This window comes from Myotis nattereri, assembly GCF_964212035.1.
Source record: "Myotis nattereri genome assembly, chromosome: 2".
Taxonomy (NCBI): Eukaryota; Metazoa; Chordata; class Mammalia; order Chiroptera; family Vespertilionidae; genus Myotis; species Myotis nattereri.
This window is the reverse complement of record NC_138076.1, coordinates 161,161,428-161,305,606: the sequence shown is the minus strand read 5'-3', so window position 1 is coordinate 161,305,606 and position 144,179 is coordinate 161,161,428. Positions and strand designations below refer to the sequence as shown.

Sequence of the window (144,179 nt, the reverse complement as noted above, 5' to 3'; positions counted from 1 at the left end):
GGGAATAGTAAGAAGAAAAGATACATCTCTCTTAAAAAGTTATAGATAGATTCCTGTTGGAATTAATGCCTAAACCAAAACTTAAAATAGGGATAGAGCAGTTAGAGACTACAAGTGTAGAGATCCGTAAAAACAAAAGGACCAGCATCTGAGAATCTCCACAGGTAATTTTAAGCATCGCCTTTAATGGAAACCTCTAGTAGATAAGTGTAGGGAAGCAAATTGAATCAGGAGAGATGACACCAGCAGCCCGACTCTATAGGCCAGTGGTTCTCAACCTTGGCTGCACATTAGAAGAACCTGGGAATCTTTTTAAAATCCTGATTTCTGGGCCTCATCCTCCAGAAATTCTTCTTTTTTTCTTTTTTTTTTCTTTTCTCTTTTTTTTATTGTTTTATTGCTTAAAGTATTACAAAGGGTATTACATATGTGTCTTCCCCCCCCACCCCCCGGTCCCTTGACAATCCCCTGGCCTCCCCTACCCCCCAGTGTCTTATTCCATTGGTTATGCTTATATGCATGCATACAAGTCCTTCGGTTGATCTCTTACCCCCCTCCTTTCTGTCCCCAACCCTCCCCGGCCTTCCCGCTGCAGTTTGACAATCTGTTTGAGGCAGCTCTGCCTCTGTATCGATTATTGTTCATAAGTTTATAATGGTCTTTATTAGCCATGAATGAGATCAAGTGGTATTTTTCCTTCATTGACTGGCTTATTTCACTGTTTCTTTGTTATGGGGTGGGGCCACAACATTAGTAACAACGAAACAGAATTTCCGGAGGATGAGGCCCAGAAATCAGGATTTTAAAAAGATTCCCAGGCGATTCAAATGTGCAGCCAACATTGAGAACCACTGCTATAGGTCATACTCTTAATCACTATGATACATTTCTCTTGCTAATGGCCATTGCAAGTACACTAGTAGGAAAACACAAGAAATGAGGGAAATTTTGTAGACTGATAGCAGAAATATTAGAAAGCGCTCCATATGCTAAGAAACTTAAGTTTTATAATGAGGGCAAAAAAGAGTGATTGAAAAAATTAAAATTAATGCTTCAGTTACAAAACTCCATTTCACACTAAAAAAGAAATATTTTTTAATAACATAATATCAGTCTTCCCTTCTGACCAAACTCCACCACCTCACTCTAGTGAATCATCTTCATGTATTTGTGCTGCCTCCCTCAACCCAGGTTCAGCTTGGTTCTGGAACAATTACATCATTTCGATGTGATAAGAAATAAAGATGTCAATATCCATCCTCTGTTCTGGTCCTCAAACATCTGTTCATGTGCATCACAGGCTTGGATCTTTTGTTTCCCTTGCCCGTATTACTCTTAAGGTCTAGTAGTTCTCTGTATTAGTTATAGGACACCAATAGTATTACTGTAGCAAATTGCAGTGCAGGAAAATTTGTCAAGTATCTAAGTTTATCTTTAGTTTCATGTCACACTAGACAGGTGAACACCCTTTTGTAATTCTATACCAATCTTTAGAATAGGAAGACTATGTGACTTTTTAAGGCTTTTTTGCCTGTGTTTAAGGAGCAACTTAATTATTTTTCCCTTAGATCTCTACAAGGAAAAGAAATTTCAGAAAATCTATATCATTTTTTCATCTGTCAGCTATTCTGGCTCCATGTTAGTGAAAGACAGTAAAGGTCCTCTGTGAATGCCACATCCCTTAGAAGCTAAGGTTCAAGTTCTAGAGAAGGGGCTGATGCACAAATAAATACACTAGATAAGAAATATACAATCAGAAGGCATGGGAGAGCCAGTCAGGGACTTTTCTCTAGCAGAGAGGCTCTCTGAAACCCTGGACCCATCAGCTTTTATTTAATTGAATACACATCTGCCCTTTAGGAATGCAAACAGGGCTATCAATTGTAAAGTTTGGTAAACAATAAAAGGATTATCAGGTTAGGGCCATGGTCGGCAAACCCCGGCTCCCAAGCCACATACAGCTCTTTGGCCCCTTGAGTGTGGCTCTTCCACAGAATACCACATGTGGGCGTGCAAGTACACTGCGATTGAAACTTCGTGGCCCATATGCAGAAGTCTGTTGTCAGCCTGGGCAAGTCAATTTTGAAGAAGTACTGTTGATATTTGGCTCTGTTGACTAATGAGTTTGCTGAACACTGGTCTAACCTATTCCTCAATTCTCTTATCCCCTGATAAAGAAATTTTATAAATTCTCTAAGGATGAGAAATTTTGTTCTTACTCATTACTCTGAATAAAATATTTATTGACTGGAATATTTCATTAACCTAAATGCTTGATGCATTTGAAACTCAAACCCATTAATGTATTCCTTTTTCTCCTCTCCTCAACTCTTACCTAAAGCCAAATTAATCAACTTCCATTTACCTGAGAGGTAGATCAAGAGTTTCAGAGAAATACACAGTATGGAGTAAATGTCAGTGCAAAAATATTGTCCACAACACATAGGGGAGAGTTAATCACATCTGGGCTTTAGAAAAATGATTCTGATTGCATTGATTTTAAAATACTGAATGGGAAAGCAAAGATACATGTTAATTATATGTTAACATGTTTCTGCAATATTTCAGCTATGAGGTAAAGACACCAAGAGTAAAAGTAGTGTTGCGGGTGAGAGAATAAAAGGGACAAATTAAAAAGATAACAGAAATAGCAAGACATGCCAACAACTGAAAATGGGAGTTAAAAAAAAAGAACAATAAATAATGTTTTTAAATGAGACTTACTCTTGACAGGGAAGGAAACACAGTCATGAGGGCCACATTAAAAATCTTGAAATATGCACATCTAGAGGACTCTCAATAGGAAATCATAGATAACAAAATAAGAACACCAATACTGAATAGTAATGAGTTGTCACCTAATTCCAGATGCAGTTGTACATATTTTGTCTATATTATCTAAATCTTTCATTTTAACCCTAAGATGTACATATTATTTCATCTGAAGTTTGCACACATACACACACAAATAAAAACACAAGATAAAGAAATTAATCAAATTGCTCAAGGACTCTCAGATAGAAGAAAATGAAAAATGTAAGATCAAACCATCTAAGTCTGATCTAGATGTCTAAGAATAAGTTGAAGTCAGAGTACTGTAACATTATCCTGCAGATGTAAATGTAGGGATCATCAGCCTACTTGAAATCACCCTATTTATTAGAACTTCCAAGAGAGAGGGCAGAGTAAAAGAGATATTGCCTAGAAAAAATATTTCAGGTGCACCAACAAATTAGAAAAGGAAAAGGAGCTATGGAGGAGAATGGGAAAAAATAGACAAAATGATAGGAAGAAATTCAGGATAATGTGAGATGGCAGAAAGTAAGCTGTAAAGACTTTCATAAGTTCACGGTTTACTATATGCAGAAGAGAACGAGTGAAATCAAGTCTGAAGTTTGTTTAATGATTGAAACAAGAGGGAGGCCAGTGATCATGTTGGCTACAGTAGTTTAAATGATGCAAAGACCACATGAGTTGATGTATAAGTGGTTAATAAGACAGAGAAGACAATTATCAAGGAGGTAAAATTTAAGTGAGAAAGTTGAAGTATGTTTGAGAAATTGCTAAACCTTGTTAAACCTGATATTGCTAAATGATATTTATAATGGGTGGTAGTGTGCATTTCAAGCTGAAATAGGCTGACCCAAAACATTAAAAAATCAAAATATTGCTCTTCAGCTCTATAAATATACTTCAAATTCTCCCTTATTTGTCTGTCACAAATTTTGAAGTAAATACATACAACAAGGAGTGAAAATATGTCATTGTCAAATGTGTTTAGAAAGAAATAATGGAAAAACATAATTAAGAAAAAATTCAATATCAAAGCTCTGCTCTTAACTATAATGCTTTGATGGGAAAGAGGCTCTCAAAATCTCGAGAATAATAAAACTATAGATATACCACAGTTTTGTAATCCTCTCATCGGCTGATCGGCACTTAGGCTGTTTTCAAATCTTAGCTATTGTAAATTGTGCTGCTATGAACATAAAGGTACATATATTCTGTCTTATTGGTTCTTCTGATTTCTTGGGATATCTTCCTAGAAGTGGAATTACTGGGTCAAATGGGAGCTCCATATTTAATTTTTTGAGGAAACAAGGCAGATAGTTAAAGGGCATTAGGGTTTTCACTGTCAAAGGAACTTAAAAGGAAATTAATTAACCAGAGTATATAATTCCAGATTTCTGCTTATAAGCTGGGGAGGAATTTCTTTGTAGCACTAGGATATTCTAAAAAGCATAAAAATGTATAACATAGATATTCCAGCAGTAGAAGTACAATATAGCCAAGCGTAATCTATATATATAAAGAGCTAGGGGCCGTCGCATCCAAAACAACTGAATGGATGACCGAACAGGCTGAGTGGGGCAACCAGGATGGGAGGGGGGTTAGTGAGGGACGACCAAATGGCTGAGCTGCAGGCTGTGTGGGGCAACCAGGCCTGAAGGGCGTTAGTGAGGGATGACCAAACTACTGAGCAGCAGGCTGTGTGGGGGGTCCAGGACTGCAGGGGGCAACTGGGGGGAGACTAGGCCAGCAGGGGGGGCAGGTGAGGGACAACCAGGTCAGCGGGGTGGGGGGGGGGGGCAGTTAGGGGACACCAGGCCAGCAGAGGCGGGCATTAGGGGGCAACCAGGCTGATAGGACGGGCAGTAAGGGGCAACCAGACTGGCGCGGAGAAAGTTAGGAGTGAGCAGGCCAGCAGAGGGATGCTATTGGGAGCCAGAAGAGGGAGGCTATTGGTTGGCAGGGCAGGCAGTTAGGGGTGACCAGGTTGGCCAGGAGGCAGTTAGGTGCAATCAGGCCGACAGGCAGAGGTGGTTAGGGGTGATCAGGCTGGCAGGGGAGCCAGTAAGGGCAATCAGACACACAGGCAGTTGAGCAGTTAGAAGCCAGTGGTCCTGGATTGTGAGAGGGATGTCCCCGAATGCCAGTTTAGGCCAAATCCCCAGGCAGTTGGACATCCCTGGAGGGGGCCCAGATTGGAGAGGGTGCAGGCTGGGCTGAGGGTACCCCACCCCTGTGCATGAATTTCGTGCACCATGTCTCTAGTATTGATGATATAAAATACACATATTTGAAATAAATTTCCTGAGAGGAAAACCTCAGAAAATTGGATTGTAACAGATTTTCATGAATCTTTAAGAGCATGTATCCATTGAAAATATTTTAAACACACCTCAGAGAAACTCCTCTGGATAAGTTGAAACAGAATAAATTATGTGATAAGCATTCATTGTCAGTTTAATTGCTAATACACATGTAAACTGTAATGCAAAGATTTTCTTAGCAAAGGCCATTGTTAGTTTTTTTAAAGACTTTTCTGAGAGAAGCATTTCTGGAGTTAGGAAGTAAAAGAAAGTCAGAATAGTAGATCCAAAGCAACTTCTAGGAAGTAGGGGGAAGTAAGAAGAGTAGACCCAAAAGCAATTTTTAGGACTTATTTTTACTGATGTTTATTATATAATATGTCAAAACGACACCAATTACAGTTAAACTGTAATTAGAAGCAGCAGAGCGAATATGTGATTTAAATATGAACAGTCAGTTTATGTTACACAAAGAGGTAATCAAACATTGGCATGTATGATATGCTTACTTCCCCACTGATCTAGGACTCACTCTCTGATTTACTTCTCTTGAGGTGAGAAGATGACCAGGACTCTGGAGATCCTCATAAAGTCTTATTATTTGAAGCAGAATGAGCGAAGACAATAATCAAGGATGAAAAACCAAACTATACTAACGACCTTCATCTTGCTGGGACTGACCGATGACACTCCACTGAAAGTATTGCTGTTTATCTTTCTATTTCTTTCCTACATGTTGAGTATATCTGGAAACCTAACCATCATCACCCTCACTCTGATGGATTCCCACCTAAAAACACCAATGTATCTGTTCCTTCAAAATTTCTCCTTCTTAGAAATTTCTTTCACAACTGCCTGTGTTCCCAGATTCCTATATAGCATATTATCTGGGGACAAGTCCATTACCTATAATGCTTGTGTCAGTCAACTCTTCTTTACAGACCTCTTTGGAGTAACGGAATTTTTCCTTCTGGCTGCCATGTCCTATGATCGCTACGTGGCCATCTGCAAACCCCTGCACTACACCACCATCATGAACAGCAGAGTCTGCAAGAACATCATTTTCTCCTGTTGGGCAGCAGCACTGATGATCATTCTCCCACCAATCAGTCTGGGTTTGGGCCTGGAATTCTGTGATTCGAACGTCATTGATCATTTTCTCTGTGATGCATCTCCTCTCCTGAAGATCTCTTGCTCAGACACCTGGTTGATAGAACAGATGGTTATCGTGTGTGCCGTGTTGACATTCATCATGACTCTCATATGTGTGGTTCTTTCCTACATTTATATCATCAGGACAATCCTAAGGTTTCCCTCTGCCCAGCAAAGGAAAAAGGCCTTTTCCACGTGTTCTTCCCACATGACTGTGGTTTCCATTACTTATGGAAGCTGCATCTTCATTTATGTCAAACCTTCAGCCAAGGACGAGGTAGCTATAAATAAAGGGGTTTTACTCCTTATTACGTCCATTTCACCCATGTTAAACCCCTTTATTTACACACTGAGAAACAAGCAAGTGAAACAAGCTTTCCATGACTCAGTTAAAAAGATTGCATTCCTCTTAAAGATGCAGAGGAAAAAAGAGTCAGTGAATCCAATTAAAAGGAAGGATAAATAGGCAGAAAACCCAAAGCTTCTAATATTTTTTGTCTCTGCTTGTCTTATTCTCTAGTATATCTACATTCTCACTTTGTTTTTAGGCTTGTTTACTGTGAATCCTGACTATTAAATTTTTTACTTCTCATTAAATCTAAATTCTAAAGTATTTATGCTTACTATTTGGCAGAAATTTCTGTTTTGCCAAACATTTTGGTTGCTATCCACAGAAACACAGTAGAACACATTTTTCTGTCATATTTCTACCCTGTAAGATGTATGTAGCCTATATTATAGCTAACAGGATGGGTGTAAGCAATGTGTAGTTTCTAGACCTATAATAAGCAAATATTCAATAGTTGATCCACAATCCCTTTTTTCCACCTGCTGGCCAGATGTCCACATTTCAATACCTCTGTAACCTTCATGTCGATAATGAATGAGCTTGATCTTTCATCTCCAGTATAGTCTTCACCCAAAGAACAAGCTATCACAGCAAGTTTGATAAAGCTTCTCCTCTACTTCAACTCCAGTCAGTTGTCATCTGATTTGACAGGTAAAGTATCACAGAACTATTCCTGCCACTGACTAAGGGAGCAATGCTCAGTTTGTTCTAATTTGGCTACATGAGTACAATTAACACCCATCCTCAAGTATTGTTAGAAATACATTCTGTTAACATTTTTTAATATGCTTTTAATTTTATTGATTTCAGAGATTAAAAAAAGAGAAAGGAGATTCAGAGAGAGAAACGTCAATGATGAGAGAGAATCATTGATCAGGTGCCTCTTGCTTGCCCCCCACTGGGATAGAGCCCATAACCCTGGCATGTACCCTGACCAGTAACCTCTTGGCATTTAACCTCAAGGCTCATGGGTCAATGCTCAACCACTTAGCCACACTGGCCAGGCCATTCTATTAAATTATATGGTATAGACATTATATCTTGACTATTGGCATATTCCTACTCAGAGAGCCATAAATTCAAACGTGGTCCAGGACAATGATATATGGAAAAAATAGTATTAAAAATAATATACACAAGTTTGTAATACCACCCACCCTTCTTCAAATCTCCTGTCTTATAAACCTTTCCAGTGAAGTTTCTCTGTTACTTCCTTTCAGATTCACTGTGAGGTAGAATTAGCTAAATAAAATTTTAGCTATTTAATATTTCTTAAATATATTTTTATTGATTTCAGAGAGGAACAGAGAGGGAGAGAGAGGTAGAAACATCAGTGATGAGAGAGAATCACTGAGTGCCTCCTGCACTCCCTAGGCATAGGCCCATTAGCGGAATCTAACCTGGGATCCTTCAGACCGCAAGCCAATGCTCTATCCACTGAACCAAACCAGCTAGGGCTAGCTATTTAATATTTTTCAATCACTGTTTAAAATAACCAGTGTTTACATTACCCTTTTCACTTTCTGATGAGTCTATCGCTTTGAGAACATTATGGGGGAAAATGGCTATGTAATATTTTGTTTTTCTTGACCTTTTATGTACATTGGTAGAAGTAAAATATGTAATTTTATCAGAAGAAATATACTCAAGATACCCCACAAAGTTTTGTGCATAAAATATTGTTCCCTCTGTCACTCTCTTTCAAAGATTCCATAAGTAAATTTAGCCCCCATGTACAAAAATTTACTATTTTATATCACAATACCCAATACATCTGAATTATTACAGGCTAGGATAAATCGAATAAATCGGTAAATGTGTATGTGGAGCTAAACTATTGATATTTCACTATTAATTCTTTGGTGACATCCTAATAAATAATCTATTTTCATATTATTCTGAACAAGTGTGTTTCTGTGGAGGTCTTTCCAATACAAACCTTCAAATATATACCTTGCATTCATTTTAATGAATAGTTTTTAAAATATGCAAAAACGAATTATTTTAAAAAGTAATGAAGCATTCATACATTAAGAACTATACCCAGGAATTTTTATGCAAAAGCTTATCTTTAGTTCCCTGTGCTTATAAAGCTAAAATATAGAATTTTATGTTTTACTTTTATAAATTGCTCCTATATTTTAAATATATTTAATAAACATGCTCATGGAAATACAAAATGTGTGGATGTATATATTCAAAATACTAGCAATAGCTATCTCTATACTATGTATAATTTTACATGTATTTCCTTTTTATTATCAGATTTATTATTTTACAATTAAAATTATGTATTTACAAAAATTGATAAATAGGGGAAATCACTCCCTATTAATTTTAAAAGTCCTGTGGTGATGTAGTTTGCATATCTTCTGTTTCTGATCTATCCCCAAAAACAAGGTCCCCACTGCTGATTTAGGACATTTCTTTTTTTTTTTTTTTCACTTCCATAGATTTTAATTTAGCAGGTTTTGGGTGTGACCCCAGAATCTGTATTTTTTTTTTAATCTATTACTTAAAGTATTACAAAGGGTATTACATATGTGTCCATTTTATCCCCCCGCCCTAGACAGTCCCCTAGCCTCCCCTATCCCCCAATGTCTTATGTCCACTGGTTATGCTTATATGCATGCATACAAGTCCTTTGGTTGATCTCTTACCCCCCTACCTCCTGCCCCCCAACCCTCCCCGGCCTTCCCGCTGCAGTTTGACAATCTGTTTGAGGCAGCTCTGCCTCTGTATCTATTATTGTTCAAAAGTTTATAATGGTCTCTATTATCCATGAATGAGTGAGATCATGTGGTATTTTTCCTTCATTGACTGGCTTATTTCACTTAGCATAATGCTCTCCAGTTCCATCCATGACGTTGCAAATGGTAAGAGTTCCTTCCTTTTTAGAGCAGCATAGTATTCCATCGTGTAGATGTACCACAGTTTTCTAATCCACTCATCTACTGATGGGCACTTAGGCTGTTTCCAGATCTTAGCTATGGTGAATTGTGCTGCTATGAACATAGGGGTGCATATATCCTTTCTGATTGGTGTTTCTGGTTTCTTGGGATATATTCCTAGAAGTGGGATCACAGGGTCAAATGGGAGTTTCATTTTCAGTTTTTTAAGGAAACTCCATACTGTCTTCCAGAGTGGCTGCACCAGTCTGCATTCCCACCATCAGTGCACAAGTGTTCCTTTTTCTCCAAATCCTCTCCAGCACTTGTCGTTTGTTGATTTGTTGATGATAGCCAGTCTGACAGGTGTGAGATGGTACCTCATTGTTGTTTTGATTTGCATCTCTCGGATGATTAGTGACTTTGAGCATGTTTTCATATGTCTCTTGGCTTTCTGAATGTCCTCTTTTGATAGGTGTCTATTTAGGTCCTTGGCCCATTTTTTGATTGGATTGTTTATCTTCCTTTTGTTGAGTTGTATGAGTTCCCTATAAATTTTGGAGATTAGGCCCTTATCAGATATGACATTGGCAAATATGTTTCCCCACACAGTGGGTTTTCTCGTTGTTTTGTTGATGGTTTCTTTTGCTGTGCAGAAGCTTTTTATTTTGATGTAGTCCCATTTGTTCATTTTCTCTTTAGTTTCAAGTGCCCTAGGAGCTGTATCCGTGATGAAATTGCTTCGGCATATGTCTGAGATTTTGTTGCCTTTGGATTCTTCTAGAATTTTTATGGTTTCCTGTCGTACATTTAAGTCCTTTATCCATTTTGAGTTTATTTTTGTGTATGGTGTAAGTTGGTGGTCTAGTTTCATTTTCTTGCATATATCTGTCCAATGTTCCCAACACCATTTATTGAAGAGACTATCTTGGCTCCATTGTATGTTCTTGCCTCCTTTGTCAAATATTAATTGAGCATATTGGTTCGGGCCGATTTCTGGGCTCTCTATTCTATTCCATTGATCTATATGCCTATTCTTGTGCCAGTACCAGGCAGTTTTGAGAACAGTGGCTTTGTAATACATCTTGATATCTGGTATTGAGATCCCACCTACTTTGTTCTTTTTCAGGATTGCTGCAGCTATTCGGGGTCTTTTTTTATTCCAGATGAATTTTTGGAGAGTTCGTTCTAGATCTCTGAAGTATGCCGTTGGTATTTTAATGGAAAGTGTGTTGAATTTATAGATTGCTTTGGGTAGTATGGACATTTTAATGATGTTGATTCTACCAATCCATGAACACGGTATGTTCTTCCATCTGTTTATGTCTTCCTCTATCTCTTTTTTCAACGTCCTGTAGTTTTCTGAGTAGAGGTGTTTTACCTCTTTAGTTAAGTTTATTCCTAGGTAGCTTAATTTTTTTGGTGCGATGGTAAACGGGATTGTTTTTATAATCTCTCTTTCTGAAAGTTCACTATTGGTGTATACAAATGCCTCAGATTTCTTGGGGTTAATTTTGTATCCTGCTACATTGCCAAATTCATGTATTAAGTCTAGTAGCTTTTTGATGGAGTCTCTAGGGTTTTGTATGTATAATATCATGTCGTCTGCAAATAAGGACAGTTTTACTTCCTCTTTTCCAATTTGGATGCCTTCTATTTCTTCTTCTTGCCGAATTGCAATGGCTAACACTTCCAGTACTATGTTGAACAGGAGTAGTGAGAGGGGGCATCCCTGTCTTGTTCCTGTTCTTAGGCGAAATGGTGTTAGTTTTTGTCCATTGAGTATGATGTTGGCTGTGGGCCTGTCATATATGGCTTTTATTATGTTGAGGTATGATCCTTCTACTCCCACCTTGCTGAGAGCTTTTATCAAAAATGGGTGTTGAATTTTGTCAAATGCTTTTTCTGCATCAATTGATATGACCATGTGGTTTTTTTCTTTCAATTTGTTTATGTGATGTATCACGTTTATTGATTTGCGGATATTGTACCATCCTTGCATCCCTGGGATAAATCCTACTTGGTCATGGTGTATGATCTTTCTGATGTACTGCTAGATCCGATTTGCTAAGATTTTGTTGAGGATTTTGGCATCTATGTTCATGAGGGATATTGGCCTGTAATTCTCTTTCATTGTGTTGTCTTTACCTGGTTTTGATATTAGGGTGATGCTGGCTTCACAGAATGAGCTTGGAAGTGTTCCTTCCTCTTGAATTTTTTGTAGTAGTCTGAGGAGGATAGGTTTTAGTTCTTCCTTGAATGTTTGGTAAAACTCCCCTGTGAAGCCGTCTGGTCCTGGGCTTTTGTTTGATGGAAGCTTTTTGATGACTGCTTCAATTTCTTCCATAGTTATTGGCCTGTTGAGATTTTTGGATTCTTCCTGATTGAGTTTTGGAATGTTGTATTTTTCTAGGAATTTGTCCATTTCCTCCAGGTTGTCTAGTTTGTTGGAGTAGAGCTGTCCATAGTATTTTTTAACAATCATTTGTATTTCTGTGGGGTGTGTTGTTATTTCACCTCTATCGTTTCTAATTTTGTTTATTTGGGTCCGCTCTCTTTGAAGAAATGAACTATGCAATTTAAATGACAGGGTTGTCCTGCCAATTTTCATAGCTATGCTTTACAATCATTAAGATCTGGAAACAGCCCGAGTGTTCATCAGTAGGTGAGCAGATAAAAAAGCTGTGGTACATTTACACCATGAAATACTATGCAGCAATAAAAAAGATGGATCTCTTACCCTTTGAGACAGCATGGAGGGACCTGGCGAGTATCATGCTAAGCAAATAAGCCAGTCAGAGAAAGACAAGTATCACATGATCTTACTTATATGTGAAATCTAACGAACAAAATACACTAAGGAACAAAATAGATCCAGAGACATGGAAGCATGAAACAGACTGGCGAATCTCAGAGGGATATGGCGAGTGGGGTGTGAAGGGTGGCAGGAAGTGAGTAACTAAAAAATTTACATGCATATATGCATAACCCATTGACGCAGACAATAGTACAGTGAAGGAAGGACTGGGGAGGGGACAGGAGCAAGGTGGAGGGGATTTATGGGGGGAAAGGGGGATATCTGTAATACTTTCAACAATAAAGATACATTTTTTAAAAAATAAAATAAATGACCTGTGTCAAATGCTCCTGCAACATCTTCACATCTCCAAGGAGACAGTCCCACTGAAGCCTGTTTCATTGTGTATTTGCCAAACTTCATTTCTCAGAAAATTAATTAACAATTCTTTATTGTAGGTCACCAAGGATCATTTGCTGTTTTCACTTAATGACTTTTTCTGCAAATTAAAAAGAAAAGTCACATTTGACATCATAAAAGCATTTCTCTCTGCCCTGATTATTTAAATTATTATCGCTTCCACCAGTGGAGAGAGTGCTCAGCTTTTAGAGTAATTTTTTTTTTCAATGATGGAGACTGTAGTCTTAATATTGCTATGTTTAAATAGCCAACAGAAGTCCTGATTTAATAACAGGAGAGTAAGTATGATAGTTTGTCTCTTTGATCTTAGGATTTAGATTATAATTTCCTCTGACAAGAAAATGGATTTCTGTGATAGTGGTAGTTTATATACTCTTAATGTGTTTCAGATATATTTATTAAATTCTTTTTTAGAATGAATTTCCTTCGTGTGAATAAATGTCATTGTCTGGGACGTTTATGCATAAGACACATAAACAAACCTGTGTCTTATGTGTCTCACATTGCTTAATGTGAGAAATATTCAGGGTAACTTTGTATAGACTATTCAATCTCAAATTAAAAATAATGAAGTATCTTTATACAGAAATATACAAGCATGCCCTTTGCATTCCTCTTCCCACCCCAAAAAGAATAACAAAATGACTGGGTCACAGCATCCCATTCAGATTCCTGTGTCCATTTTGAGCATTTGTTTGGAAGATAAAATAAACATAAATAAATAAGTTACATGTTCTGGTCAGTCTGTTTATTGACTTCTATTATAAAATAAATTGTAATATCATGAAGAAAACATATATTTTCAGCATTGAATAATGTTTAAAGTCTGAAGGACAAGTCAGATTTCACAGTGACACACATATGTGAGAGTGTAAGAGAAAAGATGGAAGGTAGGTGAGCTGCAAAAATAAAAATAAAAAAGCCATATGTATCATTTCTACATCTCAATCTGATATAAATACTTGATAGTTGTTGAATGAGTGACTAAATTTCCTGAAAGGATTCTTTTTTTTTTTTTTAAGGATTCTGACTATTGAGTAACCCATGATCTCAGTTAGTGATTTTTCTTTAAATTAGAAGCTTTATGAATTGGATGGTCATTATAATTCTGCCCCAATATCCATAGGAAGAGAACACAATGAGTTGAACAATAAAGTGGATATTCTCATAAAACAAGTAAACTAGATAAAAAATGGGAACAGATCTTTATTACTTTATGTAAGAAAAATGTCAATATTTGACATATTGATTGTACATTAGGAACACTTGAGTTCCTACTTAGTGTAGTATCACTGAAGATAATTCATTGACTGGAAGTTGAGGGAGGGAAGAGAAGACAGTCGTCATTTGTGTGGGCAACAAAGGTAACACACATAGTTAGTAAAGCTAATGCACATATTCAAGGGGAAAATAAGACGGAGTGTGTAACAGGGAATATGGGAAGCCACAGTGCTTAAGGTTGGTCATAAGAGTTAAGCTTTAGAACAATTAAAATAAGTTATAATCTATCAGAAAATTTTTCTGAATATCACACGCAGATTGGAAGAAGTCTGAAGTCCATGATGAGAAATGGTACAGTGACAACATTCATTCTGCTGGGACTGACAGATGACCCTCGGCTACAGGTTCTGATTTTTATCTTTCTATTTCTCACCTACACCCTGAGTGTAACTGGAAACCTGACCATCATCACACTAACCTCTGTGGATTCTCACCTAAAAACACCTATGTACTTCTTCTTAAAAAATTTCTCCTTTCTGGAGATCGCATTCACATCTGCCTGTATTCCCAGGTACATGTATAGTATTGCAGCAGGTGACAAGGTCATTACCTACAACGATTGTTTCATCCAAGTGTTTTTTACTGACCTCTGTGGAGTAACAGAATTTTTCCTTCTGGCGGCCATGTCCTATGACCGCTATGTGGCCATCTGCAAACCCCTGCATTATACGACCATCATGAGCACCAAGGTCTGCCAGACTCTTGTCATTAGCAGTTGGATGTCTGGTTTATGTATCATAGTCCCACCACTTAGCCTGGGTTTAACTCTAAAATTTTGTGACTCTAACATTATTGATCATTTTACCTGTGATGCATTTCCCTTAGTGAAAATCTCATGCTCAGACACATGGCTCATCGAACAGACAGTCATAATCTGTGCTGTCCTGACCTTGAATATCACTCTCACTTGTGTTGTTCTGTCATATGCTTCCATTATCAAGACAATTTTGAGATTCCCTTCTGTTCAGCAAAGGAAAAAGGCCTTTTCCACCTGTTCTTCCCACATGATTGTGGTTTCCATCACCTATGGCACATGCATTTTCATCTATATGAATCCTACAGCAAAGGAGCAAGTGACCATTAATAAAGTAGTTTCACTGCTCATTTCTTCTATTTCACCTATGTTAAACCCATTTATTTATACACTGAGAAACAATCAAGTTAAGAAAGCCTTCAAGGATTCCATCAAAAGAATTGTTTTACTCTCTTCTAATAAAAGGAAATAATACCTTTAGACATCTCAAAAACAAGGATTCATTGCATTTTTGAAGTTTATAATCTCATATATTCTTAACAATATATACATGAGTTGCATTAATTTTCTCAACTTTTCTTCAATCAAACTTTCAGTGAGCTTGACTCAAGCCATTTTATATACTCATTTTTCAAACCAATATCATGTCAATTTATTTAAAAATATTTTTGAAAACTGATTAACTTCAGAATACTATTTTAATATTTATAAAAGTAATTCCTCGGGAAAATGTAAGATAAAATGCGTTGTTGCTCTACTCAAAATGCATACTATAGTGATATCTAAACACATGAAGAAGAGTAATTGTGTGTATAATGACAAAAAAAATGAATAATCACAAGTTAAAGTACATGTGAAAGAATGATAGCGCTTCTAATATTGGGGAAACACCGGAAAATATTACTACCATGAACAGAGTAATACTGGTTTAAATGTAGTAAATATTCAGTAGAATTTATAGCTGAAAGCATTGCAAAGTTGTAAATAGGAGATGTCGGAATTGGTAGAGCAATAATGTATAAAATGACTTGTGGGTGCTCAGAAGATTATAGACTAGGGATGGGAATTAGAGATGGCATTTTAGATCACAATGGTTTAGGTTTAGGTGAAAAGAAATTCTGTTATTCTAAATCTATTCACTAATTATAAAAATGTGAATTAGATAAAAGAGAGGAACTTATCCTTATAAGTTTGAAAAGATGAAAAATGAACATATAAATGGAAAATGTAACTTATTATGGGTAGAAAATGAAATTAATTATATAAGTTAAAGAAATTTAAAAGCTAGTTCTTTGAAAAGTCCAATAGCACAGATAAAGCCCAGTAAATATGAGAGGTAAAAAAATTAAAATACTGCATATTTTATTGGAAAATCATCAGGATACATATAGGAGAGAATGAATAAAACTATTGTGTTTTATTGATTTTAAAGTCTTATTCATATTTTGCTTTTCTGAAATGGAGATTTGTCATACATTGGCATCTACTATTGGTATAGTTCAATTGACAACATTGTCTTTTTTTTCCTTGTTTGGATTATCTACATAAAGCCAGACTTTTGTTTGTTATTTTGTGTTTTATTTTTAATGTATATATTTCTTATTGTTGATAGCATTACAGATATCTCTCGTACCTCTCCCCCTTCCCCTCTTCTCCCAGCCCTACTTAACCCTGCCCCAGGTCTTCACTACCCTATTGCCTGTGTCCATGAGTTATGCATCTAAGTATGTAAGTTCTTCGGTTTATCTTATCTCATCCCCACATTGATGTATGTCAGTCTGTTCCATATCTCCATGCTTCAGGTCTTACTGTGTTGATCAATTCATTTTTTCATTAGATTCCACAAATAACTGAGACCATGTGATATTTGTCTTTCTCAGATTATTTCACTTAGCATAATAGTCTACAGGTCCATCCATGTTATCCCAAAGGATAAGAGATCACTTTTTTACAGCTGCATAGTATTCCATTGTGTAAATGTCCCACAGCTTTTTTAACCTTTCATCTACTGATGGGTTCTTGAGCAGTTTCCAGATCTGAGCTATTATAAATAATGCTGCTATGTACACGGGGTGTATATATTCTTTCTGATTGGTATTTCGGGTTTTTAGGATATATTCCCAGAAGTGGGAATGCTGGGTCAAATGGGAGTTCCATTTTTGATTTTTTTAGGAAATCCATCCTGTTTTCTATAGTGGCTGCAACATCTGCATTCCCACCAGCAGTGAACTAGTGTTCCTTTTTATCCACATCCTCACCAGCACTTGTCATTGTTGTTTTTAATAGTGATACACAGCTTAATTGTATTTCTTACAATTGATGATGTCTAAAAATTGATAAAATTTGGCATATCTGTTCTTTATCATGATTACATATTTACATATCCTAAAAACTAAAAAAACTCTAATAGAAAACTAGTGGAACTAATAAGAGAATTTATTGTTCTAATTGAAAAAATAAAAAATATTTTAAAATCAGCAGACTGTAATAACAATAAGCAATAGGAAATCAATCAGCAAATATTATTTTAGTCACACAGTCATAAAAACTTAATTACCAAGAGAATAAATTTAACAAAAAGTATAGTGTATATATAAACAAAGTATAATATCTATTCAAAGGATATGAAATATGATTAAAACAAAAAGGCAATCAATATTCTTGGTTGGAAAATTTTAATATGAGCATTTATATATGTGTGTGTATATATTATTTACATAAGGTAGAGACATTTATTTATTTATTTGCATGTAGTCACTAAGCACATAGAATATTAAAGGAAGACAAATTTTAATGCAGGTTATCTGAAGCATGAACTAAGAGATACAATCAGAAAGATAAAGGGAGGAAAATCAAGCATGATTCACAGTGGCCAACACATGGAACAACCAAAGTATCTTTCAATAGATGATTGGAAAAACATGTTGTGGTACATACTAGTCTTATCTAATAATAAACAAACATGCAAATTGACCATACCTTCGCTATGTCCAAGCCACGCCCACCATCCAGCCCACCAGCCATGCCCACCAACCGATCCAGAGATACGCACATTAACCCAACAAAGATGGCAGAGGCCAGAGCTGAGATACTTGCGTTGTAGCCACAGCTACCATGCAAGCATCCAGGTTCTGACTGCTCCAGGCCTATTGGAGACGCAGAAGTCAGAGGAGACAGAGAAGTCCGGCTCCAGCACCTGAGGCTGGCTGCGACCTGGGAGACAAAGAAGCCGCCTGCCCCATGATCCCAGACTGCCGCTGGCCGGAGAAGCCACCTTCCCTGTGATCCCAGGCCTTAGCAGGCTGGAGAAGCTGACTGCCCACATCCACCAGCCGCATGTCCTCGGGAAGACTGAGAAGCCAGGCCCCAGAGCCTGAGGTCGGCTGCAGCCTAGGAGACGACGAAGCCGCCTGCCCCATGATCCCAGGCTGCAGCCAGCTGGAGAAGCCGCCCACCTGCAGTCCAGGCGCCAGCGCCTGTGGCTGGCTGCGGCCCAGGAGATGGACAAGCCACCCCCCCTGAGGTCCCAGGCTGTAGCCACCCTGTGGTCCAGGACACCAGCGCCTGTGGCCCAGGAAAGAGGTTCCCCCTCCTCCTACTGCAGTCATTACTTCAATATTCCCCTTCTGAATTTCTCTCCTGTGCCGCAACCCAACTCCACTTTTCATCGGAAGGATACAGAACAGAGCAGTGTTAAAAGCTTACATTTTTAAGCTGGTAAGGATGGTACTTAAACATAAATGGAAAACTCAAGTCCTTAAGGTAACAAAGGCTACAGAGGGAGGTGGACAGGGACAGGGCAAGACATATTATATCCAGCAACCCATACGGGGACTGAAAACTTTGCAATGATGACAATTAGTGAAGATAAGAATCAACTAACATAGTTGACAGGGACAATTCTTCCATCTTTGAAAATATCTACATCAAATCTGTTTAAATAGATTTCCATCTGCGTAATCTAACACATTCTGACAAGACCACCACCACCAATGTGGTCAGTGTTGTGCTGATAAATGTTTAACAGCTGGCTCTCAATCAAAGAAAACGAAGCTCTGATTTATACTGTCGGCCAATTTCTGTGGCATAAATTCTCCATCCAAGGCTGATTTCAGCTGCTAATGTGATGCTACTAAATGCAGAGCTGAGGAGAAACATGCAGTAATACACTATTACATTCCACCAGAAAGACCCAAAAGATATAAATAATGTCAAGAGTCAGAACAGTAAAGTGTAGTAACTAATTGAGGGGTGATGAATTTAGAGTATGTATTTCTTTGGTTTTAATGTCATTTATTCACTTTTAAGATTATATAATTTAATTTTTAATAATGAACATGTTTAACAACCAGCTTACAAAATTCCTGAAAATTTGTGAGCCAGTAAAAGCAGGCTGTAGCACAATACTGAGTGGAGTGTAATGGTTAAATGCCAAGGCTCATGGATTTGAAACGAGACTCAGCCACTTTGGGGTTTTACTGGTCAAGTTACCTGATCTCTCTATCCCTCGGGGTTCTCATCTGTGTCATTATAGTACCTACTGTGTAGAGTTGTTGCAAAGATAAAATGAAATCTGTGTATGACACAGCACAGTACCTGAAACAATAATTCACTCAATTTGTTATAAACTGTTACTGCTTCAAAACGTTGTTGACAAAATTACTCATGCTGAAAGAACGAAATTTTATTGATGAGAAAAATGCCTTATTTTGTGATCTACATGGAGACAGTCAATTTTGCTTCCTAGGCAGTAGATGGTAATCTACTACTAGAAACCGAAAGGGGAAAATGACTTCAATCAACATGATTGAGGCAATGTATTATTAGCTGGATCATAACGCAGAGAGGATGCCATACATTCTGGGATACATCTGCAGTAAGAGGCTTCATCTCAGGTATTAATTCTGATCAACTAAGCATCAGACTTAAGATGAGTGGTGAGAAGGATTCTGTGGCTGTTTCTAGACTTAGCAGGAATAGAACTTTAATACATAAGCAACAGTTACTATGGATAATGATGGCAAGAAAAAACACACCATGATCTAAACTAATAAAAGAGAAACATGCAAATCCCCCGAGGGCTCCCGGGCTGCCAGAGGGATGTATGACTGCTGGGGAGCGGGCCTAAACCAGCAGGTGGTCATCCCCTGAGGGGTCCCAGACTGTGAGAGAGCACAGGCCGGGCTGAGGGACCCTCCCCGAGTGCACAAATTTTTGTGCACCAGGCCTCTAATATATATATATATATATATATATATATATATATATATATATATATATAACAGAATACTACTCACCCATAAGAAAACATTAAGTACTGCCATTTGCAATAACATGGATGGACTTGAAAATATTATCCTAAATGAAATAAGTCAATCAAAAAAATCTAAGAATCATATTATTTTTCTCATATATGGGATATAAACAGAAACTCATAGACACAAACAACAGTTTGGTAGCAACCAGAGGGAAGAGGGGTGGGTGATTAGTAAAGGGTAGAGAAGTCCAAATATATGGTGATGGAACATGATTTGGCTTTGGGTGATGGACACACAATGCAATATACAGATGATGTATCATAGAAATGTACACTTGAAACCTATATAACCTTATTAACCAATGTCATCTGAGTAGATTTAATTTTAAAAAAGAAAAGGAAAAAAAATATTGCTTGTACAATCTCACTGACATGTGACGGTTTGGAGATTATATATATATATATATATATATATATATATATATGTATATATATATATACACACATATATATACATTTTTTTCTTTTCAAATAGATTTCCATCTACAAAATCAAACATCTGCTACCAAGGAAAAAAGATGTTATAATTTATTTTGTTAATTCAGGATAAAAATGCCAAAAAGAAACCCCATTTGAACATGTAAATGTTACACTGTATACAATGAAATATTATTCAGCCATAAAGAGAAATAATATGCTATTTGCAACAACATGAATGGATCTTGAGAATATCGTGCTAAGCAAAATATGCCAGAGAAATTTAAGAATCATATGATTTCATTCACACGTGGGATATAAAACTGGAAGAAAGTTTGACAGCTGTGTGGATTCCCAGATACTTGTATAACATATCAATGGGAGACGAGGTCATTACCTATAATGCTTGTGCCATTCAAGTGCTTTTTACCGACCTCTGTGAAGTAACAGAATACTTCCTTCCGGCGGCCATGTCCTATGACCGCTGTGTGGCCATCTGCAAGCCCCTGCATTATGTGACTGTCATGAGCAGCAGGGTCTGCCAGATTCTTACCATCGATTGTTGGATGGCTGCTTTATGTATGATGATCCCACCACTTAGCCTGGGTTTACTAGTAACTCTGAAATTTTGTGACTCTAACATGATTGATCATTTTGCCTGTGATGCAGTTCCCTTAGTGGAAATCTCATGCTCAGAAACATTGAACAGTGACAATCTGTGTTGCACTGACCCTGATAATGACTCTTACTTGTGTCATTATGTCATATGCTTCCCTTATCAAGACAATTTTGAGATTCCCTTCTGTTCAGCAAAGGAAAAGGCCTGTTCTTCCCACATGATTGTGGTTTCCATCACCTATGGTACATGCATGTTCATCTATATGAATCCTACAGCAAAGGAACAAGTGACCATTAATATAGTAATTTCACTGCTCATTTCTTCTATTTCACCTCTGTTAAATCCATTTATTTATACACTGAGAAATAAGCAAGCGAAGAAAGTCTTCAACAACTCCATAAAAATAATTGCATCATTCTTAAGGAAGCAAAATAAACTAGCACTCATAAATTTAAAATAAAAAATAAACCTGTCCGTTGAAGTTCATAATTTGTTTACCTTTTAATAATCTATATTTCAGTTATATTTCATTTGTCAATCCCCTTTAGATTTGCTTACATTGTACTTTAGTCAATTCTCTCCTTTAGTTTTAACCAGCTTCTTGTAGGAGATTTGTCTCAGTAAAACAATGAAAGTATACTTCTCATAAATTCATTTTTAGGTAAATATAACCCCATATAACTCAATGTTATAGTATAATAAAAGTCATTCTTTAGTCTTCCACAACATAGCATAATGCTACTGATTGCTGTGCTCACATTAAAATGCTACTAAATTTCAACTAAGAACTAACATTTTATAATAAAATACTGAATAGGATGAATGCTGGCATTACAAGGAACAATTGAGAGAAAAGATAATAGCATTTCTAATAGTCTTAGGAAATACATTTTTGAAAAACATGCTAGATAAAGACTCACAAATATTCTTTTGATTTAATAGCTGAAAGTGAAGTTTAAAATGTGGGTTACCAAAAGGTATCAGAGATACAGATTTAACAGTTATGAAGATGAAAAATTCCAACTATGACCCATGGATTTCCAGGAAGGTAAAGAATAGAGGATGGAGAGGAGGAGAGGAGAAGCCAGTTGTTGAATTATGGATTACCGGGAATTGGGTTAAATTTCCATATGAAGATGAGAGATGAAGTATCAGAATCCAAGTGGTGAAAGCACAAGAAACTAACAGAATAGGATAAAGTCAAGACTTTAAAGTGTGATTTAGGGGGGGAAATTGCCCACTCTTGTGAAAAATCAATAATTTTCTCAAAGAAAATTTTCTGTCTCTTCTTGAGCTATGAGCTATGGGCATGGGGTGGGGACAATCATTACGTTCCTCTGCCTATCTAAAAGAGGCCTCTGATAGCCCAAATTCCATTTCTTTAATTTACTAATATTATATATAAACAATCAAATAGAGTCTAACTCTATTTAACTAACTAATATTAGTCTAACTCTTTGAAAGTTAAGAGACACATATGCAATGAGATACACTTCATAACAATTTATATAGAGCATAGAAAACTGTACTCAGAAGTCAAAGAATAATTCATTCATAAATATATTCATTATTTTTAAAGCTAATGAAACAGAAAATAAAGCAAATCCTGCTCCTTTTTAATATTTAAATGCCATCAAATTAATTCAAAGTATGTAGGACATAAATTTTACTGAAGATAGAAACTTTCATAAATCTGAAAAGGTAAATAAATCCAAAAGTTGCTTTTTTAGAAAATTGATAAATTTCTCAGAAACATGAATGAATGCAAAACTAAAAGAGCAATATATGTTTACAAATCAGATAGAGACTATAAATACTACTGCAGTACAAATTAGAATAACTTTATGGATGTTCTTTTAGAATACCACAACAAAAACAAAAATGTGAATACCAGAGCTAATTAACAAAGTTTTAGCAAAACAAAATTTTAAAAATTAATTCAAGATGTAGAAAATATAACATATAACATTTTGGGAAGACAAATAAGAATTACCAGGAAAGAGGCAAGGGGCCAAATATGTTACAATTCACATGGTAAAGCAATAGGGAATCTCATTATAATTTCAATTATCTAAACAATAAAAAAAACTCTCCCTAATGAATTTTTTTGAAATTTGACAAAATCTGATTAAGACATTATATACCAAGCTATTAAACAATTCACTGATGAATACAGGTAGACTATTTCAAATAGAATTCAAGAAAATATCTGAAATTATACTATGATTGATTAATATTTATTTCAATTACACAAGGGTAAAGATACAAGGTAGATAGATAGATAATAGAAGATATAGATAGATAGATAGATAGATAGATAGATAGATAGATAGATAGATAGACAGATAGATAGATAATAGGTAGACCAAACAGAATTATATATGTATATATTTTATACATATGTAAAATATAGTCTGATTTTATTGTCACAACAAATTTTTTTAAAAACATTGTATATAGGTTCAGATTAATAGATCAAACTATCACTGGATAAAAACAGTATTTGCATTTAAAATTTTTTAAAATAAAATTAAAATGTGATGAACTACTAAAATAAGATTAAAGTATCTAGAGAAAAATAATTGGCATTATTACATTAAATGGTAAAACATCTGTACTCAACTGAAATAAAGAACTAAGTAAGAGTGCTCACTTTTATCATTGATATTCAACATTCCATTGCCATCTTTAAAATTCCATAAGATAAATAACAAAATAAATCAGATTATCAGAATGAAGTTATAAATCTACTCTATTTAGCAATTATGAATGCCATTTTTTTAAGTTCTTACATTTATGATAGATGTGTCTTACAATGACTGGCATCTTAATATTGTGCATATTTTTATCAGTAACATTTTTCACAAAATAATAACATGCACTCAAATAGACTCAATGAAATAGGCATTTTCTTCCTAATGACATTATTATGTACCTAGAAAACAATAAAATCTAGTAAGAAAGTAATGGATTTAATAAGAATACTTAGAAATTTGGATGAATAAAGGATACATATAAACAAGTCAGTTGACAATGTTTGTACTAGCAATAAACCCCTACAAATCAAAGCTATCCACATGACTGCCAAGGAATAACTTCTATTATGGAGTCAATATATTATACCATAAAATATCAAGTTGTGCACGCAATATATAAATTTAACACAACTTTAATTAGAATCAGCTTTTAAATTTTCTAATTGCACAAATGATCTCTAAGTTAGTATGAAATTAACTCAATCTCTAACTTGGTATCTCTAAGGTAGTTAATAATTAAATCTCATAAAGGTACAACAATACATAAATGAAAGAAATATTAGTGAATAGAAACTTCAAAAGAGAAGATAAAATGATGCAGTAGAACAGATAAGATCATGAAAGTATACAAATTGCCTTTATTTTTATATAAATATTTGTTACTTTTATACAAAAGTGGGAAAATTTCAGTTCAGTAGGAAAAACATGTTTTATTTCATAAGTGTTTCAGTCACACACAAAAATTTCAAATGCAAACATTTTGCTTTTGATTCACAAAACTAACAAGTTACATTCTAAATGTTTTCAGTTTTAAGTATAAAAATAAACAAGTAGAACCTTATTAGAAAATATATAAGGCCACAATAATGTAAAGGAGTCAGCAGCTTGTACTTAAGAATTTAAAGGCAGAAGGTGATAAAGAAAAGGCACCTATTTGATTACATATGTGTTAACCATTTTAACTGGCAAAAGATACCACTGAAAATTTTATGCCAAATAATAATGTGGAAATTAAATGTATAGTCCTGACAGACAAAAGAATGATTTCTAAAGTATACAAATAGCTCTCATAAATGAACAAGACAAATGAAAAAGCTAAATAATCAAAAAATAGACATGGTCAATTTGGAGAACATTAATTCCCATTTAGTAAAAAAAAAAAACAGGATTGTCAACAGTTCTAACAATCAGTCTCATATCAAGAAATTTATATTGTGGAAGAACTTTACACCAATTATACTGTCAATTTTGAAAAGGACTTTTATCTGTTGCTGAATTAGATCACAGGCAAAAGGGTACTTTCCTAAAGCCCATGTATAAATTTAAATTGCTAAAGCCTTTTGACAAGCAATCAGAAAACCTACAATTTAAAAATACATATATTTTGACATCCCAATTCCATACCTGCAACTCTATCTCACAAAAATGTAAGTACCATTTGAAAGGATATACAGCATAAAGAGGCACAATATGAAATACAGCATTTCTGATCACCAAAAACTCAATGCAAAATGAAAAGCTCTCAATAAATCAAATGTCATAAAGTTATTAAACAAATCTATTAGAGTAACACGTTTTGTTCTAGAGTAATTCCTGTTAATTTTTTTTTTGAGGGTAAGAGAGAAAAAGTGACAAAATATGTCTAATATAATGGAATTTTTGTACTGGAAACCTTGCCAAAACCCTTCACTATGAGTATATATTCATTTGTGCACACATATATATAGATATATGTATAAAATAAAGTACTGTACCTGTAAACATATTTATTAATTCTTACATATGTAGTAATATCAAGTTTTACAGCAGGCTTAGAATTAATGATATTTGCTTGAGAAACTAAATTTTAAAAATACTAAAAGAGAAAAAAAGAAAAGCAAAACAAAACAAACAAAAATATACTTTTCTAGAAAAATCATTACTGGAAGGGTTGAAACAAGGAAAGCACAGGATGAGCCTGGGATATCTTATTGTGCTAGAATACAGTGTTGATTCAGCAGGCGAAGGTTGTTCAAGCCCTGCACTTTCTCACAAAGGCCCATCTTAAGACTGGTCGTTGTTTAGCTGCTAGGAGATAACCTCTGAACTCTTGGAATACCTTGCCTGATAAGAGTGGGGCTTTTTATGCCTAAAGTCCTGGCCGTACTACAGCAGGTTGACCTGTGTGGGGCTGGAGACTAAGTAGTCGAGTGGTTAAGGCCAGTCCTGTGGGTCCTGCATGCCTACATGACTGGCCCCAATGAAACCCCTCATTGAAAAGGCCCAGGTGAGCTTGCCTGCTTGGCAATACTTTGCACATAAAGTCACACATTATTGCTGGAAGAATTAAGCTCATCCCTGTGGGACTCCAATGGGAGGGGACACCTAGAAGTTTGTGCTTGGTTTCTTCAGGACCTTGCTCATTGGGTGGAGGATCCCATTTCCTAGCTACTTGTCAGCCATGGGCTGCTTTCCACTTTGCGAAGTTGCCACATAACCCCCTCCAACTTCAAAACCAGAACTAGAAAAAAGTTTTAATTAAATTCTTTATTGTTTAAAGTATTACATAGGTCTCCTTTTTCCCCCCCTTGATCTCTCTCCGGCCACTCCCACCACCCAGCACATGCCCTCACCCCACTACTATCCGTGTCTATTGGCTATGCTTATATGCATGCATACAGGTCCTTTGGTTTATCTGTTACCCTCTCCCCTTCACCCTCCCCCCTCTCAGCCTGCCCCCCACCTTCCCTCTGAGGTATGATGGCCTGTTGGATGATTCTGTCTCTGGATCTATTTTTGTTCATCAGTTTATGTTGTTCATTATATTCCACCAATGAGTGAGATCATGTGATATTTATATTTCTCTGACTGACTTATTTGCTTAGCATAATGTTCTCCATGTCCATCTATGCTGTTGCGAATGGTAAGAGTTCTTTCTTTTTTACAGCAGCATAGTATTCCATTGTGTAGATGTACCACCGTTTTTTAATCCACTCATCTGCCGGTGGGCACTAGGGCTGTTTCCAATTCTTAGCTATTGTAAATTGTGCTGCTATGAACATAGGGGTGCATATATCCTTTCTGATTGGTGTTTCATTTCTTGGAAATATATTCCTAGAAGTGGGATTACTGGGTCAAATGGGAGTTCCATTTTTAATTTTTTGAGAAAACGCCAAACTGTTTTCCGCAGTGGCTGCACCAGTCTGCATTCCCACCAGCAGTGTTTCATGCCAAATCTCACAGGCTTCAAATCTCTATCAAATGTAAGAGCTTCCATCTTTCTGAAGGTCTCATTTTATGAGGTAAGGCCCACCAAGGATCATTTCCTCATCTTAAAGCCAACTATTTGGGACCTTATTATGTATGCAAAGTCCCTTTACAATAACACCTGTACTCTTGTATGATTGAATAACTGGCAGAAAGTGTGTGCATCATGGGAGTCTGCGATGATGAATTTTATATGTTGACTTGTCAATGATGCCCAGATAGTTGGTCAAACATTATTCTGGGTGGCTCCCTCAGGGTATTTTGTATGAGATTAACACTTAAATTGGTGGACTTGAGTAAAGTATATTGTCCTCCATAGTGTGTCCTTCATCCAACCACCCCTAGTAACAGAATTCTACAGCAGATACCTTCAGACTTCATCTGCAACATCAGCTTTTCTTGATTCTACTGCATACAATTTTGAAATGAACTCTAATCTGTTGCTGAAGTATATCACAGGCAAAAGGGTTCTTTTCTACAGCACATGTGCAAATTTAAACTGCTAAAGTTTTTGACAAGCAATCAGAAAACTTACAATTTAAAAATACGTATACTTTGATATGGCAGTACTTTGGATTTCAGCTTCAAAATTGGCTCTAGTCCTTCAGCAAACTGGCTTTGTCCTCAAACTACTATTGCCCCTGGATCTCCAGTCTGCAGATTTTGGACTTGCCAGCTTCCATCATCACATGAGTAAATTTCCAATTCTTTATGATATGGAGAACCCTAATACAAGGATATCTTTAGGTTCTGCCCACTATGCATGAAATAATTATTAAGATTCAAACTGCATTTTTAGAAATGAAAATGAAAATGTTCTAGATAAAAAAAAATACATAACCCGTGAATAATAAAATAGACCAGGCCTTGCCAGTGTATCTCAGTGTTTAGAGTGTTGCCCTGTGCATGAAAGGGTCATGGGTTTATTCATGATCAAGGGCATGTACCTTGGGTTGCAGGTCAAACCATTGCCCCATTTGTGGCACATGTGGGAAGCAACCAATCTCTCTCACATCAATGTCTGTCATCTCTCTCCCCATCCTCTACCTCCCCCATTCCACTTTCTGTAAAAATCAATGGAAAAATGTCTTCCACGGAGGATTAGTAAAAAGAATAACTGCAACAATAGACCATATTCTGGGGCACAAAATTATGCCAGTCATACAAAGCATGAAATTCTAACCGCAATAGAATTAAAACAACAGAAAGACATGAGGAAAATCACCAAATATATGGACACTAACACAAATGTAAATAAAACATGGTCCATGAAGAAATCAAAATAGATATTTAAAATATTTTTAAATAAGTGATAATTAAAGCACAAAATGTCAACATATGTTGGATACAGCTGGAACATTATTTAGAGCAAAATTTATAGCACTAAAATGCTCATGTAATAAAAGACTACCTAAAATTTTTTTAACCTTTCTGCAAAATTAGCAAAAAAAAAAAAAAAAGGAAAATCGAGCAAATCTAAATAAACAAAAAAGTAAAAAATCATCATAGAAATCAGTTTAAATGGACCAGGAAAACAGTAGATAAAAGTTGTTTCATAGAGAAAATCAGAAAAGAAAAAAGCCATAAATGCAAGTAAAATTGACCCTTGAACAACATGAGTACACTTATATGTGGTTTTGGTTTTTTGTTTGTTATTGTTTCTCAAAACAATGCCTGTATCATTTTCAGTCTCTGGCCAAGAGTCCTTGAATGCAGGAAGGTCAACTGTAGGTGTTGATCTACTTTCTGTAAGGGACTTGAACATCCACAAATTTTAGTACCCATGGGGGTCCTGAAACCAACCCCCTATGAATACTGAGGATAACTGTAGTTAAATTTTGGGAGAGTCTAAAATTATAGGTGGAATTTGACTGTGAGGGGTAGGGGGTTCAGACTCCCTAACCCTAACATTATTCAAGGGTAAAGGGTATAAGGAAAGGTATAAGGAATTAAGAGGTGATGTAACTACAGATTTTATATATATACTAAAGGCCCATTGCAGGAAGATTCCTGCAAGACTAGGGCTTCCTCGGGCCTATTCCTACAAGAATAGGGCTTCGTGAGGCCGAAGCAAAGCAGAGAAGGGAGCGAAGCCTGCAGAGCTCCCTTCTCCGCTGCCTCACTCCCTCCCTTCTCTGCCACTTTGCTCCCTCCCGTCTCCACTGCCTCGGCTCTGTTCCCTTCTCCACCACTTCGCTCCCTTCTGCAGCGCTTGGCTTTCTTCTACGCTGTCTTCAATCTTCACTCTTCGCCTGTGTATGTTAATTAACCACCATCTTTGTTGGGTTAATTTGCATATCGCTCTGATTGGCTAGTGGGCATAGCGGAGGGATGGTCAATTGGCATGTTTCTCTTTTATTAGTGTAGATTAAGAAAAACATAAGGAATTATAATTAAAAGTGCATATCATAAGCTGACAATTTAGATAAAATTTATATTATGTGATAAATAAGATGTTTAAATACATAAATGTGTATGTTTCCTATTGTAGTGAAATATGCATAACACAGAACTTACTATTTTGACCATTTTTAAGTAAAACTCAGTGGCACTTAGTACATTTATATCATTGTGAAAACTATAAAATTATGTTTTGTCTCCAATTATAAGATATCGTTGTAAATTTTTATGCATTTGTGAATAATGCAGTCAGTGCATTTGGAGAAAGAAAAATCTGAAAGGATAAGATCTATATGTAAGCATTAGCCTTCTACAGGGAGAGGCAAAAGTTTATAGTTGTTCATATGGAAAATATGCCTGGCTGGTGTGACTTGGTGATTGAGCCTCAACCTATAAACCAGAAGTTCAGGATTCCATTCCCAGTCAAGGCACATGCCCAGGTTTAGGGATCGATCCCCAGTAGGGGGAGTGCAGGAAGCAGAGCAGTCCATCCATATATCTCTCTCATTGATGTTTCTATCTCTTTATCCCTCTCCTTTCCTCTCTCGGTTAAGGGAGGAGAGAGAGAGAGAGAGAGAGAGAGAGAGAGAGAGAGAGAGAGAGAGAAGAAGAAGAAGAAGAAGAAGAAGAAGAAGAAGAAGAAGAAGAAGAAGGAGGAGGAGGAGGAGGAGGAGGAGGAGGAGGAGGAGGAAGGAAGGAAGGAAGGAAGGAAGGAAGGAAGGAAGGAAGGAAGGAAGGAAGGAAGGAAAAGAAAGAGAGAAGGGGAGAAAGAAAAGAAAAAAATCAATTAGGAAATGAACTAAGTGATTTATATGACACAGTTGTCCTGCTTTTTGACTCAGTGATCCCATCTCTAGGAATATATTCTAAGAATCCAGAAGCACCAATCAGAAATGATAATATGCACCTCTATTTCACAGAAGCATTATTTACAATAGCTAAGATCTGGAAACAGCCCAAGTGCCCATTAGTAGATGAGCAGATTAAAAAAAAAAAAAAAAAAAAAAAAAAACTGTGGTACATTTACACCATGAAATACTATGCAGCTGTAAAAATGAAGGAACTTTTACCCTTTGAGACAGCATGGAGGGACCTGGAGAGTATTATGCTAAGTGAAATAAGCTAGTCAGAGGAAGACAAGTATAACATGATCTCACTCATATGTGGAATCTAATAAATAAAATAAACTGATGAACAAAATACATCCATAGACAAGCAATAGACAGAGGAAGCTCAGAGGGAAGTGGAGGGTGGGTGGGTGAAGGGTGGCAGGAAGTGAGTAACCAAATAACTTATATGCATAACCCATAGACACAGACAATGGTGCAGTGAAGAACTGGGGATAGGACAGAACAAGGTGAAGGGGATCAATGGGGAAAGAGGGGACATCTGTAATACTTTCAACAAGATATATTTTTTAAAAATAAAATGAAATAAATGACCTGTGTCAAATGCTCCTTCAACATCCTAATTTCTCCAAGGAGTCAGTCCCACCGAAGCCTGTTTTCCTTATGTATTTACCAAACTCCATTACTCAGAAATGAATTAACAATTCTTGATTGTAGGTAGGTCACCAAGGACCATTTGTTGTTTTCACTTGCTGGCATTTTCTGCAAATTAAAAAAAAATTTACATTTGTCATCATAAAAGCATTTTTCTCTGTCCTGATTATTTAAATTGTTATCTCTTCCACCATTGAAGAGAGTTCTCAGCCTTTAGAGTAATTTTTTTCTTAATGATGGAGATAGCAGGAAAATCTTTGGAGGCTTATAGTAGCACTAAGCCCATCATAGGCAAGTCTGTCCAGTTTGTCGGAAATGGAAAACAAAGGGAACTCTGTATTCCCAGACATCCTAGTGAATGTGAAGACATACATATTTTTACGAAAATATGACTGTAGACTTAATATTGCTATATTTAAAGAGCCAACAGAAGTTTGATTTACAAACAGAAAAGTAAGTATGATAGTTTGTCTCTTTGATTGGAATTCCCTTTTAGGATCTAGATTATAATTTCCTCTGACAAGAAAATGGATTTCTGTGATTGTTTATATACAACTGTACCTTGCTTAATTAGAGAAATATTTAGGGTGACTTTGTATAGACTATTCAACCTCAAATTAAAAATAATGAAGTATCTTTATATAGAAATATACAAGCATGCTCTTGCATTCCTCTTCCCACCCCAAAAAGAATAACAAAACGACTGAAGTCATAGCATCTCATTACAGATTCCTGTGTTCATTTTGGACATTTGTATGGAAGATAAAAATAAACAGAAATCAGTTAGTTACATGTTCTGGTCAGTCTGTTTATTGACTTCAATTATAAAATAAATTGCAATATCATGAAGAAAACATATATTTTCAGCATTGAATAATGTTCAAAACCTGAACATTTCAATTTGGTGTGAAATTTAGTGACTAAATTTCCTGAAAGGATTCTGACCTTTGAGTAACCCATGACCCTCAGTAAGTGATCTTTCTCTATATCGGAAGCTTTGTGAACTCGGTGGTCACTGTAATGCGGCCCCAACATCAATAGGAACAGAACACAATAAGTTAAACAATAAAGTGGATACTCTCATATGACAAGATAAACAAGGGGATACTCTCATAAACTAGATACACAAGGAGAACATATTTTTATTAATTGATGTCAGAAAATGTCAATATTTGACATATTGATTGCATAGTAGGCACATTTGAGGCCCTTCTTAGTGTAGTATCACTGAAGATAATTCATTGACTGGAAGATGAGGGAGGGAAGAGAAGACAGTCGTCATTTGTGTGGGCAACAAAGGTAACACACATAGTCAGTAAAGCTAATGCACATATTGAAGGGAGAAGTAAGATGGATTGTGTAACGGGGAATAGGGGGAAGCCACAGTGCTTAAGGTTGGTCATAAGAGTTAAGCTTTAGAACAGTTAAAATAAGTTATAATCTGTCAGAAAATTTTTCTGAATATCACATGCAGATTGGAAGAAGTCTGAAGTCCATGATGAGAAATGGTACAGTGACAACATTCATTCTGCTGGGACTGACAGATGACCCTCGGCTACAGGTTCTGATTTTTATCTTTCTATTTCTCACCTACACCCTGAGTGTAACTGGAAACCTGACCATCATCACACTAACCTCTGTGGATTCTCACCTAAAAACACCTATGTACTTCTTCTTAAAAAATTTCTCCTTTCTGGAGATCGCATTCACATCTGCCTGTATTCCCAGGTACATGTATAGTATTGCAGCAGGTGACAAGGTCATTACCTACAACGATTGTTTCATCCAAGTGTTTTTTACTGACCTCTGTGGAGTAACAGAATTTTTCCTTCTGGCGGCCATGTCCTATGACCGCTATGTGGCCATCTGCAAACCCCTGCATTATACGACCATCATGAGCACCAAGGTCTGCCAGACTCTTGTCATTAGCAGTTGGATGTCTGGTTTATGTATCATAATCCCACCACTTAGACTGGCTTTAACTCTAAAATTTTGTGACTCTAACAGGCTTGATCATTTTACCTGTGATGGAGTTCCCTTAGTGAAAATCTCATGCTCAGACACATGGCTCATCGAACAGACAATCATAATCTGTGCTGTCCTGACCCTAAATATGACTCTTACTTGTGTTGTTCTGTCATATGCTTCCATTATCAAGACAATTTTGAAATTTCCCTCTGTTCAGCAAAGGAAAAAGGCCTTTTCCACCTGTTCTTCCCACATGATTGTGGTTTCCATCACCTATGGCACATGCATTTTCATCTATATGAATCCTACAGCAAAGGAGCAAGTGACCATTAATAAAGTAGTTACGCTGCTCATTTCTTCTATTTCACCTATGTTAAACCCATTTATTTATACACTGAGAAACAATCAAGTTAAGAAAGCCTTCAAGGATTCAATCAAAAGAATTGTTTTGCTCTCTTCTAATAAAAGGAAATAATGTTTTCAGACATCTCAGGAACAAGAATACATTGCATTTTTGAAGTTTACAATCTTGTTTGTTTGTTTGTTTGTTTGTTTTTAATATATTTTATTGATCTTTCACAAAGAGGAAGGTAGAGAGATAGAGAGTCAGAAACATCGATGAGAGAGAAACATCGATCAGCTGCCTCCTGCACATCTCCCACTGGGGATATGCCCACAACCCAGGTACATGCCCCTGACCGGAATCGAACCTGGGACCTTTCAGTCCGCAGGCCAACGCTCTATCCACTGAGCCAAACCGGCCTTGGCATCTTGTTTGTTTTTTAACAATATATACATGAGTTACATTAATTTTCTCAACATTCCTTCAACCAAACTTCCATTGAGCCCTGTTCAAGCTATTTTGGTATCTTCATTTTTTTCAAACTAATATCTGACAGTTTTCTATGTCAATTTATTTAAAATTTTTTAAATAAATTAACTTCCAAATACAACTTAAATATATAAAAGTCATTCCTTGGGAAAATATAGGGTAAAATGCTTTGTAGCGCTACTCAAAATGCACACAATAGTGATACCTAAACACATGTAAAAGAGTAATTTTGTGTATAATGTCTAAAACAAATGAAAAGTCCCAAGTTAGAATACATGTGAAAGATTTATAGCGCATCTAATATTGAGAAAACAGAGGAAAATATTACTACCATGAACACAGAAATACTGGATAAAATTTAATAAATATTCATTGGAATGAATAGCTAAAATCATTGCAAACTCATAAATAAGAGATGTCAGAATTATTCAACTCTTAGTAGAGCAATAATGTCTAAAATGACTTGTGGGTGCTCAGAAGATTATAGAGTTGGGATGGGAATAGGAGATTGCATTATGGATCACAGAGATTTAGGTTTAAAGTCTCAGGATTAGTAGAGCATTTGAAATGACATAATAACTGCACATGCAATGACAGTTTGAATTAGAAAACCATGCTGGTATAAGTATATAAATCCTTGGTTTATCTCTTCTTATCCACCCATCCCCACATCAAGGTATGTCAGTCTGTTCCATGCCTCCATGCTTCAGGTTTTATTTTGCTGGTCAATTCATTTTGTTCATTAGATTCTATAAATAAGTGAAATCATGTGGTATTTGTCTTTCTCAGATTGGCTTACTTCACTTTACATCATAGTCTCCAGGTCCATCCATGCTGTTCCAAAGGGTAAGAGATCCCTCTTTTTGCAGCTGCCTAGTATTCCATTGTGTAAATGTCCCAAGATTTTTTATCCATTCATCTACTGATGGGTATTTGAGTTGTTTCCAAATCTCAGCTATTGTAAATAACACTGCGATGAACATAGGGGTGCATAGATTCTTTCTGAATAGTGTTTCAGGTTTTTTAGGACATATTCCCAGAAGTGGGATGGCTGGGTCAAACGGAGGTTCCATTTTTAAATTTTGAGGAAACTCCATACTTTTTTTCATAGTGGCTACACCAATCGGCATTCCCACCAGCAGTGCACAAGGGTTTCCTTTTCTCCGCATCCTCACCAGCAATTGTTGTTGTTTTTAATAGTGAAACACAGCTTAATTGTATTTCCTACAATTCATGCTGTCTTCAAAGTGGTGAAATTTGGCATATCTGTTTTTTATCCAGAGAACATATTTACATATCCTGAAAACTCAAGAAACTCTAATAGAAAATTAGTGGAATTAATAAGGGAACTTGATGTTCTAACTGAAAAAATTAAAAAATATTTTAAAATCAGTGGACTATAATAACAATAAACAACAGCAAATATTATTTTAGTCACAGTCATAAAAACTTAATTACTGCCCTAACCAGTTTGGCTCAGTGGATAGAGCGTCGGTCCGAGGACTGAAGGGTCCCAGGTTCGATTCTGGTCAAGGGCATGTGCCTTGGTTGCGGCCACATCCCCAGTAGGGGGTGTGCAAGAGGCAGCTGATTGATGTTTCTCTCTCATCAATGTTTCTAACTCTCTATCCCTCTCCCTTCCTCTCTGTAAAAAATCAATAAAATATATTTTTAAAAAACTTAATTATTGCCCTAGCCGGTTTGGCTCAGTGGAGAGCATCGGCCTGAAAACTGAAAGGTCCCAGGTTCAATTCTGGTCAAGGGCACATTCCCGGGATGCAAGCTCGATCCCCAGTGGGGGGTGTGCAGGAGGCAGCCCATCAATGATTCTCTCTCATCAATGATGTTTCTATCTCTCCCTCTCCCTTCCTCTCTGAAATCAATAAAAATATATTTTTTTAAAATTAATTACCAAGAGAATAAATTTAACAAAAAGTACAGTGTACAAATAAAGTATAATATCTATTCAAAAAATATGAAATGTGATTAAAACAAAAAATAGCAATCAATGTTCTTGTTTGGAACCTTTTAATATGAGCATGTATATATGTGTATGTATATATTATTTAGATATGGTAGAAACATTTATTTATTTATTTATTTGTAGTCACTAAGCACATAGACTATTAAAGCAAGGCAAATTTTAATTCAGGTTATCTGAAGCAGAAACTAGGAGATACAATCAGAAAGACAAAAGGAAAAAAAATCAAGCATTATTCATTGAAAACAACCAAAGTGTCCTTCAATAGATGATTGGGAAAAGATGTTGTCATACATATATACAATGGAATACTACTCAGCCACAAGAAAGATTAAATACTGCCATTTGCAATAACATGGATGGACCTTGAGAATATTATGCTAAGGAAAATAAGTCAATCAGAGAAAGCTAAGAACCACATGATTTCCCTCATATGTGGGATATAAAACAGAAACTCATAGACACAGACAACAGTTTGGTGGTTACCAGAGGGGAGGGGACTGGGGAAGTAGTAAAGGGTAAGAGGGCCAAATATATGGTGATGTAACATGATTTGACTTTGGGTGGTGAACACACAATGCTATAGATGATGTAACATAGAAATGTACACTTGAAACCTATATAACCATATTAACCAATGTCATCCAAATACATATGAGTTAAGTGAGGCTCCAGATATGTAAGTGAAGCCATCCTATGCCATCAATCACCAATTAAAGCAGCCAGCACCAAAAGAACTGCCCAGCCAATCACAAAATTGGGTTGCTTTAAGCTACTAAAGTTTGGGGAGTGGTTTCTTACGCAGCAAATCCTAACAGATACAAGTGATAAATGGAAAATTATCTCAGTGGATCTCTTGATGTTCTTCATGTAACTTAGCTATTTTAAATATATCATGTCTTTTACCTCCCTGTTTTCTAGTAATCTTGGATAATTTTTTTGAATGACATTATCTGCTATCTGAATAGTACCTTCATCATCTCTCTGCTCTTGACCTTTGAACACTAAGTGATGTACTTCTAGAACAGGAAGTGTATTTCGATATGCTTTGTATTAAATTCCCAGTACCTGGCCCAGGGTCTTGAATAAATGAGTGACTAGCAAATAGGTATTAACTATGGCACCAATCATGTGGTTTTCTAATTTTTTCCTAGCAATAGTCAAGAGCTCAGGTTTCTATAGAAGCAGAGATATTAGATGGCTGGATAGACTGAATGGTCTTAGTAAAAAAAATAAAAATGGAAATTAAGTATTAAATAAATAAATAAATAAATAAATAAATAAATAAGCAATAGCCAGTTTGGCTCAGTTGATAGATCATCAGCCTGTGGACCGTAGGGTCTTGGGTTTGATTTCAGTCAAGGGCACGTAATTTGGTTGCAGGCTCCTCCCTGCCCAGGCCCTCACTGGGGCATGTGTAAGAGGCAACGAATCGATGTATTTCTCTCACAGCACTGTTTCTCTGTCTTTCCCTCTCTCTTCCACTCTCTCTAAAAATCAATGGAAAAATATCCTTGGGTGAGAATTTTAAAAATAATAATAAAAGGAAGGAAGGAAGGAAGGAAGGAAGGAAGGAAGGAAGGAAGGAAGGAAGGAAGGAAGGAAAGAAACATTGGTGGTACAATCCCACTTATATAGACTTTTTTCTTTTCAAATAGATTTCCATCTACACAATAATAGAATATCAAACCTCTGTTACCAAGGAAAACATATACTTTATAATTTATTTTGTTAACACTAATTCAATATAAATAAATTAGAAATGCAAAAAATAAAAGCCCTTTGAACATGTAAATGTTACACAGGATACAATGGAATATTATTCAGCCATACAGAGAAAAAATATGCCATTTGCCACAACATGGATGGATCTTGAGAATATCATGCTAAGAAAAATATGTCAGACAGAGAAAGTTAAGAATCATATGATTTCATTCATAATCAGGATATAAAACAGGAAGAAAATCTGACTTTGGGTGGTGGGCACACAATGCAATATACAGATAATGTATCATAGAATTGTACACTTGTAATCTTATGAACCAATGTCATCCCAATAAATTTTTAAAAAAATGATGCCAGGCTCAAAAACATACGTATTGTATAATTCAACTATATAAAACTCTAAAAACCCAATATACTTTGTATTACTGAACCTATAATTACAGAAAGTAGGTGGCTAATTACCTGGTGCTGAAGATAAGGTAAATGATAAGAAAGGAAATAAAAAAAATTGGTGGGGAAAGATTGAATTATTTGTCTTTATTGAGATTCTGGTTTTGGAGACATATACAATTGTCAAAATTTATCAAACTGTACAATTAAAATGAGTACATTTTATTCTATGTAAATTATACCGCAAAATAAAATCTGAAACCCAAACTTGATCTTGATCAGTTCTTGATTAAAATGAGGTAATATTCCTCATCTTCTATAAAGGAAAAAATGCTAATTAATAATATAAATGTATATCCAAAAGCACTCTGATATTCTTAATTTGAAAGAATATCTTAATTACTTTATTAGTCATCCAACTTATTGAAGAAATTTTGCTACTAATGATTATTCTGACAATATTCCAAAAAAATATGAATTGTACAAGTATCCTTCTTGTAGGTCTTTTTATAATTGTGAAAAGTAGAAAAGAAGGGACTAAAGGGGTGGATAACTCTATAACTACATTTTTTAAAATTCTGAAACATTGTAAAGAGCACATATTCAAAGTTTGACTTAAACTCTGATGCTACACTTAATAGGGTACACTGAAATTAAATGGAATTAAAATGATACATGGCAATAATTATTAAGTTAAAAATAGATTCATATATATCTAAGTATAATGCAATTTACAATGTATCAAAGAATTATACACTCAAAATCTACGTAATCTTATTAATGTCACCCCAATCAATTTAATTAAAACTAAACAAATAAAATAGCATGTGGCAAACTATATATCTCAATTGTATATGTTTTTAATTAATGTTCATACATTTGCAAATATGATATGTCATATATATGAACATATTTGCAGTAGGAAATTTATGGAAGGTTATGCTCCAAAATATTAGCATTTGTTATCTTTTTTTTAGTTATTTTCCATGTACTTATGCCTAGCATTTTTCTATTTTTCTTTATTTTATCACATGTCTTAGGAATATACTCATTTCATAAATATTAGTAAAGGAAAAAATGAATATATATGACCTTTTAATTACCATACATGACAAAGATTAATTTTAAAAAACAGAACTAATTTTTTATTAGATTCATATTGTTTTCCTACCAGTCTCATTTAAATGATTCTGTTGCTTTCACCTGTCTCTGAAGACTATGTTGTTTGATTTTTTCTTTTCCCCCAAAGATTATTACACAAATGATTCATTAGTGATTTTTTAACTTGGTCACCAAGGGCCCTTTTGTTAAACAATTTTGTTGCAGATTTGGCAAATAAACAGATATTAAGCTTGAAACTGGAAAAACCTCTCCCCAAGAGAAGATAGTTCAGATCATCAACTCTCCAAAACGACTGGAGCTTTTTCTCTGTACTGGCATTTCTTTGTACTGATCAAGACTAAAAGAAAATATTTTCAGGGCTTATGGCAGTACATCCGTCTTGAAGAAATGTTTGCAATTGATTGAAGATGGGAACGCAAGTCATTCCAGACTTCTGTAACTGTGGGCCTGGATTCAGTCAGTAGTGAACTGAAACTCTCATGCAAGTTTTCAACATTACATTCATTTTCAAATTTCTATCTGTAAGAATAATAATGGTAGTTAAACATCTCATCAAAAGAGGCTATGACTAACTGTTAGAAGTATAAATATGCTATTTTCTATCTTTTCAGTTATATTCTCTCTGGTTGAGATTGGGTCATGTTTATCTCTAAGAAATGGATTTTCTCTTACTGCATAAAACTGAAAGATGTGTTTTAATATGGCTATTAATGAAATGCTATTTTTAGAAAGCATATTCTTGGATAATTTGTATTTATTGGTGTAACCAGTTTTTAACTTTATTTTTATTGTTGACGCTGTTACAGATGTCCTCATTTTTCTCCCCTTTGCCCATCTCCACCCAGGCCCTGCCCCCACTTCCCTCTGGCCATCACCACACTGTAGTCTGTGTCTATAGGTTATACATATATGTTCTTTGACTAATCCCTTAACCTTCTTTCATCCAGTCCCCCTCCCCCCCTTCCCTCCGGAAGCTCAGTCTGTTCCATGTATCCATGCCTGTTTCTATCTTCTTCGTCAGTTTATTTTGTTCATCAGATTCCATAAATGGTGTGACCATTTTTATGCCAGAACATCATCTAAAGGTAATATAACTTGAGAGACATGAAGAAGCAATACTCCCCTAACAGGAAAAAAATCGATTGACAAATTGGCTCACATTGCATCATCTCATTAGAAATAAAAAATTTTAAGTTAACTATAATAGAAACAATAATCAGGCAATAATAATCTAAATAGAACATTACTCAACACCTGCATTATAATATCAGAGTTCTCATGGGGGGAAAACAGTTTTAGTGACTAGAAGAAAAAGTGATATTATAACTAAATACTATTCAAAGTCCGTTGGGCTGCCTTAGTTGCCTCAGAGAAGCAAAGGGAGGGAGGATCCTTCAGTGCATCTCAGGATGATCTGTTGTAAATTTCAGGTGTGGAGCGACATCCTATGGGAGCATCCTCTGTCGGAGGCAAACCATGAGCAGATCCATGCCCCTTCTCTGTGATAGTGACTTCCATTCCTGAGATTTAACTCCAGAGCTTACACACACCGTCAAAGTTGATATTTTCCCTGCTCCCGTATGGAGGGAATATCATAAAGTAATATAGCAAAACCTTTCACATAATCAACCAATCAGTGGCTCCAGCACAAACTGTAGGTAGTTTTTTTCTTTTGACTCAATTTTTTAAATATTTTAGAAGCTAATACAGTATTTAGTTTGTGCTAGTTGAGAAAAAAAAAAAACTGTAGACAAAATACTGCCACAAATTTAGAATGTCAAAGTCCTCAACTTCCGGTTTTAACACTCCACTGAGAGATGCATCAGGAAAGCAAAAGCAGTGTCAATGAATATACAGCTACTCCTCTGATTGGCAGAAAAGGCAAGGAGGAGACGACAATTATCGCTTTTTTCAGGAATAAAGGTAATGGATTTGATCTGAGTAGTAGTTTTTCATAAGAATTACTACACTAGCCAGGAAAAAAAAAAAAAACTTCAAAAAAAAGTCTAAATGTTAGACTCAAATTATAGCAAATTAAATAAGTAAATTCACCTCAAATATGAATAATATAGTTTCAGGTGGAAAATTTTACTTAAATTTTTGCCAGTAATTATTTTAGGCATTGAATATATATGGAACTGTGTTACTTATATGTTCTGTTCTAGTTAAAACGCACCAGTTAAATCTCAAAGCAATGTACATCCGCAGGGTAGTACTAAAATTGGAGTAAGAATTGATTGCTCTGGAAGACACCCAATCTCTATTTCAGAGTTTCATTAAACTCCAGAAAGAATAGATACTTAAACAAAAAACAATGACCAAGCATTTGCAACTCAAGTGGAACTGGGGTTTGGGAACAGAGATAAGTGAAGAAAAAATTACTCCAGAAAAAAATTACTCCAAACCATGTAAAGTGATTACTTCGATGCACAGCCAAATTTATTAGATTAATTATAAGAAACTCAAGGAAAGAAACAGAGGGAAGTGTGGACATTCTTATGTTTGAGGTATATTTGGCTATATTCCTGACATTCTGAAGAGCAATTATTTTTGGCAATCAAGCAATTAGGCATTCAAGAGAATATCCACTAACTGTACTTGTTAAATTAAAGGAACTAAAAGAAGAAACTGGAAATATGAACATAATAGAGGCAAGAAAGAAGAAAGATCCAGAAATTAGAAATTTAAAAGTAGGAGGAAAAGGTGCATGTTAAGATCAATTATAGCCCAAAAACATATAGGCTTACCCCATGAACACAGACAAGAATGTGGTTATGGCCTGAGGGAGAAGTGTGGGGGCTTGATGAAGGTGGGTAAAGGTGGGGAGGGGGGAATGGGAGACATCTGCAATAGTGTCAACAATAAATAAATGAAAATTCATCATTCTCACAATCTGAAGGGGGAAAAAAGATAAATTATGAGAGAATGTTATGAATAGTATGGTCAAAAGTACTCATTCCACCCAGAAGCCTATAACTATTTTATACAAAAAAAAATAGGTATTTGATAAACTTTAGCAAAAAATCATGTTAGAATGGTGGCAGCAAAAGTGTGATTACAATACAGTGAAAAATGAATGGTTGGTGAGTAACAAAAGGAAAATAACTGAGAGCCAGGAGGTGGAAATAGTGAGAATATATTTATTAGTTATTATGAGCGAGGCACTTTTCTAAATTTCAGATACATATAAATTTAAATTTTTAAAACAGCCTTTAAAGCAGGGAATGTGACTAGTAATTATACCTGATTTTTTTTGTACTTAGTAACATTGGTGCCAAGATGTTGGAATGTATACATCTTAGCTAAACAAATGAAAGATTAAAAAAAAAGTGGTGATGATGTCATGTAATCCTGTGAATGTCACACCCAACATATCTTAACATCCTAAACAACATATTTCTCACCAGAATACCATGTTCTGCGCATAGACAATGACTATAAATCTTAAAAAGAAAGTCTAAAAGAAAGGGAGAAACGAGAACAAATGAATGATGAAAACGTTGTTTAGAAATTAAAACATGAGTTTTAAAAAATTACAATAATGCTAAACAAAATCTTAAGCAATGGGTTGGAAAGCCTGTATAGTAAGCCCCAAACTATTTGTATTATGTTCGCACTTTATCAATATTCAACTACAATGAAAAACATTGAACTGTAAGATTTGGCTTTAGGATTAAACTTTAGTTAGCAGTAAAATATAGCTATGTGAGTAATTCCAAACCAGTGTGTAGATAAAAATAAACCATAAATTAGGAATAAAAAGTGGAAAGGGACTCATAATTCATGATTTTTTGGAATGTGGTCTACATAAAGTAATCTGATTTTTAAAAATATTCCTCGAAATTATCAAAACATACACTGTGGAACCTAATAATAATAAAGATAATGATATTTTATAACCAAAAGTTTTTAAATTTCATGCCAGATGGTTTTGAATCAGTTGTTGAACAACTAATTCTTGCTGTGTGATGTTAACATCACTCTCCTCATACCAAGTATCTCTGAATTATGAATGCAGATGGAATAGAAATCAGGACTCAATGATGAGAAACCACACAGTAACAACTTTTGTCCTGCTGGGACTGACTGACAACCCACAGCTGAAGACTGCGATTTTCATCTTTCTATTTCTCACCTACATGCTGAGTGTGACTGGGAATCTGACAATCATCTCCCTAACCTTCATAGATTCTCACCTTAAAACTGCGATGTACTTTTTTCTACAGAATTTTTCCTTCTTGGAAATCTCATTTACATCTGCTTGTATTCCCAAATATTTGTACAACTTATCAGCAGGTGACAAGACAATCACGTATGACAGTTGTGTCATTCAAATATTTTTTACAGACCTCTTTGGTGCTACAGAATTTTTTCTTCTTGCCACCATGTCCTATGACCGATATGTAGCCATCTGCAAACCCCTGCATTATGTGACCATCATGAACAATAGAGTCTGTAGAAGACTCATCCTTTGGTGCTGGACAGCTGGTTTGTTGATCATGATCCCACCACTTAGCCTGGGACTAAATCTGGAATTCTGTGACTCTAATGTTATTGATCATTTTGTCTGTGACGTATTCCCCCTCCTAAAGATCGCATGCTCAGAAACATGGCTCATCGAGCAGGTGATCATAGTGTGTGCTGTGTTGACCTTTATCGTGACCCTGGTATGTATAATTCTATCCTATATGTGCATCATCAAGACCATTTTACAATTCCCTTCTGCCCAGCAAAGAAAAAAGGCATTTTCTACCTGTTCTTCCCACATGATTGTCATTTCCATTACCTATGGGAGCTGTATTTTCATCTATGTTAAACCTTCATCAAAGGAATCAGTGGCTATTAACAAGGGTGTGGCAGTTCTCACGGCTTCCATCGCTCCTATGCTGAACCCCTTCATTTACACCTTGAGAAACAAGCAAGTAAAACAAGCTGTCAGTGACTTCATCAAAAGAATTACATTGTTCTTTAAAAAATAAAGACACTTGCTAATGTGGAAGAATCAAGTTTTTATAAAAAGATCAGACATCCTTAAGCTGTATCTTTACACTTTTAATCTTTTCCTTCCTCACAAGGAAGCTTTATTGGGATTACATTTCTCAATAAGAAAACATAATGCATTTCCAAGAAACAAAAGAATAACTTCACATGTAACCAAGCCTTAATAAAACAACAAACAATACAAAGCAAACAGAAACAAGGAATTCACCTTAATATTTTGGATTTAGTCATTGCACCAGTGTTTATTCCAACACAAACCTTTGAGTGCAGCATTCTAAGTTACTCGATTTTTTACTTTAAACAATAAACCAGAGAATGGTTTGGGAAAAATGGGTTCAATATTAAAGATGAGATATTTAAATCTTAAGTATTAATTCTGTTAAAGATTTCAGCTTTATTTCATGATGATAAGATTGCAGCAGCTAACACAGAAAATCACTACAGACCTATTACTTTTTATTATGTGTAATAATAAACTTAAAATTTATTTTATCTTCACTTCAAAGATAGGTAAATCAAAGCTCAGCAAAGTTATTGCTAGTAAGAGGTAATATCATGGAGCAAATTCATTTGTACATGACTCTAGACCTGTGTTTGTTATAGTGTGATGCACGTTTTAATGTTAGAATGTCCTCAAGGGACACCTTAAAAAATTACCTATGCCAAATAAGTGTAGTAATTTATGAAATGGGAAAATTTTTCTATAATTTTAAGAGAAAATAATTATTTAAATACAGTAGGCCATTTTAATATAAGCATTCAAAATGTATAAGAATTGAAAATATTTATATTTGAAAATAATTTATATTAATACTAAAGGCCCGGTGAACAAATTTGTGCATTGGTGGAGTCCGGCAGGTCCACCACAATCAGGGTGTAGGGGTGTGGTTGGGGGCAGGGCCAGTTGGGGGGAGGGGCCACAGGTAGTTGGCTAGCAAGCCCCGCCCCCTGGTTGAACTCCCAGTAGAACTCCTGGATGAACTCCCGATTGAGGGGACAATTTGCATATTATCCTTTTATTATATAGGATAATATTTACAAAAAGAAACATACTTTAATATAGAACAATGAGGAGCAGAAAGATTTCAACAAAGGCTTAAAGTCAAAAGCGTATGTACACTCTCTCTAAGAAGGTAGTTAGAAGTGAAATTGTCTCTAAATTGGTATATAAAACTGAATTCATGAATGTAATAATTGTGAATGTCCCCACGAAGGCCAGTGAAATCAGGGCAATGAGCTTAAAAATGGCACTAGTCATGATCAATTACTTGTAACAGATGCAGAAATTCATATTAAATATCCGGCCACCTTTAGCCACAGTCGTTCCTTCAATCAACTCTTATTTATATGCTCTATTCTAATAGCTCATCAAGGTCATTCAACGAATTAGTTTCCTTTGGTCAATATGATGTAGGTTCTGAGGGAGGTCTTTTGCACATTCTAACTCTTTCTACCAAATTATATAAGCTTTCATTCGGTCAAGACCATTAATTTTGCTTTTCACATATCTGGGTTTTTGCCGGAAGCCGGTCCATCCTTGCTGCTTGACACAGTCGCTGCAGGAAAGAAACATCTGCACAGCATATGTTTCAAGGGACCTGGTGTATATAGCATACTGTTCTTAATATGTTTGCTCCCCTTAGCGCTGTGTGTTTTAACCAAGGTCACCTCTCCGAGAAAGGTTGTTTCCCCAGGTAGGAATTTTTCCCTGAAGTCAGGGAGGGGATGCCTCTCCTAGAAAGGTTGTTTCCCCAGGTAGGAATTTTTCCCTGAAGTCAGGGAGGGGATGAAACTCCTTAACTAAGTGCCAGGCGGGTAGTTAATCACTACAAACAATCATGCTTAAGCTACATAATCTTTACTCCCTGGAATGGAGATAAGAAATGCCCTAACCTTTGTAATAGAAATTGACAGGATTAAAATCAACTGGGATAAATACGGATGTAACAAGACAATAAACAGCAGAACCTCTCTGGAGATCCAGACCAGAACTTGGCTGGAGATCCTGGCTAGGCTGCTGATCAACTGAACGCTGTCTCCGTGTCATTCCTTCTTCGCTGACTCCGTCCACACCTTTGGGGACCCCTGGACCCGCTGGGGCTGGACCCCGGCAGGTTTTATTATAAATGATTTCTCCAGCTTTTCACATAATTCTTTGCAGAAATCCCTGCATTATAACCTTTGTGATTGCAATCCATCCCACAATTGCACTATCTGTTCTATTTTAGTAGGATTAATTATTTAGAAATTAAATTATCAGATGATTGAATTTACATTAATCACTCTCACTTGAGCAATGAAATACCTGGAAGCTTCCCAAATGTACAATGAATAGAAGAAGCAATACTAACACACTATGAACAAAGGAGGAAGCAACACCATGGCATAGGGAACTCAGCCACTCAAAAAAGGGGGCGGTGGAGGATAAAGGCCTTTTTCTAAGGATGAACTTGGTATCAGGTCAATGCCATGTCCTATTCTTCTCCCTACCAAAGGAAGCCCAAGCCCATTAAATCTACCTGATGAGACAAAGAATAAGTCCTGACATGATTTCTCAAAACTCATGTTTATTTGAAACAACTGCTATAATATGTATATCATTATATTGAATAAATTACCTTTTTTGGTAACTCTAGAAAATATGTTGGCCAATTGAGAAGTTCAATTTAGTCTCTATTGAAAATAAAAATTTGATCAGACAAAATATTTAGAGATAGGATACAAACTATTCTCTACTCTGTGAATTGTTCCCTCCTGATCAACCAGAACCAGGACTAGAACAACCTCTACCTACCAGTAGCTGTACAATTTGACTCTGTCTCTCAAATAATTCTATGCACAGGCAGTATGCTGAATAACCACAACCCCAAAGATTTCCTAATTCCTGAACCCATGAATATTATCTTACATGGCAAAAGGGACTTTATAGATGTCATAAAGTTATGTATCTTAAAATGAGGGGGGAAATTAGATTATCCTGGATTATCCAAGAGTGTCCAATGAAATCTCAAGGAAGCAGAAATATCAAACCAGTAGTAGGAGATGTGACAATGAAAACAAAAGGTTGGAATAATACAAGGGGCTAGGAGCCAAAGAATGCATGCAGCCTCTACAAGCTGAAAAAAGCAACAAAACAAAACACACACACACACACACACACACACACACACACACACACACACAAAACAGTTTTTCTCCTAAAGCCTGCAGGAAAAATGCACCCTGTGCGTAACTTGGTTTTAGACTTCTGACTTCCAGAATGATAAGAGAACACATTTGTGTTGGTTTAAGCCACTAAAGTTTGTGGTAATTTGTTTCAGCAATAGAAAATCTATAAAATATCAAGAAATAAATAGAATTATTTATTCCAAACAGTTATGTAAACACATCCAGATTGACTTCAGCTAGATTTGTTTAATTAAATGTACCAGGTTGACATTAATAAAATTATATAGGTTTCAGTATACAATTCTGATACACCATCTGTATATTGCATTGTGTGCCCACCACCCAAATTCAAATCTTCTTCCATCACCATGTAATTGACCACTTAGCCCCTATGAGAATTGTATACTTGGAACCTATATAAGAGAACACATTTGTGTTGTTTTAAGCCACTAAATTTGTGGTAATTTGTTTCACCAATAAGAAACCATAATATTGTTGTCTTTGTCTATGAGTTTTTGTTTGTCTTGTTTGTTCATTTGTTGCTTTCATTTTTATATCCCACATATGAGTGAGATCATATGATACTTGATTTTGTCTGACTTTATTTTGTTTAGCATGATATCCTCAAGGTCCATTGATGTGGTTGCAAATGGCAATAGTGCCTCACATTTTCTTATAGCTGAGCAGTATTCTATTGTATATATGTGCCACATCTTCTTTATCCAATCATCTATCCAAGGAAACTTTGGTAGTTCCCATGTCTGGGCCACTGTGAATAATGCTGCAGTGAACATAGAGATGCATATATCTTTGCAAGTAAATGCTTTCAAATCTTTCTGGTAGATGCCCAGAAGAGAGGTTGCTAAATCATATGGTAACTCTATTCTTAATTATTTTTAATATATTTTTATTGATTTCAGAGAGGAAGAGAGAGGGATAGAGAGATAGAAACATCAATGATGAGAGAATCATTGATTGGCTGGCTCCTGCATGCCCCCTATCCAGGTATGTGCCTTGACTGGGAATCAAACCGTAGCTTCCTGGTTCATAAATTGACACTCAACCACTAAGTCACACTGACCTGGCTATTCTAAATTTTTTGAGGAATTACCAAACTGTTTTCTTTTCAATTAAATTGATTCAGGAGACAATGGTTAACAGCATTACATAAGTTTCAAGTGTACAATTCTATAATACGTCATCTGTATATTGCATTGTATGCCTGCCCCTGAAGTCTGGTTTTCTTCTGTCACCATATATTTGACTCCCTTTACCCACTTTTTCCTCCTCCCACGACCTTTCCCCTCTGGTAACCACCATACTGTTGTCAATGTTTATGAGTTTGGAGGAACCACTAAACTGTTTTCCATAGTAGCTGTACCAGTTTACATTCCCAACAGCAGTGAGTGAGGGTTCCTTTATCTCTAAAACTTCTCCAAAACTTGTTATTGTTAATCTTGTTGATAACAGCTATTCTAAAAGATATGAGCTGCTATTTAATTGTAGTTTTGATTTGCACTTCCCAATTAGCTAGTGAAGTTAAGCATCTTTTCATATATCTGTTAGACATTTGTATGTCTTCTTGGGCGAAGTGTCTGTTCAGGACCTCTACCCATTTTTCAATTGGATTGTGTTATAAAAAAAAATCATCAGATTTGTAAGGAACCACCAAAGACTTCGAATAGTCAAAGAAACCCTAAGGAAAAAAAAGAACAGAGCTGGAAGTATCACACTACCTCACTTCAGATTATACTGCAAAGCAACAATAATCAAAACAGCATAGTTTGGCAGAACAGCACACAGATCAATGGAAGAGAATTGAGAGCCCAGAAATAAACCCACATGTACATAGGCATATAATTTTCAGCAAAGGAGCAAAAAACATACAATGGAGGAAAGAAAGCTTCTTTCATAACTGGTGCTGGGAAATTTAGAAAACCACATGCAAAAGAATGAAACCAGACTACTGTTTGTTCCCTTGTATAAAAAGTAACTCCAAATGGATCCAGGACCTAAATATAAGACCTGAAACAATAACTTACATAGGAGAAAACATAGGTACTAAAATTATGGACCTTGGTCTTAGGATTTCATGGATTTGACCCCAAAGGCGAGGGAAGTAAGGGCAAAAAATAAATGAATGGGACTACATCCAATTAAAAAGCTATGCACAGCAAAAGACACCACCAACAAAACAAATAGACAACTGACCAAATGGGAGAAGGTATTTGCAAGTTACAGCTCTGACAAGAGATTAATATCCAAAATGTATGAATTTTTAATAGCAAAATATTGTTTGCAACCTCAAGAGCTTCCAGTATGAAATCTGAAACAGACCCCCATACATGGAGGGAAAAGAGAAACCTAAGACCACTTCAGATTAGTAAGTAGCAGGTTTATGAGCAACAGAATATACATACAAGGCTTGTCTTGGGAGGCCACACGAGGAGATATACACACTGCCCACTAGAACCTTAAAAGTTTATATAGAGGCCTTAACTGGGTTCAGTCACATGTACCATCCAGGTGGTCTCAACAACACATTGCTCTCTCAGGTCTCACGTGTCCTTGAAACGTGGTCAGGATGTTCATTCCAAGGACAGGGAGCAGGTGAGGAGCCTCCAATTGCCCTGGGACCAGCTCACCATCAATGGACAGTCACATCCTCTCAATGACCTTCTCCAAAAAACTGGACATAAATAGGACTTTGTTTTAGTCATTAGTTAATCCATGGTAACACATTTCAAGAGCATTTATTTTTTATTTTAAATTATTCTTTTCAGTTTTACTGAGGTGTAATTGAAAAACAAAATTATGAAATATTTAAAGTGTACATCATAATGATTCTCTATATGCGTACATTGTGAAAGGACGCTTTCCATCTTCTTAATTAGTACATCCATTACTATATAGAGAATGTTACTATCTACTGTCTTAGCAAATTTTAATTTTACAATAAAGTGTTATCAACTATAGTCACCACGTTATAATTAGATTATTTTATCTTGCAGCTGAAGGATTGTACTATTTTACCAACCCCTCCCTATTTTTTCCAATCCCTTGTTCCTAGAAACTAATTTTTTCTACTACCTGTTTTTTACTTTTACTTTTTCTTTATATTCTACATAACATAAATAGAGAGCAGGCAGACAGCTGTGGGGAGGAAAGAGTCAGAGAAGATTAGAAAAAAGTGTGGTGATTGTCAGGGGATGTGGAGCTAAAAGAGGGTACAGTGGAATTACTGATGATGGAAATATTAAATTAATTAAATTGAAAGCTTGATATTATAAAAATAAAAGTAATATGGGGTATTTATCTTTCTCTCTATGTCTTACTTATCTTACTTAGCATAATGCCCACAAGTTCCATCTTTGTTGGAACTTGGCAGGATTTCATTCTTTCTAAGGGCTGAATATTCACATGTTGCATTTTGTGCCTGTGTCAATCCAGTTTTCCCAACACAATTTATTGAAGAGACTGTCTATCCTTATTGTATACTTTGGCTCCTTTGTCATAAATTAATGTACCATAGGAACATGGAAAATTTTAAATAACATGCGTATATAGTATATTGAATTTTAAATCAGATGGAACTTCAAGATATTGAACATAAATACGGTGACATGTCTAGAAGTTTAAGAATATTGACGGATCTATCCAGTTATACAAATTATGTTGTTATTTTTAAATAGTATCTATAGATATATTGATATATCTGAAGAGAAAAGTCTGAATGTTTGATACTATAATTAAGCACTGTGGGTTATATTTTACATACATTTCCTTTTTCTTATCTTAGTAAAATATCCCAAGTGCAATGTTATTCATATAACAAACCAGTAAATGATAAGTGTGATGTCTTTATGATACTTCCATATGGTATGTCTCAGCTTATGTTAGGTAATCGCAAAAAGGAGCTGAAGTTGCATTTTATAACCAGAGTCTTTGGTTGTCCTACTGGCCTTTATTTGCTGCATCCTCCACTCTCCAAGGACACTGTCTCTGAAGAAGCCATAGTTAACATAGTTTTTACCCTTATTTTATTACTCAGAGGATTCATTAGTGGCTTTGTTCCAGGGTCACCAGGGACTCTTTGTTTATTCATTTAGTTGAATTTATGAAATAAAGGCAATACCAAACTAGATATAGTAAATGTGTGCTCACAGCCCTGAGCCCATAATAGCCCATAATAACAACTGCCCTAAAACTGGAGGAGATTTCTGACATTACACAATTTTCATTTCAGATTGTTATTATTATTTGACATTTTTTATATTTTTAGGAGGTTTAAAATAATACAAGAAGGATATCCATATAACTGGTTAAAGATGGATTCTTCCAAGATGTCTACGAGTCTTAGATCTTCTGTGACTACAACGGTGGATTTGTGAGCAAAAGTGACCAGAAGTTCATATGAAAATTTTCATCCCAGCTATCATTTTCAATTTAGGAGTTTTAAGATTTCATGTGCTTCAACAACCAAAGAAACTATGATTGACAATCATAATAGTAAGTGAGATAAAATTTATCATTATAATTATATTTAGTTTTGTGTGTTTTTTATCATGAGTTTCATCATGCTTGGGAAAACATAATTTACCTTTTGTTTTAACATTGGAAATGTAAATGATAATTTCTATATTGGTGAAGTACACATGTTTTTATTTTTTTAGAATGCAGTTTCTTTGCCATTTACTTGGAGATTTTTATGCACAAAAATATATAAAAGGATTAAAATTTGATATCTATCCAGAAATATATTATCTATATCATCAACCTCACATTTAAAAATAAGATCTACACTGAGTGGCCAGATTATTATGACAACCCCATCAGTATTTCATTGACACTTCCAAAAATACTGAATATTGAAAACTTCCTAAGCAAATACTCTCAAGGTTTTATTATTATTATTATTATTATTATTATTTGCATAACTAATTCACTTCATTGTACTGATGGGGTGGTCATAATAATCTGGCCACTCAGTGTATATTCATCTATTTGTATAGGCGTAATTCTCTGACTCCCAAAAGAATGACAGGGCTGAAAGATGACTCAGTAAGATGATGCCTGAGAGATTAGAAAGAGGGTTGAAGAAAGATAGCAGATGGCCAGCAGAAATCTTTCTCCTATCTCAATTTGATCTAATTCAGTCATTGAATGTATCTCCAGTTCCCTTAGTGTGTTCCATCAGGAAAACCATTAGCCTAGTTTAGTTCTTCTTCCTTATGTTGGTACTGTATCCCTGAGGCCTTAACTATATTCTCTACTAGATCATCAGAACTGACCCTGTCTCATATCGGCAGAGCAACACATCAGTATTCACAATGAAGTGAGTCTACAGACAAATAAATTGGGGTCTCCAGGGAAACTTTTCATAATTCACTGTTGTAGTGAAATTCTAACCTGGAGACTTATTTTAAAATAAAAATATTTGAGTCCTACTAATGTAATTGGCAATGCCTTAAAACAATCTGTGAAAAAGTTATTAACACAAACTCAGAATCAAAACAGACCCTGTCCTCTGGATTTATTGTCTTCCACATAGGTGCTCTCAATGCAAACATTGCATCAACAGAATTTTGCTGGAAGATAAAGCAGAGAACACAGTCTCTCTTTATCCGCTGAAGGTGATAAACAAAAGCAGGAAAGTTGATCCTCTTTGAAAGCAAAAGAAAACATTCAGCAACAGATTCTCACATAGAAAAAAAAAATTGAAATCCAATAATTATTTAATCAAAATTTCACATTTTTAAGATTTAAAAAGTAAACATTCTGGTTACATAGCTAACCTCAAGTTCCTTAGCCATTTCAGGACAAAATGAGCTCCTTTTAAAATAACCTATATTGCAGTGACATTGGTTAATAAAATTATATAGGTTTTGAGTGTATAATTCTCTGATACATCATCTGTATATTGCATTATGTGCCCCAAAGTTAATATCAAAGTGCTTTGAATTATAAGTCCAAACAGAAAGGAAAATAGCTTCCTAAGTGTCTGGATAACATACATAGGGAAATTCATTTAGAAACACTTAGTGGACAATCGACAACATATCTGGGGCTATGTTCGTTGTATCTGAAAAAGACACATTTAATGATCCCCACAAATGAGTATTTCTTCTTATGTGTTAAAATAGTAGCAAGCATTGTTTTCCATGGGAACCCAGTGACAAGGATTACAGCTAAGAGCTATCAGACCTGCAGGAAACCTTCCAGAGGTTTTAAGAGGAAGTTGAAAACCAATGGATGAATAGAAGTTATTCAGGTGAGTTTAAGACAGAACATATTTTCTGTGAGAAATGTTTACTAAAATACTTGTCGCATAAAATGGGCTTGATAAATATAGTCCATTACTTTTATTGAAAGGAAATATTGACATGAAGAGAAGAAAGAGGGATAGAGAAGATCATCGGTTTTATTTGTGACAATGGATTTGAAGTCCATGCTTAGTGTTCAAATAGATATGTCAGATTCATCTGAAAATCAGGAAGGACTATTACAAAATAAAGATACTGATTTATTAATAATCACATGAAACACAATATTTCAAAACGTAGGAATTGATGAAAATACAGAAAAATATCAGTATGGTAAGAAGTGAAAAAATATGAAGAAAACACTAATAGACAGATAAAAGGGTGAGAGAAATACACCATCTTTAGTAATATCTTTGAAGTTTATCGGAGCACTTCATAAAAGTATAAATGCATACTGTGCATAAGTATAAATATAGTGTGCATTAAGATAGTTTGTATCCTGCACCACTGTGAATTATAAGGGATTACTTAGGGACAGAGAAACTATAGAAGGAAGCAGTCAGGAGAAGAGCTGAAAGAATGTGTGTATGTGTAGTCATGATAGAGTTTAGAGGTGTTCAGGAGAGAAACACACAAGTATGCAATAAACAAAAATAGAAGACAAATTTCTTTAATCATAGAAATGGAACAGAGACTTCAAGTGATTACAAAAACTGCATAGAGAACCAAGGTTATCTGACATATATTAATATTTTTCCCCCCCTTTAACCCCCAACCTCCCCCCCACACACAAACTCATGCTCCCATCCCCCCGTTGTCCATGTCCATTGGTTTGGCTTATATACATGTATACAAGTCCTTCGGTTGATCTCTTCCCCTTACCCCCGCCCTCCCCTACTTTCCTTCTGGGGATTGATAGCCTGATCACTGTTTCTCAGTCTTTGGGTCTGTCCTTTTTCATCAGTCTATGTTGTTCTCTATAATCCACAAATGAGTGAGATCATGTGGTATTTATCTTTCTCTGACTGGCTTATTTCACTTAGCATAATGCTCTCCAGTTCCATCCATGCTGTTGCAAAAGGCAAGAGTTCCTTTTTTTTTACCGCAGCATAGTATTCCATTGTGTATATGTACCACAGTTTTCTAATCCACTCATCTGCTGATGGGAACTTAGGCTGTTTCCAAATCTTAGCTATGGTGAATTGTGCTGCTATGAACATAGGGGTGCATATATCCTTTCTAATTGGCGTTTCTGGTTTCTTGGGATATATTCCTAGGAGTGGGATCACAGGGTCAAATGGGAGTTCCATTTTTAGTCTTCTGAGGTAGCTCCATACTTTTCTCCACAGTGGCTGCACCAGTCTGCATTCCCACCAGCAGTGCAGAAGGGTTCCTTTTTCTCCATATCCTCTCCAACACTTGTTGTTTGTTGATTTGTTGATGATAGCCATTCTGACAGGTGTGAGATGATAACACATTGTCGTTTTGATTTGCATCTCTCGTATAATTAGTGACTTTGAGCAGGTTTTCATATGTCTTTCTGCCTTCTGTATGTCCTCTTTCGAAAAGTGTCTATCTAGGTCCGTTGCCCATTTTTTTATTGGATTGTTTATCTTCCTTTTGTTAAGTTTCATGAGATCCCTGTATATGTTGGAAATTAAACCCTTAATGGTGGTATCATTGGTAAATATGTTCTCCCATGTAGTGGGTCTTCTTGTTGTTTTGTTGATGGTTTCCTTTGCTGTGCAAAAGCTTTTTATTTTGATGTAGTCCCATTTGTTTATTTTCTCTTTAGTTTCCATTGCCCTAGGAGCATTATCAGAGAAGAAATTTCTTCGGCATATGTTTGCGATTTCGCTGCCTGTGGATTCCTCTAGTATTTTTATGGTTTCCCGTCTTACGTTTAAGTCTTTTATCCATTTTGAGTTTATTTTTGTGTATGGTGTGAGTTGGTGATCTAGTTTCATCCTTTTGCATGTATCTGTCCAATTTTCCCAACACCATTTATTGAAAAGACTGTCTTGACTCCATTGAATGCTCTTGCCTCCTTTGTCGAATATTAATTGGGCATAGTGGTTTGGGTCGATTTCTGGGGTCTCTATTCTATTCCATTGATCTATATGTCTGTTCTTGTGCCAGTACCAAGCTGTTTTAAGAACAGTGGCTTTGTAATACAGTTTGATATCTGGTATTGAGATCCCACCTACTTTGTGTTTTCTCAGGATTTCTGCAGCTATTCGGGGTCTTTTTTTATTCCAGATGAATTTTTGGAACGTTCGTTCTAGATTTGTGAAATATGCCGTTGGTAATTTAATGGGGATTGCATTGAATCTATAAATTGCTTTGGGTAGTATGGACATTTTGATGATGTTGATTCTACCAATCCATGAACACGGTATATTCTTCCATCTGTTTATGTCTTCCTCTATCTCTTTTTTCAGTGTCCTGTAGTTTTCAGCATATAAGTCTTTTACCTCCTTAGTTAAGTTTATTCCTAGGTATTTTAATTTTTTTGGTGCAATGGTAAATGGGATTGCTTCTGTAGTGTCACTTTCTGTAAGTTCACTATTGGTGTAAAGAAATGCCATGGATTTCTTAGCATTAATTTTGTATCCTGCTACATAGCCGAATTCATTTATTAAGTCTAATAATTTTTTGATGGAGTCTTTAGGGTTCTGTATGTACAGTATCATGTCATCTGCAAATAAGGACAGTTTTACTTCTTCTTTTCCAATCTGGATGCCTTTTATTTCTTCTTCGTGTCTGATCGCAATGGCTAGTACTTCCAGTACTATGTTGAACAGGAGTGGTGAGAGGGGGCATCCCTGTCTTGTTCCTGTTTTTAGGGGGAATGGTTTTAGTTTTTGCCCATTGATTATGATGTTGGCTGTGGGTTTGTCATATATGGCTTTTATTATGTTGAGGTATGATCCCTCAATTCCTATCTTGCTGAGAGTTTTTATCAAGAAAGGGTGTTGGATTTTGTCAAATGCTTTTTCCGCATCAATTGATATGACTATGTGGTTTTTTTCTCTCAATTTGTTTATGTGATATATCACGTTTATTGATTTGCGGATATTGTACCATCCTTGCATCCCTGGGATAAATCCTACTTGGTCATGGTGTATGATCTTTTTGATGTACTGCTGGATCCGAATTGCTAGGATTTTGTTGAGGATTTTGGCATCTATGTTCATGAGGGATATTGGCCTATAATTCTCTTTCATTGTATTGTCTTTATCTGGTTTTGGGATTAGGGTGATGTTGGCTTCATAGAATGAGCTGGGAAGTGTTCCTTCCTCTTGGATCTTTCGACAGTCTGAGGAGGATAGGTTTTAGGTCTTCCTTGAATGTTTGGTAAAACTCCCCTGTGAAGCCATCTGGCCCCGGGCTTTTGTTTGCTGGAAGCTTTTTGATTACTGCTTCGATTTCCTCCATAGTTATTGGCCTATTGAGATTTTTAGAGTCTTCCTGGTTAAGTTTTGGAAGGTTGTATTTACCTAGGAATATGTCCATTTCCTCCAGGTTGTCTAGTGTGTTGGAGTAGAGTTGTTCATAGTATTTTCTAACAATCCTTTGTATTTCTATGGGGTCTGTTGTTATTTCTCCTCTTTCATTTCTGATTTTGTTTATTTGGGTCCTCTCTTTTGTTTCTTGGTGAGCCTGGCTAGAGGTGTATCAATCTTGTTTATCCTTTCAAAGAAACAGCTCTTGGTTTTGTTGATCTTTTGTATTGTTTTTTTGGTCTCTATGTCGTTTATCTCCACTCTGATCTTTGTTATTTCCTTCCTTCTGCTTACAGTGGGCTTTTTTTGTTGCTCTCTTTCTAATTCTTCGAGTTGTAGAGTTAGGTCATTTATTCTCATTGTTTCTTGTTTCTTGCAGTAGGCTTGTAGAGCTATGAACTTCCCTCTCAAGACTGCTTTTGCTGTGTCCCATAGGTTTTGGATTGTTGTGTTTTCATTGTCATTCGTTGCCATGATGTTTTTTATTTCTTCTTTGATCTCACTGGTGACCCAGTCGTTGTTTAATAGCATGCTATTTAGTCTCCATGTGTTTGATTTTTTTGGATTGTTTTTGTTGTAGTTGATTTCCAGTTTTATGCCTTTGTGGTCTGAGAAGATACTTGATATGATTTCAATTTTCTTGAATTTGAAGAGACTTTGTCTGTGACCCAATATATGGTCTATCTTTGAAGATGACAAATATGCACCTGAGGAGAATGTATATTCTGTGGCTTTGGGGTGAAATGTTCTGAAGATGTCAATTGATTCCATCTGATCTAGTGAGTCATTTAGGATTGATGTTTCTTTGCTGAGTTTCTGTTTAGAGGATTTGTCCAGTGGTGATAATGGGGTGTTAAGGTCCCCTACTATGATTGTATTGCTGTCAATCTCTCCCTTGATCTTCTCCAGAAGATTTCTTACGTATTTGGGTGCTCCTATATTGGGTGCATATATATTTACCAGAGTTATTTCTTCTTGTTGAACTGCTCCCTTTAGTATTATGAAGTGGCCTTCTTGATCTCTTTTTATGTCCTTCACTTTGAGATCTAATTTGTCAGATATAAGTATTGCTACCCCGGCTTTTTTTTCACTTCCATTGGCCTGAAAAACCTTTTTCCATCCCTTCACCATCAGTCTGTGTGCGTCTTTTTTCTGAGGTGGGTTTCCTGTAGACAGCAGATATATGGGTCATGTTTTCTTATCCACTCATTTACCCTATGCCTTTTGACTGGGGAATTTAATCCATTTACATTTAAAGTTATTATTGATAGAAACTTGTTAGTCTCCATTTTTGTTCTTTACCGCTGCGTTCCTTCTTTGTTTCCTGTTTTTTCTATTTACAGCAGACCCTTTAGCATTTCTTGCATTGCTGGTTTGGTTGTAATAAACTCCCGTAGACCATTTTTGTCTGTGAAGCTCCTGATTTGACCCTCAATTTTGATTGATAGCCTCGCTGAGTATAGTATTCTTGGATTCAGACCCTTCCTTTGCATGACTTTGTATATTTCATTCCATTCCCTTCTTGCCTGATGTGTTTCTGTTGAGAAATCGGTCGCTAGTCTGATGGGGGATCCTTTGTAGGTAACTTTCTGTCTCTCTCTGGCTGCTTTTAAGATTCTTGCTTTGTCATTGGTGTTTGCCAATTTAATTATTATGTGCCTTGGTGTCGGTCTTTTCGGGTTCATTTTGTTTGGGACTCTGTGAGCTTCTTGGATTTTGTGAGTTTTTTCCTCCCTATATCAGGGAAATTTTCTGTTACTATTTTTTCAAACAGGTTTTCTATTCCTTGCTCAGTTTCCTCTCCTTCTGGCACCCCTATTATTCGGATGTTGTTTCGTTTAGCATTGTCCCAGAGTTCTCTTAGGCTCTCTTCCTGCTTTTTAATTTTTTTTTCTAGAAGCTGTTCTGTTTGGGTATTTATTTCTACCTTGTCTTCTAGCTCGCTGATACGGTCCTCTGCTTCTTCTAGTCTACTGTTGATGCTTTCTATTGAGTTCTTTATGGCAGTGATGTCGTTTTTCATTTCTTCTTGGTTTCTCTTCATTTCCTCTTGGTTCTTCTTCATTTCCTCTTGGTTCCTACACATATTGTTGAATTGGTCTTCCATTCTTTTCATCCACCTTATGACCATTACTCTGAATTCTTTCTCTGACAGGTTGCTTGCCTCCATTGCCTCTATTTCGTTTACTTCCTTTTCTGATGATGCCTGTTTTTCTTTCATATTTGGGTTGGTTCTTTGTTTCACCATGATTTCTCTTCTCAAGGTGTTTGGTTATGTAGATCTCTCTCTGTTGCGCTGATTCAAAGGCACAAAATAGAACACAACATGGCACAACGTACAAGGCACCGAACTAAATGCATTCACGATATTAATAACCCCAAATAAAGGTGACCCCCCCCCCCCGAGCGAAGAGAATTAGGGGATAAAGAAGAAAAAAGAGAAAAATATTAGAGAGAAAAATAAAAAACAAAAAGGAGTGCCGAAATGAGATTGGGAAAAGGGAGAGAGAAAAAAACACACAAAAAGACCAAAAAAAAAAACCAAAAAAAAACAACAACAACAAAAACAAAAAAAAATTAAGAGAATGAAATAGAGGTGGGGAAGAGGCTATTTGTATGGGGAGAGCGAGGGATTGGAAATTAGATGTATAAGTAGGGTGAAATTTAGACAGTGGGTAGAAAGAAGGAATAGGTAAAAACCAAAGCAGGAATAGGGTAAGAGAAACAGGACAACAAAAGGGGAAAAGTGAGGAAGAGAGTTTTGGCTTAAGGGTAAATGTGAGATAGAGAGAAATGATGCTAAAGGAACGATGAAAATAGAGTGTAGAACACTAATCTCAAAATAAAATAAAGAAAAATAAAAAAAAATAATAAAAAATAAAATGACCCTTGAAAAAATGGTAAAAGGATAGCAATAATACTGGTTAAAAAATGTAGTAATTAAAAAGGTAAAATCAGGTGATGAAAAAAATAAAAAATAAATAAATAAATAAAATAGGTTCTTAATGAAATGGTGAAAAAAGAATTAAAAATATATATATATAAAAATATTCGGAAGTGAAGGTGCTTCAGATCTTCCACTCTTCTTTTTGGCACGCCTCAGTCCTGCCAGGCATTCAGGGGAGTGTTGAACTTCCCTGCGATACACTGTCCCTCCGTGCAGTGAACCGCAGACCTGATTTTAAGGCAGGTTGTATTTTTTTACCAGACTGCCTTTATTTGTGATCGCAAAAGAGACAGTTCGTGGCTCTGCCTCTGGGTGGCAGTGTGTCTGGATTTACCTCCGAGGCTCTAAGTCCTCTCTATCAGTAGGGTTTTGTCCTCTATGGTATTTGGAACTGATTCGGGAAAGACCACTGCCCAGAGCTGGTTCCTTGCCACTGTCCGCTGTTTCCCAGGCTCCCCAAAAAGAACTTTCCCCTACAGGCTCTGCGAATGACCCCAACTGGGGAATCCCATGCGCTGGGTTTAATAATCAAATGCACGGATCTAAGGGGAACTGTAACAAGAGCCTGATAGTTGTGCGAATTCGCAAGCCTCCACCTTCCAGGTCTGCGCGCAGTCTCCGCGCGCCCACTCGCCCCTGGCACCAAGCAGCCAGCAGATTGGCAAAGTCCAAGGCTGCTCCTTTACATCCAGTCCAGCTATGGGCTCATTTTTCGCGTTCCCTTCTGCCAGCAGCCCTGTGGGGCCCCTTCCCCACTCGCGGGTCACGCTGGTCCCAATGGCTGCGGACTCTGTGGGGCGCAGATTCCGCCCCGCGCGCGAGCTCCTCCCTCCAACCCGAACTGCAAACCGCACCTTTAGGGGATGTCCAACCTTTCCGTGAGAAGAAGCAGTGCTCGTCTGAGTTCACGCAGTCACGCTGCTTGAGATCCCTTGTTTCCAGGTTAGTAGCTGGTCTCTGGATGCCGGCAACAACCACCCAAGATGGCACAGTCTCCGCTGCTGAGCTGGCGCACCAGGAGAGGCTTCAGCCGCAGTCTCCAACCGTCCTTTTTTTTCCCTGGGGGGTTCTCAGTCTTTCCTAGCTGCAGACAATCTCTCAGCTGAAAATCCTCTACCTATTCGGGCTGAATGTTACCCGTTTCAGCTGCTCACCCTTATCTGCTCCAGGACAAGGCACAGGACATGTCCGCTTATACCTCCACCATTTTCCGAGCCCTCTTAATATTTTTTTTAAAATGTCAAAAACAGCCTAAGTGCTCATCAGCAGATGAATGGATTAGAAAACTGTGGTACATCTACACGATGGAATACTATGCTGCTGTAAAAAAGAAGGAATTCTTACCATTTGCAACAGCAAGGATGGAACTGGAGAGCATTATGCTAAGTGAAATAAGCCAGTCAATGAAAGAAAAATACCACATGATCTCACTCATTTATGGATAATTAAGACCATTATAAGCTGATGAACAAAAATAGATACAAAGGCAGAGCAACATCGAATAGACTGTCAAACTACAGTGGGAAGGCCAGGGAGGGTTGAGGGGGTGGGTGAGAGATCAACTGAAGGACTTGTATGCATACATATAAGCCTAACCAATGGACACAAGACACTGGGGGGTATGAGAGGCTAGGGGAAGGTCAAGGGGAGAAAAAAAGTAAGACATATATAATACTCTTTGTAATACTTCAAGCAATAAAACAATTTTTAAAAAGTGTCAAGACATTTTGCTCCTATTTAAGGACAGACCCATAGGCATGAAAAGTGGCCCTTTATGAAGCAGCATTTAAATTGTAAATATTTTTAAAAAATGAACTTTTAAAACCTGAATGTGATAGGGTTCATACTTTTTAAATAATCTATAATAAGATGTCTCAATGTTACATGCAGATATAACTGAAGTCAAGAATCAGCAATGGGAAACCGTACTGTAACAATATTCATTCTGCTGGGCCTGACAAGTGACCTTCAGCTGCAGGTTCTGATTTTTGTCTTTTTTTTTCTCACCTACATGCTGAGCATAACTGGGAACCTGATTATCATCTCCCTCATCTTACTGGATTCGCATCTTAAAACAGCCATGTACTATTTCCTACAAAATTTCTCCTTCTTGGAGATCTCATTCACATCTGCTTGCATTCCCAGATACTTGTACAGCATAGCAACAGGTGACAAGCTCATTACCTACAATGCCTGTGCCGGCCAAGTGGTTTTCACCGACCTCTTCGGTGTCACTGAGTTTTTCCTCCTGGCGGCCATGTCCTATGACCGCTACGTGGCCATCTGCAAGCCCCTGCATTATGTGAGCATCATGAGCAGCACGGTCTGCAGAAGACTTGTCTTCTGTTGTTGGGTGGCTGGTCTATTCATTATAATCCCCCCACTGAGTCTGGGCCTAAATCTGGAATTCTGTGATTCTAATGTCATTGATCATTTTATCTGTGATGCAGCTCCCCTCCTGAAAATTTCTTGTTCAAATACTTGGTTCATGGAACAGACTGTCATGATTTGTGCTGTGCTGACCCTTCTAATGACACTCATGTGTGTAGTACTGTCCTACATTTATATCATCAAGACAATTTTGAGATTCCCTTCTGTTCAGCAAAGGAAAAAGGCCTTTTCCACCTGTTCTTCCCACATGATTGTGGTCTCCATCAGCTATGGCAGCTGCATCTTCATCTATATCAAACCTTCAGCAAAGGAGTCAGTGGCTATTAACAAGGGTGTGACAGTACTCACTACTTCCATCGCTCCACTGCTCAACCCTTTCATTTACACCTTGAGAAACAAGCAAGTAAAACAAGCTTTCAATAACTCAGTCAAAAGAATTGTGATATTTTCTAAAAAATAAGAGAATGTGAAGCCAAATAAACACCTATATAATGCACTTACCAAATTCCACACTCAGGTTCACTTATTCAAAACACTTATTCATCCTGATCTAGTGACATCTTCCTCACAACCTTCTTTTAAGATCCTTCTATACACAGGCATATTAATAGCTTCTTTATCTTTATTGTTGAAACTATTACAGATGTCCCCTTCCCACACACACACTGTTGACCCCCTCCACCCCGCTTCCGCCCACTCCCCAGGGCCCCCAAGCCTCCTCCACACTATTGTTTGTCCATGGTCTATGCATATATGCATATAAATTATTTGTTTAATCTCATCCTGCACCACCATCCCTATACAGGGCAGTCTGTTGCATGTTTCAATGTCTCTGGATCTGTTTTGTTTATCAGTTTATTTTCTTTAAATTTAAATCTTGATTTTGCCTCCAAATTAGGAATACCAAAATAAATAAAACAGAAGTATATCTCCAAATTAGAAACATAAAAAGAGAAATACATAGGTTAGTAAAGATTTACTTTTTCCAGAAAGAGAGTACATAACAGTGGCTATTGTTTCATCCAATCCAAACTTTCAAATGATTTATTCATCGATTCACTTAACAAATATGTATTGGGTACTTTCTTTGAAACAGCTACTGTCTTAAGCACTAAAAACAGAGAAGGGTCAATCAACCAGCAAAAACTTATTCCCCTATAGTATAGGGGTATAGGGCCTATACCCTCAGGGGAAACAAAACCAATTCTATGTTAAATAAAGCAAAATGGTTAACTTGCACTCAAATAAATGTTATTTTCATAAAAGGGGATATAAATCTCATAATGATGGGAAAACATCTGAAGTACTAAAGCTTAAAAATTATAAGATTTGTGTCAATATCAAATCGCTAATAACCAAAACTTTTAACTGTTATACCCTTTCCTCAAAAAAAATCCATAAAGTTAAAGGAAAGATAGTGACAATAGATACTTACAATTTTGAGGAAATTAAATATTTTGGTATTACAAAAACTCTGCCAAATGTAGACACATAGACTGAAATGCCAACACAAAATGTCACTAAAAATGAACAGTTTTCAAAAGGTATATGAAAAGCTGTATTTAAGTAACTGAGGTATTACATCTTTCATGATATGAAAAATTATACATGGGAAGAACACAAACTCTTTACCACATTTCCTCCAAAAAAACTGAAGCTCATAGTTCATCATCTGTAACTATCACCCCATCCCACTACACTTAAGACTCCAGAAATGTGAACCGACATTTTCCCTCCGCTTTCATGTCTAGTCTTTTTCATATGCCATTTCTATGTCAAAATATTTTCCTCACTTTGTTGACTCACAGTTTTCTCCTTGATTTTCTTTAATTCTTTATTGTTGAAAGTATTACATATGTCTCCTTTTTCCCCCATTGACCTCTCCCCATCCACTCCCACCCACTCCCGCCCCCTAGCACAGGCCCTCATGCCCCAACTGCCTGTGTCCATTGGTTATGCTTATATACATGCATACAAGTCCATTGGTTGATCTCTTACCCCACCCTCCCACCCACTCCTGCCTTCCCTCTGAGGTTTGATGATCTGTTCAATGTTTCTATGTCTCTGGATCAATTTTTGTTCATCAGTGTATATTGTTCATTATATTCCACAAATGAGTAGATCATGTGATATATCTTTCTCCGATTGGCTTATTTCGCTTAGCATAATGCTCTCCAGGTCCATCCATGTTGTTGCAAATGGTAGGAGTTATTTCATTTTTATGGCAGCACTAGAGGCCTGGTGCATGAAATTCGTGCACGGAGGGGGGGCATTCCTCAGCCCGGCCTGCACCCTCTCCAGTCTGGGACCCCATCCCTCTCGCAATCCGGGACTGCTGGCTCCTAACCACTTGCCTGTCTGCCTACCTGATTACCCCTAACCCCTCTGCCTGCCTGTCTGATCACCCTTAACCCCTCTATCTGCTGGCCTGATCATCCCTACCTTGCCCCCCTGCCTGCCTGATCACCCCAACCTTGCCCCCTGCTGGCCTGATCAACCTTAACTTGCCCGCCTGCCAGCTTGATCACCCCTAACTGCCTCCGCCTCAGCCCCGAGTCTGGCCTCCCTCTGCAGAAGGCGACCTGGCGCATCAGGGAAAGGCACCGCCCTCATTACCCCGCTGCTGCTGCCACTGCCAGCTTCAGCCTCAGCCCTTTGCAGCCGCCCATGGCTGCCTGAGCCTCGGCCCTCACAGCCGCTGCGGCTTTTTCTGGAAGGACGTCTGAAAGACTTCCACTCTAATTAGCATATTACCCTTTTATTAGTATAGATTTGGGGACCATTACAACCACGCAGAACTTAAAGAAAACACATGGCCCTGGCCGGTTTGGCTTAATGGAGAGAGCATCGGCCTGTGGACTGAAGGGCCCCAGGTTTGATTCTTGTCAGGGGCACATGCCTGGGTTGCAGGCTCGATCCCCAGTAGGGGGCCTGCAGGAGGCAGCCGATCAGTGATTCTTATCATTGATGTTTCTATCTCTCTCTCCCTCTCCCTTTCTCTCTGAAATCAATAAAAAAAATATTTAAAAAAAAAGAAAACACATGATCTTCACTTTGGGCTTTGTCATTTTACAATATCTTTTGTGCAATATTTTAACTTCCCTCAACTTTCCTTTACCCACCCTTAAAATGCAATCTATTTTGGGGAAGATGATCAGGAAAGTGATTCTAGTGGGTAGAAGGTTTTTTTGGAGGGGATGGGGTCGTGAAAGTATTTAAAAATTGAGCATGGTGATGGTGGTACCAATCTTAATTTACTTTAAAAAAACCAGTTCATTGTACACTTTAGGTGACATGTACAGTATATGAATTATATCTCAACAAAGCTGTTCTTTTATTTCTTTTTAAATAAAGACCAATCTTATAATCAATTGCAGATGTTTTCAGAGGCCCTCCAGGATTTGCTACCACATCCCAAACCATGGCTGCAACTCCCAGTTGCCTCCAGTCCTGGTGGATCTGGATGGTGTGGTTTGCAAAGGAGAAGGCGGCAAGAGGCTTGTGGAATTTCTGCAACCCCATTCCCACGGTCTCCTCATTGGGCACCAGGGCCATTTCCACTGTGTCAGCTCTCTGCTTCCTTTAACCTGTTGGGCAAAAGAATCCTGCATGCTCTGGCCAGGAAGTGCATTCCCTCTTAGGTGGCCCAAATGCTTTTTTTACGGTCATTTATAGATTCAAAAGAATAAACAGAGATGTGAAAAACTTTTGTCGAATTCCTTTTATGTGGTTCTTCCAGTCTCGTGGGAAATGAGATGTGGCTCTGAATTCATCCCAAAGGGTGTCTTTGGGCAAAAGCACCCAGAATGGCACAACTCCTGCAGCATGCCCTACACACTTCACTGTCAGGACTCAGGGGGGCTTGAGGGTGAGCGAGGTGGCGGTGGTGCCAGCTCAGGACCTGGGAGAAGGTAGCGCTTCTACACTGCCCAGGCCCGCATGGACTGCAGCTGCACCCGCCAAGGTGGGCAGGGTGTTTCTGCTGGTTTGTTTTGGTCTGGCCTCCACCCCGTCAGCCACGAACCGTGCCTGCACTGAGACTGTGAACGGTTTGATGGTCCTACTTTTTGGTGGACAGTGGACGCACTCCCACCTCCCAGGGACTGGCAGTTAGACACTGGAGGCTTCCGAGTCACTTGCAGGAAGAGCGCGGCTTTAGGTCCAGAACAGACTCAGGTGTCCTCGGCTAGGAGGTTTCCCCAGGCTAGCGACTGCTGATGGTTTGAAGGCAGGCCATGCCCTCGATTGTGGCGGGGGTCCCCTCAGGGACACTGGCTGGCCTGGGCTAAGGGCTGCCCATGGTTTGAAGGTTGGCCATGCCCCAGATCCAGGTGGGGTGTCCCCTCATGGTGACCGTTCGTCCCACTCCCTCAGCTCCCTAGCCTGCTGTTCAGTCATCCATCTGGTCGTTTTGGTCATTACAACCCCTGGCTTTTTATATATTAGGACTAGAGGCCCGGTGCACAAAAATTTGTGCACTCGGGGGGAGGGAGGGTGTCCCTTAGCCCGGCCTGTGCCCTCTCGAAGTCTGGGACCCCTCGGGAGATAACAACCTGCTGGCTTAGGCCTGCTCCTGGGTGGCAGAGGGCAGGCCTAATCCCTAGGTGCAGCCCCTGGTCGGGCTCAGAGCAGGGCCGATTGGGGAGTTGGGGCGCTGCCCCGTCATGCACAGAGCAGGGCAGATTGGGAGGTTGCGATGCCACCCTCAGTCATGCTCAGGGTAGGGCCGATTGGGGGGTTGGGGCACTGCCCCCTGTCACACTCAAGGCAGGGTTGATGAGGAGGCTGCGGCACCACCCCCTGTCACGCACAGAGCAGGGCCGATCAGGGGGTTGGGGAGCTCCTCCTGTCACGCACAGAGCAGGGCCCATCAGGGGGTTAGGGCACCGCCCTCTATCACCCACAGAGCAGGGCCGATCAGGGGGTTGGGGCACCACCACTCTCACACTCAGGGCACGGCCGATGGGGAGGTTATGGCTCTACCCCGTCACACACAGAGCAGGGCCCATCAGGGGGTTGGGGGGCCGCACCCTGACACAGAGCAGGGCCGATCAGGGGGTTGGGGCACCGCACCCTGTCACACACAGAGTCTCAGGGCAATCAGTGGGTTGGGGAGCTCCCCCTTATCAGGCACAGAGCAGGTCTGATCAGGGGGTTGGGGCACATTCCCCTGTCAGGAACAGAGCAGGGTGGATAGGGAGGTTGTGGCCCCGCCCCCTGTCACACACAGAGCCGCAGGGCGGTCAGGGGGTTTGGGCGCTGCCCCCTGTCACACTGATCCTGGTGCCGGGAGGCCTCGTGGCTCCACTGATCCCGGTGCTGGGAGGCATATTACCCTTTTACTATATAGAATAGAGGCCTGGTGCATGGGTGGGGGCTGGCTGGTTTGCCCTAAAGGGTGTCCTGGATCAGGGTGGGGGACCCCACTGGGGTGCCTGGCCAGCCTGGATGAGGGGATGATGGCTGTTTTCAGCTGGTCACACACCCTTCAGGGTGGGGGTCCCCACTGGGGTGCTTGGCCAGTCTGGGTGAAGGGCTGAGGGCTGTTTTCAGGCTGGGACTGAAGCTCCCAACCACTCCTTTTTTCTTTTTTTCTTTTTTTTATTTTGGGCCAGCTTTAGCTCTGAGGCTTGGCTCCAGCTCTGAGGCCTCAGCTGCTGAAAGTAGGTATCTGGTTTGTTTAGGTTCTATAATCAAAACTCTGTATTAACTCCAGCTCTGAGATCCCGGCTCACTGAAAGCAGGTTTCTGGGGTTTTGTTTAGCTTCTATATTTGTTACAATGTTCAAACTGCAGGCTCAGAGGCCTGCAGTGGCAGGCGGGGAACGTTGGAGTCCTCCGTCACTGAAGCAAGCAAGCCTCATGTTCAGTTTAAGCTGCCTGGCTGCCGGCCGCCATCTTGGCTGGCAGTTAATTTGCATATCGCCCTGATTAGCCAATGGGAAATGTAGTGGTCGTACGCCAATTACCATGTTTCTCTTTTATTAGATAGGATAGTATTCCATTGTGCAGATGTACCACTGTTTTTTAATCCACTCATCTGCTGATGTGCACTTAGGCTGTTTCCAAATCTTAGCTATGGTGAATTGTGCTGCTATAACCATAGGGGAGCATATATCCTTTCTGATTGGTGTTTCTGGTTTCTTGGGATATATTCCTAGAAATGGTATTACTGGGTCAAATGGGAGTTCCACTTTTAATTTTTTGAGGAAACTGCATACTGTTTTCCACAGTGGCTGCACCAATCTGCATTCCCACCAGGAGTGTATGAGGGTTCCCTTTTTTCCACATCCTCACCAGCACTTGTAGTTTGTTGATTTGTTGATAATAGCCATTCTGACAGGTGTGTGGTAGTACCTCATTGTTGTTTTGATTTGCATCTCTCGGATGATTAGTGACTTTGAGCATTTTTTCATATGCCTCTTGGCATTCTATATGTCTGCTTTCGAGAAATATCTATTCAGGTCCTTTGCCCATTTTTTTATTGGATTGTTTAACTTCCTTTTGTTAAGTTGTATGAGTTCCCTATTAATTTGGGAGATTAAACCCATATCAGATGTCACATTAGCAAATATGTTCTCCCATGCAGTGGGCTTTCTTGTTGTTTTGCTGATGGTTTCTTTTGCTGTCCAGAAGCTTTTTATTTTTATGTAGTCCCTTTTGTTTATTTTCTCCTTCGTTTCTATTGTCCTAGGAGCTGTATCAGTAAAGATATTGCTATGACAAATGTCTGAAGTTTTGCTGCCCATGGATTCTTCTAAGATTTTTATGGCTTCCTATCTTACATTAAAGTCTTTTATCCATTTTGAGTTTATTTTTATGTATGGTGTAAGTTGTTGGTCTAGTTTTATTTTTTTGCATGTATCTGTCCAATTTTCCCAACACCATTTATTGAAGAGACTGTCTTGATTCTTGCCTCCTTTGTCAAATATTAATTGGGCATAATGGTTTGGGTCAATTTCTGGGTTCTCTGTTCTGTTCCATTGATCTATATGTCTGTTCTTGCACCAGTACCAGGATGTGTTGAGAACAGTGGCTTTGTAATATAGCGTGATATCTGGTATTTTGATCCCTCCAACTTTGTTCTTTTCTCTCAGTGCTGCTGTAGATATTCAGGGTCTTTTTTTATTCCATATAAAGTTTTAGAGAGTTTGTTCTAGGTCTGTGAAATATGCCATTGGTTTTTTAATGGTGATTGCATTGAATCTATAGATTGCTTTTGGTAGTTTGGACATTTTAATGATGTTGATTCTACCAATCCATGAACATGATATCTTCTTCCATCTGTTTATGTTTTCCTCTATCTCTTTTTTCAACATCCTGTAGTTTTCCGAGTCCAGGTCTTTTACCTCCTTAGTTAAGTTTTTCCTAGGTACCTTGAGTTTTGCTATTGTTGCAATGGTAAATGGGATTGTTTTTTAGTATCTGTTTCTGGGAGTTCATTATCCTATATAATAAAAAGCCAGCGACCATAACAGCCTAATGACCAGAACAACCACTCAACCAATCACAATTTTGTGTGCTGAGCCTCTAATTGGTATATAAAAATGCCATAAATTTCTGGGTGTTAATTTTGTATCCTGCTACATTGCCGAATTTATTTATTAAATCAAGTAGTTTTTTTATGGAGTCTTTAGGGTTTTCTTTGTATAATATCATGTCATCAGCGAATAATGACAGCTTTACTTCCTTCTTTCCAATTTGGATGCCTTTTATTTCTTCTTCTTGTCCGATTGCTGTGGTTAGGACTTCCAATACTACATTGAATAAGAGTGGTGAAAGCAGTCATCCCTCTCTTGTTCCTATTCCTAGGGAAATGGTTTTAGTTTTTGCCCATTTAGTATGATGTTCACGGTAGGTTGTCATATAAGGCTTTTATTATGTTGAGGTATGAACCCTCTATTCCCATTTTGCTAAGAGTTTTTATCAATAAATGGTGTTGGATTTTGTCAAATGCTTTTTCTGCATCAATTGATAGGATCATGTGGTTTTTGTCTTGCAATCTGTTCATGTACTTTATCACATTTATTGATTTGTGGATATTTGTACCAGCCTTATATCCCTAGAATAAATCCCCTTTGGTCATGATATATGATCTTTTTAATGTATGGCTGGATATGGTTTGATAAATTTTGTTAAGGATTTTAGTGTCTATGCTCATCAGGGATATTGGCCTGTAGTTCTCTTTCTTTGTAGTGCTTTTATCTGGTTTTGGGATTAGAATAATGCTGGTTTCATAGAAAGAGCTTGGAAGTGTACCTTACTCTTGAATTTTTTGGAATAGCCTGAGGAGAGTAGGTTTTAGTTCTTTGAATGTTTGGTAAAACTCCCCTGTGAAGCCGTCAGGACTAAGGTTTTTGTTTACTGGGAGTGCTTTAATTTTCTCAGTAGTTATCGGCCTATTCAGATTTTCTGATTCTTCCTGATTGAGTCTTGAAAGATTGTATTTTTCTAGGAATATGTCCATTTTGTCTAGGTTGTTCCATTTGTTGGAATAGAGTTGTTTGTAGGTTTTTTTTTTTGTTTTTACAATCCTTTGTATTTCTGTGTCGTCCCTTGTTATTTCAGCTCTTTCATTTATGATTTTGTTTATTTCAGTCCTCTCTCTTTGCTTCTTAGTGAGCCGGGCTAGAGGTTTATCAATCTTGTTTATCCTATCAAAGAGCCAGCTCTTGGTTCTATTGATCTTTTGTATTCCTTTATTTTTCTTTTTTCTTTTTTTTTCTTTTTTTGACTTTATGTCATTTATTTGTGCTCTGATCTTTATTATTTTCTTCCTACTACTTACTCTGGGCATTTTTTTTGTTGTTCTCTTTCTAATTCTTTAAGTTGTAAGGTAGATAATTTATTACCAGATTTTCTTGTTTTTTGAGGCCTATAGTGCTATGAACTTCCCTCTCAGGACTGCTTTCACTGTATCCCATAGATTTTGGATTGCTATGTTTTCATTGTCATTTGTTTCCATGATTTTTTTTATTTCTTCTTTGATCTCTTTGGTAACCCAATCATTGTTTAACTGCATGCTATTTAGCTTCCAAGTATTTGATTTTTTCTTATTGTTTTTATTGTAGTAATTTCTAAGTTTATGCCATTGTGATCTGAGAAGATACTTGATATGATTTCAATCTTCTTGAATTTAAAGAGACAGCCTGTGTCCTAATATGAGGTCTATCTTTGAAAATGACCCATGTGCACTTGAGAAGAATGTATATTCTGGTGCTTTGGGGTAAAATGTTCTGAAGATGTCAATTAGTTCCATCTGATCTTTTGAGTTGTGTAGGCTTGATGTTTCTTTGTTGATGTTCTGCCTAGAAGATTTATCCAGTGATATAAATGGGGTATTAAAGTCCCCTACTATGATTGTATTTCTGTTGATGTCTCCCTTGATATCTTCCAGAAGTTTTTATGTATTTGGGTGCCCCTTTACTGGGTGCATATATGTCTACCAGAGTTATATCCTCTTGTTGTATTGGTTCCTTTAGTATTATAAAGTGGCCTTCCTTATCTCTTGTTATAGCCTTCAATTTGAGGTCTAATTTGTCAGATATAAGTATTGCTACCCCAGCTTTTTTTTTTTCATTTCCATTTGCCTGAAAGATATTTTTTCATCACTTCACTTTCAGTTTGTGTGAGTCCCTTGTTCTGAGGTGGGTCTCTTGTTGACAGCATTTATATAGGTCATGTTTTGTTATCCATTCAGCCACCCTATGTTTTTTTTTTTATTGGAGCATTTAATCCATTTATGTTTAAGATTATTATTAATAGGTACTTGTTTTGCCATTTTTATTCTTCATGCCTGTGTTTCTTGTTCCCTTTCTATTTCTTCTTTTTACAACAGTCCTTTTAGCATTTCTTGCATTGCTGACTTGGTGGTATTAAACTCTCTTAGCCTTTTTTCTCTGAAAATCGCCTGATTTCACCATCAATTTTGAATGATAGTCTTGCTGGGTAGAATATTATTGGATTCAGTCCCTTGCTTTCCATCACTTTACATACTTCATTCCATTCCCTTCTGTGCTGATGAGTTTCTGATGAGAAATCATTTGATAGTCTAATGGGAGATCCCTTGTAGGTAACTTTCTGTTTCTCTCTTGCTGCCCTTAAGATTCTTTCTTTGTTGTTAATATTTGTCATTGTAATTATGACATGTCTTGGTGTGGTTCTTTTTGGGTTAATCTTGTTTGGGACTCTCTGTGCTTGTGTCACTTTTTCTTCCCAAATCAGGGAAGTTTTCTGTCATTATTTCTTCAAATAGGTTTTCTATTCCTTGCTCCTTTTCTGGTCTTTCTAGCACCCCTATTATGTGTATGTTGATTTGTTTCATATTGTCTCAAAGCTCCCTTAAACTCTCCTCCTGCTTTTTAATTTTTTTCCAATTGTTGTTCAGCTTGGCTGTTTTCTTTTCTACCCTGTCTTCTAACTCGCTGATTTGGTCCTCTGCTTCTTCTGGTCTACTTTTGAAACATTCCATTGTGTTCTTATTACAGCTACATCATTTTTCATTCCCTCTTGATTCTTACATATGTTGGTAAATTTTCCATCCAGACAGTTGAACATCTTTGTAACCATTATTCTGAATTCTTTTTCTGTCATATTGCTTGCCTCCATTGTGTTTTGTTCCTTTTCTGGTGATTCCTCCTTTTCTTTCCTTTGGGGATTGTTTCTTTGACTCCCCATTTTGCTGTCTCTTTCTGGCCCTGAGCACCCTGCTTGGGGCCCAAGGGGTAGAAGCCCCTAGTGGTCCAATGGACAGGGACTTGTTAGCTTAGAAGTTGAGTCTGCCTTGAGTCTCATGCCTTTATTGACTCTACTCTGATTTGTCCCCCCTTCTTCCATGGATGGGGTCCCTCCATTGCCTACTTCAGATGTTCTGGGTTAGCAGGGGTGTGTACACAGATCCTCTGGTGTGCAACTCCCTGTGAAGACCCAGAGCTCTCTGGACTGCAATTAACTGTGCAGCCCTGGCACCTTGCTAGCGCACCACCAAGGTCCTGGGCCCAAGGCAGGGCATTCACTGGGTGGCTCCAGGTAAAACCAGCAGCACTGTCCTTGAGTCAGGGTTGGGGCTGTTGCTAGGGAGCTCCCAGTCACTGCAGCCACACTGACCTGGGGCAGTTACTGGGTAGCTCCTGGTTGCTATGGCAGCACTGTCCTGGGGCCAGGGATGGGCAGTCATAGTCAGAGGGTCATCCTGGGATGCTGGGTCCAGGCATGTTGGCAAGGAGGCACAAGCAGGAGGTCTCTCTAGCAAGTACTCACTACAGACATCTGGAAGCTCACAGAGAGGTATTGGGCTCCTCACTGCCAGGGTACGGTGGTAGCGCTATGGGGGTTATGGCTGGCAAGTGGCTCCCTGCAGGGGTCCAGCATGGCCTCCACTGCTCCCCTCTATAAGATGACGTGGGCTTGGCACTGAAAGTCATGCCCAGCCTGGGAGTGCCCCTGGTGTTAGCAGGAGCTCCCCATCTAGGAGGGCCTGATCTGCCAGTCCCTGAGACTCCTGTGAGATCTAACTGTACCTCACTCACCCACACACACACCACACATGTCCACACACGCCCCTCTCGCTCCTTTACTAACACTCTCTCCCTCCTTGCTGTCCTGCTAGCCACCATGTAGCACACTCTCATTTAGTCTCTATTGAAAACAAAAATTTGATCAGACAAAATATTTAGAGAAGGATATTTACTATTCTATACTCTGTAAATTTTTCCCATCTGTTCAACCAGAACTTTGACTAGAATAAGCTCTACCTACCAGTCTATATAACTTGACTCTGTCTCTCTTGAATAATTCTACTCATGGGCAGTATGCTGAAAAACCACAACCCCAAAAATGTCCTAATTCCCTGAACCTGTGAATATTATCTTACATGGCAAAAGGGACTTTATAGATGTCATAAAGTTATGGACCTTAAAATGAGAAAGAAATGAGATTATCCTGGATTATCCAAGAGTCCTCAATGTAATCACAGAAGCAGAAAAATCAAACCATTAGTAGGAGATGTTACATGAAAACAAGAGGTTGAAATAATACAAGGAAGGGACTAGGAGCCAAAGAAAGCATGCAGCCTCTAGAAGATAAAAAAGGAGGGGGGGGGGGGGGACAAAGAAACAGTTTCTCGCCTAAAGCCTCCAGGAGAAATGTACCCCTGCCCATAACTTGGTTTTAGACTTCTGACCTGCAGACCTATAAGAGAACTCATTTGTGTTGTTTTAAGCCACTAAATTTGTGGTAAATTGTTGCATCAATAGGAAACCTCTAATACATCAAGATATAAATAAAAAGAAGCATTTCTTCCAAACAGTTATATAAACACATCCAGATTGACTTCTGCTAGATTTGTTTAATTAGATGTACTAGGGTGAGAATGGTTAATAAAACTATATAGGTTCCAATTACACAATTCTATGATATGCCATCTGTATATTGCATTGTGTGTCCACCACCCAAATTCAAATTTTCTTCCATCACCATATATTTGACCTCTTTACCCTCACTAGCCACCCCCCCCTTTCTGCTGATAACCACAATACTATTGTCTTTGTCTATGAGTTTTTGTTTGTTTGTCTTGTTTGTCCATTTGTTGCTTTCAGTTTTATATCCCACATTGGATATATGCAGGAGATTCATGCACATTGAAATGAAATTCATTAGAAGGTGGCCAGCGGGGCAGGATTGGGTGAGACAGTCTGGACACACCCTGGAGCCAACCTCCCGCGGTCCCTCCCCAGCCAGCTGCACCTGGGGCAGTGCAGCTCAAAGGGTGTCTGCGGAGTGAGCAGGGTTCCTCTGGCAGGTAGGGTTCTTTGGCCTGGCCAGAGGGGGTAGGGCTGAAACTGACTCTCCAACATCACCCAAGCGGCCCCAGATTGCGAGAGGATGGTTTTCAGGTGACACACCATGAAATCAGGCTCCCTCCTCTCTGGTTCCTGGGTGCATCACGTGGCAACCGCCACTGCCAAGTCACCGCAGCTCTGCAGCTCCTGTGTTGAGCATCTGTCCCATGGTGGTCAATGTGTGTCATACCTACCAGCTGGTCGGACAGTCTGACAGTCGCTTAGCCTTTTATATAAATAGATATGAGTGAGATCATTTGGTACTTGACTTTTTGTCTTACTTAATTTTGTTTAGCATGACATTCTCAAAGTCCATCCATGTTGTTGCTAATGGCAGTAGTGTTTTGTCTTTTCTTATGGCTAGTAGTATTCTACTGTGTATATATGCACCACATCTCCTTTATCCAATCATCTATTCAAGGAAATTTTGGTAGTTTCCATTTCTTGGCCACTGAAATAATGCTGCAATGAATACGGGGGTGCATACATATTTGCAAGTAATTATTTTCAAATACATCAGGTAGATACCCAGAAGAGAGGTTGCTAAATCATATGTTAACCATGTTTTTAAATTTTTTTAATATATTTTTATTGATTTCAGAGAGGGATAGAAACATCACTGATGAGAGTCATGATCGGGTGCCTCCTCCATGGCCCCTACTAGGGATCAAGCCTGCAACCTGAGCATGTGCCCTGACTGGGAATCGAATCATGACCTCCTGATTCATAGGTCAATGTTCAACCACTGAGCCACACCAACCAGGCTATTCTTAAATTTTTGTGGAATCACCAAACTATTTTCTTTTTAATTAAATTTATTCAGGAGGCATTGGTTAATGCTATTACATAAGTTTCAAGTGTATAATTCTATAATACATTGTCCGTGTATTATATCGTGTGCTCACCCAAAGTCTAGTTTTCTGCTGTCAACTTATACTTGACTCCTTTTACCCTCTTTATCCTTTTCCCACCACCTTTCCCCTTTGGTAACCACCATACTGTTGTCAATGTTTATGAGTTTGGAGGAACCACCAAACTGTTTTCCATATTAGCTGTACCAGAGTGATGGTTCCTTTTTCTCCACAACGTCTCTGAAACTTGTTATTGTTTGTCTTGTTGATAATAGCTATTCTAACAGGTATGTAGTGGTATTTCATTGTAGTTTTGATTTGCATTTCCCTAGTAGCTAACAAAGTTGAACATCTTTTAAAATATCTATTGGTCATTTGTATGTCTTCTTGGGTGAAATGTCTGTTCAGGTCCTCTACCCATTATTTAATTGGATCGTGTTACAAAAAAATCATCAGATATGTAAGGAACCACAAAAGACTTCGAAGAGTCAAAGAAACCTTAAGAAAAAAAGAACAGAGCTGGAAGTATCACACTACCTCACTTCAAATTATACTGCAAAGCAACAATAATCAAAACAGCATAGTTTGGCAGAACAACAGACACACAGATCAACGGAACAGAATTGAGAGCCCAGAAATAAACCCACATGTACACAGGCATATAATTTTCAGCAAAGGAGCAAAAAAACATCCAATGGAGAAAAGAAAGCTTCTTCCATTAATTGGTGATGGGAAAATTGGAAAACCACAGGCAAAAGAATGAAACCAGACTACTGTTTATTCCCTTGTATAAAAATTAACTCTAAGATAAATATCACATGATCTCACTCATTTATGGAATATAATGAACAACATAAATTGATGAACAAAAACAGATCCAGAGACAGAGAAGCATTGATGAGACCATCAAACCTCAGAGGGAAGGTAGGGGAGGGTGGGGGTAAGGGGGAGAAATCAACCAAAGGACTTACATGCAAGCATATAGGCCTAACCAATGGACACAGACAACAAAGGGTTGAGGGCATGAGTGGGGGGGATGGGGGGTAATGTGGGGATAAGAACACATATGTAATAACTTAATCAATAAAGAAATTTTTAAAAAATTAACTCCAAATGGATCAAAGACCTAAATATAAGACCTGAAACAATCAATAACTTACATAGGAAAAAACATAGGTACTAAACTTATAAACCTTGGTCTTAGGATTTTATGAATTTGACCCCAAAGGCAGGGGAAGTAAGGGCAAAAATAAATGAAAATAAATGAATGGGACTACATCCAATTAAAAAGCTTATGCACAGCAAAAGAAACCACCAACAAAACAAACAGGCAACCGACCAAATGGGAGAAGGTATTTGCAAACTACAGCTCTGACAAGAGGTTAATATTCAAAATATATGAATTTTTTATTGTAAAATATTGTTTGTTTGCAACTTCGAGGGTGAAATGCCATAAATAGAGGGAAAGGAGAAACCTAAGAGAGAGGTGGACCACCCCAGATTAGTAGGTAGCAGGCTTATGAGCAAGGGAATTAACATACAAGGCTTGTCTTGGGAGGCCACAAGAGGAGAGATATTCACGCTTGCCCACTAGAACCTTAAAAGTTTATATAGAGGCCTTAACTGGGTTCAGTCACACGTACCATCCAGGTGGTCTCAACAACACATTGCTCTCTCAGGTCTCACGTGCCCTTGAAACGTGGTCAGGATGTTCATTCCAAGGACAGGGAGCAGGTGAGGAGCCTCCAATTGCCCTGGGACCAGCTCACCATCAATGGACAGTCACATCCTCTCAATGACCTTCTCCAAAAAACTGGGCATAAATAGGACTTTGTTTTAGTCATTAGTTAATCCATGGTAACACATTTCAAGAGCATTTATTTTTTATTTTAAATTATTCTTTTCAGTTTTACTGAGGAATAATTGAAAAACAAAATTATGAAATATTTAAAGTGTACATCATAGAGGTTTGCTATATGTGTACATTGTGAAAGGATGCTTTCCATCTTCTTAATTAATACATCCATCGCTATATAGAGAACATTAAAATTCTACTGTCTTAGCAAATTTTAATTTTATAAAACAGTGTTATCAACTATAGTCACCATATTATACATTAGATTCTCAGAACTTACTTATAACTGAAGGTTTGTACAATTTTACCAACCCCTCTCTGTTTCTCCTACTCCCTCGTTCCTGGAAACCAATTTTCTACTATCTGTTTTTGACTTTTACTTTTTCTTTATATCCCACATATAAATAGAGAGCAGTCAGATAGCTCTGGGAGTAGTGAGGTGTGAATTGGGGGGAAAAAAGAAAAGAAAAGAGAACTCATGGACATGGATAACAATGTGGTGGTTATGGGGGGAGGGGAAAAGGTAGAAGAGGGCATAGAGGAAATAAACGTTGAAGAAAAAATAAAATTAAAAGCTTGATATTCAAAAAATAAAAGCGATATGCAGTGTTTATCTTTTTCTGACTTATCTTGCAGCATAATTCCATCTTTGTTGTCACAAATATCAGGATTTATTTCTTTCTGAAGGCTAAATAATATTTCACTATATATTTCAGACATTTTGTATTTATTCATGTTACATTCTTTTGCCTGTGGCAATCCGGTTTACCCAAGATCATTTATTGAAGAGATTATCCTTCCGTATTGTATATTTTGGCTCCTTTGTCATAAATCAATTCACCATAAGAGCATGCAAATTTTTTAATAACATGGATATATAGTATATTAAATTTTAGTCTGATAGAACAACAAGATATTGAACATAAATATGGTGACATGTCTAGAAGTTTGAGAATATTGATATATATAGGCAGTTATACAAATTATGTTGTTATTTTTAAATAGTATTTATAGATATATTGATATATCTGAAGAGAAAAGTCTGAATGTTTGATAATATAATGTTATATTTTACATATATGTCCTTTTTCTTATTTTAGTAAAACTTCCCAAGTACAATATTATTCATATAACAAATCAGTAAATGATAAGTGTGATGTCTTTATGATACTTCCATATGGTATGTCTCAGCTTATGTTAGGTAATAGCAAAAAGGGGCTGAATTTGCATTTTATAACCAGAGTCTTTGGTTGTCCTACTGGCCTTTATTTGCTGCTGCATCCTCCACTCTCCAAGGACACTGTCGCTGAAGAAGCCATAGTTAACATAGTTTTTACCCTTATTTTATTCCTCAGAGGATTCATTAGTGGCTTTGTTCCAGGGTCACCAGGGACTCTTTGTTTATTCATTCAGTTAAATTTTTATCAAATAAGTACAATGCCAAACTAGATATAGTAAATGTGTGCTCACAGCCCTGAGCCCATAATAGCAACTTTCCTAAAACTGGAGAAGGTTCCTCACATTCCACAAACCTCATATTATTATTGTTGTTATTATTATTATTATTATTATTATTATTATTTGATATTTTTATATTTTTAGGAGGGTTAAAATAATACAACAGTATTTACATGTAAGTGGTTAAAGATGGATACTTCCAAGAGATCTATACATCTTAAAGCTGCTGTGACTATCACAGTGGATTTGTAAGCAAAAGTGACCAGAAGTTCATACGAAAATTTTCATCCCAACTACCATTTTTAATTTAGGAGTTTTAAGATTTCATGTATTTCAACAACCAGCAGAAACTATGATTGACAGTCATAACAGTAAGTGCGATAAAATTTACCATTTTAATTACATTTAGTTTTGTGTCGTTTTTACCGTGAGTTCCATTTTGCTTGAGAAAATGTAAAGTATCTTTTGTTTTAAAATTGGAAATGTGAAACAATTTCTCTATCAGTGAAGCAAACATATTTTTACTTTTTTAGAATGCAGTTTCTTTGCCATTTACTTGGAGATTTTTATGCACAAAAATATATTAGCATTTAAAAGGATTAAAATTGGATATCTATCTAGAAATATATATCATCAACCTCACATTTAAAATTAAGATATCTATTCATCTAATTGTGTAGGCATACTTCTTTGATTCCCAAAAGAATGACAGGGCTGGAAGATGACTCAGTAAGATGATGCCTGAGAGATTAGAAAGAGGGTTGAAGAAAGATAGTAGGTGGCCAGCAGAAATCTTTCTCCTATCTCAATTTGATCTAATTCAGTCATTGAATGTATCTCCAGTCCCCTTAGTGTGTTCCATCAGGAAAACCATTAGCCTAGTTTAGTTCTTCTTCCTTATGTTGGTACTGTATCCCTGAGGCCTTAACTATATTCTCTACTAGATCATCAGAACTGACCCTGTCTCATATCAGCAGAGCAACATATCAGTATTCACAATGAAGTGAGTCTACAGACAAATAAATTGGGGTCTCCAGGGAAACTTTTCATAATTCACTGTTGTAGCGAAATTCTAACCTGGAGACATTTTAAAATAAAAATAGTGGAGTCCTACTAATGTAATTGGCAATGCCTTAAAACAACCTGTGAAAAAGTTATTAACACAAACTCAGAATCAAAACAGACCCTGTCCTCTGGATTTATTGTCTTCCACATAGGTGCTCTCAATGCAAACATTGCATCAACAGAATTTTGCTGGAAGATAAAGCAGAGAACACAGTCTCTCTTCATCCGCTGAAGGTGATAAACAAAAGCAGGAAAGTTGATCCTCTTTGAAAGCAAAAGAAAACATTCAGCAACAGATTCTCACATAGAAAAAAATTTGAAATCCAATAATTATTTAATCAAAATTCCACATTTTTAAGATTTAAAAAGTGAACATTCTGGTTACATAGCTAACCTCAAGTTCCTTAGCCAGTTCAGGACAAAATGAGCTCTTTTTTAAATAACCTGATTTGGAGTTACATTGGTTAATAAAATTATATAGGTTTTAAGTGTACAATTCTATGATACATCATCTGTATATTGCATTATGTGCCTCAAAATCAATATCAAAGTACTTTGAATTATAATTCCAAAAGAAAGAAAAACAGCTTCGTAGGTGTCTGGAAAACATGCATGGATAAATTCATTTCGAAACATTTATTGAACATTTGAAAACATATCTGGGACTACATTAGTTGTATGTGAAAAAGACACACATTTAATATCCCCACAAATGAGTATTCCTTCTTATGTGTTAAAATAGTAGCAAGCATTGTTTTCCATGGGAACCCAGTGACAAGGCTTGCAGCTAATAGCTATCAGACCTGCAGGAAACTTCCCAGAGGATTTAAGAGGAAGTTGAAAACCAATGGAAGAATAGAAGTTATTCAGGTGAGCTGAAGACAGAACATATGTTCTGTGAGAAATGTTTACTAAAATACCTGTCACATAAAATGGGCTTGATAAATATAGTTCATTACTTTTATTGAAAGGAAATATTAACAGGAAGAGGAGGAAGAGGGATAGAGAAGATCATCAGTTTTATTTGTGACAATGGATTTGAAGTCCATGTTTAATGTTCAAATAGATATGTCAGATTCATCTGAAAATCAGGAAGGACTATTACAAAATAAAGATACTGATCCTATATAATAAAAGCCTAATATGCTAAGTGTCCAACCGTTTGTTTGACCATTCAACCAGTCTCTATGATGCGCACTGGCCACCAGGGGACAGATGTTCTGACTGTTAGGTTAGCTTGCTGCTGGGGTCCAGCCAATCGGGGCTGAGAGAGACGAGCCTGACATGCACTGGAGCACTCATGCAGTCCCTCTCTAGCCCCGAGTGCACTGGTGGGGTCCCTCAGCCTGGTCTGCACTCTCTCATAATCTGGGACCCTTTGGGGGATGTCCAAGAGCTGGTTTCGGCCTGATCCCCGCAGGTCAGGCTGAGGGACCTCTACCGGTGTGCGAATCTGGGCACCGGACCTCTAGTTTAGTAATAATCACCTGTAATATGATATTTCAAAACACAGGAATTAATGAAAATACATAAAAAATATAAATATGGTGAAAGTGAAAAGAGATGAAGAAAAAAACAGATAAAAAGGTCAGAGAAGTAGATTTTGAGGAAGATGGCGGCGATATAGGCAGACGCGTCCCAGGTCCTGTCCCGGAGCAAATGGAGAGAGCAGCTGAAACTAATAGCACCCACCCCGAATTGGCGAAATTGCTCAGCTGGTGAGACGGTTTGCAGCCGGGAAGAGCAGAACTCCCGTGGAAAGGTAAAAAAAACCAGGGTTTGGGCAGGAAAGTTTGCCAGACCTCTGAGCCCAGAGAGTCGGAGTGAGACCGCGTGGCAGACAGCCGCGTCCCTTGGGACAGGCACAGCCCCTGACGGGGGAAAGGAGAACCGCGGGATTCCTGGCTCCGCCGGGGGAGTTGAGAGCTAGGTTCTGTGATCACGGAGGACTGAGCCTAAAGGGGGCAGCCTGAAGAGCTGACCAGACCATGCAGTCCCAGTAAGAGAAGAAGCTTACAGAAACCGAGCCTTTCCCGTTTCCGCGGCCGGCGTTTGTTTGTTTGTTTTCACTGAATCCTGTTCATGGGACATTTCGGATACAGACACTCACCTGTGCTGAAGAGAGGGAGAGTGTGCGGAGGAGTGGAATCTGGGGAGAGACTGAGGAGAGAGGGGGGCCGGGAGAGGTGGCAGCGAATTGAGTGCTGAGACACCCCTAAGCCCAGGTCCGGGGCAGCCATTCTCTCCGGAGAGTGAGACTCCTCCCCCCAGCCCCCAGGCAAGGAGCACAGCCACACCCAGATTCCACCCTGTAGGAGATCAAGGATTAAAATAATCTGATCAGTCCCTGGGAGTTAACAGGGTCTGGCCTATAGAGGGATTTTCAATCCCAGCAACAACACGGCGCCGGTAACTAACTATTACGCAGCCAGCTCTGGGCAGTGAACTTCCACTGGTCAGAGAGGCCCTATAGCCTCAGAGGTCAACCCCAGAACACTGCCACCCAGAGGCTGACCCACAAACTGACTCTTTGCTAAACACAAAATAAGGCAGTCTGGGATACAAATGCAGCTTGCTTTAAAATAAGGACTGTGGTTTACAACACAGAGGAACAGTGTATCGCAGGGAAACCCAACACTCTCCTGGATACCTGGCAGGTCTAAGGCGAGCCACACTGAAGAATAGAAGAACCGAAGGACCTTCACTACTGCAATTCTTTTTTTTTTTTTTTTTTTCTTTTTTCACCTTTTAACTAAGAAACCAATTTTTTTCTTCTTCTTTTTTTTTCTTTTCTTTTTTTTTCTTCTTCTTTTTCCATCACCTCATTTTACCCTTTTAACTACTACCTTCTTATTTTTAACCAGTATTATTACTGCTACCATTTTACCATTTTTTAAAGTGCCATTTTATTTTCTCTTTATTTTGTTTTGGGATTAGTGTTCTCCAATCTATTTTCATCGTTATATTATTGGTTGTTTCTAGTTTGCATTCATCTCCAGGGAGCTGTTGCTGGAATCTGTTGGGATTAATGGCGGTTCTATAGGAGTATTCTCCTCATATTAAAAGTCTCTTCCCCTCTTCCACTTCATTCTCTCTTTTCGCTTTTATTTACTTTTCTTTTTTCTTTTTTCTCCTTTTTTTTTTCTTGTCTTTTCTTTTTTCGCTTCCCCCCCCCCCCCTCCTTTTTCCCAATTTCATTTTTGCACTCCTTTTTTTGGTCCCTACTTTTCTTTTTTTTTTTCTCTCTCTCTTTTATCTTTTTCCCTTCCATCCTCCTTATCCCCTAATTCTCTTAATTCGGGTGGTCACCTTTATTTGGGGTTATTAATATCGTGAATATATTTGTGTATACTGCCGGGTACGTGGTGCCTTGTTGTGTTGTATTTTGTGCCTTTAAATCAACGCAGCAGATCGAAGCTACAGCAACCTTTAGAGCACCACACCCTCTGCTGAGGAACAGCAGCTGTATGTGAAGCCTCGCCCAACCAGCCAGAAGAGCCACCTCAGCTGTGAACAGCACACACCAGAGGAGCTGCTGCCAACTGAAGAGCAGCTGCTACCGCAACCGCCCGAAGAGCAACCACAGACCAAGGAGTCACTGCCACCAAGGGAGAAACCACTGAACGACTCAACGTCTAGATATGTCAGTGAGATCAAACATGGGTAGACAAAGAAACCCCCAAAGGAAAGAGAAGGAGGACTCTCCAGAAAAGCAGCTAAGTAATACAGAGGCATGCAACATGACAGACAAAGAATTCAGAATAAGGGTCCTAGAGTGCATAAACCGGATGGAGGAAAAAATCGACATCCTCTGCAAGAAGCAAGAAGAAACAGATGAAAAAATCGATAACATATGGAAGAAGCTAGAAGAAACAGATGAAAAAATCAACAACTTAAGTAAGACCCAAGAAGAAATGAAAAGTGATATAGCTGCAATGAAAAACTCCATTGAAAGTATCAACAGTAGACTAGGAGAAGCGGAGGACCGAATTAGTGAATTAGAAGACAAGGAAGCAAAACACACCCAAAATGTACTGCAATTGGAGAAAAAAATGAAAAGACAGGAGGAGAGCCTAAGGGAGCTTTGGGACAACATGAAACGAAACAACATACGAATAATAGGGGTACCAGAACAACAGAAGGATGAACAAGGATTAGAAAACCTATTGGAAGAAATAATATCAGAAAACTTCCCTGAGGTGGGGAAGAAAAAAGTCACACAAGCCCAGAGAGTCCCAAACAAGGTGAACCCGAAAAGACCCACACCAAGACACATCATAATTACCATGGCAAATGTTCAGGACAAAGAGAGAATCTTACAGGCTGCAAGAGAGAGACGGAAAGTTACATACAAGGGATCTCCCATTAGATTGTCAAATGATTTCTCAACAGAAACACATCAGGCCAGAAAAGAATGGACAGAAATTTACAAAGTGATGCAAAGCAAAGGACTGAATCCAAGAATACTCTATCCAGCAAGGCTATCATTCAAACTTGAAGGGGAAATAAGAAGCTTCACAGACAAAAAAGGGCTAAGGGAGTTTATCACCACCAAGCCAGCAATGCAAGGAATGCTAAAGGGACTGGTATAAAAATAATAAAAAGCTCAGAAAGAAAACAGCCACACACACACAAAAAGAAATGGCTACAAATAAGTACCTTTCAATAATAACTTTAAACGTAAACGGACTAAATGCTCCAACCAAAAGACATCGAGTGGCTGAATGGATAAAAAAACATGACCCATACATCTGCTGTCTACAAGAAACCCACCTCATTAGAAGGGACTCACACAGACTGAAAGTGAAAGGATGGAAAAATATCTTTCAGGCAAATGGAAAGGAAAAGAAAGCTGGGGTAGCAATACTTATATCGGACAAAATAGACCTCAAAGTGAAGGCCATAACAAGAGATAAGGAAGGCCACTTCATAATACTAAAGGGATCAATTCAACAAGAAGATATAACCCTGGTAAACATATATGCACCCAATGCAGGAGCACCCAAATTCATAAAAAAACTCCTGGAAGATATCAAAGGAGAGATCAACAATAATACAATCATAGTAGGGGACTTTAATACACCACTGACAGCACTGGATAAGTCCTCTAGACAAACAATCAGCAAAGATACAGCAATCCTAAATGACTCACTAGATCAGATGGACTTAATAGACATCTTCAGAACACTTCACCCCAGTGCCACGGAATATACATTCTACTCAAGTGCTCATGACACATTTTCAAAAATAGACCATATATTGGGTCACAAGCAAAGTATCCCCAAATTCAAGAAGATTGAAATCATAAAAAGCATCTTCTCAGACCACGATGGCATAATATTAGAAATAAACTACAATAAAAACAACCCAAAATACTCAAACACCTGGAAGCTGAATAGCATGCTATTAAATATTGATTGGATTACCAATGAAATCAAAGAAGAAATTCAAAACATCCTGGAAACTAATGACAATGAAAACACAACAATCCAAAACCTATGGGACACAATGAAAGCAGTCCTGAGAGGGAAGTTTATAGCTCTACAGGCCTATCTCAAAAAACAAGAAAAAATGGTAGTAAATCAGCTAACTTTACAACTCAAAGAATTAGAAAGAGAGCAACAAGAAAACCCCAGAGTGAGCAGAAGGAAGGAGATAATAAAGATTAGAGCAGAAATAAATGACATAGAGACCAAAAAAACAATACAGAAAATCAATGAAACCAAGAGCTGGTTCTTTGAAAGGATAAACAAGATTGACAAACCTCTAGCCAGACTCACCAAGAAGCAAAGAGAGAGGACCCAAATAAACAAAATCAGAAACGATAGAGGCGAAATAACAACAGACCCCACAGAAATACAAATGATTGTTAAAAAATACTATGCTCAGCTCTACTCGAACAAACTAGACAACCTGGAGGAAATGGACAAATTCCTAGAAAAATACAACACTCCAAAACTCAATCAGGAAGAATCTAAAAATCTCAACAGGCCAATAACTATGGAAGAAATTGAAGCAGTCATCAAAAAGCTTCCATCAAACAAAAGCCCAGGACCAGACGGCTTCACAGGGGAGTTTTACCAAACATTCAAGGAAGAACTAAAACCTATCCTCCTCAGACTACTAAAAAAAATTCAAGAGGAAGGAACACTTCCAAGCTCATTCTATGAAGCCAGCATCACCCTAATACCAAAACCAGGTAAAGACAACACAATGAAAGAGAATTACAGGCCAATATCCCTCATGAACATAGATGCCAAAATCCTCAACAAAATCTTAGCAAATCGGATCCAGCAGTACATCAGAAAGATCATACACCATGACCAAGTAGGATTTATCCCAGGGATGCAAGGATGGTACAATATCCGCAAATCAATAAACGTGATACATCACATAAACAAACTGAAAGAAAAAAACCACATGGTCATATCAATTGATGCAGAAAAAGCATTTGACAAAATTCAACACCCATTTTTGATAAAAACTCTCAGCAAGGTGGGAGTAGATGGATCATACCTCAACATAATAAAAGCCATATATGACAGGCCCACAGCCAACATCATACTCAATGGACAAAAACTAACACCATTTCCCCTAAGAACAGGAACAAGACAGGGATGCCCCCTCTCACCACTCCTGTTCAACATAGTACTGGAAGTGTTAGCCATTGCAATTCGGCAAGAAGAAGAAATAAAAGGCATCCAAATTGGAAAAGAGGAAGTAAAACTGTCCTTATTTGCAGATGACATGATATTATACATACAAAACCCTAGAGACTCCATCAAAAAGCTACTAGACTTAATACACGAATTTGGCAATGTAGCAGGATACAAAATTAACCCCAAGAAATCTGAGGCATTTCTATACACCAATAGTGAACTTTCAGAAAGAGAGATTATAAAAACAATCCCGTTTACCATCGCACCAAAAAAATTAAGCTACCTAGGAATAAACTTAACTAAAGAGGTAAAAGACCTCTACTCAGAAAACTACAGGACGTTGAAAAAAGAGATAGAGGAAGACATAAACAGATGGAAGAACATACCGTGTTCGTGGATTGGTAGAATCAACATCATTAAAATGTCCATACTACCCAAAGCAATCTATAAATTCAACGCACTTCCCATTAAAATACCAACGGCATACTTCAGAGATCTAGAACGAACTCTCCAAAAATTCATCTGGAATAAAAAAAGACCCCGAATAGCTGCAGCAATCCTGAAAAAGAACAAAGTAGGTGGGATCTCAATACCAGATATCAAGCTGTATTACAAAGCCACCGTTCTCAAAACTGCCTGGTACTGGCACAAGAATAGGCATATAGATCAATGGAATAGAATAGAGAGCCCAGAAATCGGCCCGAACCAGTATGCTCAATTAATATTTGACAAAGGAGGCAAGAACATTCAATGGAGCCAAGATAGTCTCTTCAATAAATGGTGTTGGGAAAATTGGACAGATATATGCAAGAAAATGAAACTAGACCACCAACTTACACCATACACAAAAATAAACTCAAAATGGATAAAGGACTTAAATGTACGACAGGAAACCATAAAAATTCTAGAAGAATCCAAAGGCAACAAAATCTCAGACATATGCCGAAGCAATTTCTTCACTGATACAGCTCCTAGGGCACTTGAAACTAAAGAGAAAATGAACAAATGGGACTACATCAAAATAAAAAGCTTCTGCACAGCAAAAGAAACCATCAACAAAACAACGAGAAAACCCACTGTGTGGGAAAACATATTTGCCAATGTCATATCTGATAAGGGCCTAATCTCCAAAATTTATAGGGAACTCATACAACTTAACAAAAGGAAGATAAACAATCCAATCAAAAAATGGGCAAAGGACCTAAATAGACACCTTTCAAAAGAGGACATTCAGAAAGCCAAGAGACATATGAAAACATGCTCAAAGTCACTAATCATCCGAGAGATGCAAATCAAAACAACAATGAGGTACCATCTCACACCTGTCAGACTGGCTATCATCAACAAATCAACAAACGACAAGTGCTGGAGAGGATGTGGAGAAAAAGGAACACTTGTGCACTGCTGGTGGGAATGCAGACTGGTGCAGCCACTATGGAAGACAGTATGGCGTTTCCTTAAAAAAATGAAAATGGAACTCCCATTTGACCCTGTGATCCCACTTCTAGGAATATATCCCAAGAAACCAGAAACACCAATCAGAAAGGATATATGCACCCCTATGTTCATAGCAGCACAATTCACCATAGCTAAGATCTGGAAACAGCCTAAGTGCCCATCAGTAGATGAATGGATTAGAAAACTGTGGTACATCTACACGATGGAATACTATGCTGCTCTAAAAAGGAAGGAACTCTTACCGTTTGCAACGTCATGGATGGAACTGGAGACCATTATGCTAAGTGAAATAAGCCAGTCAATGAAGGAAAAATACCACATGATCTCACTCATTCATGGATAATAGAGACCATTATAAACTTTTGAACAATAATAGATACAGAGGCAGAGCTGCCTCAAACAGATTGTCAAACTGCAGCGGGAAGGCCGGGGAGGGTTGGGGGGCAGGAGGTAGGGGGGTAAGAGATCAACTAAAGGACTTGTATGCATGCATATAAGCATAACCAATGGACATAAGACACTGGGGCATAGGGGAGGCTGGGGGACTGTCTAGGGCGGGGTGATAAAATGGACACATATGTAATACCCTTTGTAATACTTTAAGCAATAAAAAAAAAAAACAAAAAAAAACAAAAAAAAAAAAAAAAAGAAGCACTCTTTTAGATTAAAAAAAAAAAAAAAAAAAAAAAAAAAAAAAAAAGGTCAGAGAAATATACCATCTTTGAAGTTTATCAGAGCACTTCGTAAAAGTATAAATGTATACTGTGCATAAATATAAGTATATTGTGTATTAAGATAGTTTATATTCTGCACCACTGTGAATTATGCGTGATTACTTGGGGACAGAAAAACCATAGAAGGAGGCAGTGTAAGGAGAAGAGCTGAAAAAATGTGTGTGTGTGTGTGTGTGTGTGTGTGTGTGTGTGTGTGTACGTGTAGGCATGATAGAGTTTAGAGGTGTTCAGGAGAGAAACACACAGTATGCAATAAACAAAAATAGAAAACAAAATTCTTTTTTTTAAAATTTATTTATTTATTTATTATTGCTTAAAGTATTACAAAGGGTATTACATATGTGTCCTTTTTTTTCCCCCCGCCCTTGACAATCCCCTGGCCTCCCCTACTCCCCAGTGTCTTATGTCCATTGGTTATGCTTATATGCATGCATACAAGTCCTTCGGTTGATCTCTTACCCCCCTCCCTCCTGCCCCCCAACCCTCCCCGGCCTTCCCGCTGCAGTTTGACAATCTGTTTGAGGCAGCTCTGCCTCTGTATCTATTATTGAAAACAAAATTCTTTAATCATAGAGCTGGAACAGAGACTTCAAGTGACTACAGAGAGTGCATAGAGAGCCCAAGTTATCTGACTAATATTGATACGTTAGGGAACAAATCATCAGGCAAATACATCAAACAGAATTCTTGAAAGTCAAGATATTTTGCTCCTATTAAATGACAGACCCATAGGTGTGAATAGTCGTCCTTTTCAAAGTAGCATTAAAATTGTAAATATTTTTAAATAATTTTTTAAACCTGAATATGATAGGTTTCATACTTTTTGATAATCTATAAGATGTCTCAATGTTACATGCAGATATAACTGAAGTCAAGAATCAGCAATGGGAAACCATACTGTAACATTCATTCTGCTGGGCCTGACAAGTGACCTTCAGCTGCAGGTTCTGATTTTTGTCTTTTTCTTTCTCACCTACATGCTGAGCATAACTGGGAACCTGGTTATCATCTCCCTCATCTTACTGGATTCGCATCTTAAAACAGCCATGTACTATTTCCTACAAAATTTCTCCTTCTTGGAGATCTCATTCACATCTGCTTGCATTCCCAGATACTTGTACAGCATAGCAACAGGTGACAAGCTCATTACCTACAATGCCTGTGTCAGCCAAGTGGTTTTCACCGACCTCTTCGGTGTCACTGAGTTTTTCCTCCTGGCGGCCATGTCCTATGACCGCTACGTGGCCATCTGCAAGCCCCTGCATTATGTGAGCATCATGAGCAGCACGGTCTGCAGAAGACTTGTCTTCTGTTGTTGGGTGGCTGGTCTATTCATTATAATCCCCCCACTGAGTCTGGGCCTAAATCTGGAATTCTGTGATTCTAATGTCATTGATCATTTTATCTGTGATGCAGCTCCCCTCCTGAAAATTTCTTGTTCAGATACTTGGTTCATGGAACAGACTGTCATGATTTGTGCTGTGCTGACCCTTCTAATGACACTCATGTGTGTAGTACTGTCCTACATTTATATCATCAAGACAATTTTGAAATTCCCTTCTGTTCAGCAAAGGAAAAAGGCCTTTTCCACCTGTCTTTCCCACATGATTGTGGTCTCCATCAGCTATGGCAGCTGCATCTTCATCTATATCAAACCTTCAGCAAAGGAGTCAGTGGCTATTAACAAGGGTGTGACAGTACTCACTACTTCCATCGCTCCACTGCTCAACCCTTTCATTTACACCTTGAGAAACAAGCAAGTAAAACAAGCCTTCAATAACTCAGTCAAAAGAATTGTGTTATTTTCTAGGAAATAAGAGAATGTGAAGCCAAATAAACACCTATATAATGCACTTACCAAATTCCACACTCAGGTTCATTTATTCAAAACACTTATTCATCCTGATCTAGTGACATCTTCCTCACAACCTTCTTTTAAGATCCTTCTATACACAGGCATATTAATAGCTTCTTTATCTTTATTGTTGATACTATTACAGATGTCCCCTTCCCACACACACACTGTTAACCCCTTTCACCCCGCTTCCGCCCACTCCCCAGGGTCCCCAAGCCTCCTCCACACTATGGTCTATGGTCTATGCATATATGCATATACATTATTTGTTTAATCTCTTCCTATCCTTCCTCTCCACCCTTCCATCCCCTGCAAACAGGGTAGTCTGTTGCATGTTTCAATGTCTCTGGATCTGTTTTGTTCATCAGTTTATTTTCTTTAAATTTAAATCCTGATTTTGCCTTCAAATTAGAAATACCTAATACAATAAAATAAAATAAAACAGAAGTATATCTCCAAATTAGAAATATAAAAAGAGAATACATAGGTTAGTAAAGATTTACATTTTCCAGCAAGAGAGTACATAACAGTGGCCATTGTTTCATCCAATCCAAACTTTCAAATGATTTATTCATTGATTCACTTAACAAATATGTATTGGGTAATTTCTTTGAAACAGCTACTGTTTTAAGCACTAAAAACAGAGAAGTATCAACCACCCAGCAAAAACTTATTCTCCTACACCAGTGATGGCAAACCTGTTGAGCTCAGCGTGTCAGCATTTTGAAAAACCTTACCTTAACTCTGGTGCCATGTCACATATAGAAATATTTTGATATTTGCAACCATAGTAAAACAAAGACTTATATTTTTGATATTTATTTTATATATTTAAATGCCATTTAACAAAGAAAAATCAACCAAAAAAATGAGTTCGCGTGTCACCTCTGACACACGTGTCATAGGTTCGCCATTAATGTCCTATACCCTCAAGGGTAAACAAAACCAATTCTATGTTAAATAAAGCAAAATGGTTAACTTGCACTCAAATAAATGTTTTTTCATAAAAGGGGATATAAATCTCATAATGATGGGGAAAACATCTGAAGTACTAAAGCTTAAAAATTATAAGATTTGTGTCAATATCAAATTGCTAATAACCAAAACTTTTAACTGTTATACCCTTTCCTCAAAAAATCCATAAAGTTAAAGGAAAGATATTGACAATAGATCATTACTATTTTGAGGAAATTAAATATTTTGGTATTACAAAAATTCTGCCAAATGTAGGCACATAGACTGAAATGCCAACACAGAATGTCACTAAAACAGAACAGTTTTTAAAAGGTATATGGAAAGCTGTAATTAAAGTATTACATCTTTTCTTATATGTGAAAAGTTATACATGGGAAGAACACAAACTCTTTACCACATTTCTTCCAAAAAAATAGAAGCTCATAGGTTATCATCTGTAACTATTTCCCCCATCCCACTACACATGAGACTCCAGAAATTTGAACCTACATTTTCCCTCTGCTTTCACGTCTAGTCTTTTATATATTCTGTTTCTCTGTCGAAAATATTTTCCTCATTCTTTGTTGACTCACAGTTTTCTCCTTAAATTTTTTAATTTAGAAGGCACTCGGGTTATTTAAAAATTAAATATAAAGCTGCTATGTGAGCCAGCAACTCCCCTTCTGGGTATTTATCCGAAAGAATTAAAATCAGGAAATTAAAGAGACATCGGCACTCCTATGTTCATTACAATACTATTCACAATAACTAAGATGTAGAAACAACCTAAACATCTATCAACTGGCTAATGGATAAAAAAAAATGTAGTATAAACATAGAGCAGAATAGTATTCATACTTTAAAAGGCAGAAAATTTTGCTCTGGCCAGGTGGCTCAGTTGTTTGAATCATCGTCCCATATACCAAAAAGGTTGTGGGTTTGATTCCTGGTCAGAACACATACCTTGGTTCTGGGTTCTATCCCTGGTTGGTGTGCATATGGGAGACAACCAATCGGTGTTTCTCTCTCACATGGTTGTTTCTCTCTCTTTCTATCTCCCTTCTTCTCTCTCTAAAAATCAATAAACATATCTTCAGGTGAGGATTTAAAAAATAAAGAAAAAGAAGGAAATTTTGCAACATGCAACAACATGGATGGACCTTAAAGACATTATGCTAAGTAAAATAAGCCAGACACAAGACAAGCACTTCATAAACCCACTTACATGAAGTATCTAAAAAGTTAAATTTATAAAATTAAAAACTAAGATGGTGGTTACCAGGTTCTGAGGGAAGGAGAACAAACAAGCATATGTTTCAGTTAAGATGAATAAGAACTAAAGGTCTACTGTACCTTAAGTGAAAAATAATGTACAATTTTTAAGAGGAAACATCTCATTTCCAGTGTGAATTTTTTAAGAGGAAAGATGTGTTAAGTGCTCTTACCACAATAACTTTTTTCAAAACCACACACACATTTTTTAAATAATAAAGAAACAAGCACATATAAATACAATTTTACGGAAATACCAAAATCTAGCTTGATGCTAGTTAATTTGATTACCAAAAGGTTGTGGGTTCAATTCTCAGTCAGAGCACATACCTAGGTTGCGGGTTCTATCCCCGGTTGGGATGTGTATGGGAGGCAAACAATCAATGTTTCTCTCTCACCTCAGTAAATTTAATTTAAAAGAGACTCCCAACAACAACAAAAATGTTCTGAGTCAGAAAGCTTCACAGGTGAATTTTATGAAGCATTCAAAGAAGAACTACCACCTATCCTTCTCAAATTATTAAGGGGAGGGAGGACTCCTAAGCTCAATTCATGAGGCCAGAATTATTCTAATACAAAACCACATATGAAAACTACAAAGAAATACAATTATATGCCAACATTCCTGGTGAACATAGATTCAAAAATCCTCAACAAAATATTAGCAAACAGAAATCAGGAATACATTGAATAAGATCATACATACACCATCATCAAATGAGGTTCATTCCTAGGATGCAAGATTGGTAGAGTATCTGCAAATCAATGTGATAAGTCACATAAATAAAATGAAGGATAAAAATTATATGATCATATCAATAGATGCAAAAAAGCATTTGACAAAATCCAGTACCCATTTATGATAAAAAAAAAAAAAAAAAAAAAAAAAAACCTCAGCAGAATGGGAACAAAGGGAACATACCTCAACATATGTCATTCCATATATAACAAACCCACACACAACAGGGGCAAATTTAAAGTGTTTCCCTTAATATCAGAAACAAGACAGGGATGTCCTTTTTGGTGATGTTTATTCAACACAGTATTTGAAGTCCTATGGTTGCCAAAGGGGACAAGGTCCAAGAACTAGTGAAAAAGGTGAAGGGATTAAGATGAATAAGAACTAAAGGTCTACTGTACCTTAAGTGAAAAATAATGTACAATTTTTAAGAGGAAACATCTCATTTCCAGTGTGAATTTTTTAAGAGGAAAGATGTGTTAAGTGCTCTTACCACAATAACTTTTTTCAAAACCACACACACATTTTTTAAATAATAAAGAAACAAGCACATATAAATACAATTTTACGGAAATACCAAAATCTAGCTTGATGCTAGTTAATTTGATTACCAAAAGGTTGTGGGTTCAATTCTCAGTCAGAGCACATACCTAGGTACATACCTAGGCACATACCAAGAAGTACATTGGTAGCTACAAAATAGTCATAGGGATGTCAATACAACATGGGGAATACAGTAAAAAATATTGTAATAGCTATGTATGGTGCCAGGTGGGTACTGGAAATGCCAGGGTGAACACTTCCTAAAGTACATGCTCTCTAACCACTATGCTGTGTACTTGAAACTAACACAAAATAATATTGAATGTAAACTATAATTGAAAAATAAAATGTCTAAGGAGACTAGACTGCAGGTAGTGAGCACACAATAGAGTATACAGATATAGTATTATAGAGTTCTACACCTGAGATTTATATGTTATTAACCAATGTTATCCCATAAATTTATTTTTTTTTTAAATACTATCTTGCCCTGGTCGGTATGGCTCAGTTGGTTGGAGTGTTGTCCTGTGCACCGAAGGGTCACTGGATCGATTCCCAGTAAGGGTGCATACCCAGGTTGCAGGTTCGACCCTGTAGGGGTGCATACAGGAGGCAACCATGCAATGTTTCTCTCTTACATCGATGTCTCTCTCTCTCTCTCTCTCTCTCTCTCTCTCTCTCTCTCTCTCTCTCTCTCTCTCTCTCTCTCTGAAATAAAAACATATATTCAGGTGAGGATTAAAAAAATACTATTGTGAGACCCCCGAAGAGGGACCCTCACTCTGTCCCATAGATTGACGGCGACCCAATCATCCGCAGGAGACGTCACTTGATGCAATCAGCAAGAGGCTTTATTCCAGCATGCTGGGGCACAACTCATACTCACGCAGGAGCAGAGGAGTTGGGCCCCGAACAGAGAGTTTTCCAGATATTTATGGGCAAAAATTATACATTAGGGAGGGGTCGCATGCAGGAGGGAGAGAGGGGAACAAAGGATTTCCAAAGGGGTCTGAGTTGTCCTGACAAGGCTGAAGGTTTAGTCATCATTCCTGGTTTATCTCAAGGTTGATTGAAGCCTGGCTTACTCAGCCCACCCTTTGTTGGGGCTATCTCCTGGAGGAACAGCCTTGGGGAGGGTGTCATTCCGTTCTGTTCCTATCTCTAGTGGGGGAAGCCTAGGGAGTTGAGATAAAACAGGCAGCTAAGCCTGGCAGCTGGGCCTGTGCAGTTTGTAACATTCTTTCACTATCCTATATAATAAAAGCCTAATATGCTAAGTGTCCGGTCAGCCAGTCGTCCATTCAACCAATGAAAGCGTAATATGCTAATGATATGCTAAGGCTGCTCAACCCCTTGCTATGACATGCACTGACCACCAGGGGGCAGACGCTCTGACCAGTAGGTTAGCTTGCTGCTGGGGTCCGACTGATCAGGACTGAGCCAGACAGGCTGGACATGCCCTGGAGCCCTCCCACTGTCCCTCCCAGCTGGCCAACCTTCCACATCCCTCCCTGGCCCTGATCATGCACCAGTGGGGTCCCTCAGCCTGGCCTGCACCCTCTCACAATCCAGGACCCCTCAGGGGATGTCGGAGAGCCGGTTTTGGCCCTATCTGGCAGGCCAGGCCAAGGGACCCCCACTGGTGCATGAATTCATGCACTAAGCCTCTAGTCTTTACATAAATTCATGCATGACCATATTTTAGGAAGTGCTGACAGGGGGAAATGGAAATAATAGTATTTTTATTTTTTAAATATTCATAAATATTCATCTAGTTCAGCGGTTCTCAACCTGTGGGTCGCCAACATGTGGGTAGCGACCCCTTTGGGGGTCGAAAAACCCTTTCACAGGGGTCGCCTAAGACCATCGGAAAACACATATATAATTACATATTGTTTTTGTGATTAATCACTATGCTTTAATTATGTTCAATTTGTAACAATGAAAATACATCCTGCATATCAGATATTTACATTACGATTCATAACAGTAGCAAAATTATAGTTATGAAGTAGCAACAAAAATAATTTTATGGTTGGGGGTCACCACAACATGAGGAACTGTATTAAAATGTCACAGCATTAGGGAGATTGAGAACCACTGATAGAGTTCTTTAAAATATAAAAAAGAATTATCACTTGCTTTGAGTTTTCTAATTTTCTATTTTGTTATCTTTTATAATGATTGAGAAAAATAGCAAGCGGAATAGAGCTGAGTGATCTTTCAGCTTTCTTAGATGGTAGGGAAGAAATACAGGAAAGACAGACTACTTCTTGATCTTTGGTTTTTTATTATTTTATCTTGACCTGTGCCTGTTGCTATTGTCACATCTTTGTGTCTCTAGGGACAGTGCCCCCACTGCTGCATCTTACAGGATTTTTGCCCTAGTTCATTACAAAGGAAACTCATTAGTGATGTTTGAACCTGTGTCACCGAGGACCCAGTTGTTTAATACTTAGTTTGAGGTACAGCAAATAAATCAAATATAAGTCTTAATAGTGTGAAAGCCTCTTATCCTATCCAGAAAAGTCATAATATCAATGATTTCAAAGCAAAAAGGGGAAATAGTTGAACAATATTTTACTTTCAACCAAGAAAGAGTAGAAAACATTTCCTAGGCATCAAGTTCTTAGTTTGAAAATCTCATGTTGGAGATGAAAAATTCAAAGAGCCCTACGTCCTCCCAGAGCACGGGTCAGGGTAAGTAGAGTCATAAACTTAAAGAAATTTTTACACAAACCTTTTTCAATAGATTCTCTTCCTCAAGTTAGCCCTTAGGGTTCTGGTTGCTAAAGAATCAGCTGAAGCTATTATTAACTTTCAGACGAGTAAGTACATTGGCTATTTCATTTACTTTCATCTTTGGTAAATCTGTGTGTTGATTTTCTTTGAAAAGATTTGACATTAACTTTACAAAATCAGATGTAATTAATATTTGAATTATTATGTAAAGATCCACCGGTTTTTCTGAGTTGTATCGTTCAATACTGCATTTTATAGTTTTCATAAAGATACTGTGAATTTATATGCAGTGAAAAGTTATCTCTTCCACACTCTCACTTTCCTCTTTAAAGAAAAAAGTGTATATCTACATTAAAATCACCTGATATGACAGGTCTTAACAATTGAAAAAATTGTTGAAATTTTTGAAAATTGAAAAAATTAGCTTTCTTTGCACTTTTTAAAATATAAAAATATTTAAAAGATGCAAACTACTTTTGTGAACTTTGCCTTTTAAAAACTAGCATTGATAAATGGAATAAATAAAAAATATTTTGGAGCGGGGCTGCCACACAGGGTGGAGGAAAGAGCATGTTACCGTGTAAAGTTCTAGGAGCCCCTGGGTTACAAAGTACATAGTGGAGTAAGGAGGTTAGGAAGGCTGAAAAGAGCATCCTTTCCTTTAATTCAGCGGTTCTCAACCTGTGGGTCGCGACCCCTTTGGGGGTCCAACGACCCTTTCACAGGGGTCGCCTAAGACCATCGGAAAACACATATATAATTACATATTGTTTTTGTGATTAATCACTATGCTTTAATTATGTTCAATTTGTAACAATGAAAATACATCTTGCATATCAGATATTTACATTACGATTCACAACAGTAGCAAAATTACAGTTATGAAGTAGCAACAAAAATAATTTTATGGTTGGGGGTCACCACAACGTGAGGAACTGTATTAAAATGTCACAGCATTAGGAAGGTTGAGAACCACTGCTTTAATTACAATTATCTATTTAGTTATTATGTGGTGTCCTTACAATTCCTGAGAATGTTAAAGTTCTTCAAAAACATCATTGTCGTCTCTTCTTTCAAAGGATGTGACAGTAAACGTTGGGGTTTAACTGTAGTTCCCAGTCATACAGTGAGAGATGACCTTGCTCTAATCTCTGGAGAAAAGGAATATTTTAAAGGAACAAATGACAGCCAATCATATAACAACTTACTAGAGTTTTGCTAGGAAATTGAAAAGCAACTTGTTTTTTATTCATTTATATGAGACGTTCAAATCCTGGAGATACTATTCCAAAACTAAAAATGTATTTGAGTATGTTAGTACAACTAAGTGTCATAGCTGAGGAAAAACTATGGAACAACCATTAAGCCAAAGCAATAATTAGAAAGTTCTTGGACTCTGGTTTTAAAGTATAATCAAAATATGTTCTAAAGAGACATAATTGTAAAACTAAGAAGGGAAACATCTTTATCTGCAAGAAGACAAGGAAGCAATCCTTAGATGTAGACTGAACGGATAAATATTCCATGGTATAAATTGTGAATATTCAATGGAACCAAAACCTGTTTCAAATAAAAATTCAACCATCTTGGGAAAAGGCACATGAAACATAGTGTGGATACAGTCACACTTTGAGTTGAAGGAAAAGGTGATACAAAGTTTATTAATCATAACTTGGTAAATGATTACAAAAGTTCTAAATTATTATCTCCTTTTTTCTTAAAATTTCATTTCCAGGAATTATTATGAAATTATGAGATAATGTTTATAAAAAGATACTTTTGAAGATATTGTAACAATTATGGAAAACAAAGAGAGACATAAAAGTGTGTTGGAAATTGATTTTAAACTTGTGGTACAATCATAAACCTAGTTCAATGTAGGTGACATTTTGAAATAATAAGAACAAAAATAAAGAGGGATTTAAAAACTGGAGTCACACAAATACCCTAGATTGAAATTAAACAGGATTAAATTAAATAAATTTACCTTATAGAAATGTAAAATATTTATAATTTAAAATGAATAGCATGTGAACAAATTACATATTCAGATATGCAAATTCCTTGACCTCCAGTTTAAATATCTTACAGATTTCCTCAAAGAAACAAAAAATAGCCACCGAGAAAGATACAACTATCTGCTTGAGAGCTAAAGCAAGGAAGAGAAGCCAGTTAACAGTTTGGTAAGCAGGGAAGTAATGACATAAGCAAAAGGGGTGGTAGTTCATGGTATGCATGACTTTATTCGCCAGCAAAATTACTATTTCAAATGCAAAAAAATCCTGTGTTAAATACAAGTATATGTAAAATTTACAAGTAAAAAGTAAAATAAGTGTGGCAAAGGAGTTTCAAGATGAAACTTGAATATAGGTTTGAATGTGTAGGCAAATGAATAATACATATACGTTATTATGTGTGTATGTAATTTACACAACAGTATGTCTTACCATGGACTGTAAGCCTCGGATTGTTAGTTTTGGTAGCTATCCCAGTAGAGAAGACAACAGTCCCTGATTTCAACAAACTCACTTTCTCAGAGGAAGTGCTAAAGTGGAAGTAGCAATTATTTGTATTGAAGCATAAATGAGGAACACTTAACATAGACAATAGAGTACCAAAGGACTTTCCAGTAGAAATGATGCTCAAGTGAAAATCACAAACATATAGTTACATCTGTATTTTGGGAGACTGGGAAGTAAGGATGGAATGTGGAAAGAGAGAGATAAGAAAGGATTTTTTTTCAGACAGATCATCAATATGAAGTGCTTACAAGAACTACTACATAGTAAATTCTCAATAAATAAAATTTATTCTTTCTAGTATAAGGAACATGGAGTAGAAAGAAGACTATATGAGTTACACAAAGCATAAGTCCCACTTGGGATTTTGAGTTCACAGCACATAAATTATCTGTAAGAGGCGAGAAAATAACAACTGCCATACACGAAGCATGTACCATGCATCAGATTTTATTGTACAAAACAAAGAGGTACATAAAAGTGTATTGGAAATTAATTTTAAACTTGTGGTACATTCATAACCCTATTTCAATGTAGGTGACATTTTGAAATAATAGAACAAAAATACAAAAACAAAAAGGGATTTAAAAACCGAAGTCACACAAATACACTGGATTGAAATTGAACAGAATTTAATTAAATGAATTTATCTTATACAAATGTAAAGTATTTATATTTTAAGATTATCATTTTAGGTGAATATGGTAGATACTGTTTTTATCTCCATTTTGTAGATTAACTTACTGAATGCCTGAGAAGTTGGAAAACTTGCCAACAGTCATACAGACGAAGGCGGAAAAGCAGGTATTAGATGATGGAGATCTCGCTGCAGATCTGATCTTAATCTTGATGTACTGCCGTTAAGGCTAAGACTGAGGGAGACGATAAAGACATGTGCATGGAGAGTATATTTAGTAATTTAGAGTTGATTTTGGACTTAGTAATGGTGACAAAAAGGCGTCAGAGTGTTTTCCATGCTTAACTAAACAGAATGAAAGCATAAAAAAAACTGAGTTTTTTCCAGCTGTACATCATTAGGTCTGACATTTCTTCACCTACGGCAAATACATCATGCAGTAAAATACTCTGTATTGTATATCCAGTAGACACTGAGTGTAAGTTACACACTAGCAGAGAAACATAAGGAGAGTCCGAGGAGTCATCCAACAATGTTTAAGCTACATGTTAAAACATAAAAACAAAACAACATAAACACATTTGGTCATAGTGGCAAAATGTGAAATAAAAGTTACAGGTAGACCAACAACGCCTGTGCATGGAGCTCAGATTAGTTCTTACATGTTTACATTTTATCATGACCAAATCTTCATGGAAATACATGAAAAAGGTATTACATTTAAATATTCACCTTTGAGATAAGAAATCTTAGACATAAGAATAAATCATAATTTTGTTGAATCACAAAACATTATATAGGTCAAAACTACCCACGTGAGAAAGTTCAGTCTTTGGTATAAGTTAAAACTGAAATAAAAAAGGAAACAACAGTGCTAAAACAATTTTTTTATTTAAAATATGTTTTAAAATCTATCACAAAACTGCCAAAACAATAAATAAAATAAGCAATTAAGTAGCAAGGCCCACCAGAATGTTGGCAATATCAACTATTAATTTATAGCAGAAACTGCATGTGAATTAGTTTGCTAGTAGTCACTGTTTATCTTTATCTGGCTTTGATACCACCCTATTCAAATAGAATATCTCTAAACTTTACATGAAATTAAATAAAGTTCAGTAATGAAAAACCACACAATAACAACTTTCATACTCTTGGGACTGACAGATGACCCTCAACTTCAGGTTCCAATTTTTACTTTTCTATTTCTCACTTACATGTTGAGTATAACTGGGAATCTGACCATCATATCCCTCACTTTAGTGGACTCCCACCTTAAAACACCCATGTACTTTTTCCTACAGAATTTTGCCTTGTTAGAAATTTCATTTACATCTGCTTGTATCCCTAGATATTTGTACAGCATAGCAACGGGTGACAAATCAATTACATACAATACTTGTGTTGTTCAATTGTTTTTTACTGACGTGTTTGGAGTAACTGAATTTTTTCTGTTGGCTGTGATGTCCTATGACCGCTACGTGGCCATCTGCAGGCCCCTGCATTATGCGACCATCATGAGCAGCAGGGTCTGCAAGAGCCTTGTCCTCTGTTGTTGGATGGCTGGCTTGTTGGTCATACTCCCACCATTTACTTTGTTCCTAAATTTGAAATTCTGTGATTCAAATGTCATTGATTATTTTGTCTGTGATGTATCTCCTTTGTTGAAGATTTCATGCTCAGACACATGGCTCATCGAGCAGCTGGTTATTGTCTGTGCTGTGCTGACCTTCATTCTGACCCTTGTGTGTGTTGTTTTGTCCTACATTTACATCATTAAGACCATTCTAAGATTGCGCTCTGCCCAACAAAGGAAAAGGGCCTTTTCCACCTGTTCTTCCCATATGATTGTGGTTTCACTCACTTACGGAAGCTGTATTTTCATCTATATCAAACCTTCAGCCAAGGAATCGGTGACTATTAATAAGGGTGTGACAGTGCTAATGACATCCATCGCTCCTGTGTTGAACCCATTCATTTACACTCTGAGAAACAAACAAGTGAGACAAGCTTTCAGTGACTCATTCAAAAATATTGCATTGGTCTCAAACAAGTAAGAGAATGTTCAAGTAAAAAAATAAAATATCAAGCTAATTATAAGCCATTAAGTTACAAATCTGTTTGTCTCTTTTTGATCTGATCCCTATTCACATTAACTTTCTCAAACATTAATTGCACCCAGAATGAACGCCCTCCACCATGTGAGTTCACTCCTTTAATCCTCCTGCAAGCAAACCTTTTTCAGGATAAGATCCCAATCAGAAGAGATGATAATAATTTTCTAGTGAGTGTAAGCCTGATGTTACTTCTAATCTATAAAGTTGAAATGAAGAAAACTAAAACAAATACAAATCAAACAAGGAAATAAACAGTTGTTTTTTATTTTCTTCAACTTGAAAGAAAATAATTGATTTAAAGTGTTCTTCCAGTCTTCCCATCAAAATATTGCTTACCCTTTGAGACAGCATGGAGGGACCTGGAGAGTATCATACTAAGCAAAATAAACCAGTCAGAGAAAGACAGTATCACATGATCTCACCCATATGTGGAATCTAAAGAACAAAATAAACTGATGAACAAAACAGATCCAGAGACATAGAAACATAGAACAAACTGATCAATCTCAGAAGGAAGGTGGGGGTGGGTGGGTGAGAAGAGATTAACCAAAGAATTTATATCCATATATGCATAACCCATGGACACAGACAATAGAGTGGTGAAGGCCCAAGGTAGAGGGTGGGGGAAGACTGGAAGAGATCAATGGGGGTTGGACAGTGTACGTCTGTATTACTTTCTCTTTTTTTCTTTTTCTTTTTCTTTTTATTACTTTCTGTGGGAAGCACAGAACTTTGTTGGAAAGTTTGTAAGAAGGAATCTCCAAAGGGTCAGGAGACCCCAGGGGGAACTGGCCGAAGGCGGCTGCCCCTGCCTTGACTTTTCCAAACAAAGCCCCTGGGTGTTTTACTGGAATCTTTATGTTTAGTCTTTAGATGTCCTTGCTTAAAGGACACTGCAGACGCATGTGTTTTCTCAAGGATGCTTACCTTACTGATAGTATCGAATAGTTAATTTCAGTTCAAGCTGTTGTTACAATAAAAGCCTGAGGAGGCAGGCAAACGGGGCTGTTTGGTTCCTATAGCCAAGCAGTCCCTTAGTCCTCTCTTTCACAGAAACGTGTGTCAGAGTAATCATTCATCTATAGCTCAGGTTCTGCTGATCAGCATCAGCAAGTGGTGTCCCATGTAAGGAGGAACACAACGAGACATGTCAGAAACCTCGAAAATGAAGGATAAGAAAATGAAAGTAACTGTGCAGTAAGTCATTGGAGCCTGCTTGAGATTTCCAAGTTCTAGGGCAGGGGTCGGCAAACTCATTAGTCAACAGAGCGAAATATCAACAGTACAACAATTGAAATTTCTTTTGAGAGCCAAATTTTTTAAACTTAAACTATATAGGTAGGTACATTGTTATTAACTTAATTAGGGTACTCCTAAGGCTTAGGAAGAGCCACACTCAAGGGGCCAAAGAGCCACATGTGGCTCACAAGTCGCAGTTTGCCGACCATGGTTCTAGGGGATTGTTTCACAACGGGGCCAAGAGCTATTCACAGAATAACAGCAATATATCACAGTGCTTAAACAGTTACTAAAAGCAGGTGGTGCCTCTGTTACAGAACAATTAATGAGCCTGTTACAGACTGTTATAATTTATAATCCTTGGTTCCCTGATGCTGGAACACTAGACCTTAATCTCTGGGAACAAGTGGGCAAGAATTAAAGAGAAATCAGGCCCAGGGAAAACGAGTGCCCTTATCATCTTTAACTATGTGGGCTCTTGTTCGAGCTGCACTATGCCCACTTCATATTGAGGATCAAAAGCCTACAGAACACCAGGAGGATTTATCACTGCCCCTTCCTCATGAAGTAGAGCCTGTAGAGCCTATAATATCTAAGACCCCATCATCAAAGGAACCTTTCCCAATCCTCCGCCTCCAGTGTGGGAAGGCTCATCAACTAGATCCTCAGTTATGGGATCATGTGTCAGGCAAGCTATGTTAGAAGGAGAGCTTTTGGCTTTCCCAGTTATGCAAGATCAGCAAGGTAGTCAGATACATGAACCACTCTCCTTTAATACCTTTAAAGAAATAAGGAAAAGTATTAGGGAAAATGGGGCTAACAGTCTATTTACAAAAGGACTCCTTAATGCCTTGTCTGAAAATTACCATATGATGCCTCGGGACTGGCAGATTTTGGCCAAAACAACTTTGGACACCAGTCAATATCTATGATGGAGGGCAGAATATGATGAGATCTGTGAACAACAGGCTGTTTGTGGGTGTTCACTGGCAACCCCACCTGGGAGCCCTCTGGGCCGCATTCTGGCTGTAAGTCCCAGGCACTATAAGACATCTTCTGAAAGATCCATGGAAAGAACTCTGATTTATTAAGTCTTGCCTGTGTGTTATGCACTCCTGTAAATATCGTATATGGGTGTTTCTGTTAATTGTTGTTTTGTGTCTTCATTGTTTGGTTTAATTTGTTTAAAGACGGGCCATATTTCTCTTTGCTAGGGGCCCCAGCTACTTGTGGCAGGCTGAACACATGGCAGGGATTGCAGGGACTTCCCAGCAGCTGCCAAGAATTCTTAATCTTGGGGACCCTTCCTGCTCTCCCTCTCAAGGCATCAGCCACTAGAAACTCTTAGCTAGTGGAAGTTCTCGTCTGTCTGTAAAATAACTTGGTTACTGATTGATGTTCTTTGCTTGCTTTCTTATCTTTGGGGGACTTAATTTGCACTTCACCATTTTATGAACATAGGGAATCATCTGTCTCTGCTGTCTGGGCTTTGTGTCACTCATAACGCATTTGCTGTGCTGGGTTAGTGTGAGATAAGATTCTAAGGCTCATGTCCCAGGCCAACTTTTTACTCATTCATTTACTATAGGGATTTTTTTTGTTTCTGTTTTTAAGATCTATTCTTATATTTAAGATTTCATATTGTTAGTCTACTCAGAAAGAGAAAATATGGGAAATAATTATTTAAACTCCCCAAGTATTTATCGTAGCAGCTGGAGCTACAGAAGTACAGGCTGCAGAAGTGGCAGCAGCATCAGGGTGGGGGAACAATATTCTTTAAAGGGATAAAAAAAAAAAAAAGGTACTTTTACACTAAAGCCAATACAACTCCTAGGGCAATGGAAACTAAGGAGAAAATAAACAAATGGGACTACATCAAAATAAAAAGCTTCTGCACAGCAAAAGAAACCATCAACAAAACAACAAGAAAGCCCACTTCATGGGAGAACATATTTGCCAATGTTATCTCCATTAAGATTTTAATCTCCAACATTTACAGGGAACTCATTCAACTTAACAAAAAGAAGAGAAATAATCCAATCAAAAAAATGGGCAAAGGACCTAAATAGACACTTTCTAAAGAGGACATACAGAAAGCCCAGAGACATATGAAAACATACTCAAAGTCACTAATCATCCGAGAGATGCAAATCAAAATGACAATGAGGTACCATCTCACACCTGCCAGAATGGCTATCATCAACAAATCAACAAATGGTAAGTGCTTGAGAGGATGGGGAGAAAAAGGAACCCTCCTTCACTGCTGGTGGGAATGCAGACTGGTGTAGCCACTGTGGAAAACAGTATGGCATTTCCTCAAACAATTAAAAATGGAACTGCCATTTGACCCAGTAATGCCACTTCTAGGAATATATCCCAAGAAAACAGAAACACCAATCAGAAAGGATGTATTCACCCCTATCTTCATAGCAGCACAATTTACAATAGCTAAGATTTTTAACAGCCTAACTGCCCATCAGCAGATGAGTGGATTAGAAAACTGTGGTACATCTACACAATGGAATACTATGCTGCTGTAAAAAAGAAGGAATTCTTACCATTTGCAACAGCATGGATGGAACTGGAGAGCATTATGCTAAGTGAAATAAGCCAGTCAATGAAAGTAAATACCACATGATCTCACTCATTTGTGGAATGTAAAGAACATTATAAACTGATGAACAAAAAATAGATACAGAGGCAAAGAAGCTGTCAAACTACAGCAGGAAGGCAGGGGAGGGCCGGGGGTGGGGGAGGGGTAAGAGATCAACCGAAGGACTTGTATGCATGCATATGAGCATAACCAATGGACGCAAAACACTGGGCATGGTGGGTGAGGGCATGTACCAGCGGGTAGGGGAGGCTGGGGGAGGTCAATGGGGGGAAAAAAGGAGACATATGTACTACTATTTGTATTACTTTAAACAATAAAATAAAATTTTTTAAAAAACAACTTGGATTATAGAAAGAAAAAGAATAAAATCACAGTTGCTCCTGAGAAGCAATTCTCTAAAAGATTACTTGAAATATCTCACCAAGAAATACCTTAAGAAGGTTACTCTTCGTGATTGGCTTCATGTGGTTGCATCTGACAAGGAGACGTATGAACTTCGTTACTTTCATATTAGTCAAAATGAAAATGGATCTGAGTCTGAGGACTAGGTGAAGGCACCTTAAAAAGGTCTTTGCTTACTAATAAAACAAATGAGGCATACCAAGAGAAACATCTAGAAATGGACTTTTAGTTTATCAGAGAATAAAAAAGATAACACTCTAAAAAATATATACACACAATGATAACACTAATAAAATGTTGGACTAGCCGTATTAACATCAGACAAAGTAGACTAGAGCAAAAAATATTATTGGGATAAAAAGTGTCATTTTTCAATGGCAAAGGGGTCTATTCTTAAGAAACCTAACTGCTTATGCATATAACAAAGACCTTCAAAATACATGTAACAAAAAACTGATAAAATTGCAAGAAGAAAAGAAACACCCAAAAGTATAGTAAAAAAAAAAAAAAAAAAGTTCAACATGCCTATCTCAATATTTGATTGAATCATTGCCCAAAATTCACTAAGCACACAGAAGACAACAATCTATCAACATGATCTGGCATGTATAGAACACTCCAAGAACAAAGAGAATTATTCTAAGGCTCACAAATAATATTCGCCAAGCTAAAGAATATTCAGGACTCTAAAAACAGCCTTGTTAAATTTTACACAATTCAAATTATACAAAGTGTGCTATCTGGCCAAATGGAATTAAATTAGAAAGAATTATGCACCCCTATGTTTATTGCAGGGTTGTTTACAATAGCCAAGATTTGGAAGCAGCCCAAGTATCCATCAGTGGATGAGTAGATTAAAAAAGCTATGGTATACAGTATTTACACAATGGAATACTAGTTGGCCGTAAAAAAGAAGGAAATCTTACCCTTTGCCACAGCATAGATAGGCCTGGAGAGCATTATGCTAAGTGAAATGAGCCAGTCAGAGAAAGATAAGTACCATATGATGTCACTCATGTGTGGAATCTAATAAACAAAATAAATGAACAAACAAAATAGAAACAGACTCATAGATAAAAACAGACTGACAGCTATTAGAAGGGAGGGGGGCTGTGGGACTGGATGAAAAAGGTGAAGGTATTAAGAAAAAAAACAACCTCATAGACACAGACTATAGCATGGTGATTACTAGAGGGAAAAGGAAGTGGGAGGAGGTACAAGAGGGTAAAGGGGGGATAAATGGTGATGGAAGGAGACTTAACTTGAGGTGGTAAACACACAATATGATATACAGATGATGTATTATAGAATTCTATACCTGAAACCTATATAATTTTATTAACCAATGTCACCCCCAATAAATTCAGTAGAAAATAAATAAATTCTTCTTAAAAAATTAAAATTCATTGAGAAACATCATAATTGGAAGAAAATATAATAATTTGTGGGATGCAACAAAAGCAGTATTTTTAAGGAAATTTATGGCTCTATAGTAATAATAATGATTTAAGTAACTGTAACATATGTCATTGGCCATAATCTTAGTCACACACCCATATCATTTGTAAAGGAGGCTGGGTAGATTTTTACCTGGGCATTTTGCACCAAGTATAAAACTGGGATTCAGTTGCTATGGACAAGGAAAGAAAAATACCAGACAGGAAATTACCAGTCTCTGTCATAGTCCATCAGGATGTTCTTCAAAAATTTACTGTAAATACAGAGAGATATCTTCTTCCTCCCCAGCCTACCCCCTGCCAGGGAAAATTATCAATCACTTCCTGCCAATAGGGAATGACAAAAAGGCATGATGTGGCAGGCTAGGCAGTGTGAGAAACCTCAGTAGAGTACTGAGTGGGCAGAGTGCAGGGACAACAGAGGCATCTTCTTCAGTAGAGGTAGGAACACCCTCTGCTCTACCATTTGATGCCAGGATCAACATAAGCAGCAGAGTAAGAATATCCAGAAATAACAGTAGAGATAGTCAAAGAAAAAGTTTTTTTCAGGGTCATTGAACAGTAATAAGCCATAGCAAAAAGGAAACCATCCTGGAACCAGGCAATTTTTTATTCAGTGCTTGAGATGCAAAATGCTCCACTGCTTCCAATACCAAAAGCAGTTTCATTGTCCACCTGAAAAGTCATAAAGAGAAGGAGAAAGGATGAAAACACAGGCCAGGCAGCACTGGAAGAGCATCAAGTTGAAATTTATTTTTTTCTCTCAATTTTATTTTGTATTGGTTTAGTGAGTTAGACAATCATATTCACATAGTGTTCTCCTTGATATTTCCAGTACCTAACTGGCATCATACATCATTATCATAACACTGGAGGCCCAGTGCATGAAATTCGTGCATGGGTAGGATCCCTAGGCCTGCCTGGCGATCAGGGCCAATCAGGGCCTTCCAGCTGCTGGCCGGGGCCTTCCTTCAATTTGCACCGCCCCCTGGTGGTCAGCACACATCATAGCAAGCAGTTAAACTCCCAAGGGGACAATTTGCATAACTAGCCTTTTATTATATAGGACTAGAGGCCCGGTGCACAAAAATTTGTGCACTCGGGGGGGGAGGGGAGTACCTCAGCCCGCCCTGTGCCCTCTCACAGTCTGGGACCCCTCGGGAGATAACGACCTGCTGGCTTAGGCCTGCTCCCGGGTGGCAGAGGGCAGGCCCAATCCCTAGGTGCAGCCCCTGGTCAGGCTCAGAGAGGGCCGTTGGGGAGTTGGGGCGCCACCCCCTGTCATGCACAGAGCAGGGCGGATCGGGAGGTTGCGATGCCACCCTCAGTCATGCTCAGGGTAGGGCCGATTGGGGGGTTGGGGCACCGCCCCCTGTCACACTCAAGGCAGGGTCAATGGGGAGGTTGCGGCACCACCCCCTGTCACCCACAGAGCAGGGTCGATCAGGGGGTTGGGGAGCTCCCCCCTGTCACGCACAGAGCAGGGCCCATCAAGGGGTTGAGGAGCTCCCCCCTGTCACTGACAGAGTAGGGCCGATAAGGGAGTTGGGGCACCGCCCCCTGTCAGACACAGAGCAGGGCGGATCAGGGGGTTTAGGCGCCTCTCTCTATCACCCACAGAGCAGGGTCAATCAGGGGGTTGGGGCGCCGCCACTGTCACACTCAGGGCAGGGCCGATGGGGAGGTTATGACTCTACCCCATCACACATAGAACAGGGCCCATGAGGGGGGGGGGGGGTTGGGGTGCTGCACCCTGTCACACACAGAGCCGCAGGGTGATCGGGGGTTGGGGAGCTCCCCCCTATTAGGCACAGAGCAGGGCTGATCAGGGTGTTGGGGCGCCTTCCCCTGTCACGAACAGAGCAGGGCGGATAGGGAGGTTGTGGCCCCGCCACCTGTCACACACAGAGCCACAGGGCGATCAGGGGGTTTGGATGCTGCCCCCTGTCACGCTGATCCCAGTGCTGGGAGGCATATTACCCTTTTACTATATAGAATAGAGGCCTGGTGCACAGGTTGGGGCTGGCTTGTTTGCCCTGAAGGATGTCCTGGATCAGGGTGGGGGTCCCCACTGGGGTGCCTGGCCAGCCTGGGTGAGGGGATGATGGCTGTTTGCAGCTGTTCACACACCCTTCAGGGTGGGGGTCCCCACTGGGGTGCCTGGCCAGTCTGGGTGAGGGGCTGAGGGCTGTTTTCAGGCTGGCGGGTGATGGAAGCTCCCAACCGCTCCTTTTTTTCTTTTTTTTCTTTTTATTCTGGGCCAGCTTTAGCTCTGAGGCTCCAGCTCTTAGGCCTCCGCTGCTGAAAGAAGGTATCTGGTTTGTTTCGGTTCTATAATTGAAACTCTGTATCAACTCCAGCTCTGAGATCCCGGCTCACTGAAAGCAGGTTTCTGTGGTTTTGTTTAGCTTCTATATTTGTAACTGTGTTTCAAACTGCAGGCTCAGAGGCCGGCAAGGCAGGCGGGGAACGTTGGAGTCCTCCGTCACTGAAGCAAGCAAGCCTCATGTTAGTTTCAAGCTGCCTGGCTGCCGGCCGCCATCTTGGCTGGCAGTTAATTTGCATATCTCGCTGATTAGCCAATGGGAAGGGTAGCGGTCATACGCCAATTACCATGTTTCTCTTTTATTAGATAGGATTATTGACTATATTCCCTCTGCCTTATTTTACATCCCTGTGACTATTTTGTAACTGCCAATTTATACTTCTTAACCTTCACCTCTTTCAAGCCCCCTCCCTTCTGGCAACTGTCAATCAGTTCTCTGAGTCTGCTTCTATTTTGTTTATTGGTCTATTTTGTTCTTTAGACCAACATGTAAATGAAACCATTTGCTATTTGAGTACTGGTAAGCCTCTGAAATATTGAGACAAGTAGCTAGGATAGCATGGAGAAAGAATCAGGACTTCTGTGTTCAGGTCCATTTTTGTTCAAAACGTGCACCGCTCCAAAGGGCATTCTGCCCAGTCATCCCTCTGCTCCTCAGTCTCCTCGTCTGTAAAATGAAGATAGTTTGGGGTCTTTTTTTTTACTTTACCTAAGATTTACATCAAAGATAAGTTATATGTTATATGTATAAAGTGCCAAATAGAGTGTCTAATTCTAGGAGAATTATAAAGATTCAACAAAGAAATCAAAATGGAATTCAGATGACACCAGCCCACCTTCCATGTCTCTGAGGACATTGTTCCCATTGCTACGTGTGTTTTCACACTGCTGATTAAACTACCAGCAGTTCATTAGTAACTTTTGAAACAGGGTCACCAAGGACTATTTTGCTGTTCACTCCCATGTTCCCTGTGCATTGGTAGCAGACTAAACATATAAAAGAAATGTTGCTGTAATACAATTTGCAGGGAAGCCTGCCTCTGCCCAGGAGATTCAGAGATGCCCCTCTGACAAAAATAGAGAGAAACCTTCCTTATCGCTGCACCACTCTTTTCTTCCTTTGAACAGAGTAACTGAGAAATCTGGTAACAGGTGGCATTTAGACTTGGTGAGGGAAGAGGAGGCTGAAGCTGGGCTCAATTATATCAGATATAACAAATCTAGGAGAGTTCCTTCTCGTGTACGCACGCGCATGCACACACGCACACACACACACACTCACACACACACACTCAAACACACAAATATGCTTGTGTGGAGGGTGAGACTGGGTGTGGAAATACGTGGGATGTGAGATCGGGAGTACACATGAAACTCACAAACTGAATGTTCCTCAAATTGTGGTTCCATCAAAGGCCTCGTACAGAACTGTAAGAAAAGTAAGTATATAGCCCGGCCAGCGTGGCTCAGTGGTTGAGCATCAACCTCTGAACCAAGAGGTCATGGTTCGATTCCCAGTAGAGCACATGCCCAGGTTGCAGGCTAGATCCCCACTGTGCGGTGTGTGGGAGACTGCCTATCAATTATTCTCTCTCATCATTGATGTTTCTATCTCTCTCTCCCTCTCCCTTTCTCTCTGAAATCAATAAAAGATGTATTATTTTTTTAAAGAAAAGTAAGTGTATAGTTGTCGAGACATATTTTTCCTAATTCTCTAAACATAGGCAGAGGATGGATACCGTCAGTTTTAAAATCTGGAATTCAGTTCATAATAACTGGTACTAAAGAAAAGGATTTAACAATCATTCTGGTATGTTGTTATTCTCAGGGAATATAAAATTAGAATTTGCTGCCATAATCACTTTAGCCTTTGAACGAGCCAATCGTAACTACTAGTTGAGGAAGTGAGACAGAATAATAAAAGGTGATGGAAAAGACCTCACCACCCAATAATGTCCACTGGTGTCCTAGACATAAAATGATATCAGCTTATAAATTATCTAGCAGGGAACCTCATCTTATTTTCCATCTGCTACTTAAGTACTTTTTGCCTTTTTTTTTCTTTTTGGCAGGGAGTACGGCATTGGAGGCACAGCATTCACTCTTCTTAAATCTCAACTATCCAGTCCACGGGCAGCCTGACCCAAATGAAGACAGAATGAGGTTTGTTCCAAACAAAGCTAAGGTCAGAGTCTCCCAAATATATTTTAATTAACTCAATAGTAAGTCAATGAAAGGAAGAAATGAATCTCAATCACTCCCCCACTCCCTAACCTGAACCAAGAGTAAGTAGTTTTGCACAGGTGAAATCATCAAGGCCTACCGATGAATGTTAATTAAAAACACTACTTATGGGAGGGAAGTGGTGAAATTTATTATTTATGTAATGAAATTATTTCAAACTTTAATTGATCCAAACTCAAAATAAATAAATAACTCGTTCTCCCAGGAAAACTTTCCCAATATAAGAGAACGTCACTATGATTGCTGGTAAAGGTTAGCAATTTGTTTAAAGTTGTTTGATTTCATCTGAAGCAGTTTTATGTATCCAAAGGATCTGCCACCACAGGTTTAATTCTATTACTGCAAGTAGTGTTTATTTAACAAGCTTCGTGAATTAAAACACAATGTTGCTAAAGATTCACACATATTACATTAGCCATTTTAAAACATTAAATTAATGATCTTGAAAATGCTATAATGATTGAGTTCACCTGTCTTTCCTACCAATACAGAAGAACAAGGGCTTTGATAAGAGAAGCAGGGGATAATTTTAGATTCTAGGAACTTCATAGGACAGGGGGAGCTGGAGTTAACAATGCCAGTAGCCAGTACAAGGATTTAATTCTTCTACAATGGGAGAGAGGAAAATTAGGAGGGCAGTCATAAACCTGACCTACCGTTTAATTTGGTCTTTGAGTCTTCCTCTGACAAGTATATGGTAAGTATTTTACCCATGAGCTAAGGGAAGGTTTTCTCTGTTCCAAAATCATATTTGTGACCTCTGAGCAATGCACTTTGCCAACTCAGCTTATGGTGACAGATGACATTGACAACTTTAGTAAAAAGAAAAGAACCTAGAGAAACTGAGTGCACATAGGAAAATATGAACAGCTACTAAGATAACTAAGAATGATTGCCAAGGAGTGATCAGGAAGTAGTCATCCAAAGTTCAACGTTGCATTTTCACTGCTTTCTGGTGTTACCACGTCACTGAACGTGCACTAAAATGAAATGTCATTTCCTACTGGGATAGCCTGAGAGCTTTTGTTTTTTTCTTTCTTTTTATTAAATTTATTGGGTGACATTGGTTAATAAGATTAGATAGGTTTCAAGTGTACATTCCTATGACACATGATCTTCATATTGCATTGTGATTTGACCCAAAGTCAAATCATCTTCTGTCACCATATATATGACCCCCTTTACTACCCCAACCCCCCTTTCCTCTGGTAATCACTGTTGTCTGAGTCTATGAGTCTGTGCTTGTTTGTTTGTTTGTTCATTTGTTGCTTTCAGTTTTATAATTCCTCATATGAGTGAAATTATGTGCGGGATTTCTGATATTGTACTTTTTAAATAATAGATGCTTTTTAAATATTTGTAATGAATAAATGTAGATTATTTATTTGAGCAATAAGAAATAAGAGTAGCCTAATGTATTTTTACATTTTATATAACACACACATTGGGTACAATTGCTTATACACATAAGAGATTAGTTTTGCCTGATATGTAGAAGTGTGTAGTGTTTCCCTATAAACCCTTGAGCTAAGCCTAAATTTTCCTGTTTCACAATTAATCCTCCCTAATAAAACACAGAGACATATTATAGGCCAATGGATTGAGTTAGTATGAACTACTGATATGCCCAGTGAGAATGCACTTACCAGGTCTTCTTTTACAGATGGATACCTGAGAGTAGTTGCTTGAAATATGAATCTCAATGAGGGTAAGTTTTGCCATGAAAGGGGGGAATTTCCTGAGCCTCTATGGGATTCCTGAAAAAATGTAACTTAAAAGTACCAGGAAGGCTTAAAACTCCTGGGAAGCACTGAAATGGACGGCGATATATACAATGAGAATACCAGAAAGTGCAATAGGGTCCTTTATAATTTGTTTACAAAGATTGACTCAGGTGTGTCCATTTGTTCCTGGATGTTGCTTCAGCAAGTTAACGTATCAAAACCCAGAGAACAGCCCTGCGGGGATGACTCGGTGGTTGAGCGTCAACCCATTAACTAGAAGGTAACAGCTCAATTCCCAGTCAGGGCACATGCCAGGCTTTCAGGCTTGATCCCCAGCAGGGAGCGTGCAGGAGGCAGCCGGTGGATGGTTCTCTCTCATCATTGATATTTCTATCTCTCTCTCCCTCTCCCTTCCTCTCTCTAAAATCAGTAAAAATGTGTTGTTGTTTTCTTAACTCAGAGAACGTAGCTGGTTGGTAAATTAGTGGGGGAGTTGATTTGAGGAGGGGAGCAGCAGCAGTTATTCAAAGTCACTAAGATCTATCCTGAGGCAGATTCTGATGGCTGAGTGCTGCGAAAAGCACAGGAGTGACCAGGCTGCCGAAGAGAGGACAGCCACAGATCAGTCCCTCTGGGCTCCGGCCATGACCCAAAGCTCCAGAACAGGACTGATGGTGGTTTATATTCAGGTTTCAGAACATTTCTTCATACCACTTCAGGAAACCCACTGTGTAAGCAGTCCCAAAACTGGCTTAGGCATACTTTCATTTGCCTAAATATAGGCTAAAGAAAACACAGGTATATCTGTATTTTAAACTTTTTATTTCTCAATCCAGAGATAATTTGAATTACAAAGAGTTGAACTAACACTTTTAAATGGATGTGCTGCTGTTAACATTTAGCATAACAACATAAGATGATTAACGGAAAATACTGATTAAAACTTTGTCCAAACCCATAGAATGGACAACACCAAGGTAAACCATAATGTAATCTATGGACTTTGATGTGTCAATGTAGATTTATTCGTTGTAACAAGTGGACCACATGGCAGGAGGCTATTGCTGGTGGGAAAGGCTGTGCATGTGTGACAGCAGGAGGAATATGGGAACTCTCCGTATCTTCCCCTCAATTTTACTGTGATCCTTATATTGCTCTAAAAAAAGATTTATTTTAAAACACAAAAATACTCATTAACAGATCGTTCTTGGTTTTGAAAGTGGAACATTTCAGTATGGTGTGGAAAAGCAAAGAAAAACAAGGATGGGAGGAAAAAACCTCAAAAATGACAATTTCCTTCATGATAAAGACAAAATCTGTACTACAAGGCAATATTGTTGACGAATTGCAAAACAGAAGCGTGATTTATGTCCTTTTGTTTTGTGTTGTTTTTATTTGACATCTTCCTACATGTGCTTTCTAATCAGAGAATTATAAGCATTAGATCTGTACTAGATATTTCCTATATCTGCCTCTTAATAAAATGTAAGGGCACTGTGTTAACAAATTGCTTATTAGGCAAAAGAATAAAGTGAGCTAGCTTGTTGGGGAGTTTTCATTTACATTCCACCGCTAGCTTCTTATGACACTTCTCTCTTCAGGTGGAATTACATCTGACTTGGCACAAGGCAGTGATGAAAAATTATACAGCAATAACAACATTCATCTTGCTGGGACTGACCGATGACCCAAAACTACAAGTTCTGCTTTTTGTATTTTTGTTTCTCACCTACATGTTGAGTGTGTCTGGGAACGTCACCATCATCACCCTCACACTTTTGGATTCCCACCTGAAAACCCCCATGTACTTTTTCCTCCGAAATTTCTCTTTCTTAGAAGTTTCATTCACCACCGTCTGTATTCCCAGATTCCTGTATACTATGATAACTGGAGATAATAAGATTACCTACAACGCTTGTGCCACCCAAATATTTTTTGTTGTCCTCTTTGGAGCAACAGAGTTTTTTCTCCTTGCCGCCATGTCCTATGACCGTTACGTGGCCATTTGTAAGCCCCTGCGTTACACAACCATCATGAACAACCGAGTCTGCACTACGCTCGTCCTCTGCTGCTGGTGTGCTGCCCTGTTGATTATCCTCCCCCCTCTAAGCATGGGCCTCCAGCTGGAATTCTGCGATTCGAACGTGATTGATCATTTTGGCTGTGATACCTCCCCTATTTTACAAATAACCTGTTCGGACACAGCGGTACTAGAGAGAATTGTTTTGAGTTTTGCCGTGCTGACTCTTATCATTACCTTAGTGTGTGTAGTGCTTTCCTACACATACATCATCAAGACCATTCTAAGGTTCCCTTCTGCCCAGCAAAGGAAAAAAGCCTTTTCTACCTGCTCTTCTCATATGATTGTGGTTTCCCTCACCTATGGCAGCTGCATCTTCATCTACATCAAACCTTCAGCGAAGGAGGGAGTGGCCATAAATAAAGTGGTGTCTGTGCTCACCACTTCAGTTGCCCCTTTGCTTAATCCATTCATTTATACCCTTCGAAACAAACAAGTGAAAGATGCCTTCAAAGACACAGTAAAATGGATTGTATTTCTCACAAAGAAGTAAGAGATGATTAATGTTTTTGAGGTTATTAAGTTTAAATCTAACCCATGAGTGACATTCATTAATTTGCCAAATAAATGGTTTCTTCTTATTCTGAGATTCATCAAGCTATTCTGCCCCTAAGAACCTTTGTCCCTTATAATGCAAAAGCCAAAATCAAGCTCTTTATTTCTCTTTTGTTTAAGTTTATTTCATTCTGAATGATTTCTTCAACAAATGCACATTTTAGAGACTAGATTCTCAACATACTCAATGTCATAAAAAGAAAATGCAAATGAATAAAGTTGTATGTCTGGCCATAAAGCCTTCTTATGGTGTGGAGTATAAATGCCCCGAGACCATTTCTCACTTATAGAGAATACTTCAATATCTAGCCTCTGATTACACAAAAGTAACTGAAGATTCTTTACTGATGCTTTAAAAGTGATCTCATAGAAAAGTGTGATTCCAGAGCTCTTCTCATTTTAAAATGTCCATTTTTCAGGAATGAGAAGATGCTAATAGGGCAATTTCAAAATCAGTGAAAATAATTATATTTTTTCTTTAAGCCAATTTACCCACACACAAAAATAAAATGTTTCTACTGGCCTTTCTGGAAGACAACTGCATGTGAAATATGAGGGGGAAAAATAGGACTTCCAAGTGCTGGATGGCTTCCACTAACATTAACATTGATGTTAATAAGTCATAAACTGAAGGAGAATAAGCCTGAATTTAGGGGTAGGATAACTAAATCTTGGCTAAATAAGTTCTCCAATATTCAGACTTACATTGTCCCTTGATTTAAGAAGAATGTTAGAGATTAAGAGAATTCATCAAAATATCAAGAGCTCATAATTTGGGAAAGACCTTCTAGGCATTTGATTGCTTAGCATAGACTGACTACTGAAGATCAAATCCAGATATAGTGTGGGGAAAAAAGTACAGACTTAGAAAAGAGGGGGAGTGGTAGAAAAACAGGTAACAGTCATGTAGGGACCTTGGACCAAATAATTGAAATTCTTGACATTAAATAGTTAAAAAGTCATTTTATTGTTTTCAGGTTCTATAATTGTGCAAGTAAAATTGTGTGCTCCACAATACATATGCAACTATGACCTGTGTCTATTAACATCACTTAGTTACTTGAGTGTACCTTTTATTTTGATCATATTTTCAGTTGTTCCTATAAGATAATGGCTAAAGTATAAGTACAAGCATCTTTTAGACTTCACAAGTATTCAGGGAAAGTAGGACTTTATTCTCCATGGCATTTCTTCTTTTTTCATTTAAAATTTCTAAACTCCTAGAGCCCATACTGATATAAATAAATGATTTTAAAAATTAATAAATGAGAGAGAAGAGAGAAATCTCCTGTATAGAAGTATTCCAAATAATTTATGTAGATACTCCATCCAAAAGAAGGGGAAACTTTACAGAGGAAAAACTGACAAACACTATCTCAATCAAGCCAGGTCAACATCAATAGCCATAAGCCATGCCCTAGCTGGTTTGGCTCGGTGGATAGAGTGTCGGCCTGCAGACCAAAGGATCCCGGGTTTGATGCAGGTCACGGGCACATACCTTGGTTACAGGATCCTCCTTGGCCTCAGCCCAGGACATCTAAATGTAATGTGGTATCCTACAGGGGACTGTGGAATGGGGGGAAGGGGGAGAGATATTAGGTGAAAACTAAGGAAATCCAAATAAACTGTGGACTTCATTTCATGATTCAAGTCATTCACTCTGCCCTCAAAGAAGCTCTTCTGCCAGGGCTGGTGGCTACAGCTTTCAGCCACACACACTCGGGAAACAGAACTTGTTTTATAATTAAATATACTCAAAACATTTTGAGATCCAAGATGGCAGCAGGTTAGGTGGAAGCTACACTCACCACCTCTCAGGACCAAACTAAAATTACAACTAAATTATAGAAAAATCATCCTGAAGAAGAGCCGCAGAGAAGTCTTATAACCAAGGACTTACAGAAGAAGCCACATTGAGACTGGTAGGAAGTGTGAAGGAGCAAGAGGATTGGCAGGGCTCCCACAGGTGGCAGCTGAGGTTCTGGAGGTGTATGTCAGCTACAGGGTGCTCACCCTGAGAAGTGTGGGGTCTAAATCCCAAGCCAGGCATCCCAGACTAGAGCAGCAGAGCCAGAAAGTACATAGCATCTGGCTGTGAAAAGCAGCAGGGCTTCTGCCCACCAGGAAGAGATGGCTAGAGACATCGGCAGCCTCTTAAAAAGGCAATGCACAAAATTCCATTCACAGTCACTCACCTTGGGCTCTGGCAGAGGGAAGGCAGAGCAGACTAGAGCCACACGAGGAGAGTCTGGGGTTGGTGACTCTGGGGGGCGAAGAGCTGAAGGGTAAGCCTCCAGGATCACTATACTGAGTCATTCCCTCACTGCAGAAACCATCTTTTTCTGGCAGAGCACTCTCCTCCATGAGTTAGCAGCCTAAGGGAAAGCAATAACTCCACCCTGTGGAATTCATCTCACCCTAGCCCAGAGGTGGGCAAACTTTTTGACTCGAGGGCCACAATGGGTTCTTAAACTGGACCGGAGGGCAGGAACAAAAGCATGGATGGAGTGTTTGTGTGAACTAATATCAATTCAAAGTAAACATCATTACATAAAAGAGTACGGTCTTTTTTTTTTTTTTTTAGTTTTATTCATTTCAAACGGGCCGAATCCGGCCCGCGGGCCGTAGTTTGCCCACGGCTGCCCTAGCCTGTGGAACCTATGCCCTGTTGAGGAGTACAGCCAGAGGCTCTTTCAGTGACTAAGCTGAACAGACTGGGTTCTTTGAGAACTTTGCTGCCTTTCCCCAAGCCCAGTGCTGGTAAAAGCCAGACTTGGTGTGCAACTTGGTCCTTTCTGCACACACACCCAGGTCCCGCAGAGGCAGCCACAAACTATGGGTCATTCATAGCTCCAAACAGGTTGCCCAGGGCCAGTCACAGGCAACGTCTAACATTGTCCTATATCAGAGTCCCCACAAGAGGCCCATATGCAATACACTAGCTTCAGACAACAACAGAGCAGGATCCAATAAGCTTCACACACAGCATATCCAAGCAAGATCTCGGCAGACACCAAAACCTGTTGAGGCCAATACCACATCGTATGATCAGCACCTAAACAGCAGTTCACATGCCATGTTGGGGTTTGAGCCTCACAATCAGCCAGCCTAAGTTTGGATCCCATGAATGAACAGCCCAATAGCAATTGAGATTCAATTAAAACAGGGGTGCCTACAGAACACACACAAGGGACATTCCTAGAACACCAGGTCATGTGATCAAGGAGACTACACCACTGGGTTCCATAGGACACCGACAAATGAGACCACACTACCAAGGCTAGGAGTCATAGAAGATATACCTAAAACATAGAAATAAACACAAAGAGGCAGCCAAAATGGGGAGATGAACAGACCTCAAATGCAAGAACAAGAGAATTCTCCAGAAGAAGAGCTAAATAAAATAGAGGCAAGCAATTTACCAGATATAGAGTTCAAAGCAATGATTATAAGGATGCTCAACAGCATGAAAAAGGACATAGAAGCCATAAAAAAAGGACCAGTCAGACATGAAGAATTCAGTATCTGAAAAAAAGAATATATTTCAAAGCCCTGATCAAGTGACTCAGTTGGTTGGAGTGTCATTCCATACACCAAAAAGTTGTGGGTTTGGTTCCTGGTCAGGTCACATACCTAGGTTGCTGGTTCAATCCCCAGTCAGGGCCTGTATAGGAGGCAACTTTCTCTTTTCTCTCTCTCTCTCTCTCTCTTCACCTCTCTCCAGAAAAATCAATAAAAAATATATCCTTGGGTGGAGGTTTTTTAAAAAATACACTGGGAGGAATAAATAGTAGATTGGATGATGCAGAAGTTCAAATCAGCAATTTGGAAGACAAGGTAGAAAAACACCCAATCAGAGCAGCAAAAAGAATGAAGGTATTTTAAATGGCCTTTGGGACAACATGAAGCATAACAACATCTGCATCATATGGGGTACCAGACGGAGAAGAGAGAGAGAGCAAGGGATCAAGAACCTATTTGAAAAAATAATTGTAAATATGTCTCTCTTCTCCACACCCAGCGCAGCTGGGGATTGAGAAAATGAAAGAAAGAGACTGACACAGAGGTGGAAGGGAAAAGCTGGGGCCGGGTGGGACCACTGTCCTCTGATGATGAGACAGGGACAGTGACAGTGACCCTGAACCAATACAGCATATTTATTATATACAACAAAAAACAGGAAGTTTTACTAAAAGTCAAGACAAAGGAAATTATGTGCATTCTTGGGTGGGCCCTAGTCGTATTCATTCCTGGTGCTTGGCTGGATTTAAATAACAAAACCCACCCCCTGGCACCTGGGCTGAAGGTCAAGCTGGCAACACTCCTGCCTTTTGGCAAAGGGAGTTTCCAGGCCATGGCTTTGCCAAACGCCACTGGATTCAGCTGACAATAATTAAAGAAAATGCCCATGTGCCTTCCCAGGTGCTCTCTACAAATAATGATCAAAAACTTCCCTAACCTAGTGAAGAAAAAAAACACACAAGCCCAGAAAGTCCCAACAAGATGAGCCCAAGGATGCCCACACCAAAACACATCATGAAAAAGAAAAAGTAAAACTGTCATTATTTGCAGATGACATGATACTGTATATAGAGAACCTAAAACATTCCATACAAAAACTACATATTAGAACTGATAAGTGAATTCAGTAAAGTAGCAGAATACAAAATAAGTATCCAGAAATCATTGCATTTTTATATGCCAATAATGAACTTCCAGAAAGGGAAACTAAAAAACAATCCCATTCACAATTGCTTCAAAAAGAATAAAATTACCTAGGAATAAATTTAATCAAGAATATAAAAGACCTATATTCAGAAAATTATAAGATGATGAAGAAAGAAATTGAAGAAAATACAAATAATTGGAAGCATATACTGTATTAATGGATTGAAAGAATTAACATCATTAAAATACCCATACCACCCAAAGCAATCTACAAATTTAATACAATTCCTATCAAGATACCAATGAACAAATATTCCAAAAATTTATGTGGAACCACAAAAGACCCCAAATAGCAACAACAATCTTGAGAAAAAAAAACAAAGTTGAAGGAATCAAGCTACCTAATATCAAACTATACTGAAAGGCCATAATTATCAAAACATCATGGTACTGGCATGAAAACAGACACGTAGATCAATGGAACAGAATAGAGAGCCCAGAAATAAATCCATACTTCTATAGTCAATATTTGGCAAACAGTCAAAAACATTAATGGACTAATGGTAGACTACTCAATAAACAGTGTTGGAAAATATGACAGATACCTGCATAAAAATAAACTAGAGCACCTTCTTACAACACACACAAGAATAAACACAAAGTGGATTAAGGACTTAAATGTTAGACTCAAAACCATAAAAATTCAAGAAGAGAACATAGGTAATATAACCTCAGACATTTCTTGTAGCAGTATTGTTTCTGATATATCTACTTGGGCAAGGGAGAAAAAAGAAAAATTTTAAAAATGGGACTACATCAAACTAACACAGCAAAAGAAACCATTAACAAAATGAAAAAACAACCCACTAAATGGGAGAGCATATTCACCAATACATCTGATAAGGACTTCATATCCAAAATTTATGAAAAACTTATAAAGCTCAACACCAAAAAACAAGAATCCAATTTAAAAATGGACAAAGGACCTAAGTAGACATTTTTCCAAAGAGGACATACAGATGGGCAATAGATATATGAAAAAAAGTGCTCAAAATCACTAATCATTGGAGAAATGCAAATTAAAACCACAATGAAATATCACCTCACACCTATCAGAACGGCTATCAACGGTAAATCAACAAACAACGAGTGTTGGTGAGGATATGGAGAAAAGGGCACCCTCACACACTGTTGGTGGGAATGCAGACTGGTGCAGCCACTGTGGAAAGCAGTGTGGCGTCTCCTCCAAAAATTAAAAATAAAACTGCCTTATGACCCAGAGATCCCACTTTTGGGAATTTATCTAAAGAAACCCAAAACACCAATTTGAAAGAACATATACACCCTATGTTTATTGCACTATTATTTACAACTAGAGGCCTTGTACATGAAATTTGTGCATGGGGTGTGGGGAGGGGGGCCTCAGCCCAACCTGCACCCTCTCCAATCCCTGACCCCTCGGAAGATGTCCGACTGCCAGTTTAGGCCCAATTCCTGTGGACCGGCAGTCGGACATGCCTCTTGCAATCCGGGACCACTGGCTCCTAACCGCTTGCCTGCCTGCCTGCCTGCCTGCTTGCCTGCCTGATCGCCCCTAACCACCTCTGCCTGCCTGATCGCCCCTAACCACCTCTGCCTGCCTGCCTGATCGCCCCTAACCACCTCAGGCACCCGCGAATGCGGGTCAGGCAGCTTCACCCAGGCCAGCTTTGTCAGAAAGGACGTCCAGTCTAATTAGCATATTACCTTTTTATTAGTATAGATAGCCAAGATCTGGAAACAGCCCAAGGTTCCATCAGTAGGTGAGAGGATAAAACAGCTAAAATACATTTACACAATGGAATACTACTTGGACATTAAAAAGAAGGCATTTTTATTCTTTGCAACAGCATGGATGGACCTAGAGCACATTATGCTAACTTAAATAAGCCAGTCAGCAAAGACAAGCACCATATGATTTCACTCATATGTGGAATCTAATGAACAAACTAAACTAACAAGCAAAATAGAGACAGACTCATAGAGAGCAGGCTGACAGCTGTACAGGGGTGCTGGCTAGGAGTTGGAGGGATTGAGCAAAAGAGAAAAAAAAGAGAAAGAACTCATTGACAGGAACAACAGTGTAATGATTGTGAAGGTGGTAGGAGGGGGAATGGAGGTGGAAGAGGGTATAGGTGGGATAAATGATGATGGGGGGATTTAATTCAATTTAAAAAAAAATAAAAGACTGAAAATAATATTAAAAAATAATGATTCGGTTTTGGTTTATTAATTGCAACAAATACATCACACTAATGCAAGATATTAATACAGGAAGCCTAGCATATGATATACAGGAACAATCTATACTATCTTCTCAATTGTACTGTAAATCTAAACCATTCTAAAGAAAATAAGGTCTATTAAAAATAAATATAATCCTCAAGTTAAATGACAACTATTTTCTTTATGCTGAGGAAATCTATGGCTACTTAAATGATGGATTTGAAAGAAAAATTAAAGATCTCTTTTGCAGGCCACTCAATGCAAGGATGCCCTTCAACCTCATTATTCCATCTCTCCTTCTTCTCCTTAACCTGCTGGTGACCTGTTTGATGCTCCCATTGTACCTTCCTCGCCAGTCTCTGTGGGCTGACGTCTGCTAAGCAACTATTTAATTTTTATTCTTTAATACAACAAAAGGTCTTTATCAGTCCCTCAGAACCAGGACCCCTAGGGAATGCATTGTTTGTCAGCACAATTGATCCCAAAGTGGCCAGATCTGAGGAGACAAAATTTGTTACTTTGGATCTTTAAAAACCTCCAAAATGCTAATGTGGCTTTTGCTGAGGTAATCAGTTCTCCTAGGAATAGAAAAAGCCCTAGAAATTATCTGTCCTTCAATACTGTTTGTTCATAATTTAACAAGTATTTGAATGTGTTTAGCATTTTGCTATGCAGTGTAGAAAATTCAACAAAGTTGATCAGTCAAGGGCAACAATACAATATATAAAATATACAACCATGAAAAGTTAACATTACAAGAAATTGCACAGGGCAACATATATTTAAGTGCGATGTGAATGACACAGATTTATGTGTCCTTTCAATACAGAAGGGAGATCCCTGTGGTCAAGTGAAATAATAAGAGCACTTATAGTATTTAATATGTGCAATGCCTGGCACATTATATAAACCCTATATATATAAACCCTATATATTGCACATTATTATTATCATCAATATCTATACATATAGATATATAGATATATAGATATATAGATATATAGATATATAGATATATAGATATATAGATATATAGATATATAAAAGCTTAATATGCTATGTCTGACCAATCAGTCAACCAATCGGTCAACCACTGAACCAGTCGTTATGACACACACTGACCACCAGGGGCAGACACTCTGACCAATAGGTTAGCTTGCTGGTGGGGTCCAGCCAATTGGGACTGGGCAAGACAGGTCAGACAAGCCCTGAATCAACCTCCCACAGTCCCTCCCCAGCATCTAAAATATTTCTTCTAATTAATTTCCTTTCAATGTACATGAATTCATGCACCAGGCCTCTAGTATTATTATAATCCTATATAATAAAAGCCTAATATGTTAACACATTGTTTGCAGGTAGTTTTTATCGCGCTAACAGGTGGTGTGGGCCATTTTTGCTAATTTTTTGCGCAAATGGCAACGTTCAGTAAAATTACGATAACTTTAGTTTTACATATTTTTTGCAATGAAACTTTTTGTGATTTACTATAAAATGTATACTGAGTTATTTTTCTTAAATTTTAAACAGACAAATACTGGAAAACTCACTGGAAATTGAAATAAAAGTCATAAAATATGTAAAAATTCTGATTTATTGAAAATATTTTGAAAAAAAGTACAATATGTAAAAAAAAGAAAGAATGAAGTTTTAGTAGTGTTTTTTTGTGTGATAATCGTTAAAACATTTCCCCCGATTGTTAGAATCGCACTGAATGCATGGCGAGACAGAGAATTGTGTGAAGGGATGACTCTACGCAGTTGAATAGATTACCGTTATACCTGGAAATACATACATAATTCACCATTGTATTTGTTAGAGACCCAAATTTTGTCCTTTGGAATTCGTATATCTGCATGTTAGCATCGCTTTAGAGCAATAAAAAAGTATAAAAATAAATGTATTTATACGTTACCCACATTCTACCACTAGTCTATAAAAAACGTATTAATACGTGTCCCGCGCTCTACTACCAATCAACGTAAAACATATAAATACATTTCCCGCATACAATGTGTTAAGTGTCCGGTCATCCCGTCGGCCTTTCAACCAATCAAAGTATAATATGCTAATGATATGCTAAGGTTGCTCAACCGCTTGTTATGACGTGCATTGACCACCAGGGGGCAAACAGTTAACTGGTCGACCAGTCGCTATCACATGCACTGACCATCAGAGGGCAGACGCTCCAACCAGTAGGTTAGCTTGCTGCTGGGGTCCAGCCGATCAGGACTGAGTGAGAGGGGCAGGACACGCCCTGGAGCCCTCCCACGGTCCCTCCCAAGCTGGCCCTGATCATGCACAGTGGGGTCCCTCAGCCTGGCCTGCACCCTCTCACAATCTGGGAACCCTCGGGGGATATTGGAGAGCCGGTTTCAGACCCAATCCCACAGGCCAGGCCAAGGGACCCCACTGGTGTACAAATTCGTGCACTGGGCCTCTAGTCCTATCTAATAATAGACAAACATGCTAATTAACTATACTTCCGCTACGTTTCCCATTGGCTAATCAGGGTGATATGCAAATTAACTGCCAACCAAGATGGCGGCCAGCAGCCACGCAGCTGAAGCGAACATGAGGCTTGGTTGCCCCGGCGATGGAGGAAGCCAAGGTTCCCCACCTGCCGCAGCCAGGCTCTGAGCTGCACTCTAAGAAACAATGTTGCAAATTATAGAAGCTAAACAAACCCCAGATACCTGCTTTCAGCCAGCCGGCCTCGGAGCTGGAGCCACAACGAAGTTTCAATTACAGAAGGTAAATAAATCCCAGAATAAAAAAAAGAAAAAAAAAAGGAGAGCCTGGGAGCTTCAGTTGCAGGCTTGGCCTGCCTGAAAACAGCCCTCAACCCCTCATCCAGGCTGGCCAGGCACCCCATTGGGGACCCCCACCCTGAAGGGGGTGCGGACAGCCTGAAAACAGCCCTCAGCTCCTCATCCAGGCTGGCCAGACACCCCAGTGGATACCCCCACCAGGAAGGGGGTGCGGGCAGCCTGAAAACAGCCATGAGCCCCTCATCCAGGCTGGCCAGGAACTCCAGTGGGGACCCCCACCCTGATCCGGGACACCATTCAGGGCAAACCAGCCGGCTCCCAACCATGCACCAGGCCTCTATCCTATATAGTAAAAGTGTAATATGCAAACTGACCCTAACAGCAGAAAGACTGGGAATGACTGGTCACTATGACACACACTGACCACCAGGGGGCAGATGCTCAATGCATAGCTGCCCTCTGGTGGTCAGTGAGCTCCCACATGGAGGAGGTCTGCTCAGCCACAAGCCAGGCTGATGGCTGCCAGTACAGTGGTGGTGGTGGGAGCCTCTCCTGCCTCCTCAGCAGCGCTAAGGATGTCCGACCGCAGCTTAGGTCTGCTCCCTGCTGGCAAGTGGACATCCCCCAAGGGCTGCCAGGCTCCCTGGGGGATGTCTGATTGCCAGCTTAGGCCCAATCCCCTGGGGAGCAGGCCTCAGCCAGCAGATGGTCACCCCCCAAGGGGTCCCAGACTGCGAGAGGGCACAGGCCGGGCTGAGGGACCCCTCCCCCCGCCCCGAGTGCACAAATTTTTGTGCACCAGGCCTCTAGTGCTACATAATAAAAGGCTAATATGCAAATTATCCCCTCAACTGGGAGCTCGACCAGGGGGCGGGGCCGGCTGGCCAATGGCCTGAGGCCCTGCCCCCCCAACCGGCCCTGCCCCCAAACACCCCCGATCGGGTTGAGCCAGCTAGACCCCACCTGTGCACAAATTCATGCACCGGGCCTCTAGTTAATAATAATAATAATATGTTACCATTATCATTCTACTATTTAAAATAAGCAAATTGAGGCATAGAACCTAAGATACACAACTAATAGACAAAAAAGCTGAGATTTGAACCCAGGTCACCTGGATCCAGAGTTCATGTATATGACCAGAACACAATATTCTGCTTCCTATTCTGGCAGGCCCTGTGAGGAGATAGAACTCTCCTCAGACCTAGAACACATTAAGAAAAGTAAAAGAGTAAGCAGAGAGCCTTTCTTACAAGAAAACTGTATCAAACAAATAAGACTGTGCTTCAAAATTCTTTGAGCAAATCTTACTACCTGGGTAAGATGTTTAGGGCAGACATAGAAGTTAGAAATAATTATGGTATTTACTGACTAATTAATATGAGGTAGGAGGAAAACCAAGTCACTTGTAGAGTTTAAATCTGGATGACTGGAAATACACTGCTCTTGACACAAATAGATAATTTTAACTTGGAGAATCAGTATTGTAAAAGACCTCCAATGTTATTCTTATTCTAAATTGTTGTTTACCTAGGTCCTTTGCTTATACATTTAAATTTGTAAATACAGCTTGTCAAATTCTCTTTAAAAAGAGAGCTTGTTTAACTTTTTATTATTATTGTGATGACTACATATATCAATTTGGAGAATAGTCTTCACACTATTTTTTTTTAAATATATTTTATTGATTTTTTACAGAGAGGAAGGGAGAGAGATAGAGAGTTAGAAACATCGATGAGAGAGAAACATCGATCAGCTGCCTCCTGCACATCTCCTACTGGGGATGTGCCCGCAACCCAGGTACATGCCCTTGACCGGAATCGAACCTGGGACCTTTCAGTCCGCAAGCCGACGCTCTATCCACTGAGCCAAACCGGTTTCGGCATAGTCTTCACACTATTAAGTCTTCAGATCCATGAACATGGTCCATCTCTCCACTTATTTAGGTCTTCTGTATTCCCCCACCAATGATTTGTAGTTTTAAGCATTCAAAAATAACACAGATTTGTTAGATTGATCCCTAAGTAATTCATGTTTTTATATAAACTGCTTTTTTATTTTCAAATTCTAATTGTTCATTTTTAGTATATTGAAATGCAATTGATGTTTCTATATTGACCTTGTACCTTATTCCTGTCCTAAGCTCATTTGTTAGTTTTAATAGCTATTTTATGTTTCCCTTTATTTTCTATAATGATGTTCATGTCATCTGAAAATAAAAACTATTTTAATGCTTTATTTCCAATCAGGATGGATTTTATATTTTCCTTCCTTATTGCATTGATTAAGCCCATAAATACAATGTTAAAAAGAAATGGTGAAGAAGACATACAAAAGGCCAACAGATATATGAATGCTCAATTTCACTAGCTATTAGAGAAATGCAAATCAAAACTACAATGAGATACCACCTCACACCTGTTGGAATGGCTATTACCAACAACACAAGTAACAAATGTTGGAAAGGTTGTGGAGAATCCTTATTCAAATGTTGGAAAGGTTGTAGAGAACCCTTAGTCATTGCTGGTGGGAATGTTGACTGGTACAGCCACTATGGAAAACAGTATGGAGGTTTCTCCAAAAATTAAGAATAGAGTTACTATATGACCCAGCAACCCTTCTTCTGGGTGTCTACCTAAAAAATGCAAAAACATTTATTTGCACCTCTATGTTCATTTCAGTACTATTCACAATAGTCAAGACATGGAAACAATCAAAGTGTCCTTCAATAGATGATTGGATAAAGAACATGTGCTACATATATACATTGGAATACTACTCTCCATAAAAAAAATGAAATACTGCCATTTGTGACAACATGGATGGACATTGAAAATATCATGCTAAGTGAAATTAGCCAGAAAAAGCTTAGGACACAAAACAAGTCTCAATAATTTTAAGAAGATTAAAATCATATCAAGCATCTTCTCTAACCATAATGCCATGAAACTTGAAACCAATCACAAGAAGAATACTGAAAACACACAAAGGCGTGGACGCTAAATAACATGTTACTAAACAATGAATGGGTTAACAACGAGGTCAAGGAAGTAATCGGAACTTGAAACAAATGAAAATGAGAACACAACAACCCGAAATCTGTGGGACACAGGAAAAGCAGTCCTAAGAGGGAAACTCATAACATTACACTCCTATCTCAAGAAAAAAGAAAAAGCTCAAACAAACAATCTAACTTTACATTTATGGGAATTTGAAAAAGAACAACTAACAAAGCCCAGAGTCAGTAGGAGAAAGGAAATAATAAAGAGCAGAAATAAATTAAATAGAGTCTTAAAAAAAAAAAATACAAGAGACCAATGAAACCAAGAGCTGGTTCTTTGAAAAGATAAACAAAATTGATCAACCTTTAACCAGACTCATCAAGAAAAAAAGAGAAGGGACCCAACAAAATAAAATCAGAAATGAAAGAGGAGAAGTAACAACTGACACCAAAGAAATACAAAGAATTGTAGGAACATATTATGAACAACTATGTATCAACAAATTTTACAATTTGGAAGAAATGGATAAATTTTTAGAAAATTACAATCTTCCAAAACTAAATCAGGAAGAATCATATAATCTGCATAGACAGATTACAACTAGTGAAATTGAGGCAGTAATAAAAAATAAAAATAAAAACCCCCAACAAACAAAAACCAAGTAGGGGAAGTTTTCTGTCATTATTTTTTCAAATAGGTTTTTAATTATCTTGCTCTCTCTCTTCTTCTGGCATCCCCATAATATGAATGTTGATACACTTGAAGTTGTCCCAGAGGCTCCTTACACTATCTTCATATATTTGAATTCTTTTTTCTTCTTGCTCTTCTGATTGTTTTTTGCTTCCTCATATTTCAAATTTTTTCATTTGATTCTTGGAATCTACTCTGCTGTTGAATCCTTGTATATTATTTTTTATTTCAGTCAGTGTATGGTTAATTTCTGACTGGTGCTTTTCCTTTTTTTTTTTTTTTTCATTCTCAGTAAGATCCTTCAAAGTTTCACTAAGTCCCTTAGAGGTCTCAAGAAGATTCTTGAATAACCTTATAACTGTGGTTTTGAACTCTATATCCAGTAGTTTGCTTTATTCCATTTCTTTCATTTGTGACATATTTCTTTGTCTCCACATTTTGGCTGCTTCCCTGTGGGTTTTTTTCTATGTATGGGGTAGAGCTGCTATGTCTCTTTGAGTTGGTAGAGTGGCCTTGTATAGTAGGTGTCCTATAGGGCCCAGTGGCTCAGCTCCCCAGTCACCTGAGCTGGGCCCTCTAGGTGCACCCCTTTGTGGGCTGTGAGCACAATCTGGTTGTAGTTGAGACTTGATTGCTGTTGGTGTCACTGAGAGGAATTGACCTCTAGGCCAATTGGCTGTGGAGACCAGCTACGAGTACAGTGGGAGAGCTACTGTTCAGGAGACACCCCTAAGGAGCAGGACTTGCTTCAGTGGGGCTTTGGTGCTCACTGAGTCTGTCCCTTGAGTGTGTAGTTTATGGATGTGTAGAGTTGTAATTTGCTATGGTCTTATGCTGCCCCCTGGGTGCACTGATTCTTGGGTCTCCAGGGAGGTGCAAAATCAGCCACTGCCTGGGGCCACCTGGCAGGAGCTACAGAGAGATCTGCAGATTCCTCTTATTTGTATTGGGTTAGGAAGTACCCAGCCAAGGCCACGCTGTAAAAAGACAGGTCTTAGGCCTTTTATTGATAGGTTTGGGGCTCCCTGACCTAGCTGCAGTTTGTTTGAGAGATTTTAGCTAAGTCTGAAGCCTGGACAAGGACAGGCCATTCATATTCAAAAGTTGCTGAACACAGATTGGGTGGGGCTGAAAATTGGATGGGGCAGGGTCTCAGGGAATCACCAGGGCAGAGCAAACAGAAATGGCTGCCAGCATAGGAACAATATGGGAGAAAGCCATCGCCGAGTTCCTGTCCTGATACCAGACAGTCCAATTCCTCCTTGTATGTGCCTGGGTCTCCCAGAGCCTCGCTCTGGCCCTGGAGCTCAAAGGAAGCAGGACCTTTTAAGTTCAGTTCATGTGCCTTTAAAAGAAACACCTGGATCTCCAGCAGCTGCAATGACACTGAGCTGAAATCCCCACTGGTTTTTATAGCCTATAGTTATGGGGACTTCTCTTACCAGCTCTGGGAGCCTGGGATGGGGGTCTAGTGTGGGGCTGGGACCCCCTTTCTCCGTACAGGGGGCCTCCACAGAGATAATCTCCCTTTCAATTAAAAAAGCAACACACGTGGGTGCCTGACCAGCTCATTCCATGCCTCCACCCCTCCTACCCATCTCAGTGTGCTTTCTCCTTTACTTCTCTAGTTGTAGGACTTCCATTCATCCAGCTTTCAGGAGGTTCTGGATAATGATTGTTCAGTATTTTAGTTGTAATTTTGATGTGGTTGTAGGAGACGGTGAGTACAGGCATGTACCTATGCCACCATCTTGGTTGGGAAGTTACCTTTAAAAACTAAAAATAGATTCGGCAATGTAGCAGGATACAAAATTAACGCCAAGAAAACTGTGGCATTTCTATACACCAATAGTGAACTTACAGAAAGAGAAACTAAAAAAGCAATCCCGCCGAAACCGGTTTGGCTCAGTGGATAGAGCGTCGGCCTACAGACTGAGGGGTCCCAGGTTCGATTCCGGTCAAGGGCATGTACCTGGGTTGCAGGCATATCTCCAGTGGGGGATGTGCAGGAGGCAGCTGATCGATGTTTCTCTCTCATCGATGTTTCTAACTCTCTATCTCTCTCCCTTCCTCTCTGTAAAAAATGAATAAAATATATTTTTAAAAAAAAAAGCAATCCCATTTACCATCACACCAAAAAAATTAAGATACCTAGGAATAAATTTATCTAAAAAGGTAAAAGACCTCTACTCAGAAAGCTACAGGATGTTGAAAAAAGAGATAGAGGAAGGCATAAACAGATGGAAGAAGATACCATGTTCATGGATTGGTAGAATCAACATCATTAAAATGTCCATATTACCCAAAGTAATCTATAAATTCAACGCACTTCCCATTAAAATATCAACGGCATATTTCAAAGACCTAGATTAGAACGAACTCTCCAAAAATTAATCTGGAATAAAAAAAGACCCCGAATAGCTACAGCAATCCTGAAAAAGACCAAAGTAGGTGGGATCTCAGTACCAGATATCATGCTGTATTACAAAGCCACTGTTCTCAAAACTGCCTGGTACTGGCACAAGAACAGACATATAGATCAATGGAATAGAATAGAGAACCCAAAAATCGATCCGAACCAATATGCTCAATTAATATTTGACAAAGGAGGCAAGAACATACAATGGAGTCAAGACAGTCTCTTCAATAAACGGTATTGGGAAAATTGGACAGATACATACAAAAAAATGAAACTAGACCACCAACTTACACCATACACAAAAATAAACTCAAAATGGATAAAGGACTTAAATGTAAGACGGGAAACCAAAAAAATACTAGAGGTATTTAAAGGCAACAAAATCTCAGACATATGCTGAAGAAATTTCTTCACTGATACAGCTCCTAGGGCATTGGAAACTAAAGAGAACATAAACAAATGGGACTACATCTAAATAAAAAGCTTCTCCACAACAAAAGAAACCATCAACAAAACAACAAGAAAGCCCACTGCATGGGAGAACAGATTTGCAAATGTTATCACCAATAAGGGTTTCATCTCCAACATTTACAGAGAACTCATACAACTTAACAAAAGGAAGATAAACAATCTAATCAAAAAATGGGCAAAGGACCTAAATAGATACTTTTCAAAAGAGGACATTCAGAAAGCCAAGAGACATATGAAAACATGCTCAAAGTCACTAATCATCCGAGAGATGCAAATCAAAACAATGAAGTATCATCTCACACCTATCAGAATGGCTATCATCAACAAATCAACAAACGACAAATGTTGGAGAGGATGCAGAGAAAAGGGAACACTCATGCCCTGCTGGTGGGAATGCAGACTGGTGCAGCCACTATGGAAGACAGTGTGGAGTTTCCTCAAAAAGTTAAAAAAAAACAACTCCCATTTGACCCTGTGATCCCACTTCTAGGAATATATCCCAAGAAACCAGAAACACCAATGAGAAAGGCTATACGCATCCCTATGTTCATAGCAGCATAATTTACCATAGCTAAGATTTGGAAACAGCCTAAGTGCCCATCAGCAGATGAATGGATTAGAAAACTGTGGTACATCTACACAATGGAATACTATGCTGCTGTAAAAAAAGAAGGAATTCTTACCATTTGCAACAGCATGGGTGGAACTGGAGAGCATTATGCTAAGTGAAATAAGCCAGTCAATGAAAGAAAAATACCACATGATCTCACTCATTTGTGGATAATAAAGACCATTATAAACTGATGAACAAAAATAGATACAGAGGCAGAGCAGCACCAAACAGACTTTCAAACTACAGCAGGAAGGCCGGGGAGGGTTGGGGGGCGGGGGAGGGTATGAGATCAACCGAAGGACTTGTATGCATGCATATAAGCATAACCAATGGACACAAGACACGGGGGTAGTAGGGGAATCTGGGGGAATGTCAAGGGGGAAAAAAAGAAAAAGGAGACATATGTAATACTCTTTGTAATAGTTGAAGCAATAAAACAAAATTTTTTTAAAAAAAATTAAAAATAAAATATATGCCGAAGAAATTTCTTCTCTGATAATGCTCCTAGGGCAATGGAAACTAAAGAGAAAATAAACAAATGGGACTACATCAAAATAAAAAGCTTTTGCACAGCAAAGGAAACCATCAACAAAACAACAAGAAGACCCACTACATGGGAGAACATATTTGCCAATGATACCACCGATAAGGGTTTAATTTCCAACATTTACAGGGATCTCATGAAACTTAACAAAAGGAAGATAAACAATCCAATAAAAAAATGGGCAACGGACCTAGATAGACACTTTTCGAAAGAGGACATACAGAAGGCAGAAAGACATATGAAAACCTGCTCAAAGTCACTAATTATACGAGAGATGCAAATCAAAACGACAATGCGTTATCATCTAACACCTGTCAGAATGGCTATCATCAACAAATCAACAAACAACAAGTGTTGGAGAGGATGTGGAGAAAAAGGAACCCTTCTGCACTGCTGGTGGGAATGCAGACTGGTGCAGCCACTGTGGAGAACAGTATGGAGCTACCTCAGAAGACTAAAAATGGAACTCCCATTTGACCCTGTGATCCCACTCCTAGGAATATATCCCAAGAAACCAGAAACGCCAATTAGAAAGGATATATGCACCCCTATGTTCATAGCAGCACAATTCACCATAGCTAAGATTTGGAAACAGCCTAAGTGCCCATCAGCAGATGAGTGGATTAGAAAACTGTGGTACATATACACAATGGAATACTATGCTGCGGTAAAAAAAAAGGAACTCTTGCCTTTTGCAACAGCATGGATGGAACTGGAGAGCATTATGCTAACTGAAATAAGCCAGTCAGAGAAAGATAAATACCACATGATCTCACTCATTTGTGGATTATAGAGAACAACATAGACTGATGAAAAAGGACAGACCCAAAGACTGAGAAACAGCGATCAGGCTATCAATCCCCAGAAGGAAAGTAGGGGAGGGCGGGGGTAAGGGGAAGAGATCAACCGAAGGACTTGTATACATGTATATAAGCCAAACCAATGGACATGGACAACAAGGGGATGGGAGCATGAGTTTGTGTGTGGGGGGGGGGGGGGAGGTTGGGGGTTAAAGGGGGGGATGAGGACACATTTGTAATACCTTAACTAATAATAAAAAAATATATATATAAAAAAAATTTAAAAATAGACTACAATATGACCAGTGATTCCACTTCTGGGAATTTATCCAAAGAAACCAGAAATACTAATTCAAAAGAAATATGTACCCCTATGCTCATTGCAGCATTTTTCATAATAGCCAGGATTTGGAAGCAGCCGCAGGGTCCATCAATAGATGAATGGATAAAATGGCTGTGGTACATTTACACAATATAATACTATTTGGCTATTTTTAAAAAAGGCAATATTACCCTTTATAACAGCATGGATGGACCTGGAGAACATTATGCTAAGTGAAATAATCCAGTCAAAAAGGACAAGTATCATATGATTTCACTCATATGTAGAATTTAATGAATAATCTGAACTACAAAGCAAAATAGAGACAGACTCATAGATACAGAGCAGGCAGACAGCTTGGAGGATGGGGGCGATTGGTGTGTTAGGGGGTGAGGGGATGGAGGTGGAAGAGGGCATAGAAGGGATAAATGGTGATGGAAAAAAATAAAATTAAATACATAAGTAAAATTTATTTAAAAATATGTTTTGGCCCTTGCCAGTATTGCTCTGTGGATAGAGCATTGGCCTGTGGACTGAAGGGGGGTTCAATTTTGGTCAAGGGCACATACCTCGGTTGCAGCCCTACTGGGGTGCGTGAGGAAGGCAACCAATCAATGTGTTTCTCTCTCTCTGTCTCTCCACCTCCCTTCCACTCTCTCTAAAAAAAATCAATGGAAAAATATTCTCAGGTGAGGTTTAACAAATACATATATATATATATATATATATATATATATATATATATATATATATGCTTTGGTAGCCCAGATTTTTAAATCTAAGATTGTGGCAACTAAGTGTCTTGAAAACTTTAATAATAATCCTGTCTTAAAATTTTGTCTGCCTTGCCAAACCTGGATATATAATGTACAACATGATGGCTATCTATATATATAAAAGCCTAAGCAACCATTCAACTGGTAGCTATGATGCGCACTGACCACCAGGGGGCAGACGCTCAATGCACAGGCATGGAAACATGGAACAGACTGATGAATCTTAGAGGGAAGGGGGAGGGGGAGGGCGTGAAGAGATCAACAGAAGATCTTATATGTATACTAGAGGCCCTGTGCACCAGTAGGGTGCCTCAACCTGGCCTGCACCCTCTTGCAATCCAGGACCCCTCAGGGGATATTGGACTGCCAGTTTCGACCCAATCCCTGCAGGACAGGCCGAGGAACCCCACCGGTGCATGAATTCATGCAGCAGGCCTCTAGTTGTTAATAATATTGTGTTGCATATTTGAAAGTTGCTAAGTAAGTATATTTTAAAAGTTATCATCACAAGAAGAAACAAATCTGTAACTATGTATAATGAAAGATATTAATTAGAATTATTGTGGTTATCATTTCTCAAAATATACCGATATCAAATCATTATGCTATACACCTGAAACTAGTAGTATAATGGATTTAAAATTTATAAATGAGAAACATGTTACCCCTGAAACCCAAATAAACATTAAATATTGAGTCTATTTTAAAGTAGAAAGTGCTGATGAAAGGGAAGCATTGGTTCCTTACTGCATCAGGTATAAATCATCCTTGGGCTGATGAGTAATGTTCTGAAATTTTACTAAAGTAAATTTCACAGGATGCAATGGCCCAACCCTGCCGGGGTCCAACCCCAGCAGGTCCAGGGGTTCCCAAAGGCGTAGATGGAGTCGGCGAAGAAGGAATGACACGGAGACAGCGTTCAGTTGATCAGCAGCCTAGCCAGGATCTCCAGCCAAGTTCTGGTCTCGATCTCCAGAGAGGTTCTGCTGTTTATTGTTTTGTTACATCCATATTTATACCAGTTGATTTTAATCCCGTCAATTTCTATTACAAAGGTTAGGGCGTTTCTTATCTCCATTCCAGGGAGTAAAGATTATGTAGCTTAAGCATGATTGTTTGTAGTGATTAACTACCCGCCTGGCACTTAGTTAAGGAGTTTCATCCCCTCCCTGACTTCAGGGAAAAATTCCTACCTGGGGAAACAACCTTTCTAGGAGACGCATCCCCTCCCTGACTTCAGGGAAAAATTCCTACCTGGGGAAACAACCTTTCTCGGAGAGGTGACCTTGGTTAAAACACACAGCGCTAAGGGGAGCAAACATATTAAGAACAGTATGCTATACACGCCAGGTCCCTTGAAACATATGCTGTGCAGATGTTTCTATCCTGCAGCGACTGTGTCAAGCCGCAAGGATGGACCGGCTTCCGGCACAACCCTGATTGGAAAGTTCTGTAACAAGTGTTTGTAGATCCCTTGTCAGTGTGTATATTGCTTGAATTTCCTTGCAAGAGGATGTTATCAATATAATGTCACTCCTGTGTTCCTGGAATGAGTTGGATGTGGTTAAGATCTTTCCTGCAAAGGTATGTGCACTGACAGAGCTGTTGAAATAAACCAATGGGAGTTGAGTGAAAATGTATTGTTTTTTCAAAGGTAAAGAAAATTGCTTCTGAGAGACTATAGAACTATATATAGAATGGAATATACTAGCCAAATTTATAAAAGCAGAATATTTTCTAGTTGATGAGTATAGTATTAATTTGAGTAATACTGAGTATAATATTGAGTATTAATTTGAGTACACAGATCTTAATGAAAGATTCTATGGTATTAAGATTGTTATAATCCACTGTGCAGTGACATCCTTTTATATCAAGATTGAGCACTGGCCAAATTTTGTTATTAAAGGCAACAATAATAGGAACAATGCATAATAGGAACTATGCATTGGTCAGGCATACCAATTCCCAGGGGTTTCACTACATTGCTCTCAACTTCACAAACCTCATGCTGTGGCAGATATTTTCATGGAATCCTTACCATGGTCTCTCAGGAACTTCTCTCTGCAGCCATGTTTATAACTTGTTCTCACAGTTATCAACAGCTGAGTTTTATTTACACATTTTGAACTTGGGTCCACAGGGCATCTTTAGCTTCTTCAGGAAATTGATCCCCATGCGCCTGTTCTAAAAAGAGCAGATAAAACCTGTGTCACTCTGGCTAATATAGACTCTGCAAAGTTCACACCCTGCCTTCTAAGGACTTCACAATAATCTCCTTTAAAACAGAAATATTAAGGAATTTTCAGTCTATTGAAGTCCTCTCTTCTAATTCTGTCATTGCTAGGAGAGGAGTAGCTTATTTGCTTTTCCTTTTTATTACATATGTGCAGGACTGTGTCCCTCAGAAACTGTGATTTGATTCTGGTTTGGATTCATAGAATGAAAGGTAATATAGTACTTCCTTCCTAGTTAAGCTCTACAAACTTGATTATTTCCATTAAGAAAATGATAGAATGTGGATGGGAAGCCAATAGAAAACATGTTACTTTTCATACTATTCAGAGATTCACATGGCACATTTCACCTTTGATTTTCCTCTTAGGAACAGTAAGATAAACAGCCCACTGCAGTCATTCATATTGTTGAGGATGTGAGCACGTATGTTTTTAAAGTCACTGATGTTATTCTATAAAAGTGGATCATGAACTCAATCAATTGTGAAAATATGGATGAAAATGCAGTACTTGCCAAAGACCACAGGTGAGTGCAAACAGAGAAGGGAGGGCTGTGGGGGATTCAGATGAATGTTTAACATCACCTAGTTTCTCCAAAAGCTGTATGGAACAATGGAGAGATTGACAAGAATGATTGTGAGGGTATGATTTTTCTAACCTATATGCATGTGAATTGTCTTTGCCTGTTAATCAGAAAAACCTAAAGATGAACACAAAATGCATCCATCAAAATTTCCTTCCTTGGGGATTACCAATTTACCTACAAAAGAATCTTACTGTTAGAAACATGGATCTCCCTCTTCCTGATTTCTGTATCCCAAGAATAGAGGATAGGAAAGTTTAAGGCATACTAAATTGTGGTCCTTGGTTTGCCACTGAGGATCCTTTAAGACTGGGACAAAATCCACTCTGAGATGCTGCCTGTGGATCTCTCAAGATCTCTTTTTGCAGAGATATATCCAAAATAAATTACTAGGAGACTCTGAATGTGACAGAGAAACATATAAGAATGCTAATTAATATTATTTGTTGATTCCTGAGCCTGTTCATGTAGACAAAAATGCTCATGGCATAAAATAACAGTGTTGGACCAATATCTTAAAAGTTCTAAAGGCCTATTATAAATTCATCCCACAAAAGAAGTCGAGGTATAGAGAAAATCAATTATATATCAAGATCTTCAGCATAATCTGTGTGGGGAAATTCCCTTTGGTGCACAAAACAAGGAAATCCGAGATGTGGACAGTAATGGAGATGAGGATTGATGACAGATATCCTGTGAAACATCAAATAGTACAGAAAGAAGAAAAAAATACACAAAGGGGGAAACACACAGGGAAGGAAAAAGAAAGCACAGAAAACAGAATCAGATAGGGATATTTCTACCAGGAGCACAGAAGTAGGAGAGACTAATAAGAGTCAGAGAAAAGTTGCCCTAACCGGTTTGGCTCAGTGGATAGAGCATTGGCCTGCGGCCTGAAGGGTCCCAGGTTCCATTCCGGTCAAGGGCATGTACTTTGGTTGCGGGCACATCCCCAGTGGGGAGTGTGCAGGAGGCAGCTGATTGCTGTTTCTCTCTCATCGATGTTTCTAACTCTCTATCCCTCTCCCTTCCTCTCTGTAAAAAATCAATAAAACATATTTTTTTTAAAAAGAGTCAGAGAAAAGTGATTTAAATGTGGAGATTTCCTGAAGATTTTAGGGGGAAAGGATAGGTTCCAAAACATATTATTCTGAAAAAAATAAATAATTTTCCTATAATATATTCTGTTAAGAGTACAGCATTAGATGGACTTAAAAACTGTAAGACTTAGGAAAAGGTCACTTCCGTAGAAGACCGGGGGCTTCCATGGAGTCGAGTCCAGTTCAATGGGACGCTGGCCTGAGCCCGTTGGGTGGAGAGTAATTAATATATGACCTGATTCTATTAGTTACAGTCAGCTTCATCCCTCCCTCCCTGAGAAAATTCAGTTTTCATCATTCTCATCTTTTTTCTTTAGATCTACTGGAGGTCAACAATGAAAAACAGGACCATGTTTACTGAGTTTATTCTGTTCGGCCTCACAAATCAACCTGAAATCCAGGTCATGATATTCACCTTTATGCTCCTCACATACATGCTAAGTGTTCTAGGAAATCTGACCATCATCATACTCACACTGGTAGACCCACACCTCCAGACCCCCATGTATTTCTTCCTCCGGAATTTCTCTGTCTTAGAAATTTCCTTCACATCCATTTTTACTCCCAGATTTCTGATCAGCATGACAACAGGAAATAAAGCCATCAGCTTTGCTGGATGCTTAATTCAATATTTTTTTGCAATATTTCTTGGGGCAACAGAGTTCTACCTCCTGGCCTCTATGTCCTATGACCGCTATGTGGCCATCTGCAAACCCCTGCATTACCTGACCCTTATGAGCAGCAGAGTCTGCATACTACTCGTGTTTTGCTCCTGGCTGGGGGGACTCCTAGCTATCTTACCCCCAATCTTCCTGATGAGCCAGGTGGACTTCTGTGCCTCCAATGTGCTGAATCACTATTACTGTGACTATGGGCCCCTCCTGGAGCTTGCCTGCTCAGATACAAGTCTCTTAGAACTGGTGGTTATCTTCGTGGCTGCTGTGACTCTTGTGGTTACGCTGGTACTGGTGACACTTTCTTATACATATATTATCAGGACCATTCTGAGGATCCCTTCTGCCCAGCAGCGGACAAAGGCTTTTTCCACTTGTTCCTCTCACTTGATTGTCATCTCCCTCTCTTATGGCAGCTGCATGTTTATGTACATTAATCCCTCTGCAAAAGAAGTAGGGGCTTTCAACAAAGGAATAGCTGTGCTGATCACTTCAGTTACTCCCTTGTTAAACCCCTTCATTTACACTCTAAGAAATCAGCAAGTGAAGAAGGCATTCAAGGACACCATCAGAAAGATTGTGAAACTTTAAAAAAAGGATATACTTTAATGTATTGAGTGGACCATATTTTAAGTGCTGAACTGGCCCTTGAAGGAAATATGAAAGGCATCTCTCCTAATTTCAAGGAATCTATAGTATAGTGAGATAGAAAGGTCTATGAACTGTTAATTTATGTAATGGGTTTATTTTTAAAATAAAATAACATGGTAAGTGTTACTAGAGAAGGATGAGTGAAAATTTGTAGAAAAAAAATTGGAGAAATTAACTGTTTTCCAGAAATGACTTGACATATAAGAAGAAAAGCATATTACTTATTTAGGAGAATTGGAAGATATGAATTTTGAGTGAAAAGGAGAAGCCAAATCATGAAGGTATTCAATTACTAACTATAGAGTTACTTGAACTTTGGTGAGTCAAGAGAAGTTTTAAGAAAGGAAGTTATATTATCAGCAATGTCTTGAAGGAAATCTAGCATTGATATTGCTCTTCATCATAGAGCCATGAAGACTATGCTTCTAAGTGTCAATAATTTTCATTATCCTCCCCTTTTTCTCTTATTTTCCAACTGCAGCCATTACAACTTCCATCTTTCCATAAAGGAAGAGTTTCTTAAAGGATGTACATTCACTCCATTTTTCTCCAGATGAGGCAAAAATAATCAAGATTTTTGTCAACTGATATTTATTTTTCTAGAAGTTATGATTAAAAGAGGTTTCTAGAGGCAAGGTTAGAAGACTTTCACAGACCCTAAAAGGATATATTGTTGCTTTTCTTAGCTGATATCTTTTTAAGTTAATAGCTGATATCTCCCACTCTCTCTTTTTGGTAGTTTGTGTTAATTTTTTGTTAATTGTGATTTTATTTTTATCTTTTGGCCTCCTTTTGTTAAATATTAGAAAGGACAAATTCTGTGACATGGCTCCATTCTTTTAACTTTTCCCCAAGTTTTTGCTTTTGTTTTTAACATACGCCATGGATGCCTGTTTCATAAAGTGAAAAAAAATGTATAATATCAATACAGTTTTATATCTAGAATGTTCCAAATTATGAGTCTTAGCAACCAACTAGGAATAGACTATCCTAACAAGAACTCCATACATGGATCAGTATAGCAACTTAAATTTGAATAGGTGGTGTAAGGGGCTCAATTTCAATGGAACCAGGAACATTTTGAAAAGCTGAGTACTTGCACATCTATCTACACTAATAAAAGACAAAGATGCTAATTGACCGTACCTTTGCTACATCTCAAGCCACGCCCACAAGCCAATCAGAGCAGCTATGCAAATTAACCTAACCAAGATGGCGGCCGGAAGCCATGGAGCTGGAGCAAGCAGGAGGCTTGGTTGCCCGGGCGATGGAGGAAGCCAAGCTTCCCACCTGCCCTGAGCAGGCTGTGGCCTCCACTCATGGCAACAAAGTTTTAATTATAGAAGACAAATAAATCCCAGATACCTGCTTACAGCCAGCCTCTACTGGGAGCTTGGGTGGCTGGGGGCTGTGGCCAGCTTGCAAACAGCCATCAGCCCCTCACCCAGACTGGACACACCCTCATGGGGTGAGGGTCCCTTCTGGGGGGCTTAGCCAGCCTGAAAATGGCCCTCAGCCCCACACTCAGACTGGCCAGGCACCCCAGCAGGACCCCCACCCTGAAGGGGGTGTGGCCAGCCTGCAAACAGCCATCAGCCCCTCACCAGGTTGGCCAGGCACCCCAGGGGGGACCCCCACCCTGAAGGGGCTGTGGTCAGCCTGCAAGCAGCCATCAGCCCCTCACCCAGGCTGGCCAGGCATTCCTATATAATAAAAGGAAAATATGCAAATTGAACCTAACAGCAGAATGACTGGGAATGACTGGTCACTATGACACACACTCACCACCAGGGGGCAGATGTTCAAAGCAGGAGCTGCCCCCTGGTGGTCAGTGTGCTCCCACAGGGGGAGCTCTGCTCAGCCACAAGCCAGGCTGATGGCTGCCAGTACAGCGGTGGTGGTGGGAGCCTCTCCCGCCTCCTCAGCAGTGCTAAGGATGTTCAACTGTAGCTTAGGCCTGCTCCCCACTGGCAAGTGGACATCCCCCGAGGGCTCTCGGGCTGCCAGAATGATGTCTGACTACCACCTTAAGCCCAATCCCCCAGGGAGAGGGCCTAAGCCAGCAGGTGGTCATCCCCCGAGGGGTCCCAGACTGCGAGAGGGCACAGGCCGGGCTGAGGGACGCCCCCGAGTGCACAAATTTTTGTGCACCAGGCCTCTAGTATATGTATAAAAGCCTAAGTGCCCATCCGACTGTTCGACCATTTAACTGGTATCTATGATGCACACTGACCACCAGGGGGCAGATGCTCAACACACAGGCATGGAAACATGGAACAGACTGATGAATCTAAGAGGGAAGGGGGAGGGGAAAGGGTGGGAAGAGATTAACCAAAGATCTTATATGCATACTAGAGGCCCAGTGCACAG

At 38.4% G+C, this 144,179-nt stretch overlaps 6 protein-coding genes and 1 pseudogene across 7 annotated transcripts; all 7 read left to right on the top strand.

Annotated features, from left to right (window-relative positions):
• Positions 1-5,727: 5,727 nt before the first annotated feature.
• LOC308513909 (olfactory receptor 6C2-like) lies at positions 5,728-6,711 on the top strand (the record flags this gene model as incomplete). The annotated part of the gene is made up of 1 exon (XM_081083978.1): positions 5,728-6,711. The coding sequence occupies one exon, from the start codon at positions 5,728-5,730 to the stop codon at positions 6,709-6,711; it is 984 nt and encodes a 327-aa protein (XP_080940104.1).
• A 7,547-nt stretch (positions 6,712-14,258) lies between these two features.
• On the top strand, positions 14,259-15,206 carry LOC308513070 (olfactory receptor 6C2-like; the record flags this gene model as incomplete). Its single annotated transcript, XM_081082868.1, has 1 exon — positions 14,259-15,206. The coding sequence occupies one exon, from the start codon at positions 14,259-14,261 to the stop codon at positions 15,204-15,206; it is 948 nt and encodes a 315-aa protein (XP_080938994.1).
• Positions 15,207-18,070: 2,864 nt separating this feature from the next.
• On the top strand, positions 18,071-21,547 carry LOC308513908 (olfactory receptor 6C2-like; annotated as a pseudogene). The gene is made up of 2 exons: positions 18,071-18,200; positions 20,799-21,547. The product of its transcript is annotated as an olfactory receptor 6C2-like (transcript).
• A 10,939-nt stretch (positions 21,548-32,486) lies between these two features.
• LOC308513069 (olfactory receptor 6C2-like) lies at positions 32,487-33,434 on the top strand (the record flags this gene model as incomplete). Its single annotated transcript, XM_081082867.1, has 1 exon — positions 32,487-33,434. The coding sequence occupies one exon, from the start codon at positions 32,487-32,489 to the stop codon at positions 33,432-33,434; it is 948 nt and encodes a 315-aa protein (XP_080938993.1).
• A 9,618-nt stretch (positions 33,435-43,052) lies between these two features.
• On the top strand, positions 43,053-91,021 carry LOC308513907 (uncharacterized protein; the record flags this gene model as incomplete). The annotated part of the gene is made up of 4 exons (XM_081083977.1): positions 43,053-43,219; positions 61,971-62,731; positions 66,025-66,196; positions 90,076-91,021. 4 exons carry the CDS (start codon positions 43,053-43,055, stop codon positions 91,019-91,021), a joined length of 2,046 nt encoding a protein of 681 aa, XP_080940103.1.
• A 10,565-nt stretch (positions 91,022-101,586) lies between these two features.
• LOC308513906 (uncharacterized protein) lies at positions 101,587-117,161 on the top strand (the record flags this gene model as incomplete). The annotated part of the gene is made up of 4 exons (XM_081083976.1): positions 101,587-102,518; positions 111,102-111,109; positions 112,693-112,805; positions 116,190-117,161. The coding sequence occupies 4 exons, from the start codon at positions 101,587-101,589 to the stop codon at positions 117,159-117,161; spliced, it is 2,025 nt and encodes a 674-aa protein (XP_080940102.1).
• A 23,658-nt stretch (positions 117,162-140,819) lies between these two features.
• On the top strand, positions 140,820-141,749 carry OR6C4 (olfactory receptor family 6 subfamily C member 4; the record flags this gene model as incomplete). Its single annotated transcript, XM_081082885.1, has 1 exon — positions 140,820-141,749. The coding sequence occupies one exon, from the start codon at positions 140,820-140,822 to the stop codon at positions 141,747-141,749; it is 930 nt and encodes a 309-aa protein (XP_080939011.1).
• Positions 141,750-144,179: the final 2,430 nt, after the last annotated feature.